The 101,448-nt window shown below is 42.7% G+C and overlaps 4 protein-coding genes across 8 annotated transcripts; 3 read left to right on the top strand and 1 right to left on the bottom strand.

The window, feature by feature from the left end:
- Positions 1-15,758: 15,758 nt before the first annotated feature.
- Positions 15,759-39,996, top strand: LOC306780184 (prickle-like protein 1). Of its 2 annotated transcripts, none has more exons than XM_079272442.1 (8): positions 15,759-15,958; positions 33,085-33,302; positions 35,101-35,214; positions 36,079-36,216; positions 36,857-37,060; positions 37,283-37,469; positions 37,562-38,440; positions 38,560-39,996. In XM_079272442.1, the coding sequence occupies exons 2-8, from the start codon at positions 33,114-33,116 to the stop codon at positions 39,408-39,410; spliced, it is 2,562 nt and encodes an 853-aa protein (XP_079128568.1). In that variant the 5' UTR covers positions 15,759-15,958; positions 33,085-33,113; the 3' UTR covers positions 39,411-39,996. The 2 variants fall into 2 exon arrangements, with proteins under 2 accessions (XP_079128568.1, XP_079128569.1); XM_079272443.1 differs by lacking the exon at positions 15,759-15,958 and adding an exon at positions 28,025-28,159.
- Positions 39,997-40,067: 71 nt separating this feature from the next.
- Positions 40,068-55,777, bottom strand: LOC306784811 (uncharacterized protein). 3 transcript variants are annotated; one of them, XM_079278943.1, is made up of 10 exons: positions 55,718-55,777; positions 54,986-55,051; positions 54,729-54,802; positions 54,038-54,259; positions 53,602-53,663; positions 51,726-51,788; positions 51,291-51,445; positions 46,346-46,452; positions 45,569-45,703; positions 40,068-40,871 (listed from the first exon to the last, which is right to left on the bottom strand). In XM_079278943.1, coding segments are annotated over exons 2-10 (1,014 nt in total). In that variant the 5' UTR covers positions 54,987-55,051; positions 55,718-55,777; the 3' UTR covers positions 40,068-40,676. The 3 variants fall into 3 exon arrangements, with proteins under 3 accessions (XP_079135069.1, XP_079135070.1, XP_079135068.1); XM_079278944.1 differs by having other exon boundaries at positions 46,346-46,425; positions 55,598-55,747; XM_079278942.1 differs by having other exon boundaries at positions 55,598-55,747.
- Positions 55,778-56,619: 842 nt separating this feature from the next.
- Positions 56,620-60,231, top strand: LOC306776798 (YY1-associated factor 2-like). The gene is made up of 4 exons (XM_079267644.1): positions 56,620-56,731; positions 57,062-57,190; positions 59,047-59,184; positions 59,307-60,231. Exons 1-4 carry the CDS (start codon positions 56,643-56,645, stop codon positions 59,545-59,547), a joined length of 597 nt encoding a protein of 198 aa, XP_079123770.1. The 5' UTR covers positions 56,620-56,642; the 3' UTR covers positions 59,548-60,231.
- A 624-nt stretch (positions 60,232-60,855) lies between these two features.
- Positions 60,856-69,556, top strand: gxylt1a (glucoside xylosyltransferase 1a). Of its 2 annotated transcripts, none has more exons than XM_079272844.1 (8): positions 60,856-61,152; positions 61,686-61,778; positions 62,468-62,651; positions 62,876-63,007; positions 63,096-63,347; positions 64,010-64,133; positions 64,747-64,919; positions 68,000-69,556. In XM_079272844.1, exons 1-8 carry the CDS (start codon positions 60,938-60,940, stop codon positions 68,159-68,161), a joined length of 1,335 nt encoding a protein of 444 aa, XP_079128970.1. In that variant the 5' UTR covers positions 60,856-60,937; the 3' UTR covers positions 68,162-69,556. The 2 variants fall into 2 exon arrangements, with proteins under 2 accessions (XP_079128970.1, XP_079128971.1); XM_079272845.1 differs by having other exon boundaries at positions 67,978-68,142.
- The last annotated feature ends 31,892 nt before the right edge of the window (positions 69,557-101,448 follow it).

The raw sequence follows: 101,448 nt of genomic DNA on the forward strand, positions 1-101,448 counted from the left end.
TAATTCAATTTGTATTACTTTAATTTATTCATCGTACTTTTACTTCAGAAAATATCTCAATACTTCTACCACTGACTGTATCCAATCAGGTAAGAATTGAGGCCAACGTTTGTGATGTTTTGTGTCTCGTGAGAAGCTAAAAGGTGGGTTTAAACATTCTTCCAACGTGTTTAACATCTGCTGATAGTTTTGTGGTTTGGAAAGCATTCCGGCAAGGTGATGTTCAGAGGATGGCAAATTAGGAATTGGAATACTCGTGAAGTAATGGACTCACTCCCTTTCCGTGTAAAATGAAGGCGAGACTAGAGACCATCTTGCAGGCGGGTGACATCAGCCAGTGGTGTAAAGTGTTTGGGGCACAATGGCCCCTTCCCCACTTCTTACCCCCCACTTCATGCGTCTTGTTGGACCACACCCATCTTCGAACTCGGCCTTTATATAATCTCAACAACACACCAGTAAAGTTTTATGATTGTTGTGATGCTGTTATGTTGACAAAATCTGTCCACAGAAAGTCAGACAAATTCCTGGCAAAGTGCTCAAGACCGCTTCTGTGGTAGTTCCCGCTGCAGTAGGTATCTCCAGGACCACATATCTCCATTATGACACACACACAGACTCACGAGGTGGAAACAATACCAGCCACACGCTGTCACAGCTGGTTCAAATCCTACATTTTCCTCCCCCTGAGGACCAGACAAGAACACATGCAGGGTGCTTTTAAATGCCCGAGACTGGTATAATGTTACTCACTCACAAACAAACTTTTCATTGAATGAGACTGCTTGCGCTCTGCTGTTTGGAATAAGCTACAGTGCTGCAGTGCATGACTGGCCAAAACCCGGTAGGACCAGAGGCCATAAAGCATCCTTTTTATTCAGCAGAGGAAGCTGTCCTGGGGTATGAGTGGGAGCTCTGGCTGGACTGCAAGTACACTGGCTGGCCTTAACTCATGGATCCTCTACCCCCGTACTCTGCACGTGTACTTTTTGCACGGGTGAAATAGTATTTGGTATGTAGTTTATGATAATCTGAAGAGTTGAGTTCAAATTCTTTCCTATACGTGGATGAACTTGGCTCTGAAGCACAGTTTTCCTTTGATTTGTCAACATGAATGTCAAATTCTTGATCAGACATGTCGGAGCATTTCCCCCTGTTTCTTTTTAGTAAAATGTACTCAGTTAAGCATCTTTTGTTCCCAAAATGAAGCAGTCACAGTCGTGCCTCCATGTAAAAGTAAGCTGACTCTCCTCATATCAATCACTGTGCAGTTCATTAAAACCCTCCCTCACATGAATACACAGGGAATTCCTCTCCTCTGAGTTCTGTTGTGACCTAAATAGAAGACCACACCTACAAAAATGGAAACAGGCGCTTTTCAGAGAGCATGTTGGAAAGTATAGTACTTAAAGTGAAACCATATGACTCAATCCATCACTATGTTTTTAGCTGCAACATCGCCAGTCAGGGGGAAAGGTGTTGGGGAAAACGGAACTTTTCTCAGCACGCAGCCGGACTGAAAGCCTGTCATGGTCCTCGCACTGAGCTTGGTCCTCAGCTTCTTCGCTGTTATTAATTCGGTCTCGCTACATCCCAGTGTGACGAGAGATTGGACTCAGACTACGTTTTGCCCATTCACGGCCACAACTTTCTGTGTTTACATAGTTTACAAAGACGCTGAAAGATTACTGTCAAACACTATTGAGGCATAAAGCCACCATGTATGTTTAGCAAATGCATGACTAGAGGGTGTCTGCACTACATGGTCCTGTGCAAAATCAGAATATCCACAGCCACTATACCCATAGTCTCAAGGCATGCGTGTATCAGTTGTTTGGGAAAAGCCGATGCTGGTAGTGGTGGGATTATTAAAGGAATTAAGCTTTTTTTCTTTCTTGTCGAGAGTTAGATGAGGAGATTGATACCACTTTCATATGTCTAGTTTAGTTGTTTGCTGCTGAGCTGGTCGAGTAATGAAGGTTTTAAGATCCTTTTCCCTAAAAAATGTTATAGAAAATAAAATTGCTAAGCAGAAATTTGGCATTCAGTGTTTTAGGTACACCCCCTCTCTATTACTGTGCACATGCACCAGTGCATTTGGGAACAATTGAGTCCGTAGTTTCCCTGTAACAATCTCTCTTTTCTCAGTCTCTTGCCATTACTCATCGGTGGCATTCAATTTGTCAACGTAGTTCTCGTAGGCATCTATTAGTGTCTGGCTGCAGATGCTGCACAGCCCCCTGAGCAGGGATTGCCTGTTCTGCCTGCTCAAAGTAGACATGGTCCCTTATCACAGCTCGCTGAGCGCACATCTATTAAGATACACCATCTGCACGGCAACGTCTCTCTTATTCCTTCCAGGTTTTTCTTTCAGTCGCTCCCCTGGCTCCTTATCGAGGATCTCTGTGATGTAGAACGGCTGACGAGCCAGCTTGCACACTGAGGATTGTTTTTATTGTTGCTCCCCTTTTATCGCTCAACGTGCATCGATTATTTAACTTTGTAAAGACAGTCAAAGAGCGACCAAAGAGTTTCAGGAGTTTGTTCTACAAATAAAGTGTTTACCGACTGACACTTTTGCTGAATATTTGTCATTGCTCTAATATTTTTGCATCACAGTGGCTAGTACCGTGATGCCATTTTTCTGTGTATGTTGTTGAAGTTTGACTCATGCTAGCTGTATTTAAAAAAAAAAAACAGTTTTACAGCTGGGTATGGGAATCAATTCAGACTACCAGTGTTATAGGAGCTTGCTGAGCCAAGAACAATATTTCTATAAATGAAAAAAACGTCACAGATTATGACTTTAAAGCAGCAGGCCTCCTCAAAATCAGTTTACCTTCCCGTCTGTATGAGCAGCTGAACTGTCGGGGAGGATGGATGAGTTCAGGGCTTCCACATGTCAAAAGCAGAAGTTACTGTAGCGTGGAGGGGGGGGGGCTTTTGGTACACCCTGAGATGACTCGCACCCTCGCCTCCCTCCCACCGCCTCCAGCTCCAGTCAATGCTCCCAGACACGGGCAGCGGGTTGGCTGTGGGTTGTTTGGACACAGCTGGTGGACAGGCCGCGGGCTCTGACAAAGATCGGATTGAATCAAGCATGACTGGTCCAGCCACTGGATCCCTCCCTCCGTAAAACAAGACATACAACCCCTCCTTTGGTTGTGTCTCAATAGTATAATAATTCAATATACTGCTGTATTATCGTCAGCTCCTGCAAGGATGACACCATTTTTGCCTTTTTCTCCCTCTTCTTCATACGTTATAACACATTAAAAGAGAATGTTTCATGTAATTCATGCTACTTTTCTTGCACCACTTAAAGTGGCACTGGCTGCTTGAGGGTTTGGACCATTTTGGGTTATTTCAGCTGTGGTTTGTGCTTCGGCAAAAGAGTGTAAATCCTCCGAGCACAAACCCAACATGAATCTGTACCGAGTGTAAGACCTTCTTGTGTTTCCAATTTGGCTTTATGACACGGTGCACTTGATATTTATTTTATTATGGACAACCAGAGATATCCTGGAGGGTTTGGCGCAGCAGGGGTAATTTAAGTTTAATCATCAAAATACTTTTTTTTTTTTTTCAATCATTGAAAAACTCTGACTCATTTACAAAAGTTAGCAAACAGCGGCTACTTTTTCGGTATTTAACTTTTTCATTCTTTTTTTCTTCATAGCAAAGTGCAGTCTCGTCATCGGGAGGATTGAACAAATGCTCTTCACAGTCACCTCTTCCTTTCCCTTTGTTGTCTCTCTCTCTCTCTGTTTCACACACATGCTCACGCTTCCTCCCTGCCAGCCCAGAACTATGTTGCTCGGGCAGAGGAGCCAGTCAGATAGAGTCTGAGAAACAGCAGTAAGGAAAACAGTCTGCAGAGTGACTCATGTCTCTTAAACTATGTCATTCATGACACCGCTTCAATCTTCTCATCACAGCTTGTCTCATTCCCAGTGACATCTGTCTGGCATTGTTCTGTGGTACCAGCATAATTACACACTGGAACAAGTCACATTTTCTTCTGATGCCTTATTGTAATGTTCACCAGAGTTTAACTGCCCTCAAGGGAATTCGTGAATAGTCATTCACATTTTTGGTCCACTTGGGGCAAGCGGAACTCATGGCTAACATGTTAGCAATCCGTTGCCTATTTACATTTAGCAGACATGACTAAATGATAAGCAGTGCCCGCTGCAGCTGGACACAAGGTACATAAGAGCAATGAGAGTGAACCAAAGCAGCAACGATGTGGGCAGTAAAACCAAACCCATGAGCTAAAAGACACTTAACTGCACCGTAAAACGAAGAGAACTGCAGAGTGATCATTTTATACGTGGATTTGCCCCTATAAGCGACTCGCTTCACATTGCACATTGCCATTGTTTTCAAGCTTCCTGCCCCAGTTTGAAGAAGCTCAGTTGAAGCACTGCTTTGCTTTACTTTGTAGGACTTCAAAAAGAGCCAAATAAGTGAGTTTATTTCGGACTCAGTCTAAGAACAGCTTTTCCCTTCAAGCAAGTGGCAAATGGGTGATCAAATGGTTTTTTTTTAAAGAATAGGTGCCTTTTCAAAGACGGATATTTTTTGCAGCGTGATCTTCTCTTTGCTCTCTGGAATAAACCGTTGCCTAATGTAACCCAGAACAATATGTATGCTCTGACAATGAATTATGCTCCTAGTTTACCCTGTATTTATATCCTCATACTGGCCTGATCGGCCCCATTGTCCAACTCAATTGCTGTCTCAGTGCGGGCTGAAAGAGGATCATTTGTCTTCATCAAAAGTGCCTGCAGAGAACGTGAACCCTTAAACAAGCGTGCTCCATCCGAGCTGTAGAGAGCGCTTTTTTTTTTGTCTCTTGTGGGCAGATTTTAAAATCCCAAGCCATTATGATGGTGACAGACTATATCCGCAGTGATGGACACAGCTCCGACACTCCCACCGTCACCTCGCTGACCTGAAAGTGTGGAGCTATAGTTTTGTGTGTGTGTGTGTGTGTGTTTGTGTGTGTTTATGTGTGTAACTCTGCATATGATCCATAGCACGGTGTCTCAAATGCCTCATCGTAGGAAAAGGAGGGCGATGACGCTATCCGTTGCTCGCGGCTGTCGGTCGCCTGGGTGCTCACGATCACTCCACACCGCTCTGATTATTCAGGAGACAGTGAGGGAGTGTTGGGTTAAACTGATGGATGAGCACTTGAAGAAGAGAAAGAGGGAAGTTGACAGGGGTGTATACACAGAGGTTATGCTGTGTATACGTGAGTGGCAACACCTTTTGTTAACATGGCGGCTCCTCAGACTTCGCTATAACTGATCTCCAAGTGGCTGCTGCCTCTTTTGTGTGACGAGCTTATAAAAAAACTCAGGGTCAGTGATTTTTGAAAGTTGATTCTACAACTACGCAGTGTGTAATGTGTTTATTTAGGACAAAGATTTAGTGAGCCTGTGTGATTTCCATTAATTGATAATGACACACACACACACCGTAGTGCTATTCATCAATCTAGATGTGCTATATAGTCCCATTATATTTGAGACATCTGTACGGCTGGTATCTCCAAAACTAGACAACTCACACCAAAATAATATGGACTGAGCAATAGTCCCACAGATAAGAGGAAAAATAAGTACGATGTTGGAGTGAACTGTGTCTTTAAACTACTTCTTGCCACCAGCACTTTTGTGACCCTACAGCACGTTCTCTTTCCAACTCGTCACATACCGACACTTTGTCATATAATAACTAGGTAACTAATACCTCGGTCAAATAAGTAAAACACAGACGATGTAAATGTTCTGTACTATAGTGCTTTTCTAGTCTTCCGACCACTCTGTGCGTCTCATACAGACGCTAAGCGGTGCCTTGTGCGTTGGTATCAGACGCCGAGGGTCATGACAAAGTGTATTTGACGCCCTGGGAATGAGAACTGGCTGAACCAGCAGTCAAAATTGCAGTCTTGTATGAAATCAAGTTGTGAATTGTATGCTTGAATATGTGAGTAGAAATTCAGGGTTTTATCATCTATTGTCATCTATGAAGACCGTGCAGGCAAACTACAGCAGGACTGACCAAATCACATTGAGGTTCTTAAACAACAGCAAACCCCCATCCAGGACTCTTAGCTTATTGCATGCACATGTTATGGTCTGAATCACCGAGCAAGTAATTGTTAGAGTACGTTGAGTTTTCACATCCCATGTGTCACGTTGCACAACTCAATTTGTTTTCTTTGGCACTTTTTGATCGTTTTAATTGATATGCGCAACTAATTTTGCAGGGTTGCCGAAAGAAAGACGCGTACAAAAAGACTCAGCTTGTCATGTAAACGCTGACACACCTTGACTTTTAGCTTACTGAGGAAAATATGAAAAACTCTGTTTAAAGAGAATTAAGAGCAGCTTGCATGAGTATGATTCAGTGTGGAAAACTAAAACCAGCTTTTGATTGATTCATTTTACCAGTTAGTCACAATCCATCACTGTTTCCTCAGTCGCAGTCATTTCCCCAGAAAACATTTATCTAATTTTCCCACACATGGCAGCTTTGGAAAATAAGTCATAAATATTATAATGGTGTTTGTCTCTGAACGTCACAGAAGACTGGCTGCTAATGGGCCTGTGTGTGTGTGTGTGTGTGTGCGTGTGTGCGTGCGTGTGTGTGTGTGTGCGTGCGTGTGTGTGTGTGTGTGCGTGTGTGTGCGTGTGTGTGTGTGTGTGTGAGAAACAGAAAGTGAGCTAATAAGACAGAGACTGAAAGATGGTGCGATGTGTCACCCGTCTCTATTCTGGGCTCCTTCCTTCAAATCACGCATCTGGTCTTCAGTGTTTCGTTGGCAAAAGCACATCTAGGACACTGCGTTCTCGTCAATCAAATGTGAGAAAGGCACTCTACTATTATGAAGGAACCAGACAGCTGAGCAACACATTTTTTATATTTTATGGCTCTGACATGAGGTCAAACAGAGGAGACAAGCCTCATCAGAAAAACAACGTAATTTGTTCAAATTGAGCCTATATTGGAAGGTAACTGTAGATTATGACTTATGTGGGCCTATTTAGGTTCTCAGATAACAAGTAAATACATTTATGGTCACTGATCAATAGGTCCTCACAACGGGTATTATCAATATCAAGACCCAGCGAAAACACAAGGTCCAAGGTGTGACCACCCCTGTGAGTGGCGCCAGAAACATGTTGCGTGAAATTAAAAGATTCAGTGATATTGAGAAACTCAGTAGCAATACAGTCTGTGGTATCATTGATATGCAGATTAAAATCACCAACCAGAAGCACTTTGTCTAGATAATAGATAATAGAGGTCAGAAAGTCTGTGAACTCTGATAAAAACTGACCTGCAGGACCTGGAGGTCGGTAAATTAAAAAACAGTAAAACGGCTTTTGCCGGCCCACTTTAGTCAGCTGTAGTTCAAAAGTAACATAGCATTCTGTGCTCCCCAAGTGGCAGGAAAACTGATTCTTCCAGACCACGGCGAGGCCTCCACTGCGGCCTGTCAGACGCGGTGTCCCAACATAAGAACAGTCCACAGGGCAGAGTTCATTGAAATGGATGCATTCCATATTCCGTTGCCAGGTCTCGGTCAGAAATAAAAAAGCCAAATTATGACTTGTGAACAAGTCATTTAAAATGTGAGCCTTGTTTGTTATAGAGCGTGCATTGATCAGACACATTTTGATGGGGGAAGACACTGTGTCGTCATCAGCACAGGAAGCTTTGGGGGTATGTGCAATAGGACGGATCACTCGTGCAGCACCTCGAACAAATGTGAGTACCCCCGTACTCCGATCTCTCCACTGGCTTCCTGTAGCATCTCGGATACACTTTAAAATGCTCACCATCACTTACAGAGCACTTCACGGTCAGGCTCCGGCTTATGTAGCTGATCTACTTCGCCGCTATTCACCCGCCCGCACTCTCAGGTCAAACGCTCTCGGTCTTCTGTCAGTCCCACGCACACGTTTAAGAGCCGTGGTGACCGAGCCTTTGAGGCAGTGGCCCCGAGGCTCTGGAATGCTCTGCCTGCAACTCTGCGCCTCGCAGATACTGTGGATACTTTTAAAAGCCAGCTCAAAACCCACCTGTTTAGGCTGGCGTTTGTGTAAAAGTAAACCCATGTCCTAGACCTGCTCTTAAAATATGTTTTACATTTTTATTTTATTTTTTATTATTTTTTATTTTATTTTTTTATTTTCTCTGTGTAGATAATTTATTGACCCTTGGGTCACATTGTGTTTTTTATGCTTTTAAATGTCTGCTCTGTTAAGCACTTTGTGATACTACTGTCTGTGAAAAGCGCTTTATAAATAAAATTCATTCATTCATTCATTCAAGTATAGAGTTAGATATATAGTAAGAAAAAGGACAGGGGAAAAATGAAATTGCAAGCACACATGCTTCACATATGTTGTCATGTATAGTTGCTGCCAATAGAGAGAGCTGAGATGGATTAACACTTTTTCTTCCAACCTTTGGAAGCCTTGGTGGCCGTGCCTTCTGGATAATGTAGTGTAGTTTAAGAGTACAAAGGGGCCTGAGTGGAATTTGTCCTTTCTCATCCAGCCTGTTTGTCCCCAGCCCAGGGGGATGCAAGGCAACACCCCTTGCCCACAGTCTTGTGTTTTTATATGCTGCTCAACATACTTTCCATTGACCACCACCATATAATCACACCAACAAGGACAAGCAGGTAGTTCTTGTCTTCTACATGTGCTATATTTAGAGTCTCCGTCTTTCTAATGCCTGTTTACATCTGTATTTAACTCTTGCTCACTGGCACATTTTCCCCTTTTTGTCTCACTTTTTTCAGTAATTTGCCTCCTCTCCTTTTACTTGTCCGAGGGTTGTTTTGACATTTCCGCTGTTTATATCCTCCACAGGCACAACCATCTGCGGCTGACCCTGACCACACCGCGCTGTCCCCCAGGCACGGGCCCTTGTTATTATCATCCAGAGCAACATTCGTGGAGTGGAAAAGGATTGTCACGACCACAAATACACCAGTTTCACATTAGGGCTGCGGAGCTGGAGAGGGAAGCGCACACAAATCCCTCATCCTGGCTCAGCGCTTGGTCGGTGAAATAAAACAAAGGCAAGCGGCGAGCCCGAGCAGGGATGGGGCTGCTGATAAAGATCTGTCAATGGTGCATTTCCACGAGAGAGAGGGTTGGAAGGAGGGAGGGATAGAGGGAAGGGATGAAGGGAGGGAGAAAGGAGAGTTTAAGCAATTGTGGAAAGGGGTGCAAAAAGGAAGGGCCCCTAGTTTTCCAGAGTTGCAGGAAAACTCCATGGCAAGCAAGCATCTCCAATTGAAACATGTTCCTCCAAAGCAGGTTGCCTTCCTAGGAATTTAGGGAATGGTGCAGATTCCTCTGAGAGGCTGCTACCCTCAGACTACCTTTCCAAGACCACCCCCCCCCCCCCCACCCCCCAAAAAACATTCCCCCATCAGCCTGTCAGTCTGGCAGAGGTGCAGACAGAGTTGTACTGGCGCAGCCTCAGGTTGATGATCCTCAGGATACTGATCTACAAAAACACATAAAAGCCTTGCATGGAGAGACGCCTGTCATCAGAGTAAATTCCACGATCACAATGAAGTTGAAGCTGAAGTAAAATGCAGGAACCTCAGCCTGCTAGTGCTGACTCTGGTTATCTGACCTTTTTCAGCCTCTAACAAGTCTTTAAAAAGTAATGGGTAGTACGCAAAGTGTCGCCCCAGAAATGTGGCTGACCTCATTTTGTTAATGTATTTTTTTGTGGCGGAACAAAGCTGTTGTTGGTATTTTACTGAAGCAATATGACCCGACGCTGAATTCCACAGGCACACATTAAATTACAGCCTAGTGGTGCTGAAAGCTGCACAGGATTGCAGTTGAAGATGCAGAGCTCCTGTTATGAGGGAAACAGACACTATCCACTGGGTCGGCCCTTTGCAGATGGTTTCCATTGCCAAGTAAAGAGAGGATCATTCTGAAAGGGGATTATATACAGCAGGGTAAGAAATTATACAAATAGCTCCCAGGCAGCATCCCTCGACCATAGCGAATCTCAAGCTTGTGCTGAGTGTATAAAGGTGTGAATTTCTTCATCAGTTCCTCTCCTGGAGTTGCAATCACACACTCGGGTTATATCTTTTCATGAAATATTGCCTGAAGTGTTGTGTCAGTCTTCCATAGTTCTTTTGGCAAGGCGGATAACTGCTGGGGGAGCGATCCCTCGGGAGGTGTTGGTTACAGTCTGTGGTGCCAGCAAAGCAGGGTGTCAAAGAGCCACCAGCAGTGATACAGAAACCAAACACCGGAGCCAGTGTGCTAGTTGTGATTGGACAAGGTCTGAAAACTCAGACGGGGAGTAGAAGATGAAGCAAATACAGGAGCAACAGTGGTCCTTACTGAAGACAGGGAAGAGGAAGGAAGACATTAGAGAGACCAAAACAAAGTAGAGGCAGAAGAAAAGCGGAGGTCCTCTTGTTTCCCTTATCTGGGTAACATAAGGAATCTTAATAGCAGTGCAGGTTGTGTGCTCTGCGCTATCTCACAGGCGACAGAAGAGCGGACTGGGGAATGCAGCATGCCTAAAGGAGCTTCAATCCCCAGCTGGAGAATTAATAGCTGAAGCATTGCAGTGTCTGGGATAAGAATGAAAGGCTGAGGGAGGACGCACAGATGGGGGGAAAAAAGCAACGGAAACCAGCAAACTGATCCTCAGACAATTTCAGTTTGAGGCATAACATTTAGAGGGGTGTAAAAATTCAGCTAGGAAGCTCGCCCACACGAACAAAGATGCAGACTGAACTGTTAAAGTGGGGAAGATAATGCGTTGAACTCAGATCTGTTTGGTGGCAAGGCTCGGTCAAACCCTCTGTTTGTCTTTCGCTCAACTAGCTGGATTTCCTGCCTGGAGGCCCACAAACCTTCAGCAGTCGGCGTGCCTTGGATTGGGAGAGAACAATGCTTACGTCAAATAATGCAATCACTCATACTCGTCCACCTGCACACACACATTCCCGGCTGAAATACCACAAAATAAAGGCCAACAAATTGGCCAAAGATGAAAGCCATGTTAAGCAGATGCAGAAGCACCACCTCTGCCCCAGCGTTTAACAGAGCTTGGATGGTTGTATGACAGGTAAACTTCTGGAAAAGTGCCCCGTTTTTTATGCTAAACCAGCACTAGAACTTTTTTGGCAACTAATTTAACAACCGTACCAAGCTTGATTTTAAGCTAAAAATATTACTCGGTTAATTAAAGAATATTTGCTTCACATAGCAGGATTATTGCATATGTAAACTTCTTTCAGGATACACATAAATCATTAAATGGAACCCTCATTTTAGAAATTCTCAAGGATGCAGCGCTTTCATAAATGATTGTTGGGGAGAAAAGTAGAAGTATGATTGCAGATGGCGGATACAATGGCAGGAAAATACATTACTTTTGAAGAACTGCTAAAAGGAGCCTCTCCAACCCAATGTGGTCTAAAATGTCATGTGTGTTCTTGTGCAACCTCAATCGGAAGTGCATAACTGACAGTGCATAACTGGCAATACACTAATTCACTTTCTTTTAAAGAGTTAGATGAAACGATTGATTCCACTCTCATAGCTCTTTGGTAAATATCAAGCTGGAGTCAGAGGAAGTTTTGCTTAGCTTAGCACAAAGACTGGAAGCAAGGGGAAACAGCTAGCCTGGCTCTGAATAAAGGTAACCAAATCCAACTAAACTACCAACACTTAAAAGCTCACGAATTGATGTGTCATATCTACAAAAGCTGAAGTGTAAAAACAACACGTTGCAGGTTTCCGGAGGGTTTCTTGCCCAACTATTCCTACTAAAGATCTCTAATGTGAGGAATTCAATATGGATCCAGGGGGGAAAAAGAAAGCATCTACCAAATGGTGGAAGGATCCGCCTTGTGCTCCCTCCTACTCTGCCTGCACACCATTTACAAACAATAATAGCAAACCTCAATAGAGATACAGGGATGGAGGCCAGCAAACATCATGCCACTACCAAGAGCAGTGGGTTGCTTCCATCCTGTAACAATTCCATAATTAGCATGCTGTCAGCAAACAAGCCTTCTCTTGTTTCAGTGGCTGTTTGTAGTTATTTTAGGAGAGCTTGAGCAAGAGCCAATTAGATTACAAAAGCAAAAGTGTAGCATAACAGTTACAGTATAATAGCCTGGTATTCACAGAATGCTCCATCATCAAACCAAACAGAATGCCAACAGCCTATTGTTATTGCAGCAGCTCATGTAGGCCCTTTAGTCTGCTACTGCCTTTCTTTATGGAATTCTCACAGAAACAGTGGCGACCAATCAGGACCTGACTGAATCTCTGTATCTCCAGCTCATGCATTAACTTGATTGTTTTAGTAATGTGATCCCATTTGTCAATCTGTGACAAGCTGTCCAACAACAAATCGAGTCAACAGACCAAGTAAAGTTGGGCCTTTTGGGGCTCAGGGGTTGACCATTGGTCCTTAATTGGTCACCAGTGTTTGAGCATGGACAGCAGCCAGGGGACTGGTCAAGAGGTCCAGCTGCTGGTGTTGACCAGTCCCCCCCCCCCTCTTTGCCTTCAGTAATCAGCCTCTGCTCCAGTCACTTGTTTGTTTGTTTTCCTGCCTTTGTTTGGACTGGAGATCTCCTGTGTAAACTCAAACAAGATCCCTTTAGAGAGAGAATCCCCTAAAGTGTTTGAATGACCCTGAATCAGGATTTATTTGTACCAGCAACAAACAATTACTGCATATCTCAAATGGAATTAAGCGAGAAATGTGTGTACGGAATATGTGTCTGGGGCAGACACCATTTGAATCTGTTCCTCTTCTATCAATTCCAACATGCAAATAGCCCAGTCGGTTAGAGGAAGTCATATGTTGCATCGTAACAATCTCAGCAAAATTGGTTTTCCACGTGTAGCTTCATATTCACTCACCCTGGGCCCAAGCAAACGTGGAGCAACACATAAAAAGTAGAGCAAACACGGAAAGCGAGCCGCTTCATTAAGACTCGGGCAAATGTCCTCACTCAACCTGCCAACCGATGTTATAACTACATTGCTGTTGGTGGCGTGAGGTGCTAAATAGAGACTTGTGTCTCTTGGACTGTAATTTCAGGCCTAATATCAAACAACTTCAGTAGTAAAAACGTGTGTTCCCGAATGTATATCACTATACCACTCAACCGGATGCATTTACACTTCCTGAGCATACAATATAGATGCGGATGGGATTCACTAAAGCAGAAGGCAGAATTCCCACAAGCTTGTAAAACAGGGTTTCCAAGTCAGTGGTCCGACTTTGAGAAATGCTCCATTACTGTTTCTGCACAGCCGAAAACAGGTTGGAGATTTTCCTTTAATAATTAATAGAAGAGAGCTTCCATTGAAGGACAAATGTTCTGCAAGACAGGAACAGAACAGTGCAAAGAGAAACAAAGAAAAGTGTGAAGTCATGGCACCCTCAGATGGATCAACATGCAAACAGTAAATAGCACTTATGAAGAAGAAAACGTCATCTTCTGTAATTAAAGCAGATTTGTTGGTGAGCTCGTGTTTCAGGGGTTACAGCGCCTTAAGCTCCTAATCTTGTTTGAGGGCTCTTAATTAAACCAACACATTCACTGTCACACAGCACAACAAATACAAAACAGCTGTGACGGTAAAAATATGTTGGTTTGTTGACCAATTGACGCCCAAATGCTCAGCAATTCAGCAGGATTACATTTGATACACAGCAATCAGAATCGAGTTCCATGTCATTAAAATCATGGGGTAAAGTCACATGCCACATAAACGAGACATACGCTGGAAAGTATGCCGAGCATCTTCACGGTCCTAATTCATGTAAGTGATGCTGCTCAGAGGTTGTTTTTCTCTCCAACGCCGCCATAAATATCTCATCCGACAAGCTGCAGATAAGCTCTGAAAAGAGGAAAGATAAGTGATCGAGAGACATTTTAACATTCAGGTCCAGCCGGTCGACAATCTGGTTGAAGGCAAAATGGCTTCTCAAAATAATCAGTGGTTTGAAATGATATCTATCTCCTTCGGTGTTGTTTTTACAGAAACCTGACATACACACCCCATCTGTTTTACTGTAACTTATATTCAATATAATGCTACCTATCCGACTGAGACTTATTTTCAGTGTAGTTTTGAAAAATGCAAATGCGGATTGAAATGATATTTCGGCCAAATATCTCTGTCTTAAACTCTCAGCTCGGATGCAAAAATGAGATAAGAAAGCAAAAAGAATCAGTTAGTTGACCGGCTTCCTGACCTGTATGAGGTGAAGTGAAAGATTAATGTAAATGAGGTGCCACAATTGTGATACCTCATTTGGATTAACTTGAATTCTATGAATTATCAGCAGCTCTGATAAACATGACACGCATAAAGTGGTTGCAGTGAAGGGTGACGCCAAATAATAGCGTTTATCCATCTGGTCCATAAAAGACCTGGTGCTGCATTATGTTCCGTTGCTCAATGCCAGGGCCGTGTAGAGAATGACTGACAGGTTTGAGCTCGCTAAACCTGTTCTTACTTCAGATGCATTCGCACACGCAGATATGAGACGGCCGCTGGGTCGTAACCGAGGTCAGTTAGAGATGTAGCGTCTGTTCCGGTGAGAGAAAGAGCCATGGAGGTCAAAGGGCACGCCATTGAATGGATGCATTTGTCACGTTTAATGTTTCATGTTTTAGAGACGGCAGAGGTCCGAAGGCATCGTCAGATCCTGATTTCAAACGCCACAAACAATCCAGATTTGGTTGAGTTGTTTCGGGGCGCAGTGTCACTCTTGATGTCATGCAAAAACCTTATCTGGGTCGCAGGAGGTCAGAGAGCTCAGGTCCACCGGTCAAAAATTAAATCTAAGTTGTCTTTACAGTGTTGTCAGCACTGGAACACCTGGCGTATGTGTTTAGCACTCATGAATGACGATGCCATTCAAAATTATCTTTTGCGTGATTTTCAATGCAGTGCAAACCTTTAAGATCGTATTATGCTCATGCACTGATTTATGGCTAGTGGCCATTCCCTTCAAATCTATGATCATCCCACAACATTTTGTCCAACTCAATAGACAGCTAGCTTCTTTTCAGTCTCTGCGTATCGACTTACCTTTCATTGCACACTGCAAATAGGAGTAGTGTTACACAGTCTGTGGGAGAACATAAAGCACATTGTGAGCATGTCATATTGGTGGCAAGAGGGACAAATAGGTTTGCAAAAAAAAAGATCATATTTCTATAGGTGGTGACATTCAAGTACTTACTGAATTTAACAAGATTAATTGGTGGAGTTGTTAATATTTCAAATAGATAAACATACATTATAATGTTTACAACGTTTGTATTGGATCATTATATAGGCCAGATAAAGGCAAAAGTTAATATAAAGGTAAGGGTAGCATGTAGGCAACGGAGGAAGATGAACTCACTTAGTAGTTTGCAAGCACTTAAATTACGCAAACTGTTCTTAAACGCCCCGTTGCTGCAGCAGGAGGTAAAACTCACAGGAGCGTTTGTCCCGTGTGCTCCAGACTGGTCCGTTTCTCAGAGAGCGGTGGGGGCTGCTTGTTTCAGCCAATAAGCAGGGAGCAACTCTAATGCCATTTCACTGTGACCACCGAGAGGAGCACCATAGCGCACCGTGCGCCGCTGAAATGACTGAGATGTGGTGACAGCGGGTGAAGTCAGACCAGGCTCTCTCTCTCTCTCTCTCACACTCTCTCTCTCTCAGCGCTGGTCTCCACTGCAGCCTGGAGTTTAAGCTTATCGCTTTGCACAGCTCTGGGTTCAGCTTTGCGGCACAGTGGTGCACCCTCTCTGGACTTTTCATCTTATGCCAATGAGACGCAGCGTGAATCGCTTTTCTCACTTCGGGAATATTGGTTCTGGATACTCTGTTTACTGCAACTGAACGCTTTGGGGGTGAGTGGAGTCATTTGGTATATTTTAACAGTAGTTTTTAAATCATTTCACTATCTACATTTGTTTTTTTACGCAAAGAAAATGCTCTAAGTGATGCAGAGGTGACGAAAGGGGGAGTTGTCGATCTTAATTAGTGTGTTTTTTTTGTCTACAATATATAGTCTGAACAATTCAACTTCCATCAGTCAAACTCACACTCTGAAGAGGTCACATTGTGTCAGCCCCAAAAAGTCATCCAATTTGGTTTTAATGTTCTGATCTTCCAATGCTGCTTTGCGCTTTTACGCAGCATTTCAACATTTCACTTTCCATGCGTGTAACCTCATTTCTCTAAAGCTGAAAAAAAAAACTTGAGTCGGAGACGTGGGATGGGTGGAAGAAGTGGAGTCCCCCGGGCCTCCAGATGTATGGACTCAGCTGTCGCCTGTCACTTTGGTGACAACTGGTCGGCACTTCGTGACCGCTGCTTGTGCGCCACTGCAGGGCTCCATAGCTGTCAAGGGTGCTGTTGAGTGAGGGAGAATGTGGTCATACACACCCCGGTCACGTACAGTATGAAAAGTCACCGTGATGGATAAGGTGGGAAAGGCTTGACCAAACAATTTCACCAGCTGCAAAAAAAAAAAAAAGAATACAAATCCACTCTGACGAGTCATTTAGATTCAGTCCTGAAATGTTTATTAAAGTAAGTGAATACATCTTGCAACTTGTTGATACTAGACATCAACTTAGAGAGGACATTCTTGAGTCGGGTTTCGTCAGCACTATTCTGCATTGTTTCCATCTAAAACAAGGAAAACTGGTTTTAACACTTGAGCATGAGCCTAACAGACTTATTAGGGTGGACATTTGTGCAGTCTAGTCTGCTCTTTAAATAAAACTAATCCTGCACGCCGCTTGAGTAAATTCATCACTCCCCGTGGACCTCTCACAGAGCTAAACATGCCATAAAGTGTTTCCTTTGGAGAACAATGACACACCACACCAGTTCCAAACATTTCCATTCTCAGCTGTGATAGAAAGTGCTGAACCTACAAGACACAGGAGAGCAGTTCCTGCTATATTTAACCATGGCTGTCTAAGATAATATTTTGCTCTCGTTGGAGCACAGCAAACATCACCATAAACCATTAAGTCCCGTGCATGCCCTCTTGGGGGGCTGACAGAGTGACAGACGGCTCAGACCAAGCGCAGAAGAACGCAGAGTCAGGCTGGCCTGAAATCTGTCACTATGGCCACAGCTGACAAACACAGAGCGCTGCTGATCCCGGGACAGTTCAGTTTGAAGCCTGACAGCGAGGTGAGAGGACAAACTCAGGAGATGCCTTGGTCTATATTTGGACACATTTGGGTCGATTGTGAAAGTGGTTTGAGGAAGTGCAGGATAAGGGGAAATTGATTTGAAAATAAATTGAGGATACCTTTTAGCTCTTTGACAGTACAAAGGAGGAACTAAAGGTTCTGCACAATGTCAGCAGTTCCACTTCAAAGTGTGACGCAGCAGGTCACAATCTTGCTCTATTGCACCAGAAGGTGTTTTGAAACGTGGTCACTACCATCCTCCATTACAGCATTGTTGGCCATCCTAGCCTTGATATGTGTATCCTTCCTGTGGACATTGGCCAGTAGAGGAAGAGGGTAAAGAAAGAAACACAGAGTGCGAGCGTTGTGGACAGTGATACATGGAGGTCAGAGCACAGAACCAAGGTGGTGGTGTCACCTAGTGGCTAGAATAGAGGTCGACACCTTGGAGGTAGAATTGACATGACGACCTGAATTTATTCACAAACATTTTTAAGGTTGTGTTGGAGGACAGCTGTTTCAACACAATCTTTTTTTTCTAAACTATTTTTCATTGTAACTACTGACAAATACAAAATGATGGCCTACATCTGAGACCCAGCATATAATGCAGAAACTCAAGTTCTGTGTTGTCATACCAATATTCTAATTCTAATTCTCACCAACCAACCAATGCTTGTACTGTAAATGTGAACTGTGTATCTGTTGTCTCGCGCTTCACCAGCGGCAGTTATTTCATGTCTAGATGATGTAAAGGCGAGGCTTGTGCTCGGGGAGACGTGAGCTGAGCTCTTACTTTCAATGATCAGCTGCAGGTGAGAAATTCTCCGTGAATATTAAGTTATTTGTAGACTTGTCCATGTCTCATTTCCAAAGCCCTGCAGTGATTCAAAGGTGCCACTAATAGAATCAAAAGACGTAAAGAGTATTTTGTGTGTGTAAACGCAAGAGGGGAATAAAACAGCTGGCCTTGTCATACATTTTGTTGGACACAGCAGAAAGAAACTGTTTTGATCCTCCTCTGCCAACTTGATGTTTACGAGTGCTCATTGTGGGATATGTTTATGGTTTATTTGAGCACCACAATGCATGTAGCCTGGAGGATTTAACACTCGGTGGCAGAAAGCCCTTTTTTTTCGTATGAGCTCCTCATAATTCACCTTTAAGCTCGATAATCTAGCTATGACATTAGCACCCTTGTGAGCCACAGCATTAGTGCACAGCAAGAGTGGTGGAGGTGGAGACAAATCGCAGACATGAAGCCAGTCGCAGACATAAACAGTGGGGCATGTCGTGGTGTGTCTGTCCGGGAGAAGCAGATGGACGGAGACAAAGTAGTCACCTATATGTGTTTATGACTGCCACACACGCATACACTCTCCAACACTTACAGACGGACACCCAGCTGAGTGTGAATGAGCAGAATGTAGGTCCCAGTGCCCGTGTGTATACGTTCCCCACTGTTGATTTAAAAGCCCAGTACCAGCGAAATGTCCACAGAGGCCTGTTTGTGCAAAGCTAGAATGAATCACCCTCGCGTCCATGTAAATCGCCTGCAAGCCAAACACTCTGGCAGCCTTTTATCCCCAGACGTGGTCCAGCTCACCGCAGCAGGGCTAAAAGCAGAGCAGCACAGGGCCGCGTGTTGTGAGGAGCTGTCAGAGGAGGCCAGTCTTTCATGGCTCTGGACGGGGAGATGTGGCATGGCGTCGGGCTGCCACAGGCGAACTCCAGAAAGCAGAGCGCTTTTGACTGTAAACTGTTTGTGGTAGGTTGGCAGGAGGCTGGATGAAATATGGCCTGTTTTAAACGCCGGTGGTCCCTGAATCTGAGGTTACTGGGCCCGACCGAATGGACGGTGGCCTGGATGGTCAAAGTCACACTGCAGTTGTGTCTCGGGGTAACCGCTGTGGATGCTGCCCCCCCCCCCCCTTCCTGTAACTTTTGAACAGCATCATGTATGAGAGTCAGTGCCTGCAGCAGTGGCACACATTGGATCCACATGCTAAGCATAAAGTGATTAAAGGTAGCTGGTGATTTCGCGCTTCCAGGCACAACTCTGTTTATTAGGAGCTGCGGGATGATGTTCGAGGAAAACGGGTTTGGCTCTCACACTGGAGTTGAATCTCCCAGCAGATCTCTGGTAACCACACGGCATAATTGCGGGACTAACCATCAGACCACCACGATGATGAAAGTCATGCTTGACACACATGTTTCAGTATCACCATCATGTCTAGGCATGACGCTCAGCTCTGGATGAGTACTGCACAATAACCACTTTGCAGCGCAACAAAACTGGTGATTACCAACATGTCTGCATTTAATAAAGGAGGATCACGGTTGTGGAGATGTCAGATGGAGTTTTTGGAAAGTTTTTCATTCTACACCAATCTGACACAAACATGGCCGCCTGCAGGAGGGCATGTTTCCTCCTCTGTCCTCCTCATCCACGGGGATCCATCCAAAGCAATCACAGCATCAAGGGCTGGAAGCAAAAGAAAACATATTACTCTGAGATAGTCATTATAGATCCCAGCTCATTTCCCCGGCACACAACAGGGGATTTAGTCAAAGCTTTCCAGACCCACGGCTGGAAATATGCAACCCCCCCCCCCCCCGCCCCCCCCCCTCTCCCCTTCCTGTGGCTCTTGTTCCTCCTTCCCTGTTGGCATTCTCACAGGGGTGGAGTCAGTGAGCGTGGATGATATGGAAAAGGTCAACAGGGTTTAAAAATCCACTCTGCAGGGCAAGGGATTTTTGGACTTCAACAAAGGTATTTGCTGAGATTTCATGAAAGGTTACAGTCACAGACAGTGCAGACAGTTTCTGGATGTCTGCCAGAATTCTCTCAGAACATTAACTCGTTAAAATGTTCATCCCGTAGATTTAACTACATAATTAATTCGGTTTGGAAACAATGTAAGAGTTTGTGCTTATTCCCAAATGACACAGTACTTGATTTCATCTCATTAAAACTCATTAGAACATCTCCTAAAACACATTATAAGAATATTAAAGGGGACACAAAGCAATACATCAATACCATATCCCCTTCCGGCTCTCTCAGGAACATATTTAAACTCAAACTTCTTCTTTTCTTTGTTTTTCAATATATGTACCACAGCACATGCTTTACATTCATAATGAAACACTAGAGCCCTTCCCATTTCATCTGAAGCAGTGAATTGGTTTTGCTCCAGTGTTGAAGATTGACACGGTTGGATATCAAGAAAAGGAAGTGAAGCTGCCTGGAAATGAACTGGCACATGTGTATTGGTTCGGCTTATCGATTGCTCCAAACAAAGTCTGGACCCAATGTGAGTCCATCTTCATTATGTCAACCTTAACGCTCATGTCGTTATACAGTTGTGATACAGCAAAAGTAAGGCGACGTTAAGAAGGAGGCCGTCTAACATGATGATGCCGTTACGGATGTAAGTCTGTGTTGTAAATGTCCCCAGTTGGAGTAATATCGCCCCACAATCAGCTGTAGCAAACAAGGCCATGTGCAAGGCCAGCTAAAACAGTTTCAAATAAAGTGTATAAAGCATATCTTGTTCTCTGCTCTGTGTAAATCAAATTGACATAGATTAGGATTATACATGAATTAAAATGAACCATTTAGCCCGAGCGACGAAACAAATCTGTCTAAAAACTGTATATTCTCTCCGTCTTTCTGTCTCTCTCAACTAATTCAGGAAGTCTGATTTTGAATGACTTCCTATCTGGTATTTACCAGCAGCATCACCTTTCTGTCCATTATTATTTATCAAACATTCTATTCAAATCCTCTATTTCATTGCATGAAAGTCAGGAGTGACTGTCAGATGTTTTCTTCCACCTCCACTATTTCAAATTGACTGTGAGTTTTGACTATTTTTAAGTTTACTATCACGGGAGTTCGGATTTTATCATCTAATTTGCCTCTTCGCACAGAGAGAATGTTTTATTGTCAGTTGGAAACGCATCGCAGTAAAGGTCGATGTTGTAAGGTGACGTGCCGATGGGTCAATATTGACAAAGGCCGGCTGAGGACATGTCTTGCAGAGCAGCAGCCTGAGGCCCACAATGGGCCCACTGAGCTGACACAGAAACTGTTCGTTTGGCCACAACAACCTGACGGCAGCTCCTAGTGAGAGGCCGGTTCAAAGAGCCGGGCTTTTGTTTGCTATGCTCGCACTGTCTTCCTGTTTGGGGCTGGGCTCCCAAAGAAAACAAGAGCAGTGGCTCACCAGATGTGTACATCTGTGCACGTGCGTCCTGTCCAAACACACACACACACACACTTGACCATATAGGGGAAGAATGTTTTATGATGTTGAGAAGTAATAAAAACTTGAAGGAAAGGCATCTCAGATTTTATGGAAAGGGTTATTATTTTTTTAAATACTCACAGCGGGGTATGCACACTCTGTCATATGTTCCTACATGCTGACTGAAAAATGGTTTGGTGTCATTGGTGACCTCAGTATTAGCAGCTCCAAAAATAACACACTGATGCAGACAGAAACAGACGTTTTACATGTGAGGGTTCTAAGAATAAGCTCTCCCAGGGGGACTGCTATCCTTAATTGGGGGGTGATAAGGCAGCCAGTTGTGTCCTTTTTTCCATGGCACACATACATTGTGCCCACACACACACACACACAGATCCCAGGCACTAATGACCCCATGTCTGGCCTGTATAAACTGAGTGAGGCCTCTCTACTGCTTCAGATTGCATATCACTAGACCTGAATACATATACAATACATAGCTTGCACACATGTTCCACTGACAAGCTTCTGCGCTCTGGTATTGATCTGGTATGATGTGACCGATTTACAATAAATGCAGTTTTTTTAACATTCAGTGTTTTTGGAGCAGTTGCATTCAGCCATGGCAGGCCATCAACTCATTAGTTAGTGTCATAGCAATCCCGATCCTCCTGTCATCTTACATATAATTAAAAAAGGTAAAATAACATAATACCATGCAGTGAGGTATGCAGAATTTAAATTTGGGCATTTGAGAGCACTGGTATTGAATCAACACTGGCTACTTGAATCGGTAACGGTATCGTTGCTGAAAAGGTAGATAAATGCATCCCACAAAGAAAAGCAACTCAATGTGGCAAACAGATGCATAAATAATCAGGTATAAATTTGCCTCCCAAGATGTAGCACCTCCACACATGTACAACCTCTGTGTCCTCTTCAGAAATGTGAAAACATTAGACGCACACAAAACAAGCATCAATACATTCTCAAAGTCAAACAAGAGTAAATCTCCGGTTGGACATCTCATAATGAAAGAGTCGGTCCAGACCATTTTCCTGTACTTTTGAATGTGAGTCACGTGAGGAGGTGAAAGGGTCAAGAACATCAGAGCAACAGGGAGCCTTAAATAGGAGATCATTGGGCCTCTCCTCTGCTCTTTCTGCTGTTTTTTTTTTACTACCACCTTAATGACTTTAATTGTGTCCAATTAAGAAGAGCTGGAGAGAAGCGTCCCTGCTCTCAGTCGTCAGAGTTCCCTCTGTGCTGTGGCACTGGAGCATGTGTTTAATTAGAACGCTCTAAAAAGACTAACGGAGTGATTCTCCAGGAATGTTAATCATTAGTGGGATCCTGACTGAGCAGCTCTTAACTGTTTCAGAGTATTGTTGGATTCCATGGTTTGCTTTTTAAAGCCGTGCGGCTAAGAAAACTGCTTCCATGTGTGGGAATTGCCAACTTTCTCTTCCTATTAAAAAAAAAAACTGCATCCTCTCTTTCTACAAGACTTGTTCATAGCAGTCGTGCCCAAGTATTGGCTGTTTTGTTACGGCGGTCTCATTCATGTGTCCGTTTGAGCCCGGGGCTGGAAACACACAGGAAATAGTTTCCCTGCCGTACGAAGGATATACGGTTGAACTTCAAGGGAAGGTGAGGAGAAAAAGCCCAGATGTGCGAGGTGCGAGGTTTAAGTGGTGTGTGTGTGAGTTCGACTTTCTGGAAGTGTGAGGTTATAAGCTAAAAATGTAGTGAGGTCTTAAAGGTCGCAAGTGTTGAACCCAGACATTGACAGGGTGCTGTTTCAACAGGAGTGATCAAACCTTTTCACATGTCATGGAAAAGCTGTCAGTGTCCTTGATCATGTAAAACATTTTTAAATTAAATTAAATTGAAAAAAAAAAATGAAGGTGAAAACAGAGACCTGTTGGGTGAACTCATTGGTTTTAAGTGCTGTTTTGTCATTTTATTCTCAGTTTTTGAAGGGGGGACCACACATGATAGGTTTTGCCCTTTGCTGATCCAGTGCTTTTGTCAGTGCAAGTGAGTGGTGTAAGAGCAGCCCATTCATCCTCGGCCCGCTCTGTGTGCAGACAGCCACATGCTTTTGTTGAGTTATAGTGTCCTCAAATAAAGGGGCTTCCTCCCTTTAACAGCCCCAGGAGCTCTGTCGCTCCACTTCCTATTGTTCCCAATGAGGTTCGGCTTTTACAACTAGGTGAGAGGGTGTCAAATTGAGGGTGAAATATGAGCTGTCCCAATCGTACGTCTCTGCAATGTTTGGCAAAGCAGTTAGACAGCAGTGTACTCTTGATAAAGTGAAGAAACAAGCAGTGTGCTGACACCAGGCTTTGTTTGGCAGAGATGTGTTATGTCATGTGTTACAGGGTACTCCATGCAAACTGGACATTCATGTTGCATTACATCATACATGACACAACAGGGTTACAGCAAATTAAATAAAGCGGAAATTCAGTGAAATGTTCATATAATTCTTCCATGAAATCAGGGACAAACTGACATGATCTACTTCAGTATTATGTCGTGGTTTTGTACAATACCATTCTGTCATTTTCACAATAAAACACAGGCAGCTTACGGACTCAGGATTTAGGCATGGTGACCTTTTGTTTTTTGTTGTTCCTTCTTGGGAAGTCAGAAAATTATATTTCTTTATCGGGTTGAAAAGTTCAGAAGTAATTCAGTCTAATAAATCTTGAATCCTGTCCTTTTTTTATTTCGATTTTTCCTATTCAGCGCTCTTGAGAAACACATGATCTGTAGTGAGGTCAAGCGTTAAGTGAGTAGATATTTGTCTTTAATTTTTTACAAATGTCTCTAGTCAGAAACTAAGCGTGGATCTAAGCTCTGCCCTCAGCTGCCTCCAATGTGTCAGAGTGGAACAGTAAAAGGGGTTACGTGAGGGTTATAGGGCTAGCAAGCCCACAGTCTGACCTGAGTTTGTCAGCGCCAATCTAGCTAAGTCAATATCAATGCGCTGACTGCTCCACCAGTTGACCTTTTCCTCCCTCTTTCAAGGCGTAAAAAGGATTGTTGTTACAGTAGAGTGATAGGGTTTTATTGGCCTTTATAACTGAGGCTTTTGTTTTTGCCTGTGTCCTGCTAATAACCGTTGGCAAGTCATTTAAACCTTGAGAATGGCTACTTTTTATAAGGTAGCTCACACACCAGTGAGAGCTGCTCTCAACAATGGCCATCAATGAGGGTAAGTTAGAGACTGACCTTCCCTTTGCCCCCTTTGGTACCCCAATTTACGGGACTCGTCTAAACAGGTTACTTTAGATTTGAATTCATGCTATTGTCCATCTCTACACAATGTTTCGCATGGGGATCACATGATTACTAGTCTGCTGGATACCAGCATTCAGCTCTTTGTTTTATGGGTCCCCGTTCTCAAGGACGTGTTTGGACCAGAGAAGAATGCAGCTTTATCGTGGGGCGTTGGTTCTGATGGTGATCGTCTCTGTCCTGTCATTGTCAGGGCATGCTGGTCATGGACTACCCTGCCGCTAGCACAGGGCGTTTTTTTCCCTTCTCATTTTTACAGCGGTGAGAAGGTGCAGACCAGGTGTGAGGTGCTGTTCAGGTCGTTGTGGATATGACAGGGGAATGGGCTGTAAAGCCCCGGGGCCGTAGATTTATGGGTCATCTGGTGCTCTCTAAGGTCAAAGGTCAGGGATGCATGACTTGTCCAACTTTATATTATTCAACCGTCTGAGGCGAACCTTGAACTGTGCAGCCAGCTACCTCTAACTATAGAGTTGTGCCGGCTCAGGATGTTGTTGTTCTGACACAGGTTCCCGTTTGAGAGACGAAAGATAATCCACAGATGCCTGTAATAGCCGTCCTCAATAAGTTCATTGTCAAAGGCCAGTGATTCTCTTTTGCAATTTCAGTGTAAGATGTGAACTTTAAAGATTCCTTGAACTTTCAAACCTGTTACTGAACTTTCTTCCAAATCTGCAACTTCGAAATGACGAGAAACTAAGGAAGGTCAACTGTTTGTTTCCCTTAAATTCAAATGTGGCAAAATCGGGTTTACTCATACTGGCGTTGATGAATAGGCATTGCAACGTTTGTCCAGATTACTTTACCATCTTAGCTTTGCATTTCATGAATGTCTCCCCAAAGGCAGGATGCTGTGTTGTGCCTCCCCTCTAAGAATTGCTAATGGGGCAGGGTGCAGAGTCACTTGGACCAGCACAAAGGCCTGAGGTTTGCTGTGAAAGGGTGCCTCTCCTCCCCTGGCCTTGGCTGCGACAATGGGGTTTTTGTCTACACAGCCACACACTCCTACAGCAAAATGCAACACGCAGGCGCCCCAATATTAGTATGTAAGCCCCAGAATATCAATCGTCAATTGATTCAATCATGTTTGTTTTCTGGTTCGGATACAACTTTCATCAACACTGTCCAAGCTGCATTTATTTATTCATTTTTAATTTAAATAACATTGACAGTCACCATTCGCCACCCGCGCTGTGATATTTTAACACATAATGGTGTGAAAGGGAGGTGTGTGGGGGAGCAGAGTCACATGCTGTCAGTCATGCAAAGGTGTGCTACACAAGGAACGGGCCTTGATTTTTGCCTTTCTTTTTTCTTTTGATTAAAAAAGATATGCTTACTTGAAGGTTTTTCTGACCAGTTAACATGTAGACGATGATGTTCTGTTGTACGAAGCTCATCATAGCAGCCATGAGACGTGATCTGATGAAAGGAGACTGTGGACTTAGAGTAAACTAGCTTTTGAACATACTGTGGATTTGAAGACAAATCATTGGCAAAATTGAGAGTGTAAATGAAAGATGTTGTCGTACTTGTTACCTTTTGATGCAATGTGAAGACACACGTTTCACTGCTTTCGTTGCACAGGTATTGACCCTTGTGGCCCCTGTTATATCAGCCCCTCTTAGACACCCCACAGTGTAAGTGCTTCGCGCATGTGTTTGAGTTCACAGAATTACATCCTGACGTCATCCTCACAAAATCAAAGGCTTCTAAAATGTTTATAAAGAAACCAATTCTAGCTGTTTTAATAGATTCCTTGCGTCCTATTAAAATGCTCTATTGCTTTGTTTTACAGTCTCGGAGGACGTTAACCCTTGTGCTCGGAAGGATGGAGGAACTTTTTAGTTCTCTTAGAAACAATACAAAACTTGTCCTTTTGGGAAAAAGTAACACTTTGACATTGCACCCAAACAACCACAAAAGGATGCAAAAGGTTCGACCTGACTTTTGTTTTCTGAGGCAACAAGAAGAGAATCACGTTGTGACATTCCTGCAGAGGTGAAGGAGAGGTAGAGGTCAGCATCCCGGGGAGATTTACTGGACAGGCGGATATGTACAATTAAGTTTTATAGAAAGGGTTAATAACTTTATTTTCAACCTGTATTATTAAGGCAGAAAGATTGGATATTAGCCATGTAGTATTGTTCTCTTTTCATGGTTTTTCATCTTCGGGAAAGTTCTATAATCAAAATTGTAGATGTATTTTCTGTCAACCGGCTAATCGGTTGATGGCTGAATCGTTTAAGCTCTGAAATGAATATCATGGACTTTTGGTATTGCATGACTTAACAGAGTTGAGCTGAACAAAGTTGGACATTTTAACCCTCACTCAGACAATGTTAAACAGATAATAACAGCTTTGTGGTTAAAGTACTTTCTTTGTAAAGCCCTTCTGTGAGTGAATCACATAAAAGCCTGATAGCTGGACACATTTAGATTGGTTGACATCATGTTCAGTTAGAGCGAAGGCTTATGTGAGGCTGAGCCAGGATGTTGACGGTAGGAAGCATTTTTTCATAGCGGGATAAATAAAGCATCTTTTGTTCACTCTGTACACAACAATCACTCTGTAATCATAAAGCTGTAGTTAGCAACCAGCTCTCTGTAACTCAGTGACATTTTAGCGCACAAGAGGAGAGAGACAAACCACCAGATAATCCAAACCTGACTCCAAGGTTCACCACCTTCCCCACATCTTTGAGCTGTTGATGGGGAAGGAGAACGAAGAATGTCATGTGAAAGCTTGTGTGGCGATGGGGCGGTCGGTGTGGTGAAACGAGTGCAGCCATCACTGATGTGCTACTTAAAAGTGCAGTTCCTGTGAGCGGTGGTTCTCATTTGGAAGCATGTGTTTGAAGTACGAGGGGAGGGTCGGTGGAGGGGAGACGCCTCGCTCTCCCATACCCTGCCTTGACTGGCTGTACTGGGGTTAAGGGGCCGGGCTGAGGAGGGTTGGGGAGGGAGGAGGAGGAGGAGGAGGTGAAGAAGGAGGAGGTGAAGGAGGAGTGGTGGGTGGGAGACAGAAGGGTGGGATGACCATCTGGCTGAGCTCCTCCATGTACACGCGCATGCACACACCCCTCTCAGACACTCTCTCCCACGCACTCAGACGGACATCTCACTGACTTTTTACAGTCTTAGCTTTGATACGGGCTGTTACTGTGCTGACAGCTCTGGTAGAGAAGGCTGACTGCTTCTGTTCTGGAATTAGAGCTCTGAAGGTCTTGCATATAGACATGGAGCCCAGAGGCTGAAGAAGAATCTAGATCTGGATATAGTGGTGACGAGATCCCTTTTCCTGGCCACCTCAGGACAGTTGGCCTACGTTGAGGTAAGAACGACAACGACTGACGATGTAATCTGTTTTTTATTTTTAGAGGAATGTGCTGTCTTGTGTGAGGCTCAAATAAAAATGTTAAATGTACCATACCTCATCCTGAACTGTCTGTGGGTAGGAAGAGCATGCTTCTTTGACTCTGAAGCAGATTTGTACAGTTAAGACTTGTACATGAAATCTCTTGGATTATTCAGTCCAACGGGAGGGGTGGTTTAATTATTAATCTGCGTTTTGCATGATTCACAAGACATACAGTACTGCCCGTGTACAGATGGAGTTTTGCGCAACAACTGACCCTTGCTAAAGTCAAAAATCTACCTTCAGAGGGACATTTTCCCATTGAGGTGAGCAGGGCGCCAATGTTCAAAGAGTTGATTTTAGGTCCCCTACAATGCAAACTCAATTTACTGTGATGTAAATGTGTTTGATGTCTTGCTATGTGACAGCAGCACATGTGTGTGTTGAGTCTTAGTTCAGTCTGGCCAGCGCATGCATGCAGGTGGTCTCCATAGTGAAGATCTCTGTTGGGGATGTCACTCCCATCCATTTGGTCTTGGAAAAACACTCCCCCGGCCGTGAAAGGAGGCCTCAATAAGATGACCAAACTCCAGCCATGTAGCACCTCAACGCTGCATGAAGCGAGCTCCTCTCTGGGTCTCTTACGTTGCACTCAGATTTTCCAGCAGCTTTTCCACCTCTTGCGTTTTTCAAGCAGATTGGATCCAAATCTTATGCAGACAGAAAATCCATGAATGAACATCACCAGTGTTGTATTTCAGTCCTCGATGGTCTATTGTTGGTTTATTGGATCATTCAATTATGAGTTTAATGTTAATTGCTGATTACTTTAGCTGTCCGTGTCCTGGTTCTCAAAGAAAATTGAACTGTCAAACCAATCTGATCCGGCCTGCGGCAGTTTGACGATGTTTGTCGGATCGCTTTTGTGTTTTCACAAGTGAAACCGCACATTAAGCGCCAACAGTTCACAGGCTGTCATTTGAAGATATTTAGGTAGACGGGGATAGCAGAGACCAATACTATGCTGCAAGTTAAGACGTATCTCTTCTGACATAAAAACAGATCCGTCTGAGTTCAAGCTCAAGTAAGCAGGGACTTTGAACAGAAAATCTTGTTTTTCTCTTCAAGTAGAGCCTATCTTGCATCACTGAGCTTACAGGAGCCAAGTTAAACATGTTGGGCCGGTCCAAACTCACAGAGAGCACTGTGTTGGGTTGTGTGCATGTCCATCATCCACTTCCTAGAGGAATATAGACGTTAATTCAGACCAGAAGCTGCTTATTTTCCCTGTGCACTCTCTCAAGGGTTGTTAATCCAATGATCCAGTGTCTGGATTTTAGGGGGACTCTGGTTTAAGTGTTGTTGAATACTCTTTAAAAATGTCACTGACTGCTATATTTATCGGTCAGTCACAGTATGCGGTCCTGTGACAGGTTTGTATTTTACAAAGGGATAACTAACATTAAACTGTAGTTAACACATAATGTAGTTACCAAGTCTATGTCATGCTTTAAGAGTGCATATAAATCTGCTGTTATTTTGTTCCTTTATGAATCAAGTGTGCACTCACTTGTTCACTGAGCTCCTGTTATATAGAGCTCGTTGGAATATAAACCTTCTGCGCAACAAGACTATCGTGGTCATTGTGCACTATGTTCGCTTGTGCACAGTCAACTTCGTTCATTCTAAATATCTCGTGGGATGTTTTAAAATGTTCATTCGGTGAAAACCATTCAAAGCAAGCATGTGTTCCAGCTTTCCTCAGTCACCTGCGTTGACTTACATTTCATCTCTTTTGTGGACGCTTTAACTTTTTTATACATCAGTCACCCTTTTTTAGCCTCAGTCTGATAGCACCCCCCCCCCCCCCCCCCCCCCACCACCCTCTGGCCCTCTGTGGGCAGATCAGTCAGATATGCTGGACCACAGCTCCCAAAGCCATGTTAACAAGCGCCTTTACAAAAGAGCGAGGGGCTGTTAAACATTCAGGACTACAGGGGTCTGGCTAGTGTGGGAGGAGGGCAAGGCAGGGGGAGTGGAGCGGTGAGAAGGGGGAGAAGTAAAACTGGAACCCTTGTTGGGAGAAAAAAACCTAAAAAGCCAGCGCAAGTGATGAGTCAGTGAGTTGGCAAGTCAGTGTGAGCATTGTTAAGTTAGTTGGCTCACTGCTTCTGCCAGTCAAAAAGTCACAGAAGCGCTCTGGGCAAAGTTGGAGGAAATCAACTGCATGACATCTAAAGGAAAGATTAGCATGCACGCAGATGTGGCTGTATGAGAAAGGGGCCTTGCTGTACAGCGAGCCATGTACATCCTTTATGCGTCTTTGCGAGCCTGGCTTAAGTTCAAGCCTGACATTCCTGCGACTCAGGTTTGGCTGTGTGAGACATCCTCGTGGAGACTTGTGAAAGCAAACATCTTTCGCACAAATGTGCCGCATGAGTGAGTCTGCGCCTGATAAAATGTGAGGCTGTGAAGTCGATGTCTCTGGGCTCCTGACTGAACCTGCCTATAGTTAGCTATCTCCCGCGTGAAACCCAAGCTGTTCTCAAACAAGGCCACATTTTTGCAGGTTATTTTGGTCTCATTTGCAAGTCAATAGATGCGAATAGAACAAAAGAGTGTCTTCTTTCTTGCACCCCCTTCTCTCATCTGAAGACAGGTTATCTGGGTTCGAGGGCTTTAACTGTCATGCATAAGGAGATAACACACCACATCTTCAGCAGGAAAAAAAACGTGAAGGGAGATAAACAGGCTCTTGATGGAACAAGCCTTGGCTGCCTTCACAAAGACGCCATTGTTCAGGACATCAGAGGCGTTTTGATGGGACGTGTTATAGGCCAATCCGCCTGACTTGACACTTTGCGGTGTAATGCAGGCACAAATTCACAAAAAAACCCACGATTCCTTTGCCACCACTATCCATCACGCTTGACTGTCTTTGGGCAGACCAGAGGAGGGAATGCCAGTCCTTGAGGAAGATGAGTTGATATGAATAGCCAGTAGCCACCTCGCCTGTCATGCCGGCGAGTGCCGGCGAATGATTAATCATTCACAGGAGGGTCTGGTGTGCCACTATCTCAGAAAGAGTTGTCACTAAACGACAAGCATGCAGCAGACTCCAACAGGGTGTTGCTGTTACTGTACGTGTGTGTGTGTGTGTGTGTGTGTGTGTGTGTGTGGACCAGCTTAGCCTATGGTAGCCCCCCGTGTCTACGAGTCTGCACGCCTGCTTCAGTGTTGGCAGTAGCATAAATGTGTGCATTCCCTCTTCATGTGTGCATAGGAGCCGCACGCTCCCAGGGGCAGCCAGGCATATATATCATTCCAGGAGGAAGCGCAGATTTTCAGGTCCCTTTACTGTCACGCCGGTGTTCAAAGGCTGCCCTCGAGTGTGTCTGGTTTTCTCAGCTGTCTCTCCGCGGCCCTCGGTGCCCTTGCCGGCCATAGGGGGTAGCGGCTCTGGGGGAGGTGGTGTAGTGGCCAGGCTGCTGGACACTGGCTGGGCTCCCATTTGATCTCAGCTAGAGCCCTTGGCCTGTGAGAGATGACCACAACTGGACACACATGCATCATCTCCATGTCTGCTTGGTCCTGCAAAGCTAACGGCAGCACAGGAATTAAAGTAGGCTTATAGGGGTGAGCTCATGGTATTTGGTATGACCAGTGGCATTGTGGCTAATGTTAGCAAACTTCAGACCGATATTGCTACTTAACAGATGTTACTGAATCAGTTTACTTGACAGTAAAGATTACAGTCGTTCATTTTTTTTACTTTATCCAGTTAGCGCTAGTTTACTTTGTTTCTGTCTTTGTTACTACAGCAGTTCAGCCATGTCTGGTGCGGATGTAAAGTAAAGCATCAGTGACTTTGGCCACCACACACATAGATCAACACTGTGACAGTCTTTGATCTCCTTGCTCTATGTTTCCCCCTCTGTGGCATTGTCGGTTTCCATCCGAGTATCTCCATCCATCCCTCTCTACTGCTTCACCTGTCTGGCATTGTTCCGTCCATCTAAAAGATGAAAGGATGATCAGACACTCGCTGCAGCAGGTTGGAAAACAAACAGCCCAAAGAAAACGGAGAGATGAGGCTTGTGGACATTCCCCATATGGTGGCCCTGTCAGGCCAAGCCTGTGTTGATACAGACCTCAGGTTCAACTGATCACGCCTGCATCAGATCCCAGAAGGTGTCCCTCTCTTGGGGCAAAGTATGACGTAGCATCTCAACAGGCTGAATGATGACTCATTCAGGCCCAAGCTCCACAGATAAGGTGAAACCTAAAGATGTAACAGCCTGTGTCTGGTGTTGTTCTTGCTTTGGAGTTGATGGCACAATGAATTACAGTATAGGAAAGGAATGTGAGGTCTGTGCAACATTGCCCAAAGCTGGGCGTACATGTGAGAAACTCTGAATTGGCCATGTATATATGAATAGCTAACTGCTTGTTATTGTCACTATAATGAGATCAGACGTCACCTCGTGAAGTTTTGGGAATTTCCTCATGGTCTTTATATCCTCAAAAGCCACATGAGGACGGCACATGTTTAACTGCCACCACAATAGCAGTGAAAGGGTATAGTTCTCTTTATGAGTGCCTTCATGAAGTAGACTCATCACCAGAAGTGAACCAAGAAAAGCTTGCTCAGATACCATAATGGGCTTCTGGGGGGGGGGGGCTGTGGACCTCATGAAAGAGATGGTGATGGTGTGATTCAGCCGGTGGTTAACATTTAGTGGAATGGCTGTGACATTAGAGGACTGGATTAGATGGAGTGAGGACAGCATTATTGGTTGATGTAACAGCTTGTTAACCAACATTTCATTTTCTTTTCCTCCCTCTTCCGATCCTCACCCCAATTCCTCTTCCTTTCCTCCTCCCCATCCTTCCATTTTTAGCTTTGTCTGTCCAGTAAAAAGAGAGCGCGATGAGCCTGGCGAGCGCAGCAGTGTCGGCGGCTGGCTTCCAGGGCGGGGCACGCCAGCGAGACTTGATGATGGAGCACAAAGTCAGTAAGCTGACCTCTGGCTTCCAGCGGAGCTCCACCTCCGACGATGACTCAGGCTGTGCGCTGGAGGAGTACGCCTGGGTACCACCTGGCCTGAGGCCTGAACAGGTGAGAAATTGCATTCAATTTTTACTATTGACTATTTTTATTGCTGTTGTTCATGAAATCAAATTTCCTACAAAGAAAACTTACTGTATAATATTATTCTCTTTAACACCTCTTTCATTGGTTCACAAATCCTTACCACAGTGAATCATTGTCTATCCTCTTGACGGAGAGTAAAAACAGACCTGACCTGATTTTCCCTTTTAGCCCTTTTGCTTGGCCCAGATAAATGTTACTCGGCACATCACTGAGGGACATACGAGTGTCAGGAGACTGGCACTTATGGGACAGACAACATATTTCTTGGTCCCTTTGTTTTAGGCAGACTTGTCAGGCTCCACCAGGCAGCCACTTACAGGCAGGATGTGTGTACTTTTATTTACAAACTGCGGTATGGCAAAGTCTGCTTGTGATTATCAGAGATCTGTTAGGAGGAAGACTTGGTGGGCTGCGCCGGCTGCTGCTGGCAGGATCAGGAACGGAGGGGTTGTCTTTTAACAAGCCTTCTCCTCCACAAACACAGGCAGGGCTGTTAGATGTGTCCGCAGGGCAGCCAGTGTGATGTGGCACTTTTCCCAAATCGGCTGCATTTTTCCCCTCTTTTCTACTCATTTCTCTCTCTTTTCTTTCTGTGTTTCTCTCCCCCTCCTCATCTCGCTCTCCATCCCGCTTCCCTAGTTAAACAACACACATGGAAGCAATGAGGGGGAGATGGGCAAAATAAAGAAGGGTTAGCAGCGGCAGAGAACCTTAACATGAGGGGCCTTTTGTTTTAGAAGTGCATGGGTCAACTGTGATGCCTTTAGTGCAGCCATTTCCCTGAATGGGCCATGTATTATAGGTCATCATTACAGTGAAGACACACATAGGGCTTGGGTGATAGCTGACTGTTCCCCAGCCCCTCGGGAGCTGGATGAGGGGTAATAGCAGCATGGAAATGTGCATAATTTATGGCGGGGGGCAAACGCTAGGTTGATTGTCAGGGTAAGTTGCTGTTAACCCCCCTCTAGACGGCCAAAGCTGCAGGAAGCCCCCCCAACACACAAGACCAGCACATCCCACCTCTTTATCTGGCCGGCTGTAATAGCCCCTCCCTCATAAAGTTTATATTTCAGTTGTCAGCCCCAAGGGTCAAAGTGCCACAGAGACAGGCTGCTTTGTCCTGTCCCTATAGAGACAAGCGTATGACTGGAAAAATACAACCTTCAAACTGATTTGACCTGTTGACCTGTTTTGACTTCTTTAGTGCAGATTTATGAAGAGAATGATTCTTCCAGAGCCATCACCAAAGAGCATCAATGCTACGTGTTGTGTTTTTGAAATAAAGCTGATTTGGGGGTTCGGGAAAAACTCAAGCAAACACTTTGATTCTACAAAGTGATAGATTTTACACAAAGCAGTCCCAGAATGTGTCTCATCACAAATGAATCTGCCGGCTCTCTGGTTCCTTGTCTTCATAAATATGGGCTGCTCTGTCCAAGATCATAACAAGAATGTATTGCTGCAATTCCATGGATGAAGATTTGGGTTTAAAAAAAAGAAAGAAAAAAAAGCCTTTCAACTCTTAACCAAAGAAACGGCTATATGTTCAGATTGATGACCATTGATGAGCATTCTTGAAAAGATATAAGTTGGAACGGGTTTCATTTGTCTTGTGTGGGGATTCATTGAACCGTATACGTTTTTGTTGTCATCATCAATGATATATTTGGATTTTTAAAATATTTTTCAGCTGTGTCCTCGTGCAAGTAGACAATGCTTCTATGCCTCGTCTTCTTACTCCATGCCATGATTTCTCCAGGTCCAGTTATATTTCTCCTGTCTGCCTGAGGATAAGATTCCCTACGTGAGCAGTCCGGGAGAGAAGTTTAGAATCAAGCAGCTCCTCTACCAACTTCCACCGCATGATAATGAGGTGAGAATATTTTTGTGTGCGTGTGCATAAATACAAGTAACATAAAATTCACCCCAACACGTCCTCTCGTGTAAGCCACGCACGAGGCTGCAGAAAAGATTTGTTCTCCGTTTTGTTTGAGTGGCCGTATCTGCCCGCAAACCCACGGTGTTAACAGCCTCCCCATCTCCATGCCACCCCACTAATGTGAGCCCTTGGCATTCACGTTGACATCCCACTGGGGGATTTTTGTTCCACAATCTTGTAGACGTGTACTGTGGGCACAATGTGACTTTTGAGTTGATGATTTTATGATGTTTGCCAGGAGCCCCCACCAGCAGGATTCCTGTCATAGCAGTGTTTCTTTACGAGGACTGCTCAGCGGGAGAGAGGGCTGCTGGTTGAAAGAGGCTTTATGTGATGCCACCACCGCAGTGGCACCGCAGTTCGACTTGGCTGTCTCTCTTCCTTTGTTGCCCGTCCTCTTGATTTCACTCTAAACACAGGCCTTGTTTGTGTACACGGCTGCTTTCCCTCTTGTTGAGGCTTTGGGAAACATCAAAAAAGCCTGTTGTAAAAATGATGTTCTCAATCAGGGACTGTGGGTGGAGATATGTAGGGGGTGTAAGAAGGCCAAGCAGGGGTCAAGAATTGCCTTTGTTCAGCATGCTCTGGTATGCACTCTGCCCTCTCTCATACCTACCTAAGTTTATAACCTTTATTAGTGGCCGACAGTCTCGCAATTGGGTCCTTCAAAAGGGCGTAATCCGAAAGTCACTTGAGATGTTTTTTTTCTGTATTAGACCTTTAACAGAAGGAATCCCAGTCATTGTGTGATTGTGAAATTGGCCTTCGTACCCATAACTTATCACTTTCCTTCCCCAGGTGCGTTACTGCCAGTCCCTCAGTGAGGATGAGAAGAAGGAGCTACTTATGTTCAGTGACCAGAGGAAGAAGGAAGCACTGGGGAGGGGCACACTGAAACTGCTGCCCCGCAATCTTCTGAACAGCATTTGTGAGCATGTAAGTTCCCTGACTTGCATGTGTCATTTACGGCTGTGAGAGGACTGGGATAGTTGTGGTGGTGCAAAGCTGTTTTAAAGTCAAGGCTTTCAAACCCCAAAAGCCTTTGTCAACCTTGGTACTAAAAAAAAAAAAAAGGTGTACTGCCTGTCCTCTGCCAAACACAAGCTGGGTTTGCAGCCATGCAGACATCACTGCTGAGTGGTTTGGAGTGGCTCGTGACAAGTGTTTCACTTAGTATTTACAATGATTATTGAGCAGCCAGAGGGTGCCCATAAACCTTGTCAAAACACGGTCCCATTGATGTAGCTCTCCAATAGAAATCCATGCTGTCTCTGGTTTTCCTCTTTATAATTGTCCATCCTATTCAAAGTCACTGTAGTTGATGTCAAAAAATATCTCCTCATATAATGCAGAAAGGCCACTCTGAGAGTGCAGTTATTTCCCACCTCAATATGATGCTGTAGTTTCTATGGGCTAGGCTTTGTGTTACATTAGGAGCACATGTGGGCTTGAAGCCAGAGCTATATCTGACAGATATAATCACATCTGCAGGATTCAGATCATTTTATGACAGAATATTTTGGAACTGCAGTCATTACAGGACGTTTATAATAAGCCACGTGTCCGCATATTGCAGTGTGGTGAAAAGATCAACGGTGGAGAAATGGCAGTGTTCTCCTCGAGGGCGGGCCCTGGGCTGTGCTGGCACCCCGCATGCTTTGCCTGCTCCACATGCAGCGAAGTGCTGGTGGATTTGATCTACTTCTACCATGATGGAAAAATCCACTGTGGAAGGCACCATGCTGAGCTACTCAAACCACGCTGCTCAGCCTGCGACGAGGTAAAACCACCAGACTGGAACACTGAGACAAAACAATGTGGTGAAGAAAAAACATCCAGTGTTTGATGTTTATGGTCATTCTGAATTAAACTGGGATAGCAAAACATTTAATTTATATCTACATTGCTATGCATAAATCCAATATGAATAAATAGATTGATGTCAGCCAGGAATGCAAAAGCTGGCCGTTTTGTTTCATCCAGTGTACGTCTATGTCTGCAGATTATCTTTGCTGATGAGTGCACAGAGGCAGAGGGCCGCCATTGGCACATGAAGCATTTTGCCTGCTTTGAATGCGAGACAATCCTGGGGGGGCAGCGCTATATCATGAAGGACGGCAGACCATACTGTTGTGGCTGCTTTGAGTCTCTCTATGCAGAGTACTGTGAGGCCTGTGGGGAACACATTGGTAAGAAGATGATTTTCTCGAGTTCAAATAAAACACTTCGTCATGACTGTCTGGTAGTATTGTTAACCATCTCAACATATCCTAATTTCCAGGTGTCGATCATGCTCAGATGACCTATGATGGGCTCCACTGGCATGCCATTGAGAGCTGCTTCAGCTGTGCCCAGTGTAAGAGCTCTCTCCTGGGCTGCCCCTTCCTGCCACACCAGGGCCGTATTTACTGCTCCAAGGCCTGCAGTCTCGGGGAAGACGTGCATGCCTCCGACTCCTCCGACTCTGCCTTCCAGTCAGCTCGCTCACGTGAATCCCGGCGCAGTGTGCGCATGGGCAAGAGCAGTCGCTCAGCCGACCAATGCCGACAGTCGCTCCTCTTCTCCCCCTCGGTCAACTATAAGTTCCCTGGCTTCAGCGGAAACGCTGACGACACCATGACCAACAAGCTTGCCCACATGAACTTATCCGATGAGCATTTCTGGAGGGAACGTGGCGAGGAGACAGAGGCACCTGAGGACCAGGAGGAGGAGGAGGAGGAGTGGGCGGAACATGAAGACTACATGACTCAGCTGCTATTAAAGTTTGGGGAACATGGGGTCTTCCAGCAAGCCATTGACTCCAGACCCACAGATTTCTGGATTGCTGACAAGGATTCCAAGTCAAAGCAGGAGTCATCAAAAGATGGCACTGGTGGTGTTGGAGGAAGGGGGAGTCTGGCCAGTAAGAAGTACCAGGCTGACATGTACTGGGCCCAGTCACAGGATGGGCTAGGGGACTCAGCCTATGGTAGCCACCCGGGTCCGGCGAGCAGCAGAAAGATCCAGGACTTGGAGCTGGATCAAGGGGCTGAAGGAGGCTTCCAGGGAGAGGAGCCACAATGGTACAATGACTCCTTGGAGTGCATCACAGACGAGTTCAAGAAGACGGATCAGAGTGTTCGAGACTCGATGGACTCACTGGCACTCTCCAATATTACCGGTGAGTCGCTGCGACATGATGCATCAGATTATAGAAAATATTCTTTTATGAGATGACAATGACACTTATGCAAACATTATATAATATATAATATATAATTTTTTCTCTCTTCCCTCCAGGGGCCTCGGTAGAGGGTGATAGCAAAGATAGACCTTTGGTATATTCCCTGCAAGGCTTCCATGAACTGGAGACAGAAGACTGTGAGAAAAGCAGCAACATGGGAACCCTCAACTCCTCTATGCTACACAGAAGTGAAAATTCCCTGAAGAGCCTTGTATCAGAGCAGGAGGAGGACAATGTCCCAGAAGAAGAGGAGCCTCTGCCAGCAGACAGAATCAAACCTCATGTCCCTGCCCTCAGGAGGACACGTTCACAATCCAGGCCGCAGCAAGTCAAGTTCTCTGATGACGTGGTGGACAACGGCCATTATTGCGATCTCCCAGTGCGCCAACCGCCGATGAGTGAACGGACTCGCCGGAGAGTGTACCACTTTGAGGAGCAGGGCCAGGAGCCTCAGTCTGGTCGCCACCATCACCACCACAGGAGGCATCGCAGTCGCAAGTCTCGCTCTGACAATGCTCTTCACCTTCTGCCCAAGGAGAGGGCCCAGATGTGCTACAAAGTAGACCACAGAGGGGCCGCCATCGGCACCAAGGGGCACCAAGCCCTCCGTGGCCACCCCAGTCCTGCTGCCATGTCAGACTACGGACTACAGGGCCAAAACATGGGGAGGTTCTTGGAGCTGTATGGGGATGATGACGACTGGTGCTCCACATGCTCTTCTTCCTCTGATTCTGAGGAAGAAGGTTTTTTCCTGGGTCAGCCCATCCCTCAGCCCAGGCCCCAAAGACACTACTACACTGAGGACTTGCCCAGCCCTGTGGCAGGGATGTCCTCTACTCCTTATGGCCTACGGACTAAGTCCAAAAAGAAGAAGGGGCACAAGGGGAAAAACTGTATCATTTCATAGACTTTCATTACACTTATCCTTAGCGTTGGATAACGCTCTGCCACTCACCTGTCTCTCATGTACAAAATGCAATAACACTCTGCTTGCTTTAAGGTTTCACAGCACTCAATTTACCACGGTGTCTGTATAAGACACCAGTCCTTCAGAGGTGTATGCACACATTGCCAGTAAAGTATTCTAGAGTAATGCATATTTATAAACCACCATCTAAACTTGTCTTTATTTAACAGTGAAGACATTAATGTATATATATATTGTAGAATAAAAACAACCCAAAATGGCTATTTTTTATACCCTTGAGTTAACGACGTGCTTTGTACCAAAAATCCATTAACATTTAACTATTGGCAGTTGGTACAGAGAGCCAGTTTTCCATGAGGCTGTCAGAAATTGACAAGTTGACTCTGACCCAAGCTCTTCAAACGTGTTTTCTTCCAGGCTTGTTCAGCGCGAACATGAGAGAAACACTGTGTGTGTTAGAAGGCCTTGTTGAGTGGTGTATTTATGGGTCACTGTATTAACAAATCATTGTAACCTGTATAAATGTACAAACTGGAATATAAGGCTGAGATAGACGATAATTGTAATAAAACGATCTATATATCATGATTTGTAATTTGCGTCTTTCCTGCACAGAAGTACTTCATGGATACAAGAAACAATTTCAAGGCTTCAGCTTTTATTAGAAAAGGATGATATTCACAAGAGGTTTGACAATTCATAAGACAAAACATTCAAGATCTACATATACAGTATAAAAAACTATTTTTTAAATATATAAAATAGCGCTGCACTGAAAAAACCCACATGGAGTTGGACCCTTCAATACTGGTATGGGAGTACTTGTTAGTTGCACGGCGCCGACTCATCTAAACACAGTTACTGGAAGCACAATACGCTTCATATCACTTAAGACCGAGTAGAAGGTTGTGATAGGAACGTTTCATGTAAATATTTCATTGATATATATTTAAAATTTCATCTGTAATCCACTAAATATAATATTTCATAGGTTTTCCACAACATCTTTTATGATAAAAATGCAGCTGAATCTTACACACAAGAAGCTTTGTTTTTACTCCTAAGACTGCATGTAACCACATAGCCATTTGAACAATTATTCAATCGAGCATTGAGTCTAAAATCAAATTCATCTTTCAGCGTGTGGAAAAGTGCCACTGCCAGATATTATTCATTTTCTTAATAATACATGTGAATATCGGACAAGTGGAAAAAAAACCACATTTCAGTGTTGTGGCTTGTGGCTTACGCTGAGGTGTCCGGCTGCTTTAAGACCTCGTCCAGCTCCTTCACAAAGTGCCGTAGGGCATCGAGGCAGCGCTGTTTGATCTCCAACAGGTTCTCATCCAGTGGAGCCTGCAGCAGGTTATCCAAACTGGGCTCCTTGGCCACCAACATCTTCGCCACTGTGCGGAACGTCTCACAGTCCTTCCTGTAATGCTGCACACAAAACAACCATGTTAGTGACGTCAATGGCCATGATGATAAAATTGAAGTACATCGTGTAGAAAACAAAAGTCAATGTTTTTGTAGGACCGTTCTAGATAACACCCAATCTTCTAAATCTTTGGCCAACCATCCACCTCATATGACTGAATTAGTTGGTATTTTATGCACATAGAACACGTATATGCATACCGAATAAACAACATACAAATGGGAATTTAAATTGACCTCGCAAATAAATAAGCGCCTCTATACGAGAGCTCTTTGAATACTACAGACCGGCTCTTATATCAACGCCTGACTGTGAACTTAATGAACCCAGCTCTGGTAAAAATCTGTGAATTCCATGAAACAGGTGTGTGACGGTGTGTATGCGAGCCCATTCAAGTGCATGTCCGCCCAGAACAAAGGGGACACGAGGTGTCAGAGTGCATTACTGGTGCTGTAGCATTCTTTCACACCACATTGTAACAAGCTCTCACGTCCCTCTCAGATTTTACTGCTGACCCAAAACGGCTGTTAAGTCCTTTATTAGAGTCCCAGGTGCAACGCTCACAACATCTTTATCACCTGGGGAGAAAGGACTAAATGTGGGGCCCTGCACTGAAGCCACCCGAGATGTTTAGGACTCCACCAGCCTGCCAAGGAGCAGTCTGGGACATCGGGGTCCTCCAGAGTTATGTTAATGCAGCCCAGATCACCTCTCCCCTCAAATTAGTCACCGGGGAAGACACAAGGCTTCTCTGTGGCTTCAAGACAACCACTGACTTGGCCACTACAAATACGAAATCCAATCCAATTACTATCGTCTCTCTAAAACAGCTACAGAATATGCTTTGTATTTTACAATCGGCTGTAGGTAACCACTTCTTCAAAGTAGTGGTCTAAACGGCTGCAGCTTCCTAAGAGGAATTGTATATCTGTGTCATGTTCACCACATAACCATTTCAGGAATGTGGGCTGTGCGGGTCAAAAATTAGTTGACAGTGTCTCATCAAACATTAATTGTCTGTTAAATGTAATAAAACACACAAAGACACATCAGCGTTGTTAACTTTGAAAAGAAAAATGCTGCCCGTCAACTTAAATCAGAGTCCAGTCTTGAGCAGAATGTGAGGTTAACCGGTTAAACGGCTTCATTCCAGCGTTCTGTCAGTTATGGGGGAATATAAAAACCACAGCTGCTCTTACTTTGCCCAGATACACATTACACAGTGTGTATCCAGACTAACTCCTGATCGTGTGTCCATCAATTTGTATAGCGCTCACAAGAGCTTTTGTATAACCACAGTCCGTATCAAGATGATCTCTTCCATCGATACCTGGGAGGGAACTCGGCTGGGTGGTGCTTTAAACACACAGAAAGGGTCAAAGAAACAAAAATAATACGACATTCAGTTTGGAACAATAAGGATGGAAACAATGCGCCACATGGGAACCACTCACTGGCTAAGAGAAAGGCTATTCAGCGCACCTGTCGGACCATAGCAGGCTAAATAGGGTTATACTTATAAAGTTACACACACACACACACAAAGGTTGGAGGGAGAAAATAAAGGGTCTCCATTCTCTGCTCTACCCGCTTATTACAATGATGCCAGATGCCTCCAGCACCTCGATCACATCAGACCTCCTTCGTGGCTTTTTTAAACATTTTGTATTTCTCTCACTCTCTCCCGCTGAACAAGCAACAGCATGTTCAGATAGTTGATGCACTCCTATCTGTTCATACGCGCATCCCTAACCCACAGTCTGTGGTACGGGGACATGACATCGGAACCAGGAAAATGTATCAAATATTTTGGTCGGGTGAAAAACTATGCCAACTATGAGTAGTATAACAACACAGGTCATTATCACTTTATCACAACACGCATTGTAAACACACGGAGGAAGGCGAGTCGAGTAAACTCCGACAGGAATATCCTCGAGACTGTTTGGACTCACTGCTGATGATTTAATGTCTGCAGATCATGTCAAGCGGATTCGCGGCCCCCGCGTAATGATAGTCTTCAGCCACCGACCACAAGGCAGCGAGAGACTCACGACACGTGTGGCCAGCTATAAGCTCGGGGTCAAACTCATTCCACAGCGCGGGTTACCCTTCTGTCTTCATGCTCTGCATGTACGAGTCCCTTCACAGGCTACTCTTAAGCGTTTCACATGATCTTCAGTTAACACTACACGGGTGGATTTCCACACCTCCACCTCTTTGAGTGCGGATCTCTCCTTAAACATGTCCACTCAGCGAGAATTATTTCACGGAGGCAAAGATGGGTTCCAGGTTTGAAGATGCGAGAGGAAACACGGGCTGAATGAGACACTAACATGTGGTGTGTGTCCCACAAACCAGAACCCCTCTAATCACTTACGGTTGACTGTGTTCGCCTCCTTCAAAACAAAAGCTTCCCAAGCTTTTCCCAAGCTACAGCCTTTGTTGACAGTGATTACATTTTCACTTCATTATATCCCGTCGACACAGTTTTACACACTAGAAAGCCTTACGGACCGGGGTTGGAAAGAGTGGCCTTATAATGAACGATGAACTCAAATGAAGAGATTTCTCTTATTGGTACCACAGCTAAGAAGACGAGCTGTCAAGTGCATGACTGTGCATATGAATGCGTGATAAAATGAGGAGCATCTCTCCACATTTATTACAGCACTGACTTCAAACAGACTGCTATTTTTTGTAAAAACTGCTTCCACGTTACTTGAACAAACAGGAACGGTGCCTTTGACCTGAGCGTGCTCTGTGTGTTGTGAGAAAAGGCTGCAGGGAGGTTCTGCCTAAATCCAACACCCCCCTCTCCTCCAGCAGGAGCCATGAGCTGATCTTTAAGCTTGATACTAAGGGGCCACACAGGACGGGCTGGAGCCCCAAGAGAAACCGGCAACACTAGGGGCCTAAAGGAGGAGCCTTAAAAAGTGGGCTTCTGCCCAAATCGGATGTTTGTGGAGGTCCAAATTGTGCACATACTGACAGGAGGGTGCTGGGGTACCGGGTGGGGGGATGAGAAGTGTGTGTGTGTGGGGGGGGGGGGGTTTGACTGAGATTATACATAAGGCACTCACATGGACATTTAGTGAGGCGCTGTTCAAATGAGCACTGAGGCAGGCAGGGGGCCTGCATAATAGGGGAAGCGGGGAAATGACTTGAGGGCTGGTACACATTAGGGGATATTAAAAGCCATTCTAATCACTCAAGCTGCAAACCGGACCTCTCGATGGAGGGGCTAATAGTTGAAATGGATATGTTTCATTTGCGCTGATTGGGAGGATGAATGGACTTCTCTGAAAATGACTCCCAGGCACTTAGTTCAGGAGTGACTCGATATTTTCGATGTTGTTGTTGTTATTCTCATTTTACAAGCTCAGATTGGTTCTGTGGTCAGTGCAGAGATTGATAAATTGCTCCATTGGTCCATCTGTTGCAACAACCGCATGCTGGTCATTACGCCTGTAACATCTTATGACAAGCGATGTTTACTGTTTCAATGAATTTGTGGTTTCTAATTTCATTTATAACCCTGAAACACCCACTCAAGCTCTGAGCCGAAAAACAATGAGCTATGCTGGTGTGACAAATCCATTTCCAAATAATCCGGCCCCATGCTACCAGGGCTATTAAGACCGTTCTGATCAGACAAATAGCCCCATTTAGGAAAGACAAGAAAATGATGGAGTGGTTTATTTCGGTGTATGTTGCGCGCTGGTTTTACCAGATTGGAGTCATTTCTTTAAACGAGGTGGTCTGAGATCCAGCTCTGCCCACTATCCGATCCGCTCAGTCTGGCGGTCCACGGCAGCGATAGATCGGTGGGTGTTTAACGAGGCCTGGGGGCAGATGTTACAGTAAAAGACACGGCAGAGGTTTCTGCCTCTCACCACGTCTGTAGAAGCAGTTGGAAATGGCAGGGTAAGCATGTGTGTGCTAATGCCAAGAGACGTACCACACTGTGGGTGGGCCACCTGCATCCTGCAGGGCAATTCCTGCCCTGCTTTAACGGGAAGAGATAAGTGGTACTGTAGTGCGGAGCGATGAAGGGTAGGGAAAAGAGCAGGCCACAGGAGGCATTCTGACCTGAGGTGCGAAGGACTTTTCTGCCGACTTATCCTCCTTCTCTCCACCTAAAAAATGTTTCTCGATTTCTTAAATACTACGCGTAGCACAGCCAAGGCACATTTATACGTCAACCCCTTGACTCACAGCCAAATCGTAAAACCAGTGTGAACCAGGGTTGTGTGGATACGTGACGCACCATGAGATCAGGGTCAGGCCCACACGCGTAACATGGGGAGAGAGCACAGTAAGGGGAATGCATAGGAACCTCCGTTTTGGGGCTACAATGTCCCAGCTACCGATTTCTGTATAAAAAACAAGTGCTACAGTAAGTGTGTTATTTAATACTGTTTGTTAGTTTCTCTCTACAACTGCCCACTGACACACTCCCTGACCGTTGCCCATGTTCTGTGTGACCACTCCGACTCTGGATATGAAGTGTGGTGAATAAGAGGCATGGGGCAGCTGAACGAGGAACAAACGTCATGATGTTTGGTTAAGATGAAGCTCTTTGCAGTAGATAAGAGACCCCCGTGATAGGAATGGAGAAGGCTCCGGGTCTGACAAAGACAGCGGAGTTGAGAGAATTAACAGAAGTGAGGTCGTTTCATGGAGGAAATCGTGCTACCGTCTCAATTTCCAGAGCCTTCGCCTTAATGGCCTCCGACCGGCGAGCCTTGAAGTCTTCCTCTTGTGTCGGCTTTGGCTCCATGCTGGCAGCCACCACCTCCTCCGTCTCCGCTGCAGATGCAGGAGTTTTTTCCTGGAGGACCAAAAGGTCAAAGGGTTAGAACGGAGGTCACTCGGTTTAGAAGCTGGTTCTGATTTCAAAGTGTTTCAAACGGAGACAAACTCTGCTCTCGTACGAGTGTCGAGGTCTTGTTTTGGTAGCTGTCTCATTATGCACGTCGCATGTCAACAGGAAACAGCAAAGACGGGCCATGTACAGTACATCTCTGTGATTAAAGGATCCGTACAGCCAACGATCAAAGTAGAAGCCCGCTGACGCAAAGAGATCGGTCAGTTATACTTACAGTTAAAAGACTCTTAACCTAAATGTCCACAAAGCAAAGAGCATATTCTTTTTTTTAAATGTTATTTTAGTCTTCACTGTACCATACTGGTGGTTTTGTCCGTTTTTGTCCCGTTGATTATACATATATAATGTATACTATATATTTATATACTGTCCTGTTAAGTCTTAAAGTTACACTGTCACCACAGCACAGTTGATGAAGTCAAGGACACGGTTTACAACTCTTCTTTCTGATGAATTCAAGAACAATCTAAGACCTGAAAGTTTGACGCTTGTGGCAATATTAGAAACCTGTGGTGGTGTGTTGACTAATGTTGCAAAATGTTTCTTGTAAGAGCAATACTGGTTGCCCTCAGATGCTGGTTTTACCTTTGAAGATCCAGAGCTGTGATGAGCCTCCTCCTCCACAGAGCTGCTGGGAGTGTGGCTCGTCGGCACGCTGGTCTTATCTACGGAGAGAGCGTCACGAAGGAGCACTGAGAAAACAAGCAGGTAAAAAGAGGTTGATCTAAAAACAACAGTGAGGGCGACCACAGCATTCCTTTTTTTCCTAATTTTGCTCTGTATTTAAATAGACCCTTGGGGAGCCTCCTGGTTGGGCCAGTGAGCCGGGACGCATGCCAAGTTAAGTGCAGCATCCCCGCTTCAAATCTGGAAAGGGTCCGGGACCGCACGTGGCTCAGCTCGTTCCACTGTGCTGTCTAATAACTAGAAAATAGTCGATTTCTTTAAATACCCTGGGGAACGATTACAGGGTTCCCACGCTTGCCTTGAAAAAAATTTCCATGCTACCTCCTGATTTTCCAGGTACCATATTAAGTGATGATCTATAGGCCCCTGAAGCTTTCCGCCCCCCCCCCCTCCCCTCCCCTCACACACACACACACACACACACACACACACACACACAACCCCCTAGGACACCTGACTACTTACTTGAAATTTTAAAAGATGTGCCAGTCAAGTCTACATTGTAAATGCTTCGAGATTATGTCTTGTTGATAATATCAATGCATGAAATAATGCAACAAGCTGTAGATGAACAACAAACGTGTTTTGTAGACCCAGACAGCCAGAACCTCACTGCACCGACTGTCTCCTAAAAATTACGTTCCCCCAAAACTAAAATGCATTCTCAATTACGTTTGACCAAAAACGTATTTTCTCCCTGATTACGTTTGTGTTTGACTTATTACATTGACTTATTACACCACCACCACCGCCTCTCCTTCTCCCTATTACGCGGTCAGAATACTACCACAACACGCCGCCTGTCTCCGGCAGAAACGCGCTCATCCAGGCCGAGCAACGAGGAACATTACGCGGCTACAATACCTCCACAAAGGCCCGCGTGTAAAATCCGGGAGTATTTGTAACACGTCAAACACAAACGTAATCAGGGAGAAAATAAGTTTTTAGTGAAACGTAATTGAGAATGCATTTTAGTTTTGGGGGAATGTAATTTTTAGGAGACAGGACTGCACCATCCGACCACCATTACATCTTTCCTCTCGCGCGCCCCCTAGAGGCAGCTCGCGCACCCCACTTTGGGAATCCCTGCTCTACAACATGGGATCATCCATTTCTATCTACAGTAAAAGCTGTTCACATGTAAAGGGTTTTTATAAACTCATCTTAATTCTGTGCTCAATAGTTTCATTTTATTACTATTTTACACATCATCCAATACAATTTTCCAGGACAACTGTTTCAATTTCCATGTAAGTGTTAACTTTTGCTCAGTTTCCATGACTTTTCCAAACCTGGAAAATGAAAAAATGAATTCCATGTTTTCCAGGTACTGTGGGAACCCTGGATTACTCTCTACTGTGATGCATCAAACAATGACTCACTTGTCATTGTGAACAATTGTGAAGCCAAGGCATTAAGTACAAATCAATGTTGTTTTTTTTAATACTCCCTTATTGGATCCGCCCGCACAAAAGTGGTCGAGGAGTTCAGCTGTGCCTAAATAGAAATATTGTCCTTTGCCGGCTCCAATGCGTCTAGTAAGAAAACAAACAAATATGACAACGTTGTTTGTTTTTACGGAAGGAATCTCCCGCAGTGATTAGAGTGAGCCAAGGTATAATCTCCATCTTAATGAGAGTCCCTCGGCAAGACGACGGAGCGCTCATGTGGCGCTCTCTCTCTCTGGGGCCCCACAAAGACTGGATACTCAAGACGCCGTAGTTTGGACCACACAGACATAAAGCTGTGAGGCTTGGGTATTAGTTAATATGACAGTGTGTTTGAACGGGTCTAAAGGCGTAAGTGTTTATAGCGCCTCCGAATGGCCGCGCTTTAAAGGGGCGAAATGCCTGCCATCGTACGGAGGAGGGGCTTAATGCAGTAAGTGTTTGAATGGCAAGAACAGCGCAGGAGAGAGCAGAGTACATCTTCCCTCTCGGGCCAATGGAGTGGTCTCACCGACGTCACGATCTCCTTAGTTACGAGGTCGGTCGGCCATGTTGGAGTACATACAGATCCTACATGGCGGCGCGTAAACAAGGAAGTGCGGCGAAAATACAATACTTTGAATCACTGGAAAGTGCATCAAAGGTTCGCTACCTGGCCAAATTGAAGGTTATTGGTAACTTGGATCCCTATACGATGAGTGCAGATGGTTTCAGTGCCGATCCTACTTATCTTCCATCGGTAAACTACGCCAACATCTACACGTATCTCGTGAACACCCCCAGTCCTCACACAAAAGACGAGTTGGAGTGCTACAAAGGGCTCGACGCTTATAATCAGTTTGTCAGTGGATGGGTCCGAGACGTCAAAGCAACGGTCGTCGACAATTCTCATCTCGTCAGTGGAAGGGTAGATATATACAGATCTGGTCCGATATTTAGCAATATTCAATGTTTACTCAGCGCAAACAGACACGTGTGTTTGTTTACATTGTACGTGCATGTCATTGTGCGCGTGTGTGTAGGAATTCACTTTCAACTAACTCCTAACTTCATCCCCCCCCACACATATATATATACATATATATATACATATATATATATATATGATCCGACGTTAAACTCATGTCAAGCAATGCTGAGGCTGCATCTCTGTGTTTCGCCTGTTGTACACGCTCGACACGTCTCTGGCACCGACTGCTGTCACGGGCCGATGAAGCTTCGGTAACCTTCTCATGTCCAAGTTTAATTTATATTTCCTTTATTAAATACTGTTCACAAACGAATTTGCAAATAAAATCACTGACCACTTATAAAGTGATCCGCACATACTCTAGTGTACGCCAAATTCCATTCCTTTATATCTCGAGAGATGCGTGACAGCCATTTCTGGCGACGTCGCTTGGATAGCTCCTTCGTGTCATTTCCTTGATGTGTAATGACCGCTGGCAAACGAAAGAATGATTTCTTGTCTCTATCAGCTCTGCTGCCACAACCAAAGACAGCACAAAAGTTCACCACCGATAGGTTATGCGACTCAGCCGTGCATGCCAGTGGCTTTGTGTGTACTCCAACATGGCCGACAGCTAAACTGTGACGTCACACGAGACCACTCCATTGCTGTATATAACATACGAGTGTTTCTCAGATTGTCGGTTTTGGGAAAAGGGGATCATGAGTATCCCCACCTGCCCGGCACCTCGCACCCTCAGTGCGTTCCAGTAAACCTGGTTTCCATAACTGGGGTCGGGGATTAGAGAAAGCTGATCTCCCCAGCTAGAGTTCTCTGCCATGTATACGGGGGAAACGCGGTTCTAATTGGCTCTTAACAGTTATGCATGTGCATGAGAAAAAGACCACAGACAGGAAACGCGGTGTGATTACAATGAGCGATGCATTCTTGCATTTAAAATAATTCCATCCAAAGCTTGACTGAAACTAACGTGAAGCCGGTTTTCCACTGCTGAACAATTAACCGTTTGTTGAATTCAGGCACTTCTGTGCTGTGAAGGTTATCTCCGGAGAGAGATACACAACAAGTCCAAACTAACGTTGGGGTAGTGGAGACATCTGATTGTTGATGTGCTGCATGTATACACTACAATGTGTGTAAACATGTTACACGGATGCTGGTTTCTCTCAATAACCTGGTTACTTGAGTGCACGTAAACACACTGCCTGGGCAACTAGAGTGAAGGTGCGAGTCCAGCCTGCACCCAGGTGTTTGGTTCCTGAGGCTCGACTATAGCCTTGCAGTTGCTGGGACCCCTGTGTTACTGGCCAATAACAGTCATCAGCATAGACCTAGATTTTTGCAAAAAGACGTTGCATACAGCTTGTGTGTGCAGGACAAAGTCACTAAAACCCAGAGCTGGCCTAATTAGTATCCCAGATGGGAGTGGAGTCGGGAGGTACGACTGTTTTCTCACAGTTTTATTGCGTCTTCAAAGGCTGGCACATGGAGCGGAGCCCTCACCGCATTAATATGTTTCTGTGTCTTAGAAATCAAAGCACAGGAGGAGTTACTGTCCCCACTGCTTTGCCTCAGACTAATAACATTGCTTACGGCAGATCACTTTAAATTAGATTTTTTTTTTGTAAAATGTGAATCCATGAATTTAAGTTGTAAACCCTGTAGAAGTCTCATGTAATGTGGCAGACCCAAAGTCATTCTGAAGACATTGTTAAGCCAACGCATGAACTAAAGGAAAGGTCAAGTTCTGAATACAAAACCAAACCAATAAAACAAGGCTATCGGTTTTTTCCCAGCCTCTGAAAGTGTGTGTGGTGTTAGTGTAATTAACATCCTAACGTGTTTCAGCACACCTTGACCCTTCACATTACACACCACCTCTGAAAACAGATGCTTCACCTGGAATGGCTTAATGCCTTGACACATTATAATTATACATGTGCCTTTGTGAAAATGAGAAAAGTCTCTTTTGTTGCCATTACAGAGCGTATAACAGCTGCAAGGACAAACATTAAACTAGATACGCATGAATTCACAACTCTGTAGCCCTCCTATTGATATCTGCGCTCCTTGGGGTTTTGCACGCCGTGGCCGATCACAGAGTGTGTTATTGGACGTCGTACAATCCACCCGGGCAGCCGGTCAGACAGCTCGGTCCGTCACTGCTAGTGCTTTGCAACACATTTAACAGAACAAAAGAGAGCATTCTCTGCCTCGGTATTCCTGCGATTACACACCAGTTTCATGATTGATATTCATGAGTAGGTGTGGAGACATGGATGACACAAATATGCTTTTAATAATGCAATATTGCAACAACCCTTCCTGCTTGTCTGGTAGCACTTCCTGTTATTCCCCTCAGCTGATCACAAGATTGTAACGGAGGCTTTTTGAAATCGGTAAACCTGAGACTTGATATACGTACGCCGTTGCTGGGCCTGCTGGTAGGTGAAGCCTTTCTCTCTGTCCGGGGAGAAGCTCCGGCTGCTGGTGTTTGATCCAGAGCGGACAGGTACAGGTGGATGGGCTCCCCTCCTTCCAGGAGAGCGCTCACGCTTGGCTACTACAGGCGGAGAATTCCTGCAGTCATAAAAACAAAGCTCTCGCACTGGCTCTTCATTTAATGCTCCCTATCGTAATATTCGTGCACACTGAGACGGATATAACTTGTGTGTTTGAATGTCATTTAATACAATAGCCTCCCGGTCAATGCTCGTTACGGACTTATTTAGTCACGTTGATTGGAAGCCCTCTCTTTAACAACTAAACACCTGATTTTAAGCCCTGCCTGCCAACAGAGTTGGCAGTTTGATGAATGGATTCAAGGAGACTTTATGGCTGTGAGGGCAGTGACAATGACCTTAGAGGAGGGCCTGACACTTGGCCTCTGCTGCGGAAATAAGGACCACTTCTGCCACCGTGCCTAAAGAAAAACAGAAAAAAAATAAGAAATACTGACTCAAAAATGACAATTTCTGGAGGGACTGCTCTGCAGCCTCGTTTGCTAAGGAAAGATCAAGGCAAGATATGATGTATAAACAGTGTTGGTTAGAGAACGCCTTCAGTTGGGTCATGGAAAGAGAATAAATAGAAGACAAAACCACAGAGACTTAAATTCAGTCTCAGTGGGGCACTGATCAATTTGTTGAATTGAGGCAATCTTCCACTTTGGAACATGCAACAGTTGGCAGACAGTTGGAGCAATTTTGGTCTTCTTTCACTCCTATCCGTCTTCAATTGCAGGCAGTCATGATTACACCTTAATATGAAGCTGAAGTCACAAAGCACGGTCACCAAATTTGCTATTCAACCATGTCATGCAATAAAGCGTCCACCTAATGCGTGATCGGTCTCAGCACAAACACTGAAACGTCTTTGGACTTTGCTTTCATGATATTCCAGGCCGAAGCCGCGTGTCCTGACAACAACCTTTAGGTCCAGAGGCATCAAGGACCCAAAGGCACCTGGTTGTTATGACCTCGGCCTGAACTCGAGCCACATCTCAAACAAAGAGCAGGTCGAACAAGACCTCCAACGTTTACGACTCGTGGTCTTGTTTGAAGCAGCAAAGACTCGGCCTGCCCTTTGCCAAACACTTAATTGCCATCCGTGGACTACAGAAGACAGAGACAGAAAAGGTTTTGTACTTTATATTGGAAAACAACTAAAATTGTATGTACTATTATGTAACATGCTCTAGTGAGAGTCAACACACTGATAAATGACAAGAACAATGCAATGACTGGATGAGTCATGAATCCTTAAAACAATGGTCGGTCCCAAGAGACAGAACCAACTAATAGTAACAACTTCGCATCTTTATTCCCCTTTGCTGTCTTTAATAATCACGCAAAGCAGAAACATCTCTGGCTTGTTTGATGATAAACATAATTCACTTGACTGGATGGATTTTTGCCAGTTCATTAGGCGGTTCACTCATTTCCAATGTACATGATGAGAGTTCAAATCCAGTCCTGTTTTGTGTGAAAAATACATTCAACAGATGAGATTTTAGGGTAATTTGGAACCCTGAATTGACCGAATAGGAATTCAATATTGTTGTAATTTCACTGCAGAAATTACCAAAAGAGACACAAGACATACTTTGCTCAGAATACCTGACAAGTGTCGTGGTGTTTGACTGAGGAGGGAGTGGTCCAGCTGTTTTTCCTCTCAGGGTGGGGTGAGGGGTTGTTTGACTGAGTGAGTAGACACTAGAGCCCTTTGTCCCCCTCTCTCGCCTGGTATGACTCCTGGAAAGGGGAGCTCGGGGCCGTAAACTGTTGGTATGTTGAAGTGGCCGGGGCGAGAAGAGTGTCTGTTGATGTGTAAGTAGTGTGTTGATGCTGGGCTTAGTGGCATTGTGTGGGGTTAAGCTCTTCAGCTTATCTCAAGAGCAGCGTGGTCACAGATCATTGCAATATGCTCATCATATTTTCCATTTTCTCAATTTTTTTTTTGTAAGTTATACTTTTCTGCCAAGGCAACACAATGTGTAAATAACATAATTCAAAAATACATTTGAAAGTGATTTTACACACATGAGTTTGGTGTACCCATTTTATTCCCTCAATGATATCACATGCAAGGAAAGTCACACATCAAATACCTATCAAGCTGACACGCGTTTAAAAAGACTGAACTCTGCCTCCACCTTGTGGGCAGTTGGATGCATTACACAAACATTTCAGTGACGAAAAACTGTGTAGATTAATAAAACAATCAATATGACTTACCTTGAGCCTAACTGATGCCTCAAGTCATCTCTGCCATAAGACTGTTGCGAGTACGGGCCCTCCTGAGAACAAAATCACGATTACAACAACCCTTTAAGGTTCCCCGTGGAACGCAGCACACGTTCCCGTTCGTGGTTTCAGCCTATTCCACTGATCGACAAGTGGCGGCAGTGCACAAAGATATGGTGCAATGCACCAGCAAAGACAAGAAGGAAGAAGTTTGGGAAATACAACGGACACGTCTAATGCAATTGACCATTCTGTTGTTAACTTCCTGACATACTTAAGTTGGAGTCAGATGCATCGTTGTGCCATTTGTTAATATTTCTATTTAATTAGAATTAACTTTAACACACTGCTCTACAGTTACACTTGTTTACGAACCTGTAACACAAAACAGTCAGTTTATAAAATATGCAAACCAAGCGCGTCTTACATTTTGCGGGGCATTTCTGCGAAAATTGTCGTGCGAGCTGTCATCAAAGTAGCGACGGTCATTGGATGGAAAACTGTCGTCTTCGTGGCTTTCTCTTTCATCGTAGTAACGTCGAGGCCCACCATACCACTGGTCATCATCAAAACCGCCGTCAAATTCCACATGCGGCCGGGGCATAGGGCTCCTCTTATCAACAATATTAACCACTCGATGGACAGTCACCTGAGATGACAAAATATTACAGCTTCTCTTTAAACAAGGTTTAGTTTGTAACATTGTCCTAAATGAAATTAAGTCTCCAAATTCCTTGATGATTTCATGCTCAATCATAATAAAGATGTCCTGAGATAAGTCTCTGCAATCTAAGGGCTGAGTGTGTACCTTGGTTTGTTGAGTTGCACAACACAAATAATAGTTTTTTCAACCTAATGTAGACAAAGATAACAGCGTCCACAGCATTATGATACATAATGAGATCAAACGTTTCATGAGATCATTGATATGCCCCGAAAGAATAACTACAACAGATGAAAAACTGAATGATTACTCAAAACTACCATAAAGACCTAGCATGGTCAAAAAAAAAGGATGTGACTTAAGAAACAGCATCATGATATACAAGACTGTTGACTCAGCAGTTTTCCCCACTTAGTCTAACTAATATATTGAGCAAAGCAACATCTCCCCTTACCTCTCTTGAATCCATTGCTGAGAAGCGCTCGTCATATATCTCTCGAATTGATTTTTGACCACGTCGATATGCCACTGCAAAGAAAAGTGTGTTGTGTACTGGTCAGACCATGCGTTCAAAGTGTACATTGGAAAATGTCCAGTCAAAATGCTGAAGAAAGTGGTACAGCCGAAACAGTCCAGTTAGAGGCTGAAGTCTGTGTGAACGACTACTAATTGTTGTGCTTGTAAAACATGCAAAATACTGTTTTCACTTACTGTGGAAGGAATGATTGTGGTTCCTTGTCTGGTATGTGCAATATGTTTCAAATGGGAATGATCGACCTAGAAGAGGAGGAAACAAGGTATAGCCTTATTTATCTAACTCAGAATAATAAACTTTCGTCGACCAAAAATTAGAGCGTTATAACACACGCACAGACACACAAACAGTATTCTGACCTCAGTTCAACATTTCTACATTCACATGGTCCTTTGACATGCCAAAACAACGAACATGTGTATTAAGCCCATAGACTTTCAAATATTTGATTGATTCAAGAATAATTTCTTTATATACACTTAACTAATGGGTCCCCAACCATCCACATAACGTTACTTATCAACAGGCTTCTGCAAGGAGCACTGCTAACTGTTACTCCACTGCTCCTTCTTATAACTAAATGACGTTATATCCAAAGTATCCAAAGACTGCTGGGAAATATGAACAGGCGCATTGGGACCCCGCATACTAGCGCCTCTGCTATCAAGTGACAATGATTGAAATGTAGGCTGTTGTTTTGCCTGGATGAGAAAGCACCAAGCTATTAGCACTGTTGTTAGCAAAATTAGCATCACAGGGCAAGGAGAAGTCGTGAGAAACTCACTCACCAAATAATGCTTTTAAAAGTCCTGGTCACAAAGTGCGTTGCACATATTTCTCGTGCCGCTAAAGGAGACTTATACTGAAATCCAAGTTACAAACCACTCTCGACTTTTCTCTTCGTGTACCTGTTAAAGCCCAAACACTCCCAGCTACAGTGCCATTACAGCGCCACTAGCATTTACCACTTTCCTGTCTACTCTTCTTTGCTGAACAACGTACTTCCGGTAAACAACGCTCTGCCGCCCTCTGACGGCGATGGTTGGGAGTGTCCACACTTTCTCATGTCGGCCAGTAGTGGAAGATATTTTACTTTGGTTAAAGTAGCAATACTGTAAAAGTACTAATTTTACTTCCAATATACAGTCTGTACATTAGACAGCAACATGGTCGCTTGCAGTGTTATGTTTTATGGCAGCATTTTAAGTTAAATTAATACTCTTCTATTTCATTGTATATACTGTGCATTTTTTATTTTACTTAATATGTTCTACTCTGTTATTTTAATGTATATACAGTGCATTTTAGATGAGTCACTTAGATTGCTTAGTAAATGTTGAGCTAATTTTGACCAATGCATCTACTGTTTTTCAATTTAATCAATAAAAATGTATTATAGTTTCTTAAATCTTCATAGGTTGTGTATAATGTGAAATGTATCTTACCGTGGCTGTCAAATCAATTAAGTAAAAAAACATTTGCCAAAAAATGTTGAGGAGGGTAAAGTAAACATGCACTAATGCCATTCATTCAAGTACATCTATATTCCTTTATTACCTGATATAATGTGTGTATTAATACACTTGTTGTGTCAATTTATTCCAGTTTATAAACAGATATGTACATTTGTACTCCCCCAGTCCTCATTAAAGGCTGTCTAGGTGCGTACACCTTCCTCTTATGATGCAAAAATGTACAAAGCGACTTTCATTGACGTTGTGTCCCGTTTACTGCTGCTTCTGTCTGTCGTGATTACATTAAAGGTGATTGGGTGAACCCGTGTCACGTGACCGTCCTCGACAGGAGTTTCCCCGACAGCTGAACAGCAGCTAAATGCGTTTCTTTTCACCTGTAACAGAGATCATTTTTAACTCCATTGATTCGAAGTTTCGTAGAATGGGTGACAAGAAGAGCCCCACAAGGTAAAACAGTCGCTGGTGTCTGTGAGTGGAGACTTTTATCGGGCCGTTTGAGAGCAGGAAGCTCGGTCAATGGATGGAGCTTTTTTTTTCTTCTTTTTTTTTGAACTGAAGTGTTCATGGCGGCTGGGCTGATGGTTTAATAAGGGGCAACTGCCTGAAATCTCCCGTTTCCTCAATGACTGACTTTCTGGGCCGATCACAACTTTAGAGTCGTGTCTTTTCCTGTTCCGGTAACCGTTACCGAAGGGGGGCGGGGGGTTCTTTTGAAATCATTGCGCTCATTGCAAACATGGCGTTATCACAGTGTTTTTGTTTTGTTTTTGTCTGAAGGCCAAAGCGGCAATCGAAGCCCTCCGCCGCGGACGATGGGTACTGGGACTGTAGCGTGTGCACGTTCAAGAACACCGCGGAGGCGTTCAAGTGCATGATGTGTGATGTCAGGAAGGGAACGTCAACTCGGTAAGCATTGCTGGAGCCGTTCATTTCTAAATAACCGAAGCTCCGCAGGACTATTTTAACTGTACGCTCAGTTGCAGGTTCATCAGGTCACGTTACAACTATCCATTACAACAGCCCTGCGATAAAATCTTATCTTTATGAAGGGTTTAATGTCCCGTTTTTGTTGAAAAGGTTTTAGATAGTTGCTGATTTCACTTTATGGACAGTTGAGAGTGCAGGCCTGTAATCTACAGTACCACTGAGGTCATGTCTTTAGTATTGTTTATGGGAATTTAGCAAATTTGATAACCTGTTAAAGGAAAAAAAGATTAAATGAAAATATTTTAATAAAACTTAATGTGTGTTTGGGGGGGGGTTCACTTAGTCAGAAGTTACACTCAGTATTACACAATACAGTCAACATCATTATAATCCAAAGTCTCCACAATGTCCATATAGTTCAATGAACACATCTATAAAACACAAAACCTAGTATGAGCCAGGGTTTATTGCAGGGCTGTTGTATTAGACTACAGTAGTTTTAGTTAGGTGGATCTAATGAACCGACAACTGAGTGTATGTTTGGGTACTTAAGCCAAAGACGTACCTATATACGTATGTGCTAGATGGGGAGAATTCATCATATAGGGTTGCATAATAAATCTGTTCTGTAGGACTGCATCACAGATTATATATAGAAAGGTGTAAGAAAAGAGGAAACGGGTAATTTACAGCCCGAGAGTTGGGTCCATGAAGGCATCTCCTGGGGAGAATTTCACAAAATACCTCGATTTACTAATATCTAGGCAGTTTTATCTGCACAGTGGTGCTATCGAGAATGATCTTGCACAGTCCCGATCCCTTTTTGTTGTGTGTCACAGACGGTCTGCCAGTATTGAATTATCATAGAAATAGAGAGAGACCCAATGGCGGTAAATTCATCTCTAACCAAAAATAAAGGGAAGTCAGTCTGAACCTTTTTTTTGACCAATGCCCTTAAAACAAAAGCAGAAAGTAACTTTAAAAAGATGAAATTAGGAAGCTTGTAAAGTTAAAACGATGAAAGTAGGAGAAGAAAGGGAGAAATTGAGTGCTGCAGGGATGACGGATGTTTGTAGGCCAACCCTGGATATTAGCATTGCACTGGTTCCCTCGACAAATAACCAATGAGATTATTCCAATGGATTAGTGCAGAATAAAAGTTCACACACGTTTATGCACGAGTTCAATCAGCAAAAGTTCACAGCTAACGTTAAGCTATGAAGGGACTACACCACGGTCTCATGAGCTTCCATTTAAAATTGTATTTGGAGGTACACTCAAAAAAGGACAACGCAGGAAATACAGTCTAACTCGTGCACGTACCGTGTCATTTTTAAGTGCCATCATCATTTCAAGTGTTGATGCGTACACAAGGAGGGACTTGTCGACTTGATGACATTTTTAGTGTCATTGAGCCGCTTGTTGGCAACCGTATTTTTAAGACACGTAACAGCTTCAAAATAAACAAGAGGGGTATTCACTGACGTATTTTATATCCGAGAACAAAATGTTTTAATCTCTTAAGCTTATGTTAACTACAGACCTTATTTCAGTTATCTAACAAAAAAAATAAGGCGAGGCATCCAGAAGTGAAAAAATGCTGACTCATAACCGGGACTTAGGACTCCTTCCTAGAGCCCTCTTGCCTGTAATTGTACACAGAGAATAGACTGTGGATTTTGTCCTCCATCACTTATTTCATCTTCACAGCCAGGAATGACGTTCCTCCAGGTCAAATTGAATCGTTGCAGTGCAAACCACACGCTCACCCTACTCCTATGTTCCGTGATATGAGTGTAACTATGAGGGCCATTGACTGTTTTTGTCTCTTTCAGAAAACCACGGCCTGTTTCTCAGCTGGTTGCACAGCAAGCGAATCAACAGTTTGTACCGCCCACGCTCCCAAAAAAGGAGAAGAAAGACAAGAGTGATAAAGAACCAACACTGAAAAAGAAAAACCATAAAAAGATGAGGTAATTTTGGTACATCCTCGTCATATTCGGGGGTCTTTTGATCTTGTTGCTGGTCGATGTATCGTGTTCTGAGGAGCAGGTTTCAAATATGTTTTGTTTCTGTTTGTTTGTCTCCTCCCCAGGCCCAGGTTAAAAAACGTAGACCGGAGCAGCGCCCAGCATCTAGAGGTCACAGTTGGAGACTTGACAGTAATAATCACAGACTTTAAGGAGAAAGCCAAACCCACGTCCACTTCGACAAGTGCTGCCTCAGCGGACCAACACAGTCAAAGCGGCTCAAGCTCCGACAACACTGAACGAGGGGTCTCCAGATGCTCCTCGCCCCACGTGGAGGCCTCGCCGGTTAACGGAGAGACTCACTAACCTTTTTAGCACAACCCATTCCTCTGCACTCTCTACAGCCTCAACCAGAGACTGATCTTCAACTTGCATTACTAATACTATAGATTCCAATGTGATAGCTGTTTTTGGGGGGGCTGTATTTGTCACTGCCTCCCCGCGATGACAAAGAATTCAGGAGTCAGGACGTACATGCTGTGGGCTCAACGCAAAGAACTGTTGCAACAAGATCTGTCCTGATGAACTGGAAACAAAGGAGCAGTAGCATTAAATCCTGGATTTCTGCCACGTGTTGTGGTTACTTGCGTTTTAACACTTCAGTGTGACGTCAGCAACACACCGGGTTGGCCGTAGCTGCATAGAATACTTGATGCATTGTGAAAGAAAGAGAAAAGTCATCTCAGAATTGTAGTTTATCCTTGTATTTTGTTATCGTTATTTGCACTTAATGGCGTTCTATGTTCATGATAACATTTTTTTTTAGCATTATTTCCACTTTTCCATTGTCAGTAAATCATAACACTGCTGGTCACTGGCTTCATTCAGCTCTGATTTTATGCCATTGGATGCAATCATCTTTTTTCTTTTTTTTTTACTGTCTAACATTTGAGTAAAAATATTGAATAATTATTGTAAGTATGCTTCTCATTCACTTGGTAGAGTTAAGCATGATTTAATCTATAGAATGGTTTATATTGTAAAATAATGTTAAATAAAATAAGTTGTAGATATATATTGGATATGTTTTTATTTAATTGTTTTCATCACAAACAGGAACAGTTCATAAGACACATGGATTTCTTAAAAGTTGCTTTACCTTTTCAGGTCAATCAATGAGTCGCACACACTTCAACGTCCTGTATGTGGCTGTTGTTTACCCTGCACCATGCGCCTTATCTTTGCTGTAGTTGTGTCTTGAAAGAAAAGCCCTAAGAAGCAATGATGGAAAGTAACGAACTTTACCTCCTTACTTTTCATAAGTGAAACCTTGATGTACTTTAACAAAGGTCTGGTTGCTGTATGCAGTGTTCACACCACGTCCACAGTCCTCATTCTTAACTTACAAGCCAAGAAGATGGGAATGTGGTTGACTCACTTTCTTAACCATTTACCAGAATGTTTGACTCGGTGTTCCCATCCTGTGTGACATCAGGAATGATTGTATGTACTTTTGCGGTGAGCTTTGAGTCGTTGGTATCTACCTGTCTGTCTAATGCAGTAACGTTACTGACAGATAGTTAATCAAACTAAACACACGTGTAACAGATGTGGGTGGGGCAGAAAACTGTAAACAGCAAACTGCTCTTCGGTTTAGCTTCTGACTTGATTTTGTGAGATAGATTTGTTAAGCTCGCATCGTAGCTAAGATCAACGACAAAAATGTTAAGTTAGCGCATGAAACTGGAAATGCAAAATGCGATGCTATCATCAAGCATTTATCCTGTGCATGGTCAGCACCTTCCTTTCACTGTTGTATGTGTTAAGTCAACTAGCCTCCACCTTGGAGGACGGAGACGACTGGGACCTGAACAAACAGGGGATACCCGACAGGCGCAGTCGTGACACCGGGCACCTTCTCAGGAAAAAGGCCGGACTCGCAGGCCTTCGAGACCGTGAAGGGCTTGACAGGTAGCTTGGCTAGCTAGCTAATCTATGTCACCAAACGTTCATTTCATTACTGAGCACATTTGTAACTTAGCTACTCGTTAGCTTGACCTACATTTGTACGCTAGTTGCTATAAGGTTAGCGTGAATGTTAGGTTAGACCAAAATAACACATAATATACCGTTAATAAAACGTTAATTGGCATGCTAAAGCTAGCTTTAACGCAAAACATGGCTAACGCTACTCAGCCGAGCTGATAATTAATCATTAATGTTGGCTGGATAAATTGAAAATATGCTCAGCCTATTAATTATGTTGTTTTACACCCACGGTCTATAAGGGTATGTGTTTCACATTGCTAATGCTTTCTTGTATTAAATGTATACGCGACCACCTGTTAGCTAGTTAATTGACTAGCTAACGTAACATTACTGCTAACCAACTAACGTTAACTGTAGGAGGTAGTTCAGGGCAGATCTAACCCTTAAACATGTCTGATGTCGAAGAGATTCATTTAACTTTGAGGATCCAAAATATCATGTTTTCATTCTGTCAGGTGTAGAAAACTGTCAGTTTCTTACTGGAATCCATATTGGAGACTGCCTGCTGATGTTTGTGGAGTGAACTGCTTATTGGAATCATCTATTAGGTATGACTGATTTTGTGCATGTCTTTTAATATATAGCGTTATACCAATGTTATTTACAATCGGTAGACTTGCAATTCATGGGTCAACGGTTCAAAGTAAAGGCTGGGCCTATTGCTGCACTCACAGTGTACCTTGAAACTACTCTTGATCATAAAGTCATCAACACAAGCAGTTCTCAGAAACACACATACTGACAAGACTTTGAGCTGTTGGAGTAAAGCCCTCTCATGATCATGAGTACATGAAGGCAGTGCTAATGTGGTGAAAAAAGTACTTTCTTCTATATCACATTTTAACCTGAAATCTCAATGTTGCTATCATAGATGGACATTCACATGGACACCACTAAACATACCAGTATCGTATTTACAGACTTCTGTCTTGCTAAAGTTGAACCTATGCTTGCATCATCAGATGCAAATGTTAATAACTAGAGTCTTGTACAAAATTAACATGATTTAGTCAATTATTATTGTGTATTTGTGTAGGCCTGCCATATTATCACAGTCATGAGAGATAGTCCTGTTCTACCTTTCATTAAACCCGATGACAGTTCCAACCCTACATGGCTGAGCACCAGTCAGCTGAGCCTGCTGTATCTTCATTGCTATTGTCAGTGTATCCATGCTGTTGTATGAATACAAACTGAGCTTGATTACTGATTTATTTGACTTTGTCTTGGCTCTTAGAAAGAGATCAGGCTCTGCAGTCAAGGAGCATGGTGATGGGAGAAGTCACCTGGCTGTGGTGGCCTGTGGCCCCCGGCTAGAAGAGACTCTTACCATGTTGAAGTCTGCTGTTCTCCTCAGCAGAAAGCCTCTGCACTTTTACATCTTTGCTGAGGATGATCTACAGGACCACTTCAGAAATGCTGTAAGTGTCTTCCCCCACAACACCAGGACTTGCATGTACTTGTGTTTTCATGTTCAGGTTTTACATCGATTCTTAAAGCAATTGCCCATTATGACTGGGTCTTATGCTATTCACATTAAGAAGGCCTTATTGCAACCATTGCACACCTTATGCAACTCGAGTCAAAATCTTACATGTGGATGTTGTTGATGTAAAACATTTCTTTATGCTATCTTTTCTTAAAGCTGGACTCCTGGCCCAGGACAGTTCAGACCAAGTTTAACTACACCATCTACCCCATCACGTTTCCCAATGCGAATGCAAAAGAGTGGAAGAAGCTCTTCAAACCTTGTGCCTCCCAGAGGCTCTTCCTGCCAGTAGGTCTAGACTCATCCTTCCTGCATATAACTTGTAACAATAACACATTTAGCAAGCTCATGAGTTTTTTTATATTCTGTTTTCCAGCTGATTCTGAAGGAGGTGGACTCTTTGCTCTACGTGGATACGGATATCATTTTTCTGCAGCCAGTAGAGGACATCTGGGCCCTTCTTTCTCAGTTCAATTCAAGCCACTTAGCGGCCATGGCTCCAGAGCACGAGGAGCCACGCATCGGCTGGTACAACCGCTTTGCCCGCCACCCTTACTATGGCAAGACCGGCATCAACTCAGGGGTCATGCTCATGAACATGACGCGCCTCAGGGAGAAATCTTTTAAGGTAATGTGCAGGTAGCTGTGTGTTTTTGTGTGTGTAGTGCAATCATTGTTACATTCTGAATTTCTACCGTTTGGGGATCCCCAAGAACCCCCAAGACAATTTGAAGCTGTTTGACTTAAAACTATGCAATTTCTCCCTGTAATTATTATCACTGGAGATAACTATAGAAATCTTTCGGGAGTTTAATAACTATTTTATTATTTTCACATATAACAGCTTTCATCTGAACATTTAATCCTTCAGTAAAATCATGTTGTATATAATCAAAAGAGCAGATTAAGAACACTTTAAAATAACGTTTCATTTGTTCTATTTATTCACAAATAAAAACAGTTCACGAATTATTTTACAAAAGGACGTGGGCATCCTATCACTAAACTACAGCACCATCGTTCTCACCCTCAAATGTAGACGTTGTACAATAGTTGGGAATGCTGAAGGCTTCAGGAGCAGCTGCACCACCGAGACTGACCAGCTGAGGTCACTCTTGTAATACCTTTCTAAACCGTCACAATGAGCAAACTCGCTTGAAAGACAAGACAGTTTCTTTGAGTTGATGTGAAGTGTTGACTAAGTGATTCATTTAGCAGAATTGCTGTTTATGACTTCCTGATGCAAACTGATATGAATGTTCTCTTGATTGCTGTATCTTCTCCTTCTAGAATGACATGACAACAGTTGCACTGAAGTGGGAGGAAATTCTTATGCCCCTTTATCAGAAGTATAAACTCAACATCACCTGGGGGGACCAGGACCTTCTTAATATCATATTTCACCATAATCCAGGTTTGTGAAATCACATACTGCACAACGTTTTGTCATGACTCTTAAATTCATGGAGTTAAATGTCTGAACTTGTCTTAAATATGACTGTATAGGTCCTAAAATGAATCATCTACTGTTATGATTTGTTTTTTTGTAGGTTTTTTTGCTCTTTTTTTGCTTTTTTTGCTTGGAGAATGGAACCACATGAAGCGTGTCACTGTCTGCTTGTAGTCTCCACGATATTGGTCCTCACGTGTCCACGATAACAGAACGATATTCAACTATGCGACGCCTGTAACGAAGTTTCCACTATATTCAGCCTCTCTATCTCTCTCTCCTGCTTTCGCTACGCTTCACTGGCGTAGCGCTTAAAAAGCAAAAGTAACAACATGCTAGCACACATCTGATTTCTTGTTATTGTGGTTCCATCCACAAAGAGCTGCCGAACCAACACTACTATTAATCCCTCAATCATGGAGGGCCTTTGCAAAGGTTGGAGAGACTGCACGAGGTCAATTACCACCAGTTGATTGATATGATCCAATGATCTCAGCATGTGTAAAGTAGCACTTACTGCCTACAGGTGTTGCAACATATCAGAAGAATGTCTCTTCTGTCTCTTGCTGTTCTACAGAAAGCCTGTATGTGTTTCCCTGCCAGTGGAACTACCGTCCGGACCACTGCATCTACGGCAGCAACTGTCAACAAGCCGACCGAGAAGGTGTCTTCATTCTCCATGGTAACAGGGGAGTTTTCCACGATGACAAGCAGCCGGCTTTCCGAGCCGTCTACGAGGCCATCCGAAAGGTAGAGTCCGCCTCGAACAACGAGTGTGTGGTTGTTCTACAGTCAAATAAACAACTCGAGGGTTCTTAGTGGTTAACAATCAACGTGTTCTGCAAAAAGTCCTGAATTGAATGAAGTAGTTTTTATAAAGAGCATTCCAGACAGTTAAGTGGATAACTTAATGTAAGGAGAAGTAATGTGTGAAAGGCTTTGTTTATTCTAGTGCGGATTGGAGTGGGAAATATGACTTAAAATTGATATCATGGTGTTTTAGTGGTTTTTGTGGTGACTGTATTATATCAGGATATTATAAAATTTAAAGGGAAACTCGACTCAAAACATGATTCTACCAATTCTCCCTCTATTGGCAATGTGAGGGAACAAAAGCTGATGTTTTTTTATTGTCTCCAAATAAGAATGAAGAAGAGGTTTAGCCTGCACGTGTTTTGGAAGCTGCCCCACAATGTAAATGTGTAGTAACTAAAATAAATAAAATAATTTACATCATTGAAGAAACCAAACCCTGACATAACTTTTATATTCAAACCCACATGAAGAAAGAGTGGAGACACTTTTGGACCAGAACCGTAAAAAAAAGACACATGGACGGTGAGCAGCGCCGCTCGGCTCATCTAGAGCTTGTGCGGCCTGTTTTTTATCAGTAGAAATAGACCAAATGACCTGATAAGGGCTGGCAGTAGCAGCGCCGGCCGAAGCAGCAATACTGTCTGTGTGGTTATCAGGCGGGCTTTGTGGCTGCTCGAACCTGCTAAAACGGACCGGCAGCAGCCTGGACACAACCAACACATTGTAAACTGTGTGGGAGTGATGCAGTTCATCAGGAATTGCAAAATCCATGTTGTGGCTGAGCGTGGATACTGGCAACTGGTGATGAAAGCAGTATACCGCCCACTCTTAAGTGAGGAGCAACCATTTCTATGCTTCCTCTCCGGTCCCTCTGTGTCTTCAGGGGGCAGTTGTGTCGGTCCAGACTATTTGGTGGTCATTACATTATCAATAGGCACTCCAGGCCATTGCAGTGCTTAATCAATAGCCTGCTACTCATTTCCGTCATCCTGTCTCAGCGCTCGCAAACCAGACAAATCAGCCCCGCCCTGCTTCGGTCGCTTTAGATGTTGTCAGATAAAAGAAGATGAAGTGAAGAAACGTAACAGCCAGTGAAATTGTGTTGCTCATTGATGTGCTTTTAAAAGTTCTTGGACATCAATGGAAGTCTTTGGCACAGAGCGATAAGCTTTTATCAGATGTGGGACACACAGACGATGCTTGTTCGTAGGAGCGATTCATTGTTGTTTTGGTCTTTTCATTGGATTTGTTGACAATAATCTCCACCCTCATGCTGGAATATCCTCCTCTTGGTTTTGTGCATAGGCCTGGAACAGCTGGTGAGGCCTGGCTGCATCTTTACGCCTTCTGTAAACTCTAAACATTTCCTTTTAAGTTGGTACGACGCCCTAAAGAGCGCTGCCAGTGCGTTTCTGGCTCTTGAAAGTGAAGACAGAACTGGGATTAAAACAAAAGTTTGACATCTGTCAAATTGACTTTGCGTTATTTATGCGTTTTCAGCTTTCATAGCTTAAGAGTCCGCCACACATCTGTCATCGACGAGGGAGCAAGTCAGCCGGAGAGCTCTCTGCTGCGTTGGCGGCTCGCCTTCGATCGGCTCTTGTTGATTTCAGCACACCGGTCAACATGCAGGCAGCGATCGGGGGAGTAAGGGAAGCCTCATTAGCTGGTCTCCATCCATTAGCGCCACAGGGCCCAGCCTGGCCGCTATCAGCGCGGGCAATGTTCTCAGCCATTAAGTAAACGAGCGGCCTTCATTACGGGGCACTCGGCCCTCGTGCTTCCATCAGTCTCTCCGACAGCACAGACATAAAGCATCCAAGACAGTAAATGCCAGACTCCACCTGGTTTTAGGAGGCGGAGGAGTGCTGCGGTTTATCATTAGTAATCATAAACGAGTCCTGTATTAAATAAACAAGACCTTGTTGTACAATTAGCCTATTAGGAAAGAGCACGGTGTGACTGAAGAGCATTTCGTCCTTTTGTTGCTGTATTTTGTTGAAGCTTTTATCTGCGCTTCCTGTTGCTCCAGCTCCTCGGGCCCCCTCCCACTTTGTTCCCTCTCGGTCCTTGGAGGGCCGCATCCGAAAGCCTGGAGCAGGCAATTCTGGAGGAAAGTCTCATTTCCATCCCACCAAGAGCTCCTTAGTCTGCCCAGTTCTCCCAGCCAGCAGAGGAGCTTGCAATAAAGAGCGCTACCATTACGCAGCCAAGCCCACAGAAGAGTTGTAAAATTTTTAGTGCTGATGCTAGTTTGAGACATCGTGATGGCTGTGTGGACAAAGCACCCGCAGCATCCACATAAAAATCTATAGGCGGCTGTTAATGGTGCTTTATTGCCTGTTGCAGTACATGAAAGATAATAAAGAAAGTGTGCCTTGACTTACCTAATGCTTGGCCAAACTGGAGTCAAATGAGATGCTGTAAAATAGTGATTTCTTCTTATTTACTAGTGCAGTAAAACAATGGCGGGTCTCGATATGAGAACAAAAGGCCCGCATCCTTATTTTCATACTGTACGTGACAAAAGCCGTCGCTGCTTATATTAACCGGCTTAAGGGCTTGAAGTTTTATCTTTGCTGTTCACTTGGTGACACAAAAGCAGTCAATAATGAAGCATATCTGGAATGCTGCAGCTGTAGCTGCCGCCAATGTGGTTACGCCTTACTGAGCGCATTCTTGTATAGCTGTAGTAACAGATATTCATCATCCAAACACACTCTGAATTGACAGTTATGAATCGAATGCAGAATGTTGTTGTCTTGGAAGTGACAGTGATAAATGTGGCACTTCATTTTTGTGATTTGAATGCAGTTCTCATTGACCCATCATGGCTGCCACAGCACGCAACAGGTATATAATATAACACAAAAAAAAACACGTTGAGTCTCTTATGAGTAATGTCGGGAGAAGAGCTGGAATCAAAGACGCATAACTGTGGATGTTCAAAGCTGTGATCTTTATTCTGAAATGAGAAATATAATGCACGCAGGCGTTTTTTGTCTTCCTCACAGTACACATTCGGTGAAAACATGGAGACCTCGCTGCTGCAGCCGCTGGAAGCATCGCTGCAGACCACCACGAATACCTACTGCGGAAGAGCCAGTCACCTGTTTACGAAGAAGTTAAAGCAGAGCATCGCGTCTGCTCAACGAGACGTCACACAGAGAAGATGATCAGGACATGTGGAAGCAGAGTCTTGGATGTAAGACACTCCTGTGTTAGAGTCACAAGTCCGTCTCAACCACAGACTGGAGACGATCTCTCTGGTTCCCTTTCTAGAACTTGGTGGAAAGAATTATAGAGTTTAAAATAAAAACTACATAGAAGAGCCAATCCAAAGCCTGGCGAACGGATCGTGAGATAATATTACTATTGTATTATATTTGTAATATTCATGCTATTTATGTGCTCCAAGTCCAGGGTTGCAGCTGAAAGAATAAGGCTAAAATTGTCATACACGCCATAATTTAGAATAAAGTATATTCTATTGTGAAAGACTACATCAAAGCAACAACATCATTTTATAGAATACCCAGATGTAATATGTTCAGATCTACTCGTGCTCTAGATGGGGCCGTGCTATTGTAAACCTACTAATTTATGCTTTCACACAGTCTGCTTGTTTATGATTGGTCATATGCTGCAAACGTTTTATGTGACCGCACTCATAGCCAGATTGAGAAACCCTGGGAGGATTTACCGAGTTGATGAGCAGCTCCGTGGAACCGTTTAGCTGGATCACAGTTGTTAGGGTTAGTTAAGCCAGACAACCAAAAGATACCCTGTTGAACTCGCTTCGCAGTGCAGGCCTCTGCTCTGCTAATGTGATAACACATTGCAAGACTGCCCTTTGTGGAGACATTGAGCTGGATGACTCGGGTCAACACTTGGTAATGGTGAAGGGTAATCTGTGGAACAGGTTATGTTTTTTATTCTTCTGTGAAGCCAATCTTGGTACATATCTAATCGGGTCACAAATGCTTCCTCGCCATGGTGGAAAATGCACTGACACTTTTGAGAAAGAACCTACAATCACTTTGTTGTTTCAGGTCTTTTGGAGAAAAGAAGCGCAGCAGGGTACTTAAATATGTACTCTTATCCAGAGTATTTTATAAGAGCTGTTTTAATATCATTCTGCAGACAGGCTTTGTGTTTTAGTCACTGCAGTATATATTGGGGAAGAAAGGGTTATTGTTCGTCTCACAGCAATTCTCTTGTTTTTTAGTGAAGAAAACAGATGCTCATTAAGAATACTTTAAACGTGTATTCATTATTGTTGGACATCTGTGACAGGAAGCACTTTTGATGTCTACCTTGTAACTGTAACACGAGGCTATCATTTCATTTTCTCTGGTACGGGAGTTTGTCAAAGAATTGTTTACTGTAGACTGTATGAGCGTTTAAGTATCTCAGTAACTGCCAATATGAACAGAATATTATAACTGGAACAATGTCATAGACGGCAGTTAGGTCTCAATCAAGCGTCATCTGCTCCAAGACAGGTTTAGCAAAAAGTTGCACTTTTGATGTGAGACATTTGGGGATTGTAACATATCACAAAATCATATCTGTGTCTATCAAATGTATGGGAAATAAATATTTTTTAAAAAGCATTTCCAATGGTGTCTGTGATGTAGTGTCTCTAAAACACGCTTGTGATAAGTTAGCCTTTTTAAATGTGACACAGCTTTTAAGTATGTTATATGATGTTGAATTCCTTCAGTTGCTCGGTTCTCAGTTTCTTCCATTTTATTTAGTATTCTTATTAAGTCGTCTGCACCGGCCTCCATGAGCACCTTACATAAACTATACTTGTTGCCAACTCACTCCAAGCGAAACCGAGCATGGTCCATGTCCTGGAAGGAAGCAGCAAGCTAAAAATAAATGAATTAATGTGCGAGTGTGAAGCCTTCAGAAAGTGTTGTTAGATGGCCGAAAAGAAGCCAATGTGTCTGTGTCAGTAGCCTCTGGCTCTTCATTTCACAGTCAGATTGACAGACGTGCCTGGAATAGCCAATCGATGTGCATGATGAATTTAAAGTGGTCACTATTCTAAGAAGCTGTTGGATGTATGCATTTCTCTTTCTGAGAAATGACCAAGTGTGCATTGAGTTGGGGAAACATTTTCTATATTTTAAGATTTGCATCAGAGCTTTTAGTTGTGTTGTAAGCTAATTGCTATAAGAAAGGCTTATGAGCTGGCTCCGGTTCATATATTTAATGGAGAACCACTGTGATAGGCGCTCTTGGTACTACTTTGTGCTAATCTCACAGCAGTGTCTTAGGGGGGTGTCAAACATACGGCCCGCGGACCGGACCCGGCCCGCCACGTCATTTTATGTGGCCCGCGAATCCGCCAGCAAAAAAAAAAAAATAATATTTTTTTTTTTTTTTTTTTTACAAAAATTTAAAGTTAGATGTGAAAATAAAAATATCCCCATGGTCGAAATTATGAGATAGAAAGTCGAAGTGATGAGATGGCATGTTGTCTGTGTGCCGACATTAAAACTATCACAACAGGTGGACAGGAGATGCAACAGCCCATAAAGAGGATTTCCAACAAGTTTCTCAACATGCGTACTTCTCTGTACTGAAACGTCATCAGTCTCAGCCCAAGTACTGTTCCAATTCAAAGTTCACATCGAGCCAAGCACGGCCCTAATGCCCGGATGTGGCTCGCTCTGCCCATTTTACCCGGGATGCATCGGAGGTGACTTGTCTGTACTTGGGACAGCCAAATATCCCAGAATGCATTTTGCACCAGCAACAGGAAACAATGGCGGAGGAGAAATCACACAACTGGAAGTACGTGTTGTGGAAGTCACAGATATCCCGGGAAACTAAACTAACTATGTTAGGAGTACCGTAGTTACATTTACACCGTCTTACATTTACAACCGGCCCTTTGAGGGCGACCGTGATGCTGATGTGGCCCCAGAGTGAAAATGAGTTTGACACCCCTGGGTTAAGGAGTGCTTATGTTGGTTTGCTGAGTGAGCAAAAAGAGACCTACACAAAAACCACGAGGTCAATTTATTTCTGCCACAATCCTGTGATTATACCTTTTGTAGAGAAATATTCAATGGCATTATTGACCTCCGTCAAACACAACCCTGAAGATGGATGTTTACAACTTCAATGTGCGAAGCATAGAGCGTTTTTAAGGGGAAAGGCTAAAGCTACTACTGCCTGGTTTCACTCCCCTGAGTACAATGACGATGGAGGTCTCATTCTCTTTCGGTCCAACAGGAACTGCCGATAGATTATTCATGTAATTGCTTGCACCACTTGGCCTCCGTAATGTTCGATAGCAATTTAAAGCTCAGGCATAAATTAAAAGAGTCGGAGGCAAATGGCCCAACACAAAGTAAAAAGGGTCACAAAGTAAGGATTATGCAATATCAGGCCGTGCAAGTCATCAACATCCTCTTAATATGTTTGGCAGATTGCATTACAACTGGGACCAGATGTAGAAATGACAAAAACGATGCATACACCACTTCATATTCATAAACTGGAATTTAGTCCACTGAGAATGTGTCTGCAGACCACACAGCTTTCTATAAGAGATGAATTATAGGGGAAAAACCTGCAATAACTTCATTTTTACGGCTTTTGGGGCAGCAGAAACAAAACGTGATCACAACATCGACATATCACCTTTTAAGTAGCAAACAGTTCCCAGTTTACACATCCAGCACTTACACAACATTATCAATAATTTAGAGTCGTGTTCCTGGCCACCTCCTGAATGTAAGTGAAATATTCTCTCTACTTTCAGCTCTGTTAGTCTCTACCATCTCCTGGAAGAAGTATCTGGCTCTGGTTCCACTATGTTCACCAGCTCTGTGACCATCTGATGTTTGATGGTGAGCAGGCAGTGCACAGTAGGTTTTTAGAGCCTTTTATTTCTATAAACTGCAGCTTGCTGCAGGTGAAAACGACATCATGCGAGTGGTGTGAGTGAACCAAACCAGCTGGAGAGCCAAACAATGAGCTGAAACTTGAAGCAAAGCTTTTTAAAACTGAGGGGACTTTGTAAGTCTAACATTCACTCTGTTTAGCTCTGTTTTGTGAAATTGCAAAACCAGGAGTGGTCACAGACGCTCTCCAAGGCCTGCAGTCCTTCAAAATGACAGAAGACGTTTGGATTTTACGACATTGTTCAAAAAAGAATTTAAAAAGGATCGAAAATATTTGGTTAACATAATCTCTGCTGTATGTCTTAGTGGAAAACTGTTAGTCCACTTCTATTGTTTTGGACGATGTGTTCGGCTATCAGCTAACAGCTACCGGACTGCACGTGCAGTTGACTTTATTGCGGCCAGAGGCAGTTATTCCTGGACTTTTTCTTGGGCATCAACTTCACATTTACACACCTATTGTCAAAAAATAGACTTGAAGCCTGAACAAACGCTTCGAGTCTCGGTAACGCCCGTGAGACGGAGCTGAGACAGCCACTGCATAGAGCCGGTGCAGACATCTGCATAGATCAAGATGAGTGCCTATCTTTTGAGTGAAAAACACATCTGACACACTTGCGGTCTAGACGGGGTTAACCCATTGAGGATGTTGTTCATTCTATCACACAATACAGCAGTTGTCGTTGCAGACACAGCTTGCTGAGATCTGCACTAAGGTCTACTGAGTCCCTCATTCTACTTCACTGGGTTTTCATAAAATCTAAAAAAAAAGTTATAAAAAGTCAAAATACTGTATGTTGAAAAAAGTCATACAAAGTCAAAATATAGAATGTTGAAAACATCATAAATAGTGATTGTATAGTATGTACAATAATTCATTGTATTATATGTAAAAAAAGTAACTAAAAAAGTAACTTTTTTAACAAAGTAACTAAAAAAGTAACTTTTTTAACAAAGTAACTAAAAAAGTAACTTTTTTAACAAAGTAACTAAAAAAGTAACTTTTTTAACAAAGTAACTAAAAAAGTAACTTTTTTTCCAAAGTAACTAAAAAAGTTACTTTTTTTCCAAAGTAACTAAAAAAGTTACTTTTTTTCCAAAGTAACTAAAAAAGTTACTTTTTTTCCAAAGTAACTAAAAAAGTTACTTTTTTTCCAAAGTAACTAAAAAAGTAACTTTTTTTCCAAAGTAACTAAAAAAGTAACTTTTTTTCCAAAGTAACTAAAAAAGTAACTTTTTTTCCAAAGTAACTAAAAAAGTAACTTTTTTTCCAAAGTAACTAAAAAAGTAACTTTTTTTCCACAGTAACTAAAAAAGTAACTTTTTTTCCAAAGTAACTAAAAAAGTAACTTTTTTCCAAAGTAACTAAAAAAGTAACTTTTTTTCCAAAGTAACTAAAAAAGTAACTTTTTTCCCAAAGTAACTAAAAAAGTAACTTTTTTTCCAAAGTAACTAAAAAAGTAACTTCTTTTACAAAGTAACTAAAAAAGTAACTTGTTTTACAAAGTAACTAAAAAAGTAACTTGTTTTACAAAGTAACTAAAAAAGTAACTTGTTTTACAAAGTAACTAAAAAAGTAACTTTTTTAACAAAGTAACTAAAAAAGTAACTTTTTAAACAAAGTAACTAAAAAAGTAACTTTGAGAATATAGTAACTAAAAAAGTAACTTTTTTCCAAAGTAACTAAAAAAGTAACTTTTTTTCCAAAGTAACTAAAAAAGAAACTTTTTTTCCAAAGTAACTAAAAAAGTAACTTTTTTTCCAAAGTAACTAAAAAAGTAACTTTTTTTCCAAAGTAACTAAAAAAGAAACTTTTTTACAAAGTAACTAAAAAAGAAACTTTTTTTACAAAGTAACTAAAAAAGAAACCTTTTTTACAAAGTAACTAAAAAAGAAACTTTTTTTACAAAGTAACTAAAAAAGAAACCTTTTTTACAAAGTAACTAAAAAAGAAACTTTTTTTACAAAGTAACTAAAAAATAAACTTTTTTTACAAAGTAACTAAAAAAGTAACTTTTAGAATATAGTAACTAAAAACCCTAACCCTAACCACTAACCCTAAACCCTAAACCCTAACCCTAACCCTAACCCTAACCCTAAACCCTAACCCTTTAAAAAAATAAAAAATAAAAAAATATAAAAAATAAAAGCTTTTAACTAAACCTAACCCCCTAACCCTAACCCTAACCCCCTAACCCTAACCCCCTAACCCTAACCCTAACCCTAAACCCAACCCAAACCCAAACCCTAACCCTAACCCTACCCCTAACCCTAACCCCTAACCCTAACCCTAACCCTAACCCAACCCTAACCCTAACCCTAACCCGGAAAAAGTCATACAATTTCAAAATGTTGAAACAACATCATAAAATGTTACAGTATAGTATGTCAAAAAAAGTCACAGTAAAGTTTGTTGAAAAAAGTCATAAGAAGTCAAGATATAGCGTGTCAAAAAAAACTTCATAAAGAGTCCAAAGAAAAAATCATCAGGTCTAAGAAATGTCATAACAAGTCATTGTATGGTATGTCATAAAATGTCACTCTATAGGATGTCATAAAAAAGTCATAGAATAGTTTTTCATAAAAAGTGAACATGTTCATTGTATAGTACATCACAAAAATGTAATTGTATTGTGAATCATGAATATATTTTGTTTTAAAAAGTCATTTAAAGTCTTAGTATAGTATGTCAGAACATGCTGCCTTGTGCAACTAAAAAGTGTTATTACGGGTCTAAAAAGTCAAAGTAAACTGTGTCATAAACTAGAATTATCACCTCAACCAACAAGTCAATTTGTAGTTTACATCCATGTTCGTCCAACATGTTCAGATATTTGCGTGAAATTGTCATAATTATCATCGGAATTCTTTACTTAAGGTCAAAAAATGTTTTGTGAGGCCACAGTGACCGCGACCTTTGACCTTTTACCACCGATTCTAATCAGTTCGGCCTCGAGTCCAAGTAGTCAAGACATGAACCTGCGGTGAGTCGTGTATCTCGTCGGTTTGATTAACTGAGCAAAGTGACACAACAGAGCGGGGATGAGAATAAAGTAAGAAGTTAATCCCGGATGAATAGACCAGGTACGATCTGTTTCCATCTCTCTGCGCTCCGCCTCTCCTGCTGCAGAAGGATATCATTTAACGAGTGAACATTTTGATCAATAATACACTTGCCTGCACTGCTGAGACAGGTATTTTGTGCTGATATGTCAGGGGTTAATACAAATGAATGTAATTTACCGCTAGGCATTAGCCATGCATGGAGAAGTGAATTTGCCACTGTAAGCAGAACCAGATAAGAAATATGCATATGGAAATGAAATGAAATCGTTAGTTCAGTGCCTATGGTAAAGTATGGATATCATCCTGTCACTTTACAATTATTGATAGACTGTAATGTAAACCTAATTTCAGTTTTACTTTGTTGGAACGAGGTGAAGAGAATACAGTCCCGCTAGGCACAGCGATGCTTTAGTAAGCAGGGCAAAATACAAAGAAATCTCAATGCTAGTATCTTAATGTTTACGTTACCGGCACCAGACCTAAGGGGAAACCTGGACCGGCAGCAAAGGTTCCCAACCTGCGTGTCACATTAGCCTGTAGCGATGTTCTCCCTAACGGATCCACAGCCGCACCAAAGCGCCATCTACCGACGTGACAGTGTATTACCTTGACACGGCCGTTGGACAAATAACAATCATGACGTGCCAATGATGCTAGAAGACAAGTCAAAGTATCAAGATCAAGGTTTTACAATTCGTCCCGATGGGGGGGACATGGATTTCTGTGCTACATTTTCAGGGGAAATCCTGGATCTACTTTTCTAAACTTGCAAGTCAAATCCTATCCGAGCTAATTATTTGTTACCTCTTCCTCACAGAACAGAAGGTAAACTAGATTAATGACATACAGCATTACAGCTACACTGTGCGGATCAATGTTTCAACAAATAATCCATACCACGGGCACCCGCGGGTGGCGCCTCCACTCCTCTCACTCAACAGCCATAAACAACAGCTCAAAGAGCTTCCGCATTGACCCCAAGGGCTCTTGCCTCCGCCGCCGTCATATACAAGATAGCGTGGCATGTTTTATAGATGCATAACATTCAAACACACAAAAATAAGGACGTTATTACTCAGTCTCACTCTTATATTGGCTTTTTATGACCCAGTTGGAGCAAATGTCATTGAGATTGAGCATTCAAAATGCACAAGTAATACCGTCTGTATTACCACTCATAAAAGAGGGTATCAATCACTTGAACTGACCTTTTTTTCCCCCTGATAAAGTGTCTCATCAATGAGCCACATCCCAGTGCCTGAGGGCTGAAGGACGATTGGTTGAAATCAATGCAATGTCAAGTATTGTTAGTGAACAATATGCCCCATGATTCAATATTCCGCACTTTCTTGATTGCATTGTAGACACCACCGACAAGCAGCATTAATGGGCCGAGCATGTGATTCATGGTAGCTGATTGACTGCACGGGCTATTACGGGCATCCACTTTCATGCACCAGCATGACAGCAGCATCAGTGGCCGTAAATTGTCTGTGACTTGGCCAAATGCCAAGGATGTGTGTGCCGTCAGCTTGCATGCAGATGAATGCGTGGTTATCTCTTTGTGGGTGACTGTTGACTTTTGGAAGGCATGCCAAAGACACAGGGCTTTGGCTCACAGCTTTGGTTTGTTTACTGGACCCCTCCTGGACCTCCTGTAGCCTATATGACTTCCTCTCACCACAATGACTCCAATTTGACTATTTGTCATTTCCTGTTTTGATCCAAGTTGCTTTAATCGCGTAATAATTCCAGCGACCTGAGTAAACTTTGTTCTGTACTCTTGTTTTTCACATCAGTTTTCTTTTCCCTTTCATCTTTTCCGTCCCATGAGTCCTCGACCTCACAGACCGTAGGTCATTTAATTGTCTTCCACATCCACATCCACATCTAATGAATGTATCATTCCCTGGGCCCACACACAGAGGTTGCTTCATTGACTATCGGAGCAGCTCGACCCATGTGTGTGGAACCTTTAATTGTTTTTTTCCCAGAGTCTGACAGCCGCCGACACATGATGGATTTGCCACGCAATTTATCTCCGACACGGAAAAGGACAATCCTTGTATACCTTGAAAACATTCACGGTCAAATGAGAACTTCTGCAAAATGCGGCTAATACGAACAGATTTTTTAATGGGTGGATTTCCAAGCTTGGTGTTAGAGCGGAGAAGTGTTTCTCATTTGGAGTTGAAAGTATATTCAAAGGAACTCCCCAGGGCTAAATGGGCTGTTCCACAAACTCCACAATTTACCACAAGTCTCTCTCCACCTCATGAACTGTTGGCTGTGATGGAAGTGTTAAATGAGCTGCGGTTTCTGGAAGAAAAAAAAACACAAACCCCTCATGTGAAACCTATTATAAAAACCTCATCTCAAACTCATTTAGCATTCTATTTCTTGCACTCTAAAGCATTTGTAACACTGAAATAGATTAATCAGACGCATTAAAGCAACAATGCAATTTAAGGTATACCAAGCTGCAAAATGCATAATAAGCTGTATGGTTTCTATGAAGGAATGGAGCACAAATTGCTCTGAGAAAGCCCCTTTATTATTTCCAATGTCACTTTGACCACCAAAACCCAGATATGCTTCCTCCTCAAAGCTCCTGTAAGTCATTATCATTATTTATGCATGCATGGAGCAACTGGGGGCCTAATTCTTCAGTGATATGACGGATAGTAGGTGAGTGTCAATTACACAAAAATGTATTTTGAATGAAGCAGATGTCATTGTTCTACAGTGAGCTATACCTTGAAATCCTTGTTTCTTTTATGAAATACTTTTAAATTGGATTGTGGATTTTACAGTTTGTGTTCTGAGCCCGTAAACAAGCAGCATTATCACTTTCAAAGACATTCTGTGGTCTTACAGAGCGGCACCCGGAGAAAAGTGGTCAAGGAATGCCGTTATGACTACCGATAAATTAATTCATCAGTCCACCTACACCTTGTTCTGAGCAACACATTTTCTCCCAACCATGTTCTGGTGTCACAGTGTTATAGCCGGAACAATTGAACTCAACTGGCTTCCTCAGTAAATTGCAATTTGATAATAAAATAGCTTTCTGTCCATTAAACATATCATATCAAAGATCAATTGTCATATGAATAGTAAAACATGAGTTTCAACAGAAAAAAAAGACATTCCAGAGAAAAGTCAGCCAAATGGAGCAGCCATTAGTGCAACTGACAAGAAGAGAGGAAACGCTGCCTTTATTTAAGAAGTTGTCCATCATGGCTCGAGAATAATCAGATTTCAATTAAAGGGGAAAATGTTAATTGTCATGGGACCCAGAGCGAGTCACTGGTATGTGTATTAAGTGTCCGACTTCACTCTATTTCATTATCTCCCTCCTGCCTGCATGGATTTCCTTTCACCTTTACCCGGCAGCCATTCAATGTTCCCTTCACTCAATAGTTCTACCTACAGAAGTGTTCAAGAGAAATCAATTGAAGAGCGTGGAGTCAATTCACAGTGAAACATTTACACTTGGTGCTCTGATTTTTTATAAATTGATTACTGGTATTGCAGTAACACCCTTCACTCTATGTGCGCAATGTGAAGTGTTCATGGGAAGTCTCAAAGTGTTGTAATAGCAGCTGGGAGATCGTTTGACCCCATACCTAAGACATCAATGGGTCACTATTTGACACAAAACCAACGATTTAAGATCAATTATTTGTGCTTGGCCTCGTTCTAGACATAAGGGACGAAGCAATTCACAATCCATGAACAATTCCACGCAGAATGCAGGTAATATTTGACATTTTAAATATGGATTGGATTTCATTTGCAAAAAGGTTGCAACTTTTGACAACATGTGAATGACAATTTAATAAGACGATTAAGTTCTAAGCCTGTTTTCAGATCACCAAGGTCTACCGTGTGACATCAGCTTTAATCCAGCTTCACAAATGATTATCTCTACAACACACAAACATTGATGTGATAATCTTTTCTGACGTTATTTTGGCTGGATTTACTGTATATTTAACTTGTGTACTGTTAGAATAACAAACACATCATAATTGATGTCTCGCTAAACGGCCGATGAGCCACAGCAGCAAAAAGCAGCGTCATTCACTCAGCACATAATCTAAAGCTTTAGAGGTTAAATTTGTGTAGGTATGTAGTTATTACACATCCAAGCGACCAACTATACCAATAAATAAATAACAGCAATAAAAAAATATTAGAAATGTTGGATAAAATGTTTGGCAGGATGAATATGGATGAACATGGATAGGGACAAGGAAAGAGCAGCACTTGATGGATATGATCACACATGCAGGTGAAAAATAGTTCTCATTCTCTAGTTCTAATTAGAAGAGGAAACCTGACCGGTCCTTGATAAATTAAATGCAAATTCATTGAAATACAGATTAAAGATGTACACATCACCTTCCAGGTGTCAGCCTGAGCGGGCTTGTCATGCGTTATGACATGACGGCACTCTCTCTCTGATTATGTATTACCGATAATATAGCAGCGTTTTCCGCTGCAGTCTTTCCTGCTCTGCTTTCTAATGAACAGCACTTTTGAGCACTGGAGCGGAAAGTCATAAAAGCATCCTTTGGCTTCATGCAACCACTTTGAGCAACCTTTCATTCCACTGCACTTTCCTTTCATTTCATTAGAAAATGCGTGAATGCAACAGGAAAGGAAATGTAAAGAGAAACTCTGCAGAACTGTCTAGTTGACATCCGCATGGTTTTTATCAAATTAAAATCAGCACATGCCTTGCTCAGCAATAGATAGAGGTCTAAAGCATCACGCATTCATCTGGAGCTATTCAGGACCCTATCAATATTCCTAATTTAATTAACATTTCCAAATCATAATTATACAGTCTGGCATTTATATGGCTTGCCCACAAAGCGCACTGTCCAATGTAATCTTCCACAGCCTACAGTCTATTTCCCTGACTCCAAGCGAAGGCTGTAATGCTACTCCACATGTTAAGAGCAATCATTCATATGATTGTTCTCTCCATCAGATCGACCAGAGGTGTGAAATGCAGAGAAGATTCAGCTGAGGTGAAGCCAGCGATGGACAGAGTTGGATGATAATCAACAGCGGAGGATTTAATATTATTTGAAACCTTGTGTGACACATATTTCTATCTTTCGTTGCATTTTGATTTGTTGGACTTGCATTATTCATGAAACCGCAAATGACTAGCTTGAGCACACAATCTCACATAAAGAGAGGAGATTTATGCCCGTAAGGACATGGAGTTTAATTTGGATTTAAGGTTAGAATTAACTGATAATGTAAAACTCTTAGCAGTTGCATTCTCTTGACTATATACCTCCAGCTGTGGCCCTATGTCCACTCATTTTGTGCAATTATGTTGTGGAGGAAAAGAGGATCCACAAATTGTAAGACCTCTATTCTACACTATGTTGCCTTCTGGGAATTTACCAATCTTGCCACAATGACTAAAAGCTATAATCCCTTCTACTGAAAATACTGTTGTTTTTGGCTCTGTTGTGGCGGGGCTGGTTCACAGAAACCTCTCCTCTGCTCTCAATTGTCAGTGTGTGTCAATATTATTAAGGTGTTGGTGTCCCAGGAGAAATCCTCCCATCGGAGGCTACATCTCCTGTTTTCCCCCCGCATACTCCTCCATTATATACAGTGAATACAAATAACAAACACTATCTCTCTCGCTCTGTTTTGCTTCTGGCCACTCGTGCAGTCTGTGACAACAACACGCATCGTGGTTGAACAGAAACTCTCCTCTATTATTGTGAAACGACAGCACCTGGGGTAGCACGGCAGATCTTTTTTCAGCGCATCATTGTGTTCACAGCGCATGGCATCAGCTTGAGGATGATGCCGTAAGGGTATCAGGTTGTTTCCCCCACGTGTAAAGTCCTCGGCCACATTTGCATGCATATTCAAAAATGTCAGCGTAATGTCAGTATGGAGTAGCTGCTTCATCTCACTGTTGTTAGTATGCAGAGAAAATACCATGGACTGACCATATAACACACATGTGAATATAACAGCTGATGTGATGGTGTCACACAGCGCTGGTGCTTTTGACTGACAACCCTGATGTAGTTTTTATCTTCTTGAAAACTTGAAAAAGTTTACTGGAAAAGCTGCTATATACAGTAACTAAAAGAAACTCAAATATATACACTCTTACTAACCCTCACCTATTTTTCACGATAACAAAAAAAGTTAGTAAATATCAAGGTATAAGTAAAAGTTGGCGATGTTGTACATATTTCTTACTGTCAACAAATTCCATAAAAAGACCAAAATCATTGTGCTAATTCATCTCTCAATACTTTTCCACGTCTCCTGCCTGCCTGTGTCCCTCAGGCCATTCTTTCCACGCTGAAGAGGTGAATCTTTAAAAAACAAGTCCCAACTAAATACTTTAAAAGGGTTAAATACTTTCTTAAAACAGCTGAGCATTGTTGGTTTTAGCATACCGTATGTCCATCAAACTATTTTCATCTGCAGATCAACAACCATGCGGTACTCCGGTGAGTTTTTTACAGCAGCGGGTCGGTTTCTGTGGCTTTGACTCAAAATAAATGACGACGCCCATGGTCCTGGTAATGAATGATCATGGATTCCAATGCAACGGTGCGGCAATACGCTGTGTCAGATGTGAGTTGAGGAATGCACTTCATCAGGTTTTGGGAACACAGACAATATTTGGTAAAAGTTCAAATTCACTGTTGGCTGTGCTATTTTCATCGTTTGTGGCAAAAAAAAAAAAAAGACCAGATTTAAAAATTGAATTACGCATATCCCCAAATGCATGTGGAAGGTAGGGGAAACACCGAGGACAGGTGACCCACACATCAAAGGGCTTTGAGATGCTTTGAGAAGAAAGGTTCAATCAAACACAGGAGGGTTTTTCTGACAGCAAGGGGATAATCCTAATCACTGATTATTAGTTGCAATACCAGTAAAAGAGACATTATTGTGCATTATTGTTCATACTATATTTAACCTGCTGTAGCTCTTCACCCTCAACTGAAATGTCCAAGGTTTCAACAACAGACCTTTTGCTGCAATAGTCATTCCTCCTCATCTATTTATCTATTAATCAATAGAAATACTGCCTTGTAGCAGTAAGCAAAGTCAAGCACGAAACTTCTGATTTGCTCCATAAAATGACTTTTTTTTGTCTTTCTCTGGTACATGTGTGCAGCGAATGCTACAAATTCAAAGTCGAGATATGGTTCTCTCTGTACAAATGCCTTCAAGCCAGAAAACCTTTTGTACTTCTTTTGTACTCTCACTGTTACTCTCTCTCAGTCATGCTCCAATGGGGATAGAAGCATGGTGAATGAAATTAAAATAATCTCAACAGGAGACAAAACTGACATATTAAAGACGGAACCATTTAAAATCTGGGAGAGAATGTGCATAAAACAAGCGAGAAAATGGCTCTCTTGAAAAAGGGTACATCGTGCAGAGGGGCTTGAGTATAATACTCAAGGTGGGAGCTCTTCATACAGCAGTCTCCTCTTCAACCTATAACACTGACTTTAAATACCCATTGGCAATGAGTGCTGCAGCAAAGCTTCTGGAAGTCCTACAGACCACAGTCCGACTAGAGCGCAAAGAAAGCTGCTGAATGAATACTATTTTGAATCATCACCAGACTTTAATCTGATTTAAAATTGACTTCTGAAATATTAAGTTTGCTTCTAATGTACTGGCTTAATGACCACACTTGCAATAGACTTGCAAAAGAATAATTAACAGAAAAGTATTTTATCAACTTAATACATTTCAGAATTGGATTAATTTCCCCATATATACTGTATATGGTCTTACTATATATATATATATATACTGTATAAACTTTTATATCTGTGAAAGGTGTTATTGTTCAGTCTTGTAAGTATTATGCACTGATCTCTGTATAGGTATCAGCGTATAGGCTTTGTGGTGATGTTATGTATTTTGTATGCTGAGAATAAATTGTAAAGGTCGTGCATTTATGATCAGTTACCTCTTAGACTTAGACTGAGCACTTAGTTCTAGTTTAACTTGCGGGCCTGTGGTTTACACGGGGTTTAAACACGCAGGAAGTTTAGAGGCTGGTTGGTTCATCAGCAAATAAATTACAATTATTAATGAATATTAAGCTTTTTGCATGTGTTGTGGATAATTAGACATTTCAGCATTAGAGGAAATCAATTTTCTCAATTTTGAGAATTGTAATAATTACTTCTCCTTAAATACGTTTATATTCCCCAGAGTTTAACTTGTATCACTCGTATTGGAATCACAACAACAGAGGTCACAAGAGGTTAAAGCCTATTATTGATTAGAAAAGTAATTGACTTGAATGAGTCATGACAAGTACCTTAACCAGCGTCAGTCATGCTCAGATGAGACAGTGAACTCATTTTATAAAGCCAGTTACCCGAAAAAGAAAGGAAGCTGTGGATAATGGACAGACAGATGGGCAAACATGAATATCCAGTCATCACAATGCTTTCCCTTTGACACCAAGTCCTTTTGAGCTACAAGCATGCAGGCGCAGAGTCCCAATCGAACCTCTTCACATAGCAATTCATCTCGGCAGTAAGTTGTCTGTCACCAAAAATAAGTTTCTGGATTTTTTTGGTGGTTTGAAGTAAGCCTGAAGTAAGGCTATAATGTTCAGTTTGTGGTGAAACTGTTTTAAGGAGGTGTTGATTCAGCTGTTTTTGCAGGATGTTGCTTGTGAAGCTGGTGAATTGTCTTGAGTTATTCTTTGGGGTTTCTACTATGTTGTCCTCTCCATTTATATTAGTGAGGGGTGAGGCTAAATAATAGAAACACCTCTCTGCATAACAGTTCAACAGCACCACAAACTACACCTTAATTGACAATACATTTGAATCAACAGGACTGTGTATTAGACTGCATTCGTTTTTGCTAGCTGTGTCTAATAAACTGGAAACTGAGTGTAGTGCTCTCAAACCGCAAGTCCCTTTTTTGGAAAAATAAATGGAGATATAACCACCTTCATGGATGAACTATGGCCAACTTTTGACTGATTAATCACATTTTAACTCAGAAATAAAACGTTTTAATTCCACCCGAGTTTTATTGAGAAAATTGATCATTAATTCCACACCAGTCCATGTTCTTCAAATAACATTTCAGTTCTGATTTCAATATGATGAGACTGACTTTCAAAATGAGACGGACAAATGTAGTTTTCTGTAGTTTTCATACTGAATGCAGTAATAATGATGTGAAGTGTACCTCTCAATCGCCACTATTCCTCATTATCATATCTGGTAAGAGAATTACGATTTGGTCAGTAAAAGATTCCAGCTGATGTTTGCAGACAGTTTGACATTTGTGTCAGTATTTAACGTAATGAGGGCCTGAACATCCTTATGAGTGGAGCAAGTTGTCCATTTGAGGCCCGTCACACTACAGTTATATGTCCGGTATATTTCCTCCTTCCAAAATATAACAATGTCCACCAAATGGCCTACAGTTACGAGGCTGTCTGTAGTGTGGGCATTTAATGACTTTTGTTCTGGTATATTCTGGCCAAAAACACTAGAATTGCATCACAGCAGCTGTGCTTTCCTATTGTTGGTGGATCGCACCAATTATCTGTCAGACCACATAAGAAGGGGTCCATTATCCTTTAGATGCTTGCTTTTGACTTGGCTGACATATCAGAACAACAGGTATAAGACTCCAATTACTCCACTCTGCAATAAAACAACTTTTAACCTCTTAATGCGGCAAGAAGAGAGGTACAACAAAATCAGCGAGCAATTTGCATCTAGATTGTGCTTTCATAAAAGTATGTGAATGAGCTTGCCATGGAAAGAGCTAATCCAGCCTCTATGTTTCAGCTCAGATCTCTGTAGAAGGCCATGGAAGCAGGCCTCTCTGCTGGCAGAGATATTAATTCAAAACAAACAATTGCTATCTTTTAACTGCGGCTGAGAGATTAAATGTGGTCTGGTAGGATATTTCAGATTGGGAAGGTTTCAAACTGTATAGCTCAATCCATTCTACAACTCATGTTGAGCTGCTTTACTCCCATATGACTCATAATGCTTCTTCATTCTAGACCAACTGCTTCACCGTGTCTGAAAACAGGACTAGACTTGTGCTGCAGATGAGATAGAAACTCTTTCATTGCTTCTATATCACGGCTTCTATTCAGTGCCACTCGGAGGTGGGACTCTTTTATTAAATGTATCGATGAAAGCAGCTCTGGCAATCAAGTCACATAGACCTCGCCATTCATTTTCATTATCTGCAGGCTTCACGGGGCTGGAGAGCAGCAGACCATCTGTGAGGCCCACAGTGGAATCATCATTGCTATACCTTTCAAAGGATTTCCACTCCAACACTTTGCTCATTTTATCTGATGCATCATGCCTCTTTCAATGCACACAGATATCAAAGCAGAGAGAGTTTGTTGGCGTGCGGGTTTCAGATGATCAAATCCTTGACATTACCATATTTACTTAAGCACGCCTACCTCGATGTCAGATGTGACTGTGTTATTGTCTGAGCTTTATTGCACCGCCTATCTGTCTCATTTCATCCTGCTATCGGAGTAATTTGACAGAGAATGTGTTTGAAAAAGATTTGCTTCTTACAGACAATGGTGGTCCTGCATATTCTACTTCAGACATGTTTTCCCTGCTCTTTTCGCCTCCTGGGTTTTCTGAATATGAATAGACAGGTTGAATGAAATGATGATATCTTTGAATAGTCCCTCTGTCTGAGAGCCACGGCTGACAACAAATGATACCGCGTCCCCTCATCAAAAGGCTCATTATTCCAGACAATTTCAGTACATTCATTATTTGCAGCGTATTTTCATTCCCTCGCTGATTCCTTGTTGTAAGGGATATCGTTCGGCTGTCAGCTAAAATAGTGTCAGACCTAATCATGAGGGCCTTTAATATTTCTCTTTCATCTGCAGTCAACAAACCCATCAGAGGCTTCTAATGGGATAATGGTGTTGTAATAGCCTCTACAGAGTAGTTTCTCCGCATCATTCTCACAGAGATTGAATAACAACGTGAGGAGTAAGTATCTATGAGAAGTTCATTATCACTGCTCCATGCAAGGCATATTTATCTGTAAAAGCCCAAATGTGTATAGATGCTCTTATTGAGCTTTGAGGTGCACATGAAGAGGAATATAGTTGTGTGTTAAATACGCATAAAAGCACAATCTTTGCAATATCTGAAAAATGAATTCAGTAATAGAAGATCGTAATGGATAACTGGGCATTAAATGTTCTCTGCAGACATTTTCAGTTACCTATTTTAAAACGATTTTTTTGCTTTTGGTGATGACGGATTTGAAACAAATGTCAATGTATGCAGTAAAAACGAGCAACCCACACACACACTGACAGGAAAACGTTTCTCGACTTGTGACTGTCAATAGTCCGATTTTTTGAAAAGCTGCTAAGTCGTCGGAACTGCGTCACATGAGAACATGTTGATTTGTATGTGATTGGCGGTGTCGTTATCCGATCCATACATCCTGCCCGATCGGTACTGGGAATGTGAAACTCTGTAGCTTGAATATTTTGTCCGATATGGGACTTCAGTGTTGCTGGGCCACTTGGAACCGGATGTGGCCAATGGACCGCCATTTGAATATGCCCAGTCTAGATAGTTATGATGTAAACAGAAAGCATTTACTATAATAGTAATTACATGTTATAAATCACAAGTTAATTACATTAAAGCTCCTCTGGTATTTGTCTTTATGACAGAGGTTTATGAACCATTTAGTGGAAGCTAAGCATCAATTTGCACACCCTGACCCTACACATAATTGTGTGGATGCAATGCATACACTTATACAACTTGCAAGTTGCATGTATTTAATATATTAATTGGAGAGTTAGTTCAATCTCTCTGAGTGTTGGAGAGGTTCTAATTCTGTAATATCACTCAAATCTGCATATTGATGGGAGTGCTGATTATCCTTGTGTACTGTTTTGTACGAACAGGAGCATTTTGCATCACAAGCCGTGTCAGCAGGTAATGTCTTAATAACTCCTCCCTGAGCTTTTTACCTAAAGTAATGATTGATTGACAAATCTGGATCCATTATACCTTTTTAAAAAGGCTAATTTAATCATGCATGTATTCCACAAAATAGCAGGCTAATTATAAACAAAATGAATTAATGCAATGAGGAAAAAGGCCATGCTTCAAAAATAATTCATTAAATTATGGGCATGTGTTAATAATCTGTTACAACAAATGTTATAACTCAGTGCACAAATTACCCGTTTTGTTTGTTTCAAATTAAAAATCGGATCTGCATTATTGAATTTAACTGGATTTAAAATGCTAAACCAAATTGAAAGAAAACTGTCAGTCAAGAACAGCCCTGTCAAAATGAAATCAAAAAAATAAAGTACCGGTATGAATGTCAATACAGTTTCATTTGGTGGTACAGCTTCTGTCCTCTGTATTGCTCCCAATATCAAGCCAAGCAGCATTCAGAGATTCATTGAAGGCTGTGAGTGAAGAACACTGAATGAGATTTTCAGACAAAGCACTGCAGTACACATATCATTGAGACATGGAATATACATGCAGAGGAGATGCTGCGATGGTATGGGTACTAAGAAACCAGACAGGGTAGGCTGGTAGTAGAGAGAGAGAGAGAAAAAACACAATTACAAAAAGCTGTATATGGGACTAAGCAGCAGAAACAGTAACCAGAGTGTGTGGATGTACAGCACTAAGCAACAGCATGTTGCAATGTAGACGCAAGAATAATTTAGCATTTCCAAATGAAACGAGTCAAACATGACTGTAGTTAATGGTGACCTGATGTGGTGTGCATGACTTGCATGGTTAAATAAAGAATAACGTGAGCTAAAAGATACCAGCTTCACAAAATCTTCTCGATATAATACAGGAAATGAAACCTTCTTTTCCACGCTCCCTCTCCTTTGAACCATGTATGCTATTTTATTAACATGCAAATGTTTTATTTCATGTTGGGAAAACACATTTTTGTGCTCATATAATGTTTCAGGGTTTGGGTGTACTTTTTGGGGCAAGTGTGGCATCACACATTTGTGCTTCAGCACTGTTGGCATAAAACAAAAGGATCTGGGGGACGTTCTTGAGTATCAGTAAGAATCATACTAAGTAACAGATGCTTGACTCTAAAGATCAACCTCATTGAGCCTCTCTGCAAACTTAATTTCCCAGATCCATGTGGCACATGCCAATGCTGTGTGTGCAGAATACATTTCAAAATAAGAGATTCGAAACGCACAGGACACATTTTCAGCATTCTCCATCTGTTGTTGGGTTGTTTGTGGAGCTTCTGAGGCCCCATGTATAATTCTGACAGGTTCCTTTCCCCATCCCACATGCAGCTGCCAATGAGTGTCAGCAAACAAAGAGGAGTTGGCGTATTAGAAAGAACAGCTGGTGAGTGCTAATATACAGGCCCACTGAACTGCCAGGGTCTCTATGGTACACATATGTACTCTCAGCAAAATGCTCAACCTCAGATTTCAGCCCCTCCAGGACCTCCAGACAGGCTTGCTGTCTTAATCTTAAATCTAGGTTCATACCTCCGACAGCTGTGTTGCCATACTTTCATCCAAAGGCCGATTTAGGCCAAACATACAGGCACAGCTGGCATGTAATTGTAAAAAGATACGATGAAGTTTGTAGGGGCCATGGACACAGACACAGTGGGATCAGATATTTGAAGAACATAGTTGAGTTGCTGAAAGGTGCATTATCATCGTGCATTTCCTGTTTTATGGCAGTAAAACAGTAAGGGCAGTGGGACACATTGACATATTGTCACCGTATAAATGAATGATTCAAATTTGTATTACCGGTACTTATTTAGTAATCCAGCACACACATTAGCATTCATTCGCAGCTGTGTGTTACTGGCATCCTAATACAATCGAAGTCTACAATTCACTCTCTTTCTCGTTCTGGTATGATCTCAACGATCTCCTGAGAAAAATATCTGGCTATGAAGCAAATGCTCGATGTGTTCATTAGCTAGTCGCTAACTTTGTCTGCTATTTGGTGCTGGCCCAGTAGCACAGTGTGGGCGTTTAGAACTTTTTCATGAAAAACAGCTGCCATTGAAAATTGATAGTTGTGAGAGTGAATCAAAACAATACAGTTGAGGGCTGTGAAACCAAAACCAAAAGCTGAAATATGCTGAAACACTTTGTTAAAGCTGAGGGGAACATAAGGGCTGGTTGACAGTTTTCTGTGGCTTGCTAAACCTTTTGCATAACATAATCATTTGAACCATTAAGGTTGAGATAAAATACAAAAAAATGCCAAATCCGTTGCATTTGATTTAAATCCCTCTTGTGACTGCATGCCGCTCAAATATTCCATTTCACTGGGGAATGCGCCACAGCACAGACGCTGAAGACGCTAACTTCTGTTTAGCTGGGACTTTGATATTAATTAGTCAAGCTTTAAATAAGGCCGACAATAGATGTCACTGACACACGAGAAACCCTGTTTACATCGACATCCAAATACACACAAGATAGGCGGAAAAAAATAAGAAACAAATGAATGCAGGCTAAAACTAGGCTCAAAACCAGCATTATTCCTTGTTTAAACCTTATATCGCCATCAATCACCTTCTGCTCCAGTTTTTCTCAGCCTCAATCCGTAATACCCAGATCAATGAAGCAAAAACAGAGAAAACAGCCAAGCACCGTCTGTATTCACTCAAACCGGGGGTCCCGGCCAGGTACACATCCCTGTGATGTCACATTAAAGCAGCGAGAGTCTGGGGATCTGCAAAAGACATAGGGGAGCAGGAAGTAGGACATGAAACAAGAGGGTAAAATCAGCTTCGAAAATTTCCTCAAGGCGCTCTAAAGGTATCTTCACACAAACAGTTGGTGCACACAGGCTCACAAAAACAGATGCAAGGCACAATGACTGTTGTGATCCATTAGGGGATGGATAAGAGGGGCGTGTGGCCGGAAGAAGACTGTAGATCTCAATGCAAATTCTCTGTCTCCTGACGGAATGAAAAGACTGTTCTTCAGGGAAAGCATGCTGCCGTGGCGGTAGCGGGCGGCTTCACTGGGGCGAAAGAGGAAGGCTGGTAAACAAGAATTAAATGATGCCGAGTGTGCACCGAGGCTGCCGGCATGACATTTCTGCTCTGTGAGATTAATAATGAAGGAGATTACAGGCACCTCGATAGGGACACACAAATGAGACAAAACCCAGGAAGATTATTAGAAGGATGACAGCTCATGTCAAATAAAGGTGCGCCCCAGACGGCTGTTGTGACATTCATATTTTATGGCCTTCCATCAAAGCGAGGGATCCCGCTATTCACAACGCGGTTGAATTCATATCGGCAAAACTGAGGTGCATGTTTGTTGGAAGTGTGTGCCACTTGTCATTCTCGCTTTATATTGTGTGTGATTGTGACTGTTCCTTAAATGGAGAGAGTATGAAATCATTAATGTAGGATACAAAGGGTACAAACCTCTCGTTCTGTGAATCACATGGGACACCAGGTTTTCCAAAGGAAGGAAGCAAGGCAGCAACATCTGAGGAGCCAGGAAGACATGCGAGGGAGCAAGTGGAGGTCAGGGATGACTTAAATGCTGATAAAGATATATTACTAACTTTATAAGAAGCTATCTTACAACTCAGAAAATGATTTGGAGGCAATCACACATTTTGTGGCATCCGTTCAAGAAAGGAAAACAAATCTTTCTGTGCTATTTACAGCTGGCTGAAGGCGGACTAACACGTGTGAATACACTCAGCATGCCTGTTATCTAGTCTTCAAATAACGTTGTGAGGAATCTTGATGTAGACTGACAGTGAGACAGGATCACACAGATGTGGATTGACAGGTGAATTTAATTTGCAATATTCCCCCCCCCCCCCCCATATTTAGGGTGTTGATTTTGACAGACACATCAGCTTTCCCTCCCTATTCCACCGCTCCCAGGAGGCGGGGAAGTCACTGCTGATAGACATCTCATCGACCAGTTCATTTTTTTTCTGAAACAGACAATGTGTTTGCTTAAGCAAAGCCCCAAAGGTGTCAGAGCAGTGCTCGGGGACAGGATGTTTGTTTGACATACTGTATCGGCATACCGGGCTAAACGGGCACTACGGAAAAATAATTGCCTCTTTTGCAGAAGACAGGGCGTTAAGGTTGCATAGCATCCCTGGTATTGCAACGTGAAGCCTGATGTAAATAGGTGATTGGTGGTGATCCACCGTTATGTCAGGCTCCATCTCAGTGTAGCCGAAGGTCATTCAGCTTTGGAAGAATTGTTTATCACCTGCCATGTTCGTGTTGTTACAGTGGAGATAGAATTCATTGCTTTTTATTTGCCAAATCCATTTCCTTTCACCAGAGTATGAACCCCATAATGCATCCAGCAACGCAGCATCATACTGCAGATGAGATACGGCAGTGTTAAGTATTATTGCACCATACAAGAAGCGCCAATGATTAACAGGAAATGTGTTGTGCGATAGCTTTACTTTACGAACCAACAGAATCACCTCCGTTATCACCACTGACTTCAAGAGCAATGGTTAAAAAGACAGCTTCTTAACTGTTAACCTGTCTGTCTGAGATTAAAAGGCTTTCAATTTGTATGATACAAACTAATATTTGCATTAAGTGAACACATTTCCAATTTGACCTTTTTTAGTGTATGCCAGGTCACAGTATTTTCAAGGCCAGTTGGAGATTAATAGCAACATTAGGGTGAATGGGGCATGAGATGTAATGATGTCCATCATTCTCTTAAAAGACACTGGCGGATGTCAAGTTGTCCGCCAATGCATGTCTAGAGGCTGTGGAAGCCCAATAATGCCTTATTGTCGCACCTGTTTATCACCATATTGCTCTCATTACACCCACGCCCCCACTTTGGGAATTGCCTGAGATGTGCTTATCTATATAGCTATATTTCAGATTTGCACATCATGAGGTTTCACTGATATGGCTGTCGGTAAACTCTAGGGTGTATTTGACAAATTTATGTTTGTAGATCAAAGCCCATGAATTGCATTGTGATTTCTTTTTACTTTGTGTCATAGATAAGCGGTACCAATAAAATGCATTTCAGTGTCTACGGCACAGAAAGGTTGGAACAAAGGAGAAAGACAAGAGGTTGAGGAGTAAGTAACAATAAGTAAGATAAGTAACAAACATTTTGTGATTGAGAGGCAAATAGAAATAAATGACATCAACCAATCAATACTTGATGTATTTTAGAAATTAGAGAGAACAGTAATACCATTCGAATTTAAAAAAATGAACGAGATGGGGAAAATTGGCTACTTCTGATGACATCATGGCTGAAACTGATTGATTGAAATTGATTGGTTGGAAGGTGTGGATTAACTTTTAGAAATCGGACCGTTGAATCATAGAACTACGGCGTATTATTTGTTTACTGTTATGAATGAATGCGGCTGTATTAAGCTGGACGTAAAGACAGCAAGAGGGGGCCTTTAAAAGGAAAGATGACTGAAGGAGCAATGGTGAAGCTTGTCGCCGGCATCAGAGGGACAGCTGCAGGGGAAAGGACAGAGGACGGGAGATGAACTGCAACGAGATCTTTATGATGGATCAAAATCATGCTTCTGCTCTCATGATGACACTTTACAATAATTACTCACCATGCACCTGCTATGGTACATCCTTGGAAATGTACATTTTTAGAACGTTAAACCGGTATTTATGTCAAAAATACAAATCAATGACGCACCACCTTAGACACCTTGCATTGCCCACATTCATTCAAATGCAGATCTATAAACTCAAACATCTGTAGATTTCTTATATTTAATATTTCTTGTATTAACATCAAGATGTTTATCTGCCCAAACCCTTTACCAGTACCTTTATGTGCGCACCGTTTTCTGATTCTCATAAAAAAAACCTCCAAAGATATGGGAAATTAAACAGGATGGATCATTGGTAGAATTAATGCAATGCATTAGTCCAACAATATGACTCAAATGAATGGCTAGCAGCTCCCTCTGATCATCAAAAGAAATATTAGCCAAGCTATTCAATTCACTCTCCCTGTTGAATGGAATCTAATTTACAATATGCCTACAAGACCTTTTTTTTTTTTTTTAATAGAATGAGGTGAGCATGTGCATGTGTGCGAAAGAGGACGAGGCAGAGAGAATATTAGAGTTGCACCCTACAATACCCGATGCTTATTTGATCCAATAATAAGACAAACAGACAATCTGTGGCACACCCACTTGTCTTTTGTCTGAGCAGCAGCATGTTATGTCAATGTTGAATGCCTGACAAATAACAGAACAACAGAATTGTATTTAATGGAGTATTTTATTTTAGACTTCAGCACCCAGATGTGAGTAAATTCATAAAAGACAGGAAACATATCAGACTGATGTTGATCAGGAATCAGGATTTATTTTTGTTCATTTTATGTGCATTTGTAAAGTGATGTCACCAACATTTAGAGTTAAAAGTATTTTGAACATTGACCCATTTTCATCACAGGCTGGGCAGCCTAACATGTACCCACGTCTGTGTGTTATCTCAGCACACGTTCAAACCAAATAAAAAGGCAACCCCTGATAGCAATATTTTAGGTGAGCACCACCATGCAGTCTAAACTCATGCTTATTCTTTCAGTGTGACTTGTCAACTCCGTCTCTAGCAGCTGCCAACCAGTTCTCTTTTACTGATTTACTGATTTTTTTGCAAAGCAAACCGATTCCTGGTCTGAAAGGGAGGCAGTGGCGGTGGGGAAGAACTTCTTTTGAGTAAGAAACCAGCTGGTCAAAGGGCAGATCAAAGGAGGGTTGCTAAAGGAATCGATTAAAGTGTCTGACATCTTGACAGTATAGGACCTTCATGTTGAGGACAACTGCTCTTTTTTCTTTTTAAGAGTGCCTAGAATCATAGGAGGAGGTATTTGAATGTAAAGTGTTGCAATAATGCTGCATGGTTACTGATATATTACATCCATTTTTTTAGAGCTGTCAAATGTGACAGGCTTTGAAGATCCTGCATTTAAACCATGCATCTTTTTTTGTATGTTTATTCATTCTGTTTAAACCTTGACACATGGGGCAAGGTGGGGCACAGCCGGAAATATCTACATAGTGTGGGCCTACCACTCACAGCGATAGGAATTGGGTTCATTGTGAGCTGGGCGGCAGGCAAAGGCGGGGACTGACCCCTCGCATTGTAGACTGGCTCTAGAGACGTCGAATGTCGCCTCCCTGGTGGGGAAAGAGCCAGAGCAGGAGCAGTACCAACTATTTATGGAATAGTGCATGCATAGTACTGGTTCTGAAATCACACTCTTGGAGAGGGGCTGGACTCTAGCCTTTTCCAGAGGGTCTGGGGATACTCACAAGCCCAGAGATGGATGGTTTATGTTGTGTTCGTTTCATCAGATCTGTGGCCTAAGAGTTGTGGAGAAGGTCATCGGAGCCTGTCATGGCGGCAACCTAAGAAGGAGGGTGTCAAGCTGAAGAAGGGCGCCTTTCAGGCGTGACTTGTCCAGGGGTCTACGGTAACAACAAACAGGTACCGGTTGGCTAGAAGGGCTGCAAGCTGCGGTTGAAAAGCCAGGTGTGTGTGTCGGTAGACTATGGAGAAGGACTTTCGGTTGGCCTCAAGGAAGTTCTGGCAAACCGACTCAGAAAGGGAAAGCAGGTAACTGCGGACCTGGGGTCTCATTTATAAAACAGTGGGTAGGGTGCACATTGAATGTTTGCGTATGTGCAAAGTACTCCAGAACCTTGCACACGCCTGCCAGTTTCCTTTGATAAATCCCAAATCAACCTGTAAATGTGTGCAGCTGGTTCAGCCTCACGTCCCGCCCTCTCTACATGCCCACATTTAATGCACAGCACCTCACGGAGGTCGATGCATAGAAATGAGCTGCTGATCTCCACACATCACGATCGTCAGCGCAGTATTTACGTTTACAGCAGTCAGACTTATTGCTTCCAAAATGATTGCGACAATCATATCCACCACTCATTTGAAAAAAGGAAGAAGATTGATAGGTGAGCACGATTTATTTATTTACATACGTTTTCTTACGGCATAATGGTTCGGACTGATAATGAGGATATGGAGCGATCGTATGAGAGCTGTCACTGGCTTTCTTCCCAGACTTTGCTAATTTACACGATCCTTATGTGCAGGTGGTGAAGATTTGCCAGGTGAGGAGACTGGAGAAGGTGTCTGACATCACCATGGTGACTCCTCTACTCCAGTGAGCTGTGATGCTCACATCGGATAGCTGTGTACAGTTTGCCTGTGTACAGTATGCTGAATCTGTCACTATGGAATGAAACATAAATCAATAAATAAAGTCGTGTTCACTGCCAAATGAAAACTCAAATCGTACTTGGTGATTCATGCACAGTATTGGAAGATGATTGAAAACTAGTGACGCTCTGTTCAGCAGTTATTTTACAGCTGATGATAGTTTCATCAGCTGCTCCACAGCTGACCATTAATGTTGGTGATTCGCTCTCTTCTCTGAGCTCCGGAGTGCAGACAGCGCTGATGAAATATGAAGCAAAATGTGATTTGAGGTTTGAGTTGGTTGAAATCTTTATGATTTAAATGTGCTTACAGTTATCTACACCGGTACAAGCAGACATCGCACTGCTGCTTTGACTGTTAATGATAAAGAGAATATATAAGTGCAAAGTAACGTATGATTTGAAGTGAAATTAAACGTGAGAAGCATCACTACACATGTAATGATGCCGCTCACATTTCATTTCTACAATCCGGCTTCAATTTACCACCTCACCATTTGTGTCACCAGTTTCCCTGTGTCTCCTAAATGTGCGTAGCCATGGGTCAGAGTTCCCGTACAGGTGCGCACATTCTCTCAGCAAGTTTGAACACAACGCTTGCGTGGGAAGTGGCGTACGCCTCTTTCAGACCCCGTTTTGTGCTTACGCAACGTTTAGAAATGAGAGCCCTGGACTGGGGATATTGTGGAGCCGTAGAAATCGTGAACCCGACCAACATGTTGTCCACGGGGAAGGCAGAGCTTGAAGACTCGCAGGAAAATCCATCCAGGGATATGGATAATGGTGTCGAATCAGAGCTCGGGGTTTCAGATGCTCATACAGGCAGATTTTCCCTTAATAGATGTTTCTTGTTTCCTAAAAATGCTGGCCTAAATAAAATCACAGTCACTTAAGATAATGGAAATACCTACTCTACAATGGCTGTGTACACCGATCTCCTTAAAACATACCCTCCACAAGCTATTTTAACTGATCGCACTGCAGCACAAGAGTTATGCTCATAACTTTACATAATTTATGATGAGATATCTTTCTCTTTTTGCTCATATCCCCAATTTGGTAAAGAGCAGAGGGCACACCTGAGGAGTTTTGAGCTCAAGGGTATCCGAGATAGTTATTCTCACAGTAAAAACAGAACCACTGCGGCAGAATGTATGCAGCCAACGATTCAAAATGACATTCAATATCGCATAAAAAAAAAAGATTGAAATCCCCAAAAGCCATTGCTCACGCACAAACAAAACCTGGAGTTTCTCACTGATGACAACACATTTTTCATTACAACATTGTATAATTATCCAACTCAAATGTATGAATTGTGTCTCCTTAACCATAGTTTAATAGATAAACAGAATTATCAGCAAAGTCACATCTAGCTGACATCTATTGGAATCCATGCATACTGAAGGAGACAAATCCTTTACAACCAGCGTGCCATGCAGATGGGATATTCCCAAAAAAAAGCATAGAGATGACAATGATGTAGAGCCTGTTTGCCATTGGGAGCATCAATGTGTGTATGTTGTGTGTATGGAGTGTATGTTGCTCCCAATGAGTATTCTACTGCTCCACTTTTTGTATCTGCACTGTTGGTGAGACTGCAAGTGTTGATATTAAAACTAATAGCATCTGTGATGTATGCCTTGCTCCACATTCCCTCAAAATGTGACCTTCTCTTAAGAAAGTAAAGACGGGGCCAAGAGGGGGCACGGATGTAGTTTTAGTATGCTGTGCTGTGGGATTCTGACTCATTCTGTCAGTATTGCTGTGGGCCATTGTCACATCTTAACTTTTAGACAACAAATGCCATTTGAAACCAAAGCAGTTATCCTCAGTGGCTACAGCCACTCCTCCGTCGTAGACTTTTTTTCATTTTAAAACTCAGCAGTGTTAAATGGTCTGCAAAGCATCATAAAATCAGTAGCCATGAATCATTAAGCCTGCGCAGACTTCTGTAACCTAATGTAATAAAGTATAATGGTGCACTCCAGCCTCTAGGTCAGTCACTGTGTAAAGGCTCACTGTCGTGCAGTCGAGTGCATCAGCCTCCCTTTTGCATTCACTTAGTCCCTCCTTTGGACAGCACCACACCGTGTTCAGCTCACTTCAAAGGCCATGCAGATAATCATGTAGTCGGCACCATCGTCTCAATAAGGACAAAGGATTTCAAATGATGAAATAGTAAATTCACTTTATAATGGAGGAGAAAGGTGCAGATAATATAATGAGGAGGTTTTGAGTTGCAGAATTGTGGTGGCTAATTGAGCAAAGGCACTTTTTAGCTTTGATGAGTGCAATTTTCCCATTCTTTCTCCAAACAAAGCACAAGATGAGATGGGGCCATTAACATTCCCGCATAAGTAAAGTAAAAAAGTAAAGTAAAGTACTCTTAATCACAATAACATTTAAATCAAGCTGCACTGGGTTTGAATTCTTTGATCTGTGAAAAAGGAACTCACTTAGCCTTGATGACAAACTGGGGCTACAGTAGAGAAGAGCATATCACCCCCCATTCTTAATTGTTTTGAAATCTCCTTTTCTTTTGCCTTATGTTTTGATGCTTTTAATGGTTTTATGTGAAGCACTTTGAATTACCTTGTTGTTGAAATGTGCTATACAAATAAACTTGCCTTGCCTTGCCTTACGTGTAGTGAGGTCATTATTCACTGGCGCGCTCTCGGCAGACGCACTCTGGGGAACTTACCCAGCTTGACTCGCCTGTGGCAAAGCCTGGCAGCAGTGAAGAGCTGAGCTCTGATCAGCAAGATTCTCATTACTCACAGAGCAGTTCTGCTACCCATAATGCAACTGTACAAGCAAAATATCCTGCTGCTTGCCGCTGCATCAACTTTTAAAATAGCAGGAGGGCAAAAATGAGTTTCACACTCTACAAGCTACAATTTCATTAGGAAGCACACCAGGAGCCAATTAAATCAATGTGAAGATGTGTCCAGTTAATTTCTTCATGACAGGACTACATAGTGTAATACACATGAATATGAAATTGGAACAGATGAGTTTACCTTGACTAATGAAAGAGGCCTCTTCTCAGAAACTGTGCTGACACTGAAATAACATGGGAAGGGGGGGGGGGGGATCAGTGTTTACATTGTGTAATAAAAGTGAAACAGAGCCTATGCACTGACTGCCATGCGTTATTTATTAACTCTCAAGTTCAGCGAGGCAATCACAGACTCAGAATCACATTTGTAATTTCTATTGGATACGGACTCTGATCCACAGCTCATGAATAAGGAAAATAGAAACTTTACGGGAAAGTTAATGGGATTCATAGAAAATGAATGTGCAAAGGGGCAAGTGTTACATTTGTATCCAACATTTTTTGCATGGTTGACGAAACTTGTCAATCATTTCCACCTGGGAGGTTCGTGAAAACACCAGGGTGAGAGTCGCTTTACCAGTTTCAATTGGGGAGGCGTAATTCCTGCAGAATTTTAAAAAAACATTTCGGTGGATATGATTTTGGGTTCTCAGTAAATACTGGCATCTAAGAACTGTGAAAGGTAATACGTGTGTAGGGCCGAGTGGGCAGAGACAGTCAACATTTACATTTTGTCTAAGACCTGAGGACTTGCATTAAAGCCGAGCAGTATTTAAATGACTGAATCGTGAAGTAGTACTGTGAAGCTGTGCTACATTTGTGTTTGGTTATTTGAATACACTGCAGTAAACCTGTTGTATAACTGGAGTACTATTCTGAGCTGAATGTTGCAGGAAGATTATGTATCCACCAGCGGGTGTTACACAGCTCTTAAAATCTGCTATATTATACGAGCCTCTCCCCGTTTTGGGCCAATAGTAACACAATATGATTTTGGGAACATGATAGATATATATTCTAATTGTGATCCAAATAGTACACGTTTGGAACCTTTGCAGTAGTATTGCAGTTTGGTTTACCCATTTTATGAATAATGAATTGTAATTAGAGCTCTAATTATGCTCTGAAATATTCACAGGTTTTTGCTGAATAGGTCCCCTAATGCATTCGGTGGGGGTGAAAATGAAACAACAAATGACACAAAGCAGGGGGTGTGAAAAGAAAAGAAAAGAAAAAGGTCCAAATGGTTCACAGAAGAAATAAAAGATCTCTGCCAATAATGACACACAAACATATCCAGCAGAGTTTGTATCCACAGAGTTCTGATGAAGCAAATAGTGAGAGAACAGAAGATTAGACTTTTAAACTAATCCTGAAAACTATTAACTTGTATAATGTTCGTGTTATATTCACAGTCGGCTGTAAACACTTGGCTATGAACCAGGTTTTCCAGCAGTTTTGTGATGCTGGAAATAAAGAGTGAACGAAGCATAACTGAAAGTGCAGAGGCCCTCGAAGTGTTTTTCTGCCCCACCAACCACTGAAGGCATTAGTGAAAGTTTTCAAGCACTGCAATATGAGGAGTCTGAAGTGATCAACACACGACATCGCTTTCCACTTATCTGCAGCCTCCAAAGTTCATCGTACATGTAAAGAAAGAATATCTGAGCAAAAATGTCACCGCTATGCATTTTTAATGTGTTTAACATTTAAATCCAAAGGTCTCTCTCTCAGACACGTTTTTAACATTGTTCTTCAGCCATGGAGGAAGCATTGGCTGGAAGAACGGCAGTCGGCCGGTGAGTCGGTCGCTCCCCTACTTTGGTCCAGACTGAAATATCTCACCTATTGGATGGATAGCAGAGGAATTTCATCCCCTATTCCCTTAAGGATGAAGCATAGTGACTTTGGGAGGTGTTAAGTGATTCCATGCCCCATAATTCCCCATCAACAGACTCGTTATGGTCTTCTGCTTGATTAAGGCATATCAATTCAGAACAGCTGGCTCAGCAGAAGCAGTCTGTCCACATCACCCGCATATACACACCGCTACATCTGGCACGATAGGGCCAATTATTACAACACAGCAGTTCCGATATCAAAGATCAAAGCTGCCATCAATTTCGAAAGTGACATCGAGAGACACATGATCCGAGGCAATTACCAGTTTGTTACAAGCCTCTGAGATTAGGAGGGAGAGGAGGCACTATGAAGTAGATAGCGCCGTCACATGTCAAGTGGATCAGCACGTCAATAAATATGGGCCTCCGTGGATGAATAATGGGAGAGAATTTGTAGTTTTTGCTGTTCAGGGAATCCTAAAGGTTATCGGCAAACATTTATAACCGAGGCAATGTGCTGTGCTTGTGTGGAGCGCTGAAGAGATGAGCAACTGCTATCTGTTTGACATTTCTGTCAGTGCTGGTATTTGAACTGCTGGGTAGCTCTGACAAATGCCATGGCTGTCACAGGCTCGATTTTAATTACACCTGAGCAGGTCTATCAGGGGCTCAGGGATGAACTTCATTAGTTAGCGAGTACTCGGGCTAGTTCAGGCGTTAGTTGGTACCACTCACACCGCTTTTTCTTCCGTGGCTTTTCATTGGCATTTAAATGGTCTCCGTCGATGCAGACAGAGAATTAATAAATGAGGGGACAGCAAATGGGCTCGGGGGACGGCAGGAGTCTACTTTTCAACACCAACGTGGATGTTAATGTTTGGTCGCTGTATAATTAGAGATGCTTTTAAGTGCCACAGACTTTTAGTGGTGTGTGTTGGTAGAAAGTGCTTTCACAGTTATATACACACAGCCTGAACAATGGCCCTTTTGTCTTGTAAGGAGTTGGATGGAGTCCTTCAAAGGCCAGTTTGAAAATATGACATGCATAGAAGAGTGAAAATAAATGCTTGGCGGCAAAAACACAAGACATAATGCCTACGGGAAACTAAGAACGATTTCTACTCAAAAGAAAACAGGAGAAAGACTTGTTTCATTAAAGAAACTGATCAAATGTAAAAAGGAACCACGTTTTCAGTGAAATGGAAACACAGAAGTACAGAAGAGTCTTCAGGCGGTGGCGTATCCGTGACGCTCCAATTTCAGCTGTAGCACACAAACAACTTCAGATAATACGGAGACTAGAGCGTCCCAGAAGCTCTCCCCTGCATATGACAAGGCCATAGCAATGATTAAGTGGTTGGTACATTTTAATGAACACAAAGCCATCCATGTGGAAGGTGATTTCTAATTGAAATCTCCTTCTGTTGAATCACTTAACATACTCACAGAGGGGAGGAAGAAAAC

This window comes from Melanostigma gelatinosum (assembly GCF_949748355.1).
Source record: "Melanostigma gelatinosum genome assembly, chromosome: 1".
NCBI classification, from domain to species: Eukaryota; Metazoa; Chordata; class Actinopteri; order Perciformes; family Zoarcidae; genus Melanostigma; species Melanostigma gelatinosum.

Excerpts from the sequence above, each read along its gene's own strand:
- LOC306776798 (XM_079267644.1), top strand. The coding sequence starts at position 56,643 with ATGCGTTTCTTTTCACCTGTAACAGAGATCATTTTTAACTCCATTGAT. Across the intron at positions 57,191-59,046 it reads AGGAAGGGAACGTCAACTCG|AAAACCACGGCCTGTTTCTC; the intron begins GTAAGCATTGCT and ends TGTCTCTTTCAG. Across the intron at positions 59,185-59,306 it reads AAAAACCATAAAAAGATGAG|GCCCAGGTTAAAAAACGTAG; the intron begins GTAATTTTGGTA and ends TCTCCTCCCCAG.
- gxylt1a (XM_079272844.1), top strand. The coding sequence starts at position 60,938 with ATGCGATGCTATCATCAAGCATTTATCCTGTGCATGGTCAGCACCTTC. Across the intron at positions 61,153-61,685 it reads GACCGTGAAGGGCTTGACAG|GTGTAGAAAACTGTCAGTTT; the intron begins GTAGCTTGGCTA and ends TCATTCTGTCAG. Across the intron at positions 61,779-62,467 it reads TTATTGGAATCATCTATTAG|AAAGAGATCAGGCTCTGCAG; the intron begins GTATGACTGATT and ends CTTGGCTCTTAG.
- LOC306780184 (XM_079272442.1), top strand. The coding sequence starts at position 33,114 with ATGAGCCTGGCGAGCGCAGCAGTGTCGGCGGCTGGCTTCCAGGGCGGG. Across the intron at positions 35,215-36,078 it reads TTCCACCGCATGATAATGAG|GTGCGTTACTGCCAGTCCCT; the intron begins GTGAGAATATTT and ends TTCCTTCCCCAG. Across the intron at positions 38,441-38,559 it reads GGCACTCTCCAATATTACCG|GGGCCTCGGTAGAGGGTGAT; the intron begins GTGAGTCGCTGC and ends TCTTCCCTCCAG.
- LOC306784811 (XM_079278943.1), bottom strand. Across the intron at positions 54,260-54,728 it reads CAGCAATGGATTCAAGAGAG|GTGACTGTCCATCGAGTGGT; the intron begins GTAAGGGGAGAT and ends TTGTCATCTCAG. Across the intron at positions 40,872-45,568 it reads AGGCTCTGGAAATTGAGACG|CATTACAGGAAGGACTGTGA; the intron begins GTAGCACGATTT and ends TTTTGTGTGCAG.